This window comes from Pieris napi, chromosome 7, assembly GCF_905475465.1.
Source record: "Pieris napi chromosome 7, ilPieNapi1.2, whole genome shotgun sequence".
Taxonomy (NCBI): domain Eukaryota; kingdom Metazoa; phylum Arthropoda; class Insecta; order Lepidoptera; family Pieridae; genus Pieris; species Pieris napi.
This window is the reverse complement of record NC_062240.1, coordinates 3485271-3629449: the sequence shown is the minus strand read 5'-3', so window position 1 is coordinate 3629449 and position 144179 is coordinate 3485271. Positions and strand designations below refer to the sequence as shown.

General features: G+C 32.7%; 2 protein-coding genes and 1 non-coding gene across 4 annotated transcripts; all 3 read left to right on the top strand.

The window, feature by feature from the left end:
• The first annotated feature begins 21082 nt into the window (after positions 1–21082).
• On the top strand, positions 21083–21154 carry Trnae-uuc. The gene has a single exon. It is a non-coding gene; the product is annotated as a tRNA-Glu (tRNA).
• Positions 21155–42999: 21845 nt separating this feature from the next.
• LOC125051376 (neuroligin-4, X-linked) lies at positions 43000–128083 on the top strand. Of its 2 annotated transcripts, none has more exons than XM_047651643.1 (12): positions 43000–43174; positions 67209–67732; positions 78254–78406; positions 92225–92422; positions 110931–111047; positions 111582–111707; positions 118049–118187; positions 118979–119191; positions 119621–119759; positions 125631–125782; positions 125999–126157; positions 126691–128083. In XM_047651643.1, exons 2-12 carry the CDS (start codon positions 67288–67290, stop codon positions 127514–127516), a joined length of 2667 nt encoding a protein of 888 aa, XP_047507599.1. In that variant the 5' UTR covers positions 43000–43174; positions 67209–67287; the 3' UTR covers positions 127517–128083. The 2 variants fall into 2 exon arrangements, with proteins under 2 accessions (XP_047507599.1, XP_047507597.1); XM_047651641.1 differs by having other exon boundaries at positions 78251–78406.
• LOC125051377 lies at positions 97311–102690 on the top strand. The gene is made up of 2 exons (XM_047651644.1): positions 97311–99265; positions 102553–102690. Exons 1-2 carry the CDS (start codon positions 97939–97941, stop codon positions 102561–102563), a joined length of 1338 nt encoding a protein of 445 aa, XP_047507600.1. The 5' UTR covers positions 97311–97938; the 3' UTR covers positions 102564–102690.
• Positions 128084–144179: the final 16096 nt, after the last annotated feature.

Sequence of the window (144179 nt, the reverse complement as noted above, 5' to 3'; positions counted from 1 at the left end):
TATGAAATATTAGTATTTTATATTTTATGCAAAATAATTTATTGAAATCACAAATGACGAATTATTATCGAAGAAATAGATTATCAAAATTAAATTTATAATTTGTATTAATTTTCGACACTTTTAATATTTTTATACTTGTTTGGAACCAGTTGCACGTCCAACTTAAAGCTTAGGATACGGCAATGAATTCACGAGCCTTAGTCCGTATGCCCCCTGTTTAAAAAAAACAATTTACTACTGCATAAATAAGAAGTTTCAACATTTATCTTCACATCAACAAATCACAATTTCAACATTCACATATTATGTATTCGTCGTAGTATATTGATTAAATAAATTAAGTATAAAGTCCAGTAGTATAATTGTGTTTATGCATGACTGCAAGCCGTTTCATTTATAGATACAGTGTGCCTTTTTCATCCAATATAGACGCGACGATGCAATGTTTATTCATTTCATTTAAATATCCAGAAAACTATTCAACAGATTACAAAACCCTCTCTATGAGATTTCGCTGTTGATTAGAATCATTTTACACTTAATTCATCCAGATCCAATTATTATACTGTTATGGAGATAGAATACAAATAGTCGCGTTATCTTTTGAAGTCAATTAATTGTATTAGCAAATGTGGTAGTACATAACGCTCTAGTCTTTCTAAGTCAAGTACGCTCTGACTAGATAAACGAGTACACTAGAGAGCTTTTCCATCAAGGCTATAAAAGCATTTACCTATACCCATTTACTCATAAAGTCTTAACGTGAAGTCGACCCACGTAAACCTGGATCACGTTAATTTACAACCTGCTTTATACCTTATTAAAATCCTATTTACATCGTCCTCGAGAACAGTGTTGACAGGCTCTAAGGATTTGTACACGATTTAAAGCGAATTTCTATGAAAATTTTCATTCTTAAAAACCAAATTCTAGACTAGTTCTCTTAATTTTATTTCGTACCAGCTTCGTTTAAAAATGAAGTCTTGAGTAAGATTAGATTAAATAGCTTTAGTACACCACATGGGAAGCTTGCATTTCATATTATGACTCCAAAATGACCACACCCAAGGCTGTTATATATATATATATATATATATATAGGGTATAAAGTGAAGAAATATAATTAACAGCGAGCAGTGTTGGCTTGATGGCTTCAGCGTGCGACTCTCATACCCGAGGTCGTAGGTTCGATCCACGGCTGTGCACTAATGGACTTTCTTTCTATGTACGCATCTAACATTCGCTCGAACGGTAAAGGAAAACATCGTGAGGAAACAAACATGTCTAAGACCCAAAAAGTCGACGACGTGTGTCAGGCACTGGAGGCTGATCACCTACTTGCCTATTACGTTTAAAAATGATCATGAAACAGATTCAGAAATCTGAGGCCAAGACATAAAGAGGTTGTAGTGCCACTGATTTATTTATTTATATATGCGAAAAGTATTGAACGCTTTTGGTTTTTTTTAAATATTTTCATTTAAATTATCACTTACCAGTACAATACCAGGCTACAATGGAAATGCAAAACCGCGTTTTTATAATACACATATAAACTGTCAAAACTGTGTTCTTCCAACTTATATTGTTTCGTATATTATTTATTCCTTGCCTTTCATTAAATGGGGACGTATAGATATAGGTAGGTAAACGCGCCGTGATTTATGGAGCCGTGGATGTTTATTAGGGTCTAGTTGTGATGACGGATAAATTAAGTTCTTCAATATGCTTGAAGTGCGTTCATTTAATATATAAATTATGAGCACAGAAGTCACCTAGGTCTCTGAAATAATACCTGATGATTAATGTAATAACGAGATAATTTCTGCCTTCTGGCATTAGATTAACATGCCTCTACGATTTTATAACATTCCAAAAAGTTCTTATTTACATTTTTAAGAACTCTATACGATACTAATTTTACAGTTTATTTTAAATTATAAACTTAATTTACATCACGCTAACAGACTGAACAGAAAACAAATGATTATGATATTGTAAAAATTTATAGCGCTTTAATCCAGTTTAGTCGCTTTTCGCTTTGTATATTACATAGTGTAATACTAAACTTTGTAATGCTTTAAGACTCCCGAGAAAATGTATGTAACGGCAGCGTGTAACATAACATAGAGAAAGCAGCAATTTAGTAACAAGAATATAGTTAGAATAATTCTTTGTATAAAAAATCCAGCAGCGCTACATGAGTGTATCTGTAGCAAAATCTAGAATATACATATTAGTAGCAGTAGTAGAGTGGTGTGGACAGAGTTTTCTCACTTAGAAGCATATTTGATCTGTTGTACATTAAGTCCTGGCTAATTAAGCCAGCCGAGCTACTTCCAGAAGCTCAGATTCAAAGCACGTGGCTTCACGGAGCAATCTCACTGCTCCGAAGATTTTTTCTCATTGGAAAGCCACAGCATTCCAGGACTACGTGGGTGATTCTTCTGCGCTAAAACAGCATCTGCACTAGGGAATGTCTGTCGCGTCAAGGACAAAGAGATGTTTATTTAGGAGACAGTAGGTAATTGTCCGTATAATTATTTTGAGGTTAATGCTGTAGAGGTTTAGATGACGCTTTGTCACTTGCAGGTTTATTGTTAGCAGTGACATTTTGGACTATATGCAGTCTGTATTTTGGGCTCAGCAGTAATTTTGGAGTTTTGTGGTTCTTTGCATCCCGGTTCGCACTTGCAAGAAGGGCAAGAGAAGAAGAAATATACAACGTTTTAATATAATTACTGTCAAACATTGATATAATTGAGCTTTCAAAAATGACATAATCCTATTGACTACTGCCTTGCGATTCTGTAACTCACGCAGTCATTTCACGATCTGGCATTCTGATAAACAATAAACTACAAGCTCCCTACTTATCAGAATGACTGCTTCACGACTGATTTGAGAGCGACCGCCGCTGCGAAAACCGCTGTGCGAGTTCGAAAAGTGAGTTACAGAATCGCAAGGCTGAACGAATATTTAAAATAACTATTGTAAAGCTATTTCAGTACTAACTGCTGTTGTATAAATGGTTTATCAAACGCAAAAATATTAATACAGAAACTGAATCCATGCACTTTACAATATTGCAAAAGTAAATAAAATTTAATACGAAGCCAAAGATTTAGCTCACAAAAGGATTAATACTCTTTCCACCGAGGCTTTTGTTGAGTTCTTTTATGTTCGTATTAGATTATTTTCTCTTCGGAAATACAAGATACCAGATATTAAATAAATTAAAATATGTAATGGAATTCGCTTAAAGCTTCATTCGAGATGGCATTTTATTAAATTGGTTTTATGTAAGATGTCAATATACATTGCAACTGTTTCATTGGTTGTTTTTATTTGGGTAAGTAGATGATCAGTCTTCTGTGTCCGTCATTTGTACCTACGATAGGCCAGATTTGTCATTTTCTTTTTCTTCACTGATTGAAGTAATACGGGGTTTATGGAAAAAAAATAAGGGATAAACTCAGAGTTTTACAAGACCAACAATGCCCCTAATTTATTTTATACAGTATTTATTGAGTATAGAGCAGTGTTGGCCTAGTGGCTTTAGTGTAGGTTCGATCCCCGGCTGTGCACCAATGGACTTTCTTTCTTTGTGTGCATTTAACATTTACTCGAACGGTGAAGGAAAACATCGTGAGGAAACCGACATGTCTTAGACCCAAAAAGTCGACGTCGTGTGTCAGGCACTGGAGGCTGATCACCTACTTGCCTATTAGATTTAAAAATGATCATGAAACAGATTCAGAAATCTGAGGCCAAGACCTAAAGAGGTTGTAGCGCCACTGATTTTTTTTTATTTTTTTATTGAGTATATTTATAGTAGAAGTAGAGATACAAGTCAACCTTCAGGGATTGAATACTGATTCAAAGACCAGTCTGAAAGCCATATCCACAGAAATATAATAATAAATTTATAATATTTGTCAATGTTCATACACTATATTTTTATTTACCCCTGTGTTGGACAAGAAGACGTAATTTAAACAAAAATCAGTAACTTATTTTATCCCACGATAATAGTGTTCAGTATTTTAAACGAGCTTTTCAATATTACAAACCGCACAATTCCATTAAAATAGGTAAATACTTATTTTAATATGTTTGTATTAATAACAATGACACCAACTTTGCAAAACAATATTATTAATGAGAATAAAATAATGTATATTTAATTAAAGTGACAATCATTATTGTTTTGTTTGTATTAATTGGTAATGTTACTCCGAGGTGCAGTTATAATTTATTCGTCATTAAAACTTTTGTGCTGTTTTATTCACAATTTGGATTTGCATTTATATTTTCCGTTACAAAAGCTACCTGTTTTATTGTCCTCGCCTCAACAAGTACATATTAATTATTTTAACTTACTCATATTACTTTACATGCAATGGGATTAGTGGATGTTATTATAATTATTAATTCTCTATTTATACTATATACTTATTAAACAAAATAATATACATTGAAATAAATAACTAACCTTAACATAAACTAAAATATATTATTAAAAGGAGTTCCTTTAGGCAAGGTTCCGAAGATACTGGCAGCGTTCCCCCTTTGAATAGCTAGACTAATTATTTGTCCGAGGTAGCTGCCAGATCGTCGGTCTCCTGTGATGTCGACTAACCTTTTTGAAATTTCTTTAAAAAGCCTTAAAGCGCTAGGACCCCACGGACCAAGGGTCTCGACACCGAATGGGACAAAATCTTATTCTGAGCCTAGACCCCTGTATTTGCAAGCTTTATTTCTTTCAGCCGCTTCACAAGCAGCACCAGCTTTGTAGTAGTTGGTTAATTTATATTTACAATAACAAATGTTTACTTGTAAATAAACGGATAAGAAAACACAAGGAATTTCTGTTCCTTAAAAATTTTCCGACGCAAGCAACTGAAATAATTCGTCTTAATACGACTTCCCTGCAATACGGTCTTACTTCTAGAGTCATATTACCCAGCAGGTAACCAATTCCTCGGTATTAAGATCGCTAACATCAAGGTAAGGCGGCTTATTACCCTGAAATATCCAAGTATGAACAATTTCTACTATTCATTTAATTTTACTTATTCAAACTGTCTTTTTGAACAAATTATGTAGACATATCCTCGGCAACTAAACGTGTGGAAAGTATTTTTTTTTTAAACGAACAGGAGGCTCACCTGAAGTTGAAATATATAGTGCGCATGGACACTCTCAATGCCAGAGGGCTCGCGAGTGCGTTGCCGGCCTTTTAAGAATTGGTATGCTTTTCTTGAAGGACCCTCAGTCGAATTGGGTCGGAAATACTTCAGTGGGTAGCTGGTTCCACATAGTGGTGGTGTGCTGAAAAAAATGCCTTAATCTCATAATATGGGTGGAATTTCGTATTCTGCCTCGACGTCCGATGATGAAACTCAGCTGCAGGTATTAATCCGAACAACTCCGCCGCCATCTTCTTGCTTTTGAAATTTGGATTAGGTCGGGCTACCGCAAGTCATATTTGCCTTTTGAATTTATAAATAATTTTCTCTGTAAATAATAATATTGTATAAAAACGTAAAAGTATACCTATTAGTGTAGTAATTAAATTTTGATTTTATATAAACAAGTTTTGTATTATACTTATATAATTCAAATTCTCATTTTCCGATTCATTGTGTATATTTAACGATAATGTAACTCTAACTAAATAGTGAATTTCAGATTCATATGAGCTAGTATAAGTTAGATGACTAAATTTGAACTCTGTTGCCAAATTGTTTTCGCTCGTTACGCTTTAATGTTGCATAAAACGAGGAATTTAGTACATACAGTTGATAACTGGAATTGTTTTATTGTATTCTAATTGTTTTGTTTTCGTATATATTCGTGGTATTTTGTCGGTATCAGCCATTTTCAGGATTTTTCGGTTAATTAATATTGTTTTCACAAGCACGTTGATAATTGTTTTAGAAATTGAAAATTAGTTTTCGTGGAAAACATATTTTGACATACTATATTTGTTTTGTTTGATCATGCGTTAATTTAAGGTTTCCAATAGATCGCAACTAATTAAATTTCAGACCAAACAAAATCCTCGTATATCGACTTAAACAATGTAAACGTTGATTTTTTTGGCGCTACAACCTTTTTAGGTCTGGGCCTCAGATTTCTGTATCTATTTCATGATCATTTGGTATCTAATAAGCAAGTAGGTGTAATCACCTACTTGGCCTGCCTTCTGAGCCTGACGCACGCCGTCGACTCTTTTGGGTCTAATGCAAGCAGGTTTCCTCACTATGTTTTCCTTCACCGTTCGAATGTTAAATGCGCACATAGAAAGAAGCCGGGAATCGAACCTATGACCTCAGGGATGAGAGTCGCACGCTGAAGCCTTCTTCCTTCTCAAGATGCTAGTATTTTCAATAATTTTGAAAAAAATGAAAAAAATGTTTCCTTTTAAAATTTACATAGGAAATCGTAGGCCTAGTAATACATGAAGTAGCAGTTAGTATATCTTCGTATAACGATTGCGAGTGCCAGTTAAACTCGGAAACAGGATTAATCGACTCATTTCCTTTCGACTCGGCCTTTTACGAGATGAGAGAGGCTTCAATGAGTGAAAAAATCCAAAATAAGTTGAATTTCATTTACATTCGTGCTATTGTAGCTTTAATGGACATATTCCGATAATGTCTGTTGGAAATAATTACTCTATTTCAGGCTTTACCTTTGATATTATTGATTTTACTTCGAAAATGATATACCTATTATTAAAGCAAATACTAACATACATGTTCAAATTCTACTTTATATTTAAGTAGATTTTATAGTTTTTTGTTATCTATAGATAATAATGGTTTGGAAGTCGCTTTAAAACATTGTAGAGTTTTATTTAACAATTATGTAACTCGTCGTTTAATATAAAAATTTAACATACCATTTTTATTATGAACAATTCTGAAAGCATAATTGTGTAAGTAACAATCACACATATTTTTAAAATAGAAAATTGCCTCCATACTGTATGTTACTGGGTGTAACACACAGCGTGCGGAAGCGAAAATATCACCCAAGAAAATATATAAGAAAATTATAGGTAAATACTCAATATAATTTTAGTTTTTTAATATTGATTAAAACACAACAGATATCTTTTGTTTACGCTGCTTTAAGTCAAATTTGATGGCAAGCTACCGTGTGCCAATCAACCACTTGGAAAGCTCCTAACTTAGGAAAAAACGTCTTTCCAGCGATTTTTGAGCCTGCCATCGGGAAGGCGGCTATTTGGGTATGTGCGCCAGCAGAGTCTATGGCAAATATCTTTGTTTCTACCGGAAAAATAAATATCTAGAACCACTAAGCCCCAGAGTTAATTCTTAGAACCTCCTTATTATGTAACATTTTTTTTATTTTTTTGGACATTTCACACCAATTGACCTAGTCCCATGTTAAGCTGGTGAAGCTTGTGTTATGGGTACTAGGCAACGGATATACATACATATTATAGATAGATAGACATATAAATACATATTTAAACACCCAAGACCTAAGCACAACACCAAATGCTCATCACATCGATGTCTTGTCTCAGCCGGGGATCGAACCCGGGACCCATGGATTCGCAGTCAGGGGTACTAACCACTAGACCAATAAGCCGTCACTATTCAACTGAATTGCGTGTCGTAGATGTGATTCCAATTCACTTTCAGTCGTTGCAGAGTCAAATTAAAAACGCTAATCTTATTGAAGACCAATCGCTTTACTCGTGGACGTATTCAGCGCAAACCATTCCCCTACAGACGGGTACATTATAAATGCTTTGAGAATTTCGCAGTGCGAACAGCGGCCGAATTATTGAATTTTATTTTCCGTGTGTTTATCTCAACGTCGGAATGAAATATTTTATGTGGCAATCGTGTTTGGAATCTACTGGAGAAGATCTGTATACGGTTAATAGGCAAAAGTAAAATACAACGAAATAATCGTATAGTACATAGTAGTATGAAGAGTTTTTTACCAACATAACAAATAGCAAACTTATGAAATCGTAAGGAAATCTATTTTAGCTCGTAGCTACTGTATACAAATTGATACAAGGGATTGCTAATTGTGGTTGTTTTCCACGGCAACAAACATATTAAAATAATTTAATGTAGAAATATTTATTGGTGAAGTCAGTACTGCCTTGCGATTCTGTAACTCACTTTTCGAACTCTCACAGCGGTTTTCGCAGCGGCGGTCACGCTCAAATCAGTCGTGAAGCAGTCATTTTACCACTGTGTGAGTTACAGAATCGCAAGACTTGAACCTAAAGAAAACGTTCAAATGCTCAAATCAAGTCGGGCATGAAAACTATTTTTTAACATTTAGGAGCCACTTTTAATACAAGTTCGAGTACAATGTTTGATTCGATGTATTAATTGTTGGACTATAGTTGTGCCATTGAAATTCCGGCAGATTCCCAAAATGTACAGAATTTAATCAATCAAAGCGACAACGTTCGTCCCCTTTAATATTACATTACTGCTCTACTTAGCTGCGGGGAACTTTTATAATGGTTTTGGATAGCGGCCAGCGATAGAATAACGACATGTCTACACTCTCGGTTGCATTATTCGCGCAATTTGACCAAAGCAATCTAATAGCCAACTAGTCAAACAGTTCATTCTAGATTTGGAAAAAAACCAAAAATATAGGCATTTTTCGTTAATTTGTTGTAACATCACTTTATATATTCCAATGAAATATAGAAATAAAAAGCTATTGTAATTTTTTCGTAAGGTTCACTGCCACAGGGACCAAACTTTAAAATTTATTCTCTATTAAAAAAATTTAATGACATAATACTCCAAAAAAAATTTTGATCAATATTTCAACTATTAAATAGAGATTATATTTAATTAGTAATAATATCACGAAAGTAAGTAAACTATACTTACATTTCATTAAAATTTAAAATAGGAAGTTCCGATTTCAAATTGCAGAGGATATTAATATGCCTTCAGTATTCTCTTAAAAACGTGTATGTTCCGTCTCAATGGAGTATTATGTTAATTTTTGTCCTTATACAATACCACGGAAGTTACATCTCGATAACATTTCACGTACTTCGACAAGCCTCTTACACAGTGTACACTCACCCTTCGTGTAATCTCTCGTTCCGCTCAACTATCTGTTTTGGATCGCTCAAATTTTTGTAATAACGTGCTCTGATGAGATATTGCGAAAGTAATAATATCGCTGGACGCGACTTTGTTCCAATACTTGCGGTCATATTGCTTATTGACAAAAAGTGGGCACGTTGCATACAATGTTGCGTACACCAGTTGAATCACTTAGTTATTTGAACTGTCATGTATATAATATACCACTCGTACTAGCTGACCTCTCAAACGTTGTTTTGCCATACTTAAATAATAAAAAATAGGGTTTGATCGTAGAGGGGTGAAAATTAGGGGTTGTATGTATTTTTGTTTGCAATATCATAAAAAAATAAAAACAAAAAAAAATATTCAAAAAAAAAATTGGGGTGGACACCCCTTATCACTTAGGGGTTTGAAAGATAAATAGTAGCCGATTCTCAGAGTTACTGAATATGCATAAAAAACTTTATAAGAATCGGTCGAGCCGTTTGGGAGGAGTTTGGGAACGAACGAACGAGTACGCGGTTAATAAATCGAAAGAAACCGTTTGTTTTTATTAATTTGAAAATTAAGCCAATTAGACCAACTGATTAGTCACACCCAGAAATGCGTGCATGTTTGGAAACTACTAAACCAAATTTGGCGAAACTTGGACTGTTTCCTTAGTTGAAATATTCTCATCCGAATGGAAGTTTCACCTCGATGTGACTTAGTTTTCGATACATCTGTGGATAGACATACAAACAAAACGCTTATGAAATTTAACACACTCGCTTGGAAGCCTAAACAGATCATTTAAATTAAGACCTATTACCGTTTTAAAAAGTCCACTAAAATTATTGTCGATGATTAGAAAAGTATAATACACCAACATTATTTTTATCATATACACGCTGAACTTCGATTTTTCTAAACGAAATCTTTTTCACACTGTTTCATTAAAGTTGTTTTTATATATTATGTTCAATTTCCTCGTAACAGGAAAAAGCTGTTGAATTTCAAGTTTTACTTTCTGCTGCTATTTCCTTCTCAGCTTACAAGATACTGTGTCACGTAATACCCATTTCACCGACTATACTGTTGTCTACGTTTGCACCTTTGATCATAGAAGGGACCCTGTCTTGTTAGTCTATTTTTACAATGGATGCGTAAAATATACTTTTATATACCAACGAAACTGGGCACATAATGTGTTTTCTTTTTGTAGAATTATGATTTCACTTTGCATTTTTGTTTTTTGACAACTTAAACCATATGGGATACAGCTATACACAACATTGGATTGACATGATTGGAACTAATACGTCGACGATTTTAATCAAAAACATGTATTCCATAAAGATTTTCTTCATACAAGCCAGTGTTATTTAAATATAAAGAAAAATTAACACGCACGGGCCAGCAATGCACATGTAGCGTTTAATAAATTATATACTACATAAGTTATATACATAAATAAAAATTTAAGTTATTATAAGTATCTTCAGTTATAATTTAATAACAATGTTTTATGTGACCGGAATTTAACAAAAAACCGATTCAATCAACGCCACGGGAGGTATTCAATTTTTATCTGTATTTACACAAACACTCTACACGCAATTTTTGCGTCAAATATTTGTTTTTCACTAGCCCATGATCGTGTCGAAATACTTGATATATACATTTATTGAAAATAAAACAACTCATATTTTACTAGAATAAATCATTTATAAAATTATTTTAATTGACACGCTGAACTCAATTACATTTAGGGTCTGTTTCTCAAGGTACGGATAAGTTCTACATAAGTTTCAAATTAGCTATTTATTACTTATTAGTAGGTTAAACACTATTGTTGCGTTTCACGACTGTCAGATAGCGCTAATCGTCACATAAAGTCCATCATAAGTTATGAGTCCGATGAATGTCAAATAGCACAATTTATCTTCAAAATAATTTATGTGTTGCATAGCTATTTGGTACTTTATCCATACATTGTGAAACAGACCCTTAATATTACAATAAATACATAACATACAATGTATTAAGTATGGCTTTAGACCTAACCTAGAAATTCTCATCAAAACTTATTTCATAATAAAGTACATACATTTTTATAAATGACCACAACAAATATAAAAATTAATAGCCTTTTTAACAATTAACACACATTTCGCGTGGTTTGCCAACGTGTTAATACAGAGGAAAATACGTAAATAAATCATTGGTACTTGTCGCACAGCAGTAAGTTATGTTTGTATCGCGTGCTTTTGATATGTTAGATTTATAACTTCGTCAGCAATTTGCTTAGTTGATGGAAAGGAATGGTATTTTGTATTGAAATACCGAAACTGAAAAGTAACCGGACTGAAAGAGGTGAAAAGCAAAGTGCATTTAGGTATTTGAGAGAAGATTACAGGTAAGGAAACGTGTAGATTCCAGTATATTTTACGCATTTGCAATTTTTTTATTTTAGTCTCAATATTTTTAAGAGAACTTATTTAATTTATTAATTCTTGTTTTATTCTATCTTTTCAAAGTCGGCTAGTATCGAATAAACTCATATACACCACATGCGTTTTTAATTTCGGGTTATAAAGGCGTAAATATAATTTATGGATTACATTTATAAACATGCTATATCACCAGCCTTAATTAGGTTTTAAATTAGTTCTGACATTTTAAACACTTTTAAAATTATGTATTTTAATATTAAAGTACCGTAATGGACGACGACCTGATGGACGGTAATTAACTGTCTTGGCTTCTATATCAATGAAATATTTAGATAATCATGTATGAATCCAGATCCGATATTAGAACTCATTGGGGCAATTCTATAGAATATATTATTCCAAGTGAAGAAAACTAGGCTCATTCGGGGACAAACATCCAAATTATTTCCACTTACTATGCGGATGACGAAAGCTTGATTGCCTGTAGAATTTATACGGGTGAATTATTGTGTTAGCCTAGATTTAGGCAAAAATAGTGTTTGCGTATGTCGTGGAGATGAGAGTAAATATTTCTTTAATAAACAATTTTGTTTGTTTTTTTGTGAATAAAATTACTAATATTCGTTTATGAATAAAATTAAAGAGAATTTCTTTAATACATATTAAGCTTAAAATGTTATTTTATAGGCTAATATCGAGAATTGATTATTATCAATCGTAATTGCGTACGTAGGCACAAATTCAATTATATATTTTTCGTGACTAGGTAACTATTTTGTTAGGTAGTAGGTAGGTATTTAAATACATTTAAGTAACTTTCAAATGGAGTAAATAAAGCAATATTATATTCGTGACCTATATAAGATTAAAGAATTTTCTTTAAATATCTATATTTGTATATAATTTTACAATAGAGTTTTTTTTCTAGGTCATTAAAGGTTGGTTGTTAGTCAGATGACCAGTGAAATAGATGCAGAAATGTGTCCTTTCTAAGTCTGAGTTCCGTTCAATGATATGGTTGCAATACATTATGTAACAAAAGAGATTGACATTACTGAAGATAGATCAGTTTGATGCGATATCAATCAATATAACCAATTTATCCTTGTCAAAACTTACTTGCTTCTAAAAAAGTAAAGCGCGGTTATAATTTAAACTTATAATGCTTATCTGGCTTGTTCCAACCAGACCGTAGGTAATATTGTTATAGATATATGATCAGGTAGGATTTGAAAACTATAACTCACCTCAATGTTTTTGATATCTTGTAGGTACATAATGGCCGCCACAAACATCCATTTAGAGGTGTATCAATTTACGCACTTCTCACAATGCACTGTAATTATTATATAAAATAAATATATAATATAAAACATATTTCACTTGAATAACACAATTTACATTCTATATTTGTATTTTCGTATGTTTTAACACCATTATCAACCATAATTACCTAACGAATAAATCACCCCATAACAAACAACACAACTCAAATAAACAATGGCGGGACAGATTACAATTATTAGAGAATAATAAAACGACAAAATTGTAATGGAGACAAGTTTGAACATTATTTTAGGCATGCAGTATATTAATAATTTTCAAATTAAATTGATCTCGTAATCGAAGCTAAGTTTTAATTTGTAAAAACTAAAAATTCGGTATTTCACGCACACAAGCGAGATTTGTAAATGTGTGTTTCTTACGTCACACTCACATACCTTACCGACGACGAGCGCTACTCTATCTACAGTTTTCCGTTAAATTGATATGATAGTACTATTAGCTTCCAACAGGTGGCACTTACTTATATTTCGGGTATTTTTAGTTGAAAAGTTTCATTTTGAATATTGTTTTTTTTTTTTTATTATAATTTTATGGCCTGGTAACGAGACCTTTAAGCCAAGTCTTATTTTTTTGAATAACGATATATTTGTTTTATAAGAATGGCAGCACCACGCAATGTCATAGACCTCATACAGGTTGTAAATTATCAAAGTGTCTAAGTAAATTTGTCGGTAGTGTGTTGAATTATTGATCGTCGCTCTCTGATCGGTGTCTGCGATCGATTCAGTAAAAATTTCGGACGACTATAGTGATAATATCTTTGCTAATATTCATCGCATGCGACATAGTTATGAGTATTTTGCCTTTATAAAGCCTAAGTTATTGATCCCTATAAAATTTGTAACATACAGATTAATTTACTTAGTCAATGCGACACTTGGCAACTTGAATATTTTGATATACGATTACATTTACATTATACGTTTGTAATATACTATCTGCTGTAGTTCAACCCCTTCTTCATATTCCCCTTCAGTCTAAGGACTCGACGTTCTAGTTGATAGGAAAAGGGTGGCAAGTCGCAACATAGTAGTCTTATAATATTAAAAAACGCTATCGTTAGTCTGTCTGAATAAATCCTGATTGTTTTACTTATTCAGTTAACTAGAAATATGCATATTATGAATAATGTCAGGTTATAAAAAAGCATATAACAACAATTCAAATCCTAATCCAGTTAAATAATTTTTTGGCTAATAGGCACAAAACAAACAGACGGTTAAATATGCCCACCTCTTGTCCCATTACTTTACGGGATAACAAATGTTAAATTTAAGTTTAAACGGCATGAGTTTTAAAAAAACAACAACGTGTGTCTGTGTTTGTACAGATTATTATTGACTCTCAATAAAACTATCAAGAGCTGTAAACTTTCTTTTTATTTTAAACTCAAATCGAGATTGTAACTTGTCAAATTAAAGCCAGTTTTTTACATTCTTAAGCTTCATTTTTATTCTTAGTATGGCATTAAGTCGACAATAATCGCGCCGTGCCAGTTTAATCATCCCCTCAGTCAATAAGGGATGAAAACATAAAAATATACCCTTTAATTGCATTAAATCCATTTATACATTCATCTACCTATGAGTAAAAACGTAACTATGTAAACAAAACTAATTATGCTTGCCGTGCTATTTCGGGACGGGCCGCTTATATAAAAAATAAGTTTATCATCCATTCACTGGTTCATAAAGAATAGAAACAATACCAAATTTACTATAAGATTTTGATTGCAAAATCTCCTAAGGAATCGTACGTGAATTTTGTCCCCTTTTGCTCTTCGACACAATATTGAGCAACATGTTTGCCCATCACATTGGGTTGTTTTTCTAATAATGTCCAATACATACTAAAATAATATTGCTCAGATTATACAGAGCCGCATTCGATACTAAAATATTTGTATAGAAATCTCTGTAACGGTCGTTTCCATTTCCAATATATAAGTAACTGACATATGTCATTGTTAAATCTAGTTTCAAGAGCTGTCAAACCATTATTTTTTTATGAAGTTTGACATATTTGACAATGCTCATGAGAAGATTGTGACTTGAGATGCGTATTAGGCTATGAAGAATTCGTAACACATTGAACAACACAGTAGGCACCTACAGAATTACGGAGATATAGAGCGACGTTCAGCTCTACAATTAAAAGGACTAATGGTCATTAAAGTTACAAAGAAAAAAAAAATTGTGAATTACCACATTCACCATTACACTCATTTTCACAACACTGCAAAGATTTTAAAACAAATTATAACAATATAACTAGAACTATTGCTACACGTTTTTGTCTTCTAGGTAGTCATTAACTGTGTAGTAATCTTTACACATTGATGAATATGTATTCCGTTTTTGGCTTTTGTGTATAATGTAATTGTTTAGATATTACAATAAGTAGCTGTAGGAATACTGCAAATAATAAGCAAATAAATAAATCAATAATGGCTCATCACATTCACAATACGGAAGTTTGAGGTCAAGACCAAAGTTTCTAGAGCCAGTAATTTTAGTAAATTATCCAGAAATTCTTCAGACATAATCCTTTATGTTTCCTATATTTCGTGTCAATCCGCACCTGTTCAATGTATTCCTTGGAGATTAGCATTACATAAATGGGTCGAATATAGCCCGAGGTTGGTTGAGGCAATTAATTCAATAAACAAAATAACATTTTCTTATTAGTTCCAGCTGTATGGATAAAGTAAACGGTACAAAAATTTATTAAAATTATCCGCTGTTTATAAACAAAGAGAAAGGGAACTATATTGTAATATTATTTTTGTAACGTGGTTGTAACGCTTATAAAGAGATGTGCCGATTCGGTAGTTATTATTTTAAATGTCAAAGATGACATATATCATTTATTACATCATGCATCATTGCTTCTGTTATTGAGCAGTGTTGGCCTGGTGGACTAAGCTTGTGACTCTCTTCCTAATGTCAAATGGTCGAATCACGCAGTGCAGCTTTACAATTTATTTTCTATGTGAGGAATTAACATTCCCCCTTTTGGACTTTTTTTATAGAAAAGTAGGTAATCAGCCTTCTGTGTCTGACTCATGTCATGATTTTTGGGTTTTTATGACATGTCAGTTCCTTCATCGTCAGAGTGAGTTTTAAATGCGCACAGAAAAAAGTCCTTTGGTGCACATTGGGGTCCAAACCTATGTCCTCAGGAGTCAGAAATGTCGCACGCTCATACCACTACGCTTATAAAGTTAGATATACCTAATATAAAAAAACAGATTTTGTTCAGAATTTTATTTAAAGTTTTCTTTTGATCAAATATTTCTGAGTACTTTTAACTAATTGACAACAAATATTTTACTAATAAATCCTACGTTTTATGTCTTCGTCTAGTTTCTACGTCTCATCCGAAATGCTTATCAATATATTTATTTATTAACACTTCGTTGCATAAATAGAAATATAATACAATTGACATAATTAAATAAAAATGAGGGCACCTTATCCCTTTCGAGCGATCTCTTCCAGGTAAAAATGTGAAGAAAATAAAATTAGATAAGGTCAGCGCAAGAAGTGCAAACAGACATAAGACATAGTTTGTTACTTATTTTAACAAAACTTATGGAACAAAACAAAGCAATTAAAACATATGTAAACAGTGAACAGGACAATAATAAAAAAGGAGATATAAAAAGAAAAAAACAAACTTTTGTATTTAAATAAAAATAGTTCAAGTTAAACAGCTCCCTATAAAAGGCTATCCACAAATTGAGTTGGGGATTCCCCGGTTGTTAATTCGATAGCTGGCTAATAGACTTGCAATTTGCTTAAGTGCTACAACGATGGCCAAACTTAATTTATAGCTTAGTTTTACTTAAGACGCTTCTAATACATTAGCTACTAACCCACAGATGCAGAATCTGTTGAAACTGATCAATATTTAAAAAAAAGCGTTTTTAATCTCTTATCTGGTCTAACCTAATCCATAATGATACGCGAATAAGTATATTTAAATAAAACATTACTAGTATTAACTAAAATTGGAAGTGTAATATTTTTATTTTATTTTTGTCAAATTTATGTTCACCGTAATGTCATGTATTTTAGAATAGATAGATTCAAACTGAAACTCGAAATAACTTTATTTATATAGGTAAACAAGTACACTTATGAACGTCAAAAGAAAAGATGTTAAATTAATTCTAAATTTACATTTACCACCAGTTCGCAAGTCAAATTACTGAAAATGAATTATTTATGATATGATATACATGAATAAATAAATAGAGCTATTTTTGTGGAGGAAGAACGGTATACCCTCCAACCTGAAGGGAGAATCCCCGACGTCTAACCACTAACTAGCCCGCAGGCCCCAATGGCTATGGTCGAGATGTTGTAAACTTGTTAGCGCGATTCAGGGTGTGACGTCATCGCAGTGATTGTAGTAATAAATTATAGGTTCTTCACTTTCTTTCTCTTTCAAAATTGTCGTCATAAATTATAGGTCTCTTTACTTTCAAAATAGATCAATATAATATGGTCTCGGTTGTGTATATTGGCTAGTTAAATGTAAGATAATTAGTATATGTAATAAGTAGCATACAAAAGATTACTTACTTGTGACGATGTAATTTTCAATCTTTGCAAGGTAGAACTTCTTACTTCCGTCATGTCACGTCCGGAGGACGAGGAAGACGTATTTCTACGTGTATTTTGTCTTTGCGCTACAGTGTACACGCATGTGCGTGAATAAGATAACAGTCCTTTCTTATTATTAATTAATTAACATCTCCCAAGAACCGTACATTATTTATTTTTTACGACTCATTGGTCTAGTGGTTAGTACCCCTGACTACGAATCCATGGGTCCCGGGTTCGATCCCCGGCTGAGACGAACATCGATGTGATGAGCATTTGGTGTTGTGCTTAGGTCTTGGGTGTTTAAATATGTATTTATATGTCTATCTATCTATAATATGTATCTATATCCGTTGCCTAGTACCCATAATACAAGCTTCACCAGCTTAGCATGGGACTAGGTCAATTGGTGTGAATTGTCTTTAAAAACAAAAAAAAACAAAAACAAATTATGGTAAAGCTCAAGAAAATTTAATAATTTGTACAATTCTTCTTCTTAATATCAACCTATAACTCTGCAGATGTTATCATCACTACATAGTATAAAAGAAAGTCGCTTCCTCATTCCCTATATCCCTATGTAGCTTAAATATTTAAAACTACGCAACGGGTTTTGATGCTGTTTTTTTTAAATAGATAGAATGATTGAAGAGGAAGGTTTATATGTATAATAACGTCCATTAGATAGTGGAGAAATACTGTTACTTATGAGGTTTCTAATGTGATGTCGTAAATTATTACATTTTTCCGCTTACATTGCAAACGCAGGCTGAAGATTGATCAAAATAAAATTTTACCGTACGTTTTAAACCTGAATCTTTTGTATCGAGCAAAGTACCACAAAGTATGTAGCCATAATATGTCGATGCCCCATACGAAGAATCGGATGTCATATCACTATAGAGCGGAAGTCGATTTATTCAGAATATGAAACTCAGCTCCAGATCCGATTATGATATACGTATATGGTTATTTCATACATACATTTGATATTGCATTTCTAGTTTTAATATTTTTCATCGTCGGTTTTTATACAATGTTGAAGTATTTGTTGGGACTTCTCTTATAAGATGTTTCATGAGTTCAAAGTACCTAATACAATTAACAATACCGAAACCAAAACAAAATTATTTATTCGTATAGGTAATTCAATTTACACTTATGAAAAACGGTTCTACATTTTCATTTACACCACTTCCATACCAGGGCAATTAACTCCGTCACTCTTTTAAATCGCCACGTTTTTTTTTATATTAAATGTTTGTAAGGACATGTACCTCTCCTCTGCAATGTAGTGTTCCTCATCACATGATAAAGCAGTTAATTCATGTAGTTAAATAAGAAAACCGAATGTCCTATAAAACCTCTATCACCAAGGATCTGTGAAAAAGTGTAGCGCTTACATTACACTTGCATTACATTATAAAGGTGAATCAAGGCTGTAAATAATTAATTCATGTCACTCTTAAAAAACATTAAGAATACTCTCAGAGTCGGAGTCGAAACTTATTGCTAACTGTGAGTCCCGTATTAGATTTGACATATCGAAGTCACACGAAGTGAGTAACAGCAACTTAAAAATATTCTCATTACGTAATTAAAAATTAAGTTATTTACTCAGTATTGATGCTATTTGTAACAATTTCAATGAAATACTTATATGTTTGTATTGAATGAAATCAGTATTTTAAAGTAATTATTTATTGTAAACCAGACAATGGCGGAAAAAGTGGTAAATACACAGAGTAATCATAATGATCTGACTTGACAACTATAGAGCGATACATTCTATGACTGAAGGCGCCAAATTTAATTTTTATACAACCTAACAATTTGATTAAATATATCCGATAGGCTTGATCCTTTGGCATTGCGTAGAGATGAGGGATCACTCTGAATCTTCTACTGCATTTATTAAGTTTAAAGGTGTTTTATGGACCTGCAGTTGAGTTTCATCCTCGAACACCGATACATAATATGAAATTCCACTCACCTCGCGTCCGTGGCGTTTCTCACGGCATCTTTTCCCGAAGCACCACTGTCGAACCTACTACCCATTGAGGAATTTCAATACCAATTTGAATTAACTGCCTTGTTGTTTGGTAAAAGGTTAGGGGTGAATAATTAAAAATAAATGATATACAGCTGGGTCACCACTTATTATTTTTCTACTATATATATTTATAATTTTCAAGTAAGGAATTATTTAACCGAAAAGGCTATTTTTATTTCCTGTTATTTCGGTCTTCCAAGCGTAAGGGCGAGGGGAATTTATTTTTGTCGCTGACGAAGGAAAACGCAACATATTTTCTATTTATTAAACTAATTCTTGGCCACGGCTCTATAAATTTGTTTTGGTCCGTAGGTGTGTCTTAACTCTTCACTGGTGTTTTGTTATCAGCGCTAGCACGTAACATTTAATAAAAGGTTCTGTTCTCTTTAGTTTGTATGAATTGTCTTTGATTGTGATTTGTCAAATGATTAATACCTGTATCATCTCGACGTCCGTCGTTCCACAACTGAATGTTTCTAAAGGCAGTATTTTCGAACCAATTCGACTAAGTGTCCTTCAAGAAAAGAGCGTACCAATCTTTAAAAGGCCGGCAACGCATTATCGAGCCCTGGGAATGTGAGTGTCTATGGGCGGCTATGACTTAACATCAGGTTTCTACTGCGGTTGACCAATGACAATTAAACGAATGCTCTTGTTTCTCCATTTATTTAACACTAGCTGCCCGGCGAACTTCGTAACCTAATGGACCTTCATGGAAATGAATGTCGTGTTACAGATTAGCGGACCTTAATTTATGATTTTAAGAAAGTTATTACTTCAATGAATCATTGTATTCAATGAATACACAACAAATATTAAGAAATTAACACAAAAATACAACCAAAAGACATTATTTTACATTTTAAATCTGAAATACGCCATTATCCAAATATTGTGAATATTTCTTGTAATATTTGTAGTATACCTTTATTTATTTTCTTATATTTGAGGGGAGAGTTGGATAGTTATGAAATCCATTTTGTATTAGATTTTTTTTTTTCGCCAATTTTCCGTAGTTTCTACTATTTTATATGTGTTCTAACAGACCCGACTCTTTCTACAGAATAACACAAAGATATATTTACATATACATCAATTATTGTAATAGATAAAGTGCTTTGTATTTATGGATTTACTGTATAGATTTAATAGGATTAGTATATTTATTGATGAAATATTATTAAAGCGTAGTTTAATCCACTCGGCCTTGCAGCGCTGATAATCATTACTGAAATATAATTACGAACGGATAGCAACACATACCAGATTTTTTTTTTAATCTGTTTATATTTTTTTTATCATGCAAGCAAACATGGGCATAAAAAACAATTAAGGCGGCCTTTCTAATAATTCGATCAATGAGCTTGTCACTCATTGCGGTCGCCATACCACGAAAAAAATATGAAACTTGTATAAACTACGTACATATAAAACAATTTTATAAACATTCTATATTTTTTTAAAGATACCAAATATCGTTAGATTATAATACATATTTTTGGTACTGCTGATATCTCCCGTATGGTCTAGTGGCTAGGATACCTGGCTTTCACCCAGGAGGCTCGGGTTCGATTCCCGGTACGGGAAATCTTTTATTTTTGTTAAACTCCCAGTTTATTTGAATGTTTTATGTTAAAATGTTAACATTAACTTCCATAATAAAACCAATTTTTTTTGTTATTAGCTTAATGCTTTATTTGGCTTTTTCTTTTTTTAATTTCCTAGATATTCTGAATGATCTTAATATAATATAATGGTAACGTTTTAGTTTTCCATTGAAAGAATTCAATATCAAATTTATAAAGAATTCTAATGAAATTCTAACATCATAATTAATATAAAAGCAAAGACGTTAATTGGCCATAATCCTGAATTAAATCATCGTTAATTACCTAAATGAAGAGTCTGTCAATCAACATAGACGCTTGATGAATTAAGCAACTGTTTGATTAAAGATTCAAATTGTTAAAATTATTTATAAAATGAAACATTAAGTGGTTTGTTTTTAATTTTTTTACGGAGTATAAATCATTAAAAGGTCTGATTTAAATTTGAATTTAACAAAAAATTGCATAAATATATATAACTTTCTCAATGAACTGAGATAAAGCTAGATTCACTTTGAAACCTGGTAAAGACTTGTAGATAGCTAAGTAATATCTTTTACATTTTAGGCTTATTAGCTAATAAAATCATGAAGATCGTTGAATTTTTTGCACTTCAAAAACAACTTTCTATTTTACCCAAAAGTGAATCTTAGTTGGTTGCGTTAAGGTTTATTTTGTGTCGTTATATCAATTTTCCAGAGGTCATACCGATTGAGCTGTAAGCGTGGATAGCCTCACTGGGGGTAATCCGGCTGAAGCCTCCGAAATCCTGTTTCAGTCCCATCTGAGCTTACTGTCCTTACAACACTCCAGTAAAATCTACAGACGAGAACAACCCTTGCGTACTTTGAAATAGGAGTGGAATATGTAGCGGTATAGATTACTTTGCAAATTGTCTACCCTAATATGATCATTGAGTGATATGAGCCAAGAAACGTTTTGCTTATTAAAGAAGATAATTTAATAGAACAAATATTGCTGCTACCTAATTCTAAAGTAGTTAATTATTATCAATAAGCTAGGCAAAAAGTATATGAGCTTATAAATATAGGCTCACCTCTTTAGCATCGCGATCGTTACCGAGTCTTTGGTACGATTCCCAGCGTAACAGTAGTTATTTGTAGACAAGGGCTATCTATTTACCTTAAACATAAGAAATGTGTCTGCCGTATGTGCCATTGGATTAACAGTAATATAATCCTTTATTATAAACAACATCTGTCACGCGTGAGCTTCAATTCATTGGTATTACAGTTATTTAATAACTTCCAATTGCGAACTTTCAAGTATATAGTTCAAGATTAGTTACCGGCAATATGATGGCACAAAACAGAGAAATTGCGCAACATCCTTTAGCTAAGTCAGAAATTTCCGACGTGGTGACATAGTCCCGAATCTAATTACCGGCCAAACTATTGTTGTTTCAGGTAAATGGAGGTTATTCATATAAAAAATCAGCTTAATTACACCATTTTAACTAAGGTAAGTAAAATGCTATTTCGCAGAAAGAGCTGGAAGATTATTTTAGTTAAAAGAGGGAAGTTTACTAAACTGTAACTTCATAGGGGTGGAAGAACAAAACAATAACTCCCTAATCTAGTTTATACCAGGACCATACACTTTATGATACTTCAACATTTGTAACGTCAATTATAGTAGTGCATTAATAACGGGCTTACGCGTATATGTAAGAGGTGTAGACTGTAGGTGTTAAACTAAAGATGATTTTAGAGAAAGTAATAACAGATTTAGAAATGCTTAAAATGTTATTAATATTTGTATTCTCCTGTTTACACACGAAACGCTATTTAACTAAACGACTAAAATGGTGAGTTGGATTTGGATGTATATGTGTATGTTTATACTCAAATGTCACGGAAACTAAAAAGGAAATGATTGATAAGTTCATACTACAGTAAATTCAATAAACGAATACACGCAGTTGAAGTTAAACATTGTATTTTATTATGCACCGAAGAACAAGAAGAGCTTTGTCATATCATTCTCTCCTTGCCTTATAATTACAACAGAAGAGAATTATAACTATACACTCATTTAAATGGCAAATGAAATAGTGGCTCGTATGTACAAATTATATTTTTGTTACAGAAATCAAAGCGTATATGCAAGGAGCTTTGGCGAGTCTGGCTCAGACTAATTACTCTATCAAAGGCTGTTTCAAAGCGCTTAGAATATACTTTTAGTTCCATTCCAAACATTTGGTCTGTTCAAATGTTTGTTTTAAGGACGTACACATAATATTTTAAATCGAGTTGTTGTTTCTAATTAAAAGATGATCACTCAGATATTGCGACATCCAGCATTTATATTTGTTCTGTTTTGTCAATGAGCAACTGAGCCTGTAAAGCTAATGAAAGTTAATTAAGAAAAATTAAACCCACTTCAAATAGCTGTCAACATTATTTGCCTATAATTACTCGTATGTCTCTCCTCCAGAAATGCGATATCTCCTAATCTCCAGAAACTATTTTAATTGAACGTGGACTGTCCCATTGGCTTATAAAAGATTATCTCGATATGACAAATAAACATATAAATTGACTCTATGGACAAATATGCAGACATATAGCCTTGAAGCCTTAATAGATCCTTATGCCCAAATATTATTATATTCTGAAAATATCCTTGATTTGTCCTTAAAAATCATGTTTTAACTAATTTATTACATAATAAAAGAACAGCGATTTTGCTATGTTAAATCTTATTTTCATTAGAATTGTATAATTAATACGTAAATAAATAAAAATATTTTGATATTAGAAGAACCATGCGTCGTCCCACACGTACATCCTTAATGTCCTGAGTCTATGTCGATGTATCGGTTTGGGCATACACATAAGAATTTAACATATAAATAATACCATATATTAACAATTAGTTCCAAACAACCGAAATTGAACGTTCTAGATTACGCATGTGTATGCTTTGTGAGGTATTGAACAATACACCCGCATAGCGACCATTCAACCAACTATATCCAACTCGGAATATTATCGTGTTTATTGTATTGTATACCTTCATGAGTATTATCAAATTTGGTTTGTTGGTACTATATGAAAATTATTGGGTTAGGACCAGGTAGGATCTTCTTTTAATAGTCATCTTGTGTCAATGTGTTTATAATTATCTAATTTTAAATATCGCCAGATGATGAAACTAAAAAATGAGTTGTTTCACAAGATATGTATTAAAAATACTACTTACACTTTTTAGTGAATACCCGAGGAAATATGTACAAATATTTTATTGAAAAAACCCTATTTAACGATCCTTAATTTCTCCTGTTAGGTTTATTTTCACGTGTAACAAGAGTTTTAGATTTGCCATCAATTCACAAAAACAAATGACAAATTAATGAAATATACTAAATAATAATATAAAAATACGGGTTACCAAAGAGTTCTAAAATTGAAATTAAAAAAAAATTCAATAGCAATGTTTCTAACTGGCCAATTCTAAACTTTCAGTGTTACCCACGCCGATACGTGATACGCCTTAGTAATTAAAATCGTAATATGTTGTACGAAAAGTAAGACTCATACGTATGGGTCATAGGTATTGTGAGGTCAACGTACTACTTTCAAAACCTCAAAAAGACGTCTGTATAAAGCATACCTTACATTTTGGCTATCAAATGTGTTCATTGAATATGCGAATTATACCTATAAATTAATATTGACTTTTGGGCTCGCTAATGTAGGAATTTGTTGCGGTAAATTATTTTTTTAGAGTCATACAATTTTGTCGAAGGCAAGCTCTATTTTGAGCTTCATATCTATCAGGTATTATGTCCAATAGTAGATAACTCTTTAATTACTTCAGTGAATTCTTGTGAAACGGTGTCTTTAATCAGTAGAATTTAAATGTATTTTTTAATGCTCATAGATTGAAAATTATGTTATACCAGTCTAGCTTCGTCGCAATAACTTTATTTCGATTATAACCCCCTTATTTATTTAAAGTCAATTAGTCTAATTGCACTGTTTAAGTCGTCATGCCGTTTTAATTATAATTTGACGGAAATATTAAAGTTCAAGTGCAAATAATTTAATCGGATTCAAATCGTATTCTTACCCATCTAAACAACTTTGACCAGTATTTATTAATCTAAGAATACCTTTATAAATAAACGGTGTGGGATATTTGCCTTTAACTGCAGGTATGTGTTAGTAGACAGAGAACCTGTAAATTCGTTACCAACTATTGACTTAGACTTTAACTAAGACGTTCTGTCAAACGTGAGTTCTGTACAGGTTCTATGTTTCATTGTACTGTTAGAGCACAAGCCCATGAACAAAAAATACCCGTGAAATGACGAATAGAAGGCTGTTACTATATCTGAAAATAACTCTGAGCACTATGCCGTCATTTCTGAGCGGTACATGTCAGTACGTGAGTGAATGGAATTTCTCAGGTACAAGTGAGGAATTTCGACTAATTATTAATGTACGGCTTTGTTATAAGTGTATAGATGATTAAAAATAAATGTCGAAAAACCTAGTGCCGTACTAAAGTGATGGTACCGGAAGTCGGTGCAAATGTTTAATTCGACGCTAGTTGCAGAAGCAATATAGGTCATTTATTACTGTACGGCATTGGTGTAATTCCTTTTGGACACATATACAGATACTTTACAGCCTTCTAAACGTAATTCACGTTGGGTCATTTCACAGGTATTTTTTGTTCATGGCCTTGTGGTCTATGTGTGAGACACGGCTTTGTTAAGTGGCAGCCGCAGCTAGTTTTAATAAAAACATTCAATATCGCACTGAATAAATTGAGCTCTGAGTAAACGCTGAAAACAAAGGGTCGCGGTAATATTTGGCGGATTAAAATGCTGATAATCACTGAAATGATACGAGCGATATGAGTTGAAGCTTTTACTGAAATTGTTTCGCCAATAGCGGAGCTTTTATTTGCCTTTTTAAGGTTATTGAAAGGTACTGTAATATTGAAATGAATGAAATAACCAGAATCCTACTATTATTGGATATGTTAAATTTTTAAGATTTTTAGAAATATTTGCTGCGTATCTATTTAACTAATTAGGGCAAATTTCCTCTTAATTTCCTGGCCACTTCTTGCAGTTTAAGTATAAATACCTGAAAACGCTGTGGATTCATGCAACTTCCACGTAGCAAGCGAGGTTAATTAACGAACTACCCAAGTCATCTTAATTTTACGTACCTATATAAATTGCACGTATCTTTTTTTGTTTTATTTGTATATTTGTCCAATAGGTAGGATATAGATTATATTTTATTAAGATATATTGTATATATTGACTTTTAATAAATGATCTTGCACGCATTATTCAGGGTTGTTTTCGCACTATTTGTTATTATTGATCTAGGAGTATTTACATCCTCACAAAGCCTGATAGTAAGCAAACCTGATAGGATAGATAGTAAGCAACAGCGAATGAATCTACTTAATCTATTATAAAAAGTATTTTCTTAAGACTTCTTTGTCAAAAAGTAAGCTGGATATCTTTACTTAAAAATATCATATAAACAAAACATAACTAAAACATCAAACAAAAGCAGAAAATTCATGAGAAAACATTTGCCCCCGGTCCCAACAAAAGAAAAACTACTAAAAATATTCCAAGGCTGTATTTCCCCGAAATTATAACGTTAGTATTCATGCCGTTAAAAAAAGGGAAAACCGACGACTCTTTGACGAAAATATGCAGTCTTTTAGATGTTCAAATTAAGTGGCCGGTAAAAATTAGAGGGCTTCCTACTGTGAAAATACAAAGAGATGGTTTTAATAGAGAATGAATAGAGCACGCTTTAACATGGTTCGTGTAAAAATTGTATTGTTCTAATTTAAACGTTTGTGATGGTCCCTTATTTCGAAGGCTTTTTTACTGTTCCATTGCCTGTATACATTTTAAAACGACATATGTTATAGCAACACGCAACGTGCTAAGTACACTTTAAATGTTTGTATATAGAGAAACCTTCAGTTACAGAGAGGCACTAGAAGTCTTAAAACAATTGTTGTTTGTGTACAGACAAAACTATTTAGGAGGTTTAACGCGTCTAATAACGCTCTATTCATTTTTAAAATCGATATTAATTTAGACTTTCTACTTGGTGCTTACCATTAGTTGGCAGCTAAAAGGTGGCCTGGGCATTACTTAATGCCCACTAAAATCAATAATAAAAAAAAATAATTTTCATACAACGACAGCTGTCGTCGACTTTAGTTGTGTATGTAAAAATGTGGAAACAGTTTATTAATTTACATAAAATGCAAGATATTTCGATTACAGCCTTGCGATTCTGTAACTCACTTTTCGAACTCACACAGCGGTTTTCGCATCGGCGGTCGCTCTCAAATCAGTCGTGAAGCAGTAATTTTATGATTTGGCATTCTGATAAACAATAAACTACAAGCTCCCACCTTTTCAGAATTAAACCGCTGTGTGAGTTCGAAAAGTGAGTTACAGAATCGCAGGGCTGATCTATTATTATCGACGTAAACAACTGAATGTAAAAGAACTATATTTTAATCTTAGATAGTTGGTACTTGTTTTATAGGTATCAAAAGATATTATGTTTTGGCAAAAACTGTTCAAGAATCTGAAATACTGAACACGCCGAGCGGACCAATAAAATTTATGTATAAGTTAATCGCCATTGAATTATTGACATTCATCCTTCACCTTAACTCCGTGACTTGTTACAAGCGTTAATTTGTCCCTCCGAGCCATCCTTAATGTCTGTATCGATTACTCAAAGCTAATCTCTCATTTCCTAAAGAATGACTCAAATTAGGCCAAAGTAGAGGGGAAAGCGATTATCGTTGTAAAAAATTGCCGATTTTGTGAGCTGGGGCACTCTGGGTTGTAATAAAACTTCTGCTTTGGACAGAGCCCCGCCCATCCTTCATTTCATTAAATCCATTTAGAACGCATTGCGGTTCCCACGTATTTTTCAAACTAACTGCTTTGTGAAATTTTTCGTTTAATTTTTTTGAAGATTTCGCTGATTGGCAAGTTTGTAAATAATTGAATGAAATTAAATTTTAAAACAATATCTTTACTTCTAAATTCTAATAGCCAACCACGTGATCAGCCTCCTATGCTGACTCCTTCTTTAAGTCTAAAAGATTGCGATGTTTTGTTTTCCTTCACCGTTAGAGCGAGAGTTAGTTAGGCATATATCAAGTCCATAAGTGCACAGCCGGGGGTCGAACTTACGATCTTGGGGATGAGACTCGCGCGCTGAAGCCACTAGTCTAACACAGTTCAACAAGTCTGTAAACCATTATTATTTTTGTGATTTACTATATTAGGTGCTTTAACAATTTAAAACGAAAAATAACTTAAACAAAGAAAGTTACCGATGAAATTTTTAATGGCTTCGCAAAAGTTGTTAATGTCAGTTGCTCCATTAATAATTAATCTGTCAAAAGTCCGTTTGGCATTTATTACAGCCTTCATTGAATATTTATTCGCTTTTTAATATCTTTTTTCAGGCTGCCTATAGTCTTTATTCACTTATCAAGCAAATTTACGTTTATGTTTTTTTTTTTCCGCAAGCTATCAATTTGCATTTTTTTCAAAGCAAAGATGGCTATAAGGTTGACACGTCTGCGATTCTGTATGACTGTCTGAGGCAATGTTCTCGGGATCTTCATTAACTAAAATTAATTAATATTTGTCCATAAAGGACTAATTAAGGTGGAATAATTTTATGATTATCGTTGCAGTTAATTAAATTTATACCAATTTTAAAAAAAATATTCAAACTATGAACAAAATTATATTTATAAACATTAAATCACAGCATTCAATATTTTCTTAAGCTTCTATTTAAAACGCAGTATTGTAAGAGTTTATCTTAATGAAAAGTGATAATTGATACCCGCTCGAATGGAAAACTCTTGTATTCACTTCGTCGATCTTACATTTCCTTTAGTTATTTTCTCAAATAAGCTTAAAGTCCTTAAAAATAATCTTCTATCTCGTTTATTTAGTAGATAATATTGACCTCAATCTATCTGAGCTATCTACTAATACATGCTAGATTGCCTAGATTGTGACGCAGTACCCTCCATTGTATTAGCGGAGACTTAATTTTCTTACATATAGTTTATTTCTTTATGTATCTGGTATCATGGGTCCGCTAGTATATATATATATACTAGCGGACCCATCAGACGTTTTCCTGCATGATATTTCAAGCGATTAGGATATTAAACAGAGTATGAAAATACCGACTGTAGCGCTATCTTCTGAGATGATTTGTAAATCTAAACTATCCAGGGCGCCATCCAAACGTATACAAAAAATTCATTCAAATCGGTCCAGCCGTATAAGAGGAGTTCAGTGACACACACACGTACAGTAGAATTATATATTATAAAATCTGGTCTCATGGTTATTATGGTGGTCCATACTTATATATGTATATAGGCTTTATTTGAGCATAACGTATAGAGAGACCTTGGAAGTCCTAGTACGTATTCATATGCAATGTCATTCATTCAATGTATTAATATTAAGATAGACCAAAACCTACACACTTTATTTAAAACAAGAAGTAAAATTTTACTGTTGTAACGAATAATGTTGAAGTTAAATCGGCTTACAAAACTATGAAACAATATTTAAGTACAAATCGTTATAAATCTAAAGCTTTCATTATAAATAGCAGGTACATAAAAAGCTTAGAATCTAGGCGATTCGTCACTGTCGCGTAAAAACTAGTAAATGAGCGTTGCGACTGTTTTTGCGGTGAACAAATGGTTTAACGTTATTTGTTCTGGTCGCGATTGGAGGGAAAAGCGTAAATTAAGTGAGGTTTAACACATATGTTAATATGGTTATACCCAAGAGATATCAAAGTAATCAAATATGTTTTCAACACAAATTACCAATTTTGCTGTAACCAAATATCTTTGGTTTTTATTCATTATTTTATACTATACCTTTATATATACATTTTAAGGTTTACAGTGTAATACCTAAGTAGTATTTATATATTAATACACATAGTTTTTAGTTATTTAATATTTATATTGATTTTAAACACTATTTTGTTCACTTTAATTGTTGCATACAGTAAGTGTTTTTGATACTATCTTAATATATATAAATTTCGCGTCACGTTGTTTGTCCGCTATGGACTCCTAAACTACGGAACCGATTTCAAGCAAATTTGCACACCGTGTGCAGTTTGATCTAACTTAAAAGATAGGATAGCTTACATCTCAATTTATACCCGCAATATTATTATTTTATATCAAAATGTTTGTTTATTATTTGATAGTCACAGCTAACAGATGGCGCTGTGTTAAAACTACCAACGTTTCACATAAGCTACAATTTAATGGCATAACCACCAATAAAGCATGGTGGTCCCCATGACTGGTGTTCTCCTACCGTTTGCCTAGAATAGTTTACTACTATGTAATGTAACAAAAACCTTAGCCACAGCAATGCTGGGCCGGTCTGCTAGTACACTATATATTTGATATTGATACTATATTTGATATAGTATCAATATCAAATATATAGTGTATATTTGACATAGTATTTATATGACTTATAAACAGTGTTAGAGAGACTTGAGCGTGCAACTTGCTTAGATTGGTAGTACGTTCAAATTACGGCTGTGCACCAAAGGATTATTCCCTTTATAAGCGAATAAAGCACTTACTCGTACCGTATAGGAAAACCAAACATCTCGAGGAAATTTGTATGCCTTAAACTCTAATTTAGACAAAAGTGTCAAAGAAAAAATCTAAAAATCTGAGGCTAAGAGGCATCACTACTTTCTGTGTCATGCGACCTTATATAATTTAAAAAAAATCCCCTACACAAACAGAAATAAACCCTACGGTAATCAACGAATAGGAGCATTTTAAATAAGTAAACTATACTTTTATATTTAGAGGTAAATAGAATAATCATTTTATTTTTATATAAATGTCGGTGAAAATTGTTGATAATTTTTAATTCATCAGGAAAAACCTTTAAGTCGATCGTAACACATTTTAAACTTCATGGCAAAATGGTTTTTTGAACGCTTCAATTAAAAATATAACGGCACCGTTGACATAATGTGATAAAATAAATTCTCTTCATTGAGCGCTTATTATAAAAATTCCATATGAACTTAATTTTCAGTAGACAATTTTATCATTTTTTTTTATTTCAAAGCCCTAATATGTACTTTATAAAATATACTTTCTATGATTTAACGTATCTGCGCCTGTGCTCTGTAATAGTCGGCGATTCCGATTCCAAGTTAAATGTTCGGTTAATGCATACAAAACCAAAGAAATTGGTACCGAGTACGGAACCTAATTATAAAAAATAAAATTGAGGAGTACTGAAAATCGCCTCTTGACTTACGCTTATATAAGTCATATTTCTTTAAATGTCATTTGTGTTAATAAAATTTTTTCGAAAGTCGTTAATAAGTAGTTAAATTGAATGAAATGAAACGAAGTGGCTTAATATGCGTTTTCTTTTGCTTTTCTAACCCAGAACCAATAGGTTCTTACTTGCAATCTTCTCAATTGATTAAAGTGAGAATAGGCATGATTTTGCAGAACTCAAAAGCAAACATTCACGCTGAAACCTCAGCACTAGTAAATCTTAAACAAACTTAGATGACGTCTCTGCAGTTATATTGTGACAAGCATAACTTTAAATACACCAAGTTTAATCTTGATACGCTGTTTATGAGCAAAGTTACCATATACTGCATCATAAGGGACAAACTAGCTAAAAAATAATATTAATCGGTCCACAGTCATCATATGACAAAATTATCTCTATCCAGTGGTTATGCAATAAAATTTCAACGAACGCAGTTGAATATATTCAATAATAAAACCGAGTTTAAAATTGAGCTACACTTTACAAAGTATCCTTTTTAATACTCACACAAACGTTACTTTTTAAAGTAATTGCTCAAGTAAATTGTGCTATTTCACATTGAAATCGGAATGAGTGGCTTTTTCAAGGGTTAATCCATATTTCAGGCTGTGAATGTTTTTTATTTTTTTGCCTTTTCACGGTACTCAAGTGGCACAAGTTGGCGCATATTTGTTTAATATTTATTTAAAAGAAAAATACGTTGCTTCGCTAATCGATCTCGTCTATTATTACATCCCAGCATGCTTTTAGGATAACAATGGTTTTATAATGTGTTATCATTGATTTTAAAAAATAACGTGACTTTCGGAAATTATTTATGGCTAAAATAGCTTACATTAAAAGTAATTAATCTTTAATGGCTAACACTTATTAACAACATTACACTCATGCCACACTGTGAATGAGCGATACGAGCAATTGTATTCTTAAAGTAAAAAGTAAAGATATCAAATAAAACGCGCCCTGAGTGTATTTGAAACTTAAACAAAGCTTTGTGCGTTTGAAGAGTATTATTATAATAAACTAGCTGACCCGGAAAACGTTTTTTTGTATATTATTTGTAGGAAACATTTTTTTAGTTCAATAAAAAAAACTATCGACTATAATAAAAATTTGGGTTGATCGTAGAGGGGTGAAAATTAAGGCTTGTATGTACTTGTTGTACGCTGTATCAAAAATAAAATAAAAACAATTTTTGGGGTGGACACCCCTTATCACTTAAGGGTTTGAAAGATAGATAGTAGCTTTCAGACTTACTGATTATGCATAAAAAAATTCATAAGACTCGGTCAAGCCGTTTCGGAGGAGTATGGGAACGAGTGACATGAGAATTTTATATATTAGATATTGTCAATAGAGTCCTAATCTTACGTATGTAATAATAATTAAAAAATAATAAAACTCTAAAATAAATTAAAAATGTTTGATCACTTTTGATGCTGATTTTGGTTTATTTTAAGTTTGTTTAATGGATTCCCATAAAATGAATGAATTACGAGTATGAAAGGGTACTTTTTTAATAAGTTAAATGCATAGATAGGTTGACTTTGTTTCGTTTTAAGTACACAAGACGCTTTATACTAACCTCAAAGTTAGATACATATTCTAACAATATTCTACCTTTTTTATAGAGATGTACACTCGCTCGTCACTCCTCGGCTTTATAATAATCGTTTTCCTTTGTTTTAAATGTGAAAGATGTTTGTATTTATTAAACCACAAATAAAGTGTAGGAACTAGTGTAGAATAATGCTAATAAATTGTGAATATAGTTGATTAGTTATTCAGTGACACAGGTGAGGTGGCGGCGTGCGTGCCTCCGCAAAATTATCATCCTGTTAGGTTATAATGAGCTCTCTACAAACCCTTGCTTTCTGGGTAATTTTTGTAAACTCGCGTTGGTCGTGATAACATGTATGCTAGCGGTACTTTTATTAGGAAAAAGAAGCATCAAAAGGAGGTTATAGTATTTTTATTTTGATATATTACAACTGTATTAGCACATTCTGGCATATATGGAGTATATCAAAAAACTGTTATATGTTTGCATGAACGAAAGTATAAGTCGATGCTAGTACAAAAACGGTTCTTAAAGCGGGTGTAATATTACTATTACTCCTTGCTGTAACTGTGTTTATGCTGAGTACGTTGGGGTATGAAATACTTGAACTACAGAGAGAGAAAAACACAAATTTTTTTGAGAGGTATATTAGACTGCATGGCCCTGCATCAAGAATTGTTTAGATTGAGTGCCTGAAAACTATTTTAGATCCCGGAGGCATACCCTGCTGTTTGAGAGCAGTTCACGAACTTACGTACACCAGCAGTCGCCAATTCCGCATATGATTTGGCTGCTTAACTGTTATCTCAATTCTATACCACAAATAAATATATTTGTGATATCTATAGAAAGACTGATAGGTGAATGTAAGTTCTTTTTAATTTTTAAGTAGAAATACAATTTGTTAGTTGTTTTAGGTAGTAACTAAGTTAGTCTATATTAATATAATTATTGTTTGGCATTTATAATGTATATTAATAAATAATAAAAACAGGGGAAAAATCGAGAAAGTATCTGTAACCACGTATAAACAAAGTAAAATCCGGTTAAATATTCAATGGAGCCCGCAAGGCAAGCGGAAGCGTGGCTAGCCCGGGCAAACCTGGCCTTACAGTTTCAGGCAAAGAGAGCTAGACAGACTTGGAGCGAGTTGGAATACGAGGTTCAAGACCGAACGCAATGGAGACTCACTGCCTCATCTAGGAATTATCAGTCATGTGGATATAATGAGTAATCCAATTGACACAGAAAATTCTTCTCAAATATAGAGTTTTTAACCAATTTATTTGTTTTTAAAGGTCTGCCTCTGCCTCTACCTCAATTCAGTATTTCCGGACCAATTCGACTTAGGCTCCTTCAAGAAAAGAGAGTATAAGTGCGTTGCCGGAGCCCTCTGTATCACTTAACATCAGGTAAGCAACCCGTTTGCCTCCTGTTCTATAATCTTAATATATATAAATTACGTGTCACGTTGTTTGTCCGCTATGGACTCCTAAACTACTGAACCGATTTCAATCAAATTTGCACACCGTGTGCGGTTTGATCTAACTTAAAAGATAGAAGCTTACATCTCAATTTATACCCGCAATACTATTTTATTGCAATTTTTTTGTTAATTATTTGATAGGCACAATTCTAACAGATGGCGCTGTGTTGAAAGTACCAACGTTTCACATTAAAGCTACAATTTAATGGCATAACCACTAAAAAAGCATGGTGGTCCCCATGACTGGTGTTCTCCTACCGTTTCCCTTGAATAGTTTACTACTATGTAATATAACAAAAACCTTAGCCACAGCAACGCTTGGCAGGTCTGCTAGTATATATATATATATTCTCAATATTAGTTCATAGTATGTTGGGGTGCCTGTTAGTTTGTAACCAAACTAGGCAGAGGTCATGCACTGCTTTAACGACCCACGCCCCACAATAAACTGTAACAGCTTGCTTTTATATGTGCTGTAAACCTACATAAAGAATCCCTGTTTATTGATGGAGAGATAAGAGAAAAATAGCGTGAGCACCGAAAATTGTTTAGTAAAACTTCAATGTTCAAGAGCTTATCTTTGTTAATATAAATGATATTAGGAGAATGAATACTGTAGTGATAATTTGATTTCTTTAGCTTCTTTATTATTATTTTTTTATAGAACAGGGCGCAAACGGGCAGGAGGCTCATCTGATGTTAAGTGATACCGCCCATGGACACTCTCAATGCCAGGAGGCTCGCGAGTGCGTTGCCGGCCTTTTAAGAATTGGTACGCTCTTTTCTTGAAGGACCCTAAGTCGAATTGGTTCGGAAATACTTCAGTGGGCAGCTGGTTCCACATAGTGGTGGTGCGCGGCAAAAACTGCCTTTAAAGCTCAGTTGTCGACAGGAATTAATTCCACCACCACTATGTGAACTAGCAAACTTAGTAGTACTTGTAGCAAACTTTCTTTGCATAAATCGTTCAATGGATATCTGTCGATAGAGTAGACTATCAAAATGTTTAACTTTTTAATAAAATAATCCTCTATATCGCTGAAACTTATTATGTTTATTATGTAACGCCACTGCACGCCTCTGTTCATCTTAAATTAAAAACCATTATCAATAATTAATTCATCGACTAATATGTGATAATTCGCTGTGCGGGTTTTGGATTTTCATGAGACCTTTCAGACTGGCCACTTAACCCTTTCTATGGGTCCAACTGCAAGTCAGAACTATTTGACTCGTGGTTTATCCAGATTGGTCCACGAATGGACTATGCTTATACACAAAATGTTGTGTCATGTGGATTTGATAACCACATCCTTGAGGCTATCGACTTCAAATAAGTTAGAAAATGTGCCTTCATAGGTGCGACTTATAAATCGTCATAGTCGTAGACTAGTGACGGATCTGACAGATAGTAAACTTTACAGGGCAGCCATTTTAGAATAATATAATCATGTTAGTTTTTGTCATAACTATTTTAATTCATATTCTGTTATTTTGAAATATTGGCATACAAGCAAACAAAAGGGTTTATTTTGAAAAAAAAAAATACACAATTTTCTAAAAAAACACATGTTTCTATCAAATCCATCACTTTACCGACTGATTAATCTGAAATTTAAAGCACATGGATTTTTTTTTAAATGTAGCCGTAATATTTAGTCAATGTAGTATCCAAATATGATAAAAAGTGAATTTTGGATTTTTTTCATATCCGACATTGACTACGATCATGACGAAAGGTACTACTCGTTTAGTTATTAGTTTGACTGTAACAAATCTAAGAACAGTACAAAATATTTTCTAATGCACCTGTCGCGCCGACTAGAATTATTTATACAACTGTAATTATACACTTATAGAGACTAGAAAATACACATTACGAAAAATGTATATTATGTTACTATGGCACATAAAAAAAATATTACCACAAGTATGTCGTCAACGAGTATTATAACATTTCGTTTTATGAAAATATTCAAATATTCTGAATAAAATCTGAGTAATTCATACATTTACATTTATATTCTAGGCATAAATGTAATTAGGCCATCTCCGAGCCTCTAAGCGGCGCCTGCTTCTTTCTAATACCGTACTTACATTGTGCCTCTGAGTTTGGTAAAGAAACATACACAAAGGATAGTTTATAATTTTCTGTGTGTTTGAGATATTTTGCCCTGTTATCAATACTTATAAATTATTTGTATTTGACGTTCTAAGTAACGTACATAGAGTACTAGTAATTTTTTGTTAACGAAAGTTATTGAAGATCTTTTTTTTTGTACAACTCCTCCATCACGTAGAACGACGTTCGGACTAAAGCCTCTGACTGTTTAACACACCAAACTTTCCAGCCTTAGAGCCATACTAATTACTCCAGTAAGTTCCGAGGGCCAAAACCATATTATCATTGTTGCCGTTGGTAAACAGTGAAAAAGTCCACTGATAAAAAAAAATCCGAAAAAGTACGCAATGTTTAAAAAAGGTTCTCTAAAAGGAGTTTTCAAGTATGCTAGCTCTCCGCGGGCCGGACAATATCTGCCAGTGGGCCAGATATCGCCCTCGGGCCGTAGTTTGGAGACCCCTGGTTTAACAGATAGAGATCTCGGTCTTTATGTATGACGTATGTGTCTCTTTTCTCAAAGTGTCGAAGGCTTCTAAAAGAATGGATTCGAAAATTCCTCGATTATCAGATTAAAGAAAAAAAATTTGATTAAACTATTTTCTAAATTATGTATTCATTGATGTGAAACCCTTTCATATCTTAATTGTAATTCTTTTTATGTATTGTTCATTATATAATTATTGGGAAAAAACATAAGCTGCTTTACACTGTGCTGAAATTGGGGCACCCGGTAGTAATTAATAAATAAAGCAATTATGTCTACGTCCTTATGACGTTATAATAGAATAGCTCTCAGATCTCGGTCCCCGGAGGTTCTTAAACAATTAATCGTCTTTTGTCAAGCCCTCGCCGTCAGGTGTATAATCTGATGGACTTATGGTCGGCCTTTACACGTTTCTAAGTTATGTATATTATATTTAAGGTTTCCATGATATGATATGACAATTATTCAGGATGATATTAAGAAAAACACTTTTTTACCGGATTGAAGTTTAATGTATAATTATAAATTTACAATTATTTTACATAATTTTAAATCTCACGGTGTCCTCCATTTTTGCAATATCTACCAAAACCCTCCATCTTTTAGTCGATACCAACTCCGGGGAAATAAATACAGATAATACAACTTTTTCTACAGCTGTGATACTTTTTGACATTCAACACCTTTTGTCTTCAGTCACCGTGACCACGCATGCTGTAAAGCACGCGAAACGTCGGTTAAATTTAAAATTATGTAAAATAATTGTAAATTTATAATAATACAAAATTTCAATCTGGTAAAAAAGTGTTTTTCTATGTGTAAAAGTTATGCTAGTAAAAGACAATACTAGGATGATATTTACTTATTTTTTTTTATACGTAGTGCTAATATGACATTTGACAGTTAGACATAATTTAGACATTACAACACAGACCATGTATATCAATGGCTAGATTTTTTCTTCTTATCGTATTAGCTCATTTATTTTTTTTTTCAATAAAATATATATTTATTAATCTATATAAGTTATTTTCTACGTGATTTGTAATAATTCAATTTACGGTATATTTAAGTAGAAAATAATATATGAATAACAGATGCCATGGGTCAAACGTGATTATTTTATGCATTACTGATGAAGTAAAAATTGTGAGAAATTTATACATAAATATGTATATTGCGTATTTATATATATCTTTAACATCATTTGTGTTAATATACAAAACCAGTAAGTATCTTTCATGTGTCAAAATCGGTACGTCAGTGTCAAACTACGTGACATTGTACGCTGTCAAAAACAATTGGGCGTGTTTGGCCGAAGTAAGTACTTACTAAATTTAGTAAGTCACTTACTATGCTTACAAAATTTTCGGCCGGGACACAAAATAAGTGCTAACGCAGTAAGTATGGCTTAATATACGACGCCATTTTGCTTATTGTTGATGTAAACAAAACGGACAGGAACAGACCTGTCATTGTTCAGATACACATGCACTCAATATAATAAGCCAGTAAGTCTGTCCTGGCCGAAAAGCGCTACAGTCAGCTTGTAAGACTTTAATTTTTTTATGCTTACTGGCTTACTAAGTTTAGTAAGTACTTACTTCGGCCAAACACGCCCATTGTTTTTAAAAAGTCGTGCAGGGTCAGTAAGCCGTTGTTGATAGCTCTTCTAAGTGCATAAAAGTGTCTTTAACAAATGTATAAGCGAACTCGAGAGCAGTTCCGACGAGGCGGTAATAAACTCCCACTGGGAGTTTGTCAGAGAATCACAAATGTTTCATTAACGTTGCAACAAAATAGCTTCTCTATAAAAACCATACAAATCGGTCATTTTACTAGAATAATAAGTAATAATGTCAATTTGGACTGTGAAATGAGGCGTTGATAACCAAATTCTAGATGTATTATTGAACATATCAAAAAATTTCAAAGCATTGAACTGAAATAATGGTACGTACCCGCATCAATCGAGTTTCCATATCATTTGAAATACGTCCCATTCAATAGGCTCGCAAAACACGATGCATTATGGGCGTTTTTGTAACCGAAACTGGGTCAACCGTGGTTAACTTTGAATATGCATTTAAAGAGAATATTTTAAGCCGTGAAGAGCGACTTTAAAAATGCATCTTTTGTGAAATCTTAGATTTTTTTGGTTTTAAACTAACGTTTTAAATTTAATTTTATGTTTTGTTCATAACACTGGTAACAAACAATTAACCTCAGCACAATTAAAGCAGTCATTTTACGATTTGCATTCTGATAAACAATAAACTACAAGCGGACAACTACAGCTAACAAGGAGGGACCTTATCAGAATGCCAAATCGTAAAATGACTGCTTCACGACTGATTTGAGCGCGACCGCCGCTGCGAAAACCGCTGTTAGAGTTCGAAAAGTGAGTTTTAAAAATCGCAAGGCTGGACAAGAAATTATATTGCTACAGCTTCAATTATACCGAACTCTACCCATAGACTACGGTAATAAATAAAGACATTGCTATATCACAATTTCTTTTGTGGTTGGTATATAAAAAAACAGTTGTGTTACAACCTATTTAGGTCTGAGCCTCAGACTTCTATATTTATTTCGACATTTTTATTTTCTTAAAGACAAGAAGATGATCAAATCCTTCTGTGCCATTAGGCCAACACTGCTCATAGAAAAATAAATCAATACTGATTTGTACGTTGTATGAAGATTGCATATAATTTGAATTGGTCCATCTCAGTGTAAATAGTTACTCTGAAAATGGTTGTTTTATTGTGGAGCGCCAAGGCAGTTCAATTCTCATGCTTCGCTCGTCTCATGATTTACTTCATGTTATTGTTTTGTAGAAAATAGTCTTTCCGACCGAATGCCGACTTATATAATTGTTATATCGGAGAAATTTAGGTCGCTATTAAATTTAATTTTAAAGCTCGTTGAGCGAGCGTTTTGATATTTTGCTTTTGTTTCTTCGTATTTATTAAGCTTGAAATATTACATAATAACATTTCATGAGTTTTTATATCTACGTGTGATTGTATATTGTTGAAGAAATATGAGTTATTTATTACTCTTATGTACTTGTAAATAATACTACAATTATTTTAAGACATTGTAGTTAAGAATTTGACTGACAGTATGACTGAGAATTTATATAAAGAATTCATATATATGTACGTAATTTTTTTACTTATAGCATAAAAGTTTACAACTGTTTACAACTTGTGTTTTAAGATAATATAACTAACAATTTTACATATAAAACAAAGAAGGTATATTATAAATTAGATATTGCAAAGACAAAAAATTTCAACGACACATCTTATTCGAACACAGATCTGTATAAGTATATATTATAATGTAATTTATTATATTTTTTTAAGAAAAATTAAAATGTGACTATGGAGCCATACATTGGTCACAATTTTTCCGTCCGTCCGTCTACCGAAGTTTATAATAAGGTAACAAAGTGCGACCGTAAGAACTTGCTATTTACACCCGCGCCAAGTGTCGAAGTACATGGTAGATAATTATAAATTATAAATTATAAATATTTCACACCAAAATCCTAACTTAAAATATTATATTATTTGTGCTTTTTTCGTATCATCTATTTGTTTTGAATTAAAAAAATTGAAGAGTAGGCACTATTACGTTTACCCGTTTAATTTCCAATCATGACAAAAAACTGATAATATACAGCTTAGATTATATACATTTTATACGTTATTTTTATCATATATATATATCTTATATAATAGATACCTACAGTACCGTCGATCGGAAACCCTTTACAGGTAAAGGCCTTTTTTTTTTTATACGAGGTGAAAATGCGCTTACGCAGGCCCGCATCAAGGATGTCAAGCTTGACGCGGGGACTGTGGGGCTGGGTCTACACTCAAAACCCTCTGCTATTCAGAGGGGTAGCGAGACCCCACCCACTAAAAACACCTCAGCCCTTCACATGCCCTTAATATGGGCCCTCGGGGTTCGCTAATACAGGTAAAGGCCTCCTCCAGCTTTTTCCAACTAACTCTATCTATAGCATTCTTTCTCCATTCGCTTCCTGCTACCGCTACTTTTACTTCTACCCACCTTTTTTCGTAAATTAAGTAGTGGTTAATTGGTCCACGTGACGAAACTAAATAGATCATGTCCACTAAAAGAAACACATTGTACTTGTCGTATCTTTCACACACATACTTTTAGTTAGGTAAAAGTACCATAAATAAGTAATTAATTCAGTTGCCAAAATTATTTCGTTAACGTCACTCTAAGCCATAGCTTATCCTTTATCGTATTACATTACCATAGAAGCGGATTAAAACTGCATAGACAAGGATCAAAGTCCCATTAACCATATAACCCACCAGAGGGAAACAAATGTTATAGCAACGGGTACCCCATTTGAGACGATTTATACAATTTTCCCCATTTCCACGATAATTCTTTGGCCCATTTCGCTTCCGGCTATTCTACGGAATCGACTTATATGTTTAATAAGAGGAAAAAAAGAAACAATTTGAAAATTTGTATTGGCTTACGTAAGTCCAAAATCGTCATTATAGATACGAGTGATGTAGAGTTCATTTGACATCTATGTAATTGAAGTTAGAAACAATATTTAACTAAAGAAAGCAGTTTTTATAAATCCATGATACTGACACGTTTTTGAGTTAAGCCGATTTCACTTACTTCGCTAGCAAGTGAACACTCACGTTTTGATTCAAAAACTTGGACGAATCAACATAATGTGTAGACCACTCACCACCTCCTTTAGAATTATTAAAATGTTTACAAATATAAAACGTAATAATATTGTAAATACTGTATATTTGTATGTTGAAATAAACATACAAACTGTTAAAATTAAACTTATAAACATTAACTAATAATAATAAAATAAAATAAACGTAATTGTATTTCAACACATATGGATTCATATATTATTACTTTAACCTTTACCTAAAATGAAGAATCTCGGTAAAATATTTAGGGTCAATTCGACCCTTAACGGATATAGGTCGAGAACTCTGAGAAATTAACGATTCATACCGACGTCTCTCAACATTTCAACGGTTAAATCAAGCACAAAAATTAAATGTTATGTATTAATCACTCGTCAACAGGAATTTATTATCCATTGAAACTAAAATACTCGTTAACATCAAATAAAAATCGGATACATTCTGTTGCAACTTATTTATAATAAAGTTTTAGAATATTATGTTATTTTAATATTGGATTGTTTTCTGTATAATTGTTAAGTTATTGCCTAAGTGTATCAAAACAAATGAATTACACATTCGTAGCACTGCGTAGCATTGCGTAGGACACTCGTAGAGCCCACTATATTATGATGTAGTAGACTAATAATTTGCTTGTGTAACATTGTTAGCCACTTAAATATATAAATAAACTGAGTACTTAGATAGACTTAATCATTAAACATGCCTAGTAACAATGTAGCCTTAAGAAGCATCATTGCCCTGATATGTTGCGAGCATAAAATAAAGACGAAATTATCAAAATGTATGGATTTAACGCACGTCTTAGATAAAGTACACTCGCCGACAAAATAAGAAAAGTCAAGATGTCCAACTTCACGACACAACGAAATTAACACCGATTTATTGTCGACGTTCGTCTGAACGGTTAACGGGTATCGTGACGTTTCGCCGATTATCGGCCAACTTCGGCTGTAATGCCGAGGTGCGCGGGTAGGCATGCGCAGAACGCGCTTATTCTCAAACGCTATCAGTGATCTGACGTGTATGGGTGTATCCCGTCGCCTATAAATGATTCGCGATTAAAAATATCGAATTACGGATTAATACGACTGCGTGCTGTGTTTGTGATGTGTGTGTAAAATGGATGCGACTGTGAGTGATAAATTGGTTTTTGCACGTGTCTGTATTCGGACTTTTGCAATGGTAAGTCACTATTACTTTAAAATAAAATAAGTATTATTTAGAGTGTTTCGTTACATACTGCAAATACACGTTATTTTAAAAGAAATATATCTTTAATTAGGTCACTTCTAATTGTAAGGTTTAGATTTATCACTTCATTAACGTGTCGATTTCTATTTCCATAGACATTTGTTAATATTTTTTTTTATGATTTTTTTTTTCATTTTATACCCTTCATAGCTGCAATAATTTTATTTAAGATTTTAACCTTCACCATAAAGTTATTACTGCACACTCGACATTGTAAAGAATCACATTTATAATATTACTGCTTGATGATATTTCATATTACATAGACATTAGACATACATTTTGAATTGTTTACTTAGTAATTCCCTCATTTTACCAATACATAGACGCGGATACTAGCTAGTTGTGTTGTAAAGAAAAGCTGTACTTATAACGAAGCTTTTCCTCCTACTGAGCTTTTAATGAGTCATTAGTGTATGTATGATGTGGGCACTCAACGGAAACGGCTCATTGCATACATTACTCCCTCTATAAAGCATATTAAATTGACTTATTCGAAAAGAGGTAAGTTTCTTAAAGCTTTTAAAGACTCTTAATATGATATACATAGTTTATTTGAGGTTACATAATTTTACATTCTATAAACTCATGATGTGAACATGTAATGCATTTTAATAATATTGTATAATGAACGTCTCAATTAAAAAACTTCTTGACAGATTTAATTAATCGAAAAATAATTATTTCCTAGTTCTATTCTATCCTGCTTTAACGAAATGTGGCAGGCACAGAAGTCTATGTTACCTATTCTTATATTATTATTAAAACTTTATTTCTATGATCCTACAGTAATTGTATTAATATATTACAAACAAAATATTTGTCAGTGCCTCTTGGGATACGTTGTGTTAGCTTCCTGTAATTGTTTTAATCCCGGGCAACTTCAGGCCGCACAGCTCTCCCTGTGGTTTCAGATCATCATAATTTCTCCAACGTGTAATCTGTTATTCTCAATGCTTTCTACAAAAGGGAAATTCAGAAAAACAGATGCAATTTATGGCCCAGAAACACAATTTCAGTGGATTAATATTATGTTAAACTTAACTATATACTACTAGGTATATGACTATGTACTTCACATTATATAGTATGTAACATAAGCGTTAGTACATAGGCTAAGCATCTGATTCTTATCTCCGAGGTCCTGTGTCTGAAACCCTATGCGAGTTATGTTATGGGAGTAGATTAACTATGTGCCGAATTATTACTTGCTTAACCAAAAATAACATATAAATCCAAAAATCGACAGAAAGCTGATCACATTATTTTTAAAAACACTCAAAAAAAGAACAATATATAAATCTAAGGTCTTGACCAAGAGAGCGCCAATGCCTTTCTTAATATTTACATAAAAATAACTTCCGCAGTCCATGTCCTTAACTTTTAAGCTATTTCCTTACCGAACTAACTGAGAAATTTCCCTAATCTTTTGAATATGTATATATTTCTATGAATCTTATGAATATTTTAACATTTTCCTTAAATTCACACACGAATCACGTCTTTGGGTAACTGGAGAATAACTGATTTATGTTTTTATTTAAGGCGGAAATTTAAATAAAACTATTAGTACTTCTTAAGAAATAAACCTTGGACACGAAATAATAACGAATTTATGAAACTTTACGTAGTAGTAACAATACGCATAATACGCATTTTATCGTATCACAAATACATATTTTACACGATAACGCTTACATAAGTGTTTTCATAATTAAGATTATAAAATCTTATAAACTCCTTCCCACCTGAACCCATCACATAGAATAAAAGATAATCTCTCTTCAATTCTAAATAAAATAACTTTTGCTAATGTGCAAGTGATTGAGCGAGATGGTGCATCGGTCCCGCAATAGAATCTTCGGTAGTATAGTGGTAAGTATTCTGTCACCCGGAAGACTGGGGTTTGATTCCCCGCCGGAGAGCCATTTACCCATAAAGAAATCTAATTAGAGTCCAAGTGCGGAAACTGAGTCCATCAACCCACAATAAATTTCTTTCTCAACACAAATCGTACGCATATCAGGCAAAGAGGTCCTACTTTGCTATGTATAAAAATAATGAATACATAAATATGAGTCCCACAAAGAGTCATACGTATAGCTCTACTGGATATTGATGTCTAAGCTAAGATACATTTTTTGACCCATAAGTGTTGCACTTAATTCTTCCCATCTATTTACCTGAAGTAACGACGAGGTATCGAGGTCAGGCTTCCAAGTCTCAGGGGATTAAAACGATCGCTTTCAGGCCAAAGCTTACTGCGCCTATGCAACAGATTTCTGATAATAATCTGGCTTAAACCCCTTAGGTGGCTTACGCGGTCGAGCTTCTATTGAGTTTAAAGTGGTTTAAAATATGGATGGGCATATCATAAACTATAATATCATTTAAAGATGCAGTGTCTCCAAGTCTAAGTTCTAGGATAAAAAAGTAGAAAGTGCCAATGATAGTGATAGGTTTTTTAGTCTTCTTACTCTGATTTCCCTAAATTTAAGACAAGATCAGCGCTGCAAAAAAAACTGTATTATTATATTGTTAAAAAATATATAATTTTTTTAAATTTATTGAAATTCCTATTACTGACATCTAGTTTTTTATAAATATTATAACACTAACATAATTTATATATATAAAACATATGTTGTCTAATATGGCAGGAAAGCATACAAAAGTTGCGTCTCTAGCATAGTGTATACTTTTGTTAAAAGTAACAAAAATAGTTGTAGTAGTTTAATTATGCAACTTTGTCTGTTACGAGTTAGCTACACGTAGTAAATGTTTTGTATAGGCTGCCTAGTAATGCCTTGAACTATGCGGTTGATCCTTTGCTCACCAATAAATTTTACTCTCTATATGCGAAATTAACATTTTTAAATATTCATACTCGTTATGGAAACATATCGTGAAGACACCGGCATGTTTTAGAATAAAACTTAACATTTTCATGTTCATGCTTAAAAAGCTAATTACAAATTTGCCTAAAGAAAAATCATCAGTGAGACTTTACGAGATTTATATTATATTTTATATGTTTGGTGGGATTTGGCTAAGTTGGTTATATTAAGAAGTACAGAAAACATTTAAATATATATAAGGAAGAATCACAAAGAAATTAAGTATTTTTCAATCGCATCTTTGTTCGTCCGGGATTTGGCCAAAAATCCATCGACCTTTTAAATATCGGCTTCGAATTGTAGTGACGTCAGCAGTTTGTGAGAAAAGGGACACTTACCGCTAATGGACCAAGCTCGGATGTATCGCTTCAACAAATAGTGCCTGACTTCGTTTTATTGGTAACTTGAGTGTTTGAGGACAACCCTTTACTAACATTTACGCCTTAATAAGGTTCATTTGTGAAGAAATATGTATGTATCATTTTATATCAGTATATTACCTATTAATTAAGAGCCTGTTTAACACAAATTGTCTATGCCCATACATTATTTTTATTTAAAATGTTATTATTGAAGTTATACTTCTTTAGGCGCGTTATGAAAAATTGATGAGCGTGAAATTTTACGATGCGCGCGCACCGTTACACAAAATTAACAGAATGAAGTTAGTTCTAGGCGGCATGAAACTCGATAATAACTATGTTCAAGTTGTATATTCTAGTATTTTTATATTTAGAACACGTGTTTCGTAACAGTACAATTAAACAGTGTGAATAAATAAATATTATTTTGGTGTTTTTATTAAATCAATTTCATATACGACATATTTACTTATTATAATTTTATTGATTAATTTTAATATTTACCGTTAATCACTACTGCATTTTAGTTATTTTTTTTCATACGTCAAAGAAGTAAAACTTCTAACGCGTGTACATAAGTACACACACTATTTTTTTTTTCTTAGCGTCACAAAGAAATTTTATTCAAACAAACATTAATTTACAAAAAAAAATATCTAATTTACCTTGTTGTATAAATTAATGCCATAAATGTAAAGGTTTTTATTAAACTTAACCATCGATACTCAGGTTTAGAAAAAAAATGAATAGTTAAAGTTCATCTGTTACAAAATTCCATTCCGAATAAATATAAAACTATGAATATATAGCTTAGACACGTCTGCAGTAAATTAAAAAAAATCGACTCGTCTTATGCAATATCTTCTGAAAAGGGTACGTTTCGTTTCAAATATATTCACTGAGAAGCACTCACTTCAGAGTGTTTCAAAGGATTTTCCGAATACGAGTGACATATCGAAACCTGTTTTATGTGTACAGCCATTTCTATAGCAAATGCTCAGATATTGAGGTAGATAGTAATTTAAGCATCTATTTGAATCTCTCTCTCTCTCTATTTTCCACTTTACACATTACTCGAAGACACTAAACGTATATTTAAAAAGATAGCGTCGCTTAACGCTGTTACTATATCTTAATATTATGTGTATTATATATTATATGTAAATATACGATATTGTATTGTTTTTTTTTTTATAGAACATGGTACAAACGGGCAGGAGGGTCATCTAATGTTAAGTGATACCGCCCATGGACACTCTATGCCAGAAGGCCCGCGAGTTTCCGGTTTTTTAAGAATTGGTACGCTCTTTTCTTGAAGGACCAAGTCAAATTGGTTCGGAAATACTTCAGTGGGCAGCTGATTCCATATAATGGTGGTGCACGGCAAAAACTGCATTAAAAGCTCAGTTGTCGACAGGAATTAATTTTGACATTTAAATGATTGTTTTAGTCTGGTGGTTCGGTTTTCAACGAAAATATAATCAGAGAATTGGTATTTAAATGTCTTTATAATAATCCATCTGCGGTATTGTAGATCTTTAATAAGCCAGCTTTGATAATGCCACACTAGGCAATTGTGGGTTGATAGACTGCATTTGTCAATCTTGGATTTAAGATTTAAAGAATTTATATAAATACTGTCAGAATACATTTTAATTAAACAAATAGGAATAAAACACCATTGATGTACTATTGGCCTAACAAGGATCCATTCTGACTCTGAAAACTTATATTAAATTGTTATACCTATTTTGTATAAGCAGAAATCCTAGCCTATAGAAAGTGTAAGATAACATAATTGTAGGTAATAATTTAATTGAACCAAATAATTCAACAATATTTTCAATCATATTAAGACAATAAATCCATCGTGGAATCGTCAGTTAATTCTCGGTAATAGCGTGCCTAATTTAAGCGTGAATTAATTACAATATCCCTTTGTCGTATTAAACAGATTATGAATCTTCAAGCATTGTTAATGATAATCAGCTTAATAGTAAAATACTTAAATGTAGTAATTAGTAATTTTGAAATTTTTAACACATTGCTTTCACACCAGAGTGATTGTGAATAATGCCTTCACATAACTGAAACAAAAGATAAATTGTATTACAACGTAGCTCTTTTAAAAACGCGACATGGCTTCATAATGCCAATTAATGTATGTCCGTATGTAATATTGAAATTTGACATTTATGATATACAATACATACTATGTTTGAATATTAAAACACAAGAGATACCTATCTTATGTTGGATACTATGTAATTAGCAACAATATTAATAAAATTAAACTTATAAACATAAACTAATAATAATAAAATAATATACATTGAAATAAATAACGAAACTATGTTGGATTATTATATGATGTCTTAGAATTAAACCAAGGTTTTCTCTCCACTTTTCTTTTACAGCTTTTATTGAGCCCAATACCATGGAATGTCGAACAAACTCAAAATTTTCCTATGACCACATTTTGAATTACTAAACATAAGTCTACGAAAAATATTATAAAAAGTTAGTTTACAATTTTGTAACATCTAAAATCTGTGCACAAAGTTCTATATTTGTAATATATTATTATTTGACGTGACTTCGTTATTAAGATCCACCTCACTATACCTGGATATAAATTATCTGAGTTTCATATAAGCTTTATAAATTATCTTTATTAAACTGAGCATGACAGCGTGAAAGCCTACAATATGGCGTAACAAGAATAGCGATCGTCAATGTTCTAACGAGGTACTTTTTATATACGGCTTGCTCGTATTACACATATTAATTAATTCTGTTCGCATATTTAATTGCATAATTATAAACCTTACTTTTGATATTTATGATAATTAGAAATTATAATCAACAATCTAATATATAAAATTCTCGTGTCGCGGTGTTTGTAGTTAAACTCCTCCGAAACGGCTTGACCGATTCTCATGAAATTTTGTGTGCATATTGGGTATGTCTGAGAATTGGACAACATCTATGTTTCATCCCCCTAAATGTTGGGGGTAGTCCACCCCTAAATTATTGTTTTTTTAATTTTTAGATAAAATTTTTTTTATTTTTTTTATGATACAGCATTAAAAAAATACAACGCCTAATTTTCACCCCTCTACGATCAACCCCTAATTTTTATTATAAATGATATACATGGCAAAACAACGTTGGCCGGGTCAGCTAGTAATATTATAAATGCGAAAGTACCTATTTCTGTCTACCTATCTGTTACGCTTTCGGGCCTCAACCTCTGAACCGATTTTAATTAATAAGATTGTAAAGTTAGGAAAAACCGTAGGTTATTTAAGAAAATTGATATAGAGAATGACAGTTGGTTTAGAAAAAAATAGTTTAACGTTTTTGAAAGTTCTCCCTTCATAGGTGTCAAATATTTGATGTAATAATTTATGTAAATTAATTTACACTACCCATTATGAAAGACCGAACAAATCCTTTTATATTTACTATATGTAATATCTATTATGTTTATCTATTAGAAACATTTTTGTCTGTAAATCACAGCAGTATCTATATTATTTCCAACATAAGAGAAGTATCTTAAAAAACAGAAATGCTGCCCGAAGTATACTACGTGGATGACGTCGCGGGCTAAAGCTAGTGTTAATTATTAATTGTAGCAGTGTTGGCCTAGTGGCTTCAGCGTGCGACTCTCATCCCTGGGGTCGTAGATTCGATTCCCGGCTGTGCACTAATGGACTTTCTGTCTTGGCATATTTAACACTCGCTCGTACGGCGAAGGAAAACATCGTGAGGAAACCGGCATGCCTTAGACAGAAGGTTGATCACCTACTTGCTTATTAGAAATGATCACGAAATAGATACATAAATCTGAGGCCCAGACCTAAAATGTTGTCGCCCCATTGGTATATTTCCTTAAAGGTAAAAGATCAACTTTTCTGACCCAGAAACACCAGCCTTGGTGTTGTAAGACGTTCATATGTTACTGCTAATTGTTCCCTCTAGTGTAGTTTACTACTATTAGAGTTGTAAATCATTTCAATTTCAGAAAAGGAATAATATTGCCATATAGAAATTTGTTAATCAATTTATAAACCACATACTCACTGTTCTTACTATACACTACTTTATACAGTACTATCCATCCAGGAGATGTATAAGAAAATGTATTTTTCTTACTTGATATATATTAACTTATTACAAACTTTGACCTTCGTATAAGCAATTATGGAAACTATAAACGGTGTTTGCGTTCGAAAACCAAATAAACAACACAGAATTGTATAAAATCCTCATCAATACCCAACCATTAACCCGAAGGTATGAAATATTCGCAAGAAGGGCCTTCAATATTGTACGGGTGAATCAAATCACCCCTGGGGTGATAGTTATTAAATATTAAAGCTTCAGGGTGGGAATGACATGCGTTTTTACGAGTCGTTTATTTGTGTGTTTCAATCTGGCAATGGTAACGATGTTTACCTTTTCTCAAACGGATTTGGGAAGTCTCAAGAAAATAGAAATAATAAACAATAAACTCCTGAGTATTGTCTACTCCTTGTCATTGCTTATTCAATGTATATTATTCGATGGCATGTCGGAAGGTTATATCAAGACTAGTGTTGGCAAAGTGGCATTAGCGTGTGACTCTCGTCTTTGAGGACGTAGGTTCAAACCCCGGCTCTGCACCGATGAACTTTTATTTATACGAGCGCATTTAACACTTGACACTTGATCGTGAGAAAACCGGCATGGAAAAAAAGGATTCTCTTAACCTCCTATTATAATAAAAAAATATCACAACCACCACGCTTATTGTGTTTTGTATATTTAAAAAAAAAGTAATCATTTCTTAAAAATCAGCATATTTGGAATATTTTAATATAATTTTATTTTATCGGAGTCATTTAATTTCTTAATTAAATATATAACAACTAGTTCGATACAAATTATAGGATGTGATAAGCTTGCTTCATATACGTATATAGTCACAGCTGCATTAAGATACTAAAAACACATTCTAGAGACAACAAATGTTAGTACTTTAACTATATTTTGCGCCAAAATAAGATATATTATAATTTATTTATTACGTAGCAAAGAATATAGTACAATAGAACCAATCAATATTTATACTGATAGGATTAGCCCGCTCCATAAAACAGAGAGAATTGAATGAATATGAAATTGGGCATATAGATCCAATATAGGATCATGTTTGGCTAAATTTTGATAGAATTGGGGATTATTTACCCGTACGGCGTTTGTTAATCAGATTTGACCTTGGGGTTTTTGTTGAGTTAATTGCCTGCTAATCTGTATGAGTTCAAGTTATAATTGTCCTATCGGGCACTAAATGTACTACTACGCAACTAATACGCATTTAATTGGTTCACAGTTAAGAAAGATAATGTTTAAGTTAGGTATTTTTTTAATATAAAAGTGGTTTCACGCATACATCTTCTTCTTTTAGTGCCTCTCCATTACTGGAGGTTGGCCGTCAGTATCTTGAAGCGTGTCTTGTCCTGTGCCAGATGCAGCAACTCTTCTGCAGTTGCAATACCTGTCCATTCTCTAACGTTGCGGAGCCATGATTTCTTCCTTCTACCAACACGCCGTTTACCCTGGATTTTACCCATTATAATTAATTGAAGGAGGTGGTAGCGGTCATGACGCAACACGTGGCCCAGGTACGCAACTTTCCGTTGTTTAATGTTCTGCAAAAGTTTTTTCGACATTCCAACTCGTTTCAGAACCTTCTCGTTAGAGACCTTCTGGATCCAGCTTATTCGAAGCATGCGACGATAGCACCACATCTCAAATGCTTCTAAGCGCCGGCGGGTATCTTCTTTAATTGTCCAAGCTTCACAGCCGTACAGAACAATTGGCCATATGTAACAAAGGAGAAGTCGGACTCGGAGTTTAATGGTCATGTGACGGCAGCACAAAACTTTCTTCATTTTGTTGAAAGATCCTCGGGCAATTTCGATTCGAGACCTAATTTCCTGATCAGGATTCCACTCGTTTGTAACCCAAGTTCCCAAATACTTGTATTGCCGCACCCGTTCCAACGTTCTACCAGCTACGGATAAATTAGGAACTAATGTATCGTTTCGGGAAATGACCATCACCTTCGTCTTTACTGCATTAATAGTCAGACCGTCTCTTTCGCTAGTTTCATGAACTTTATTAACAAGCATTTGTAAATCATCCATTGACGAGGCTATTAAAACAGTGTCGTCTGCATAGCGAATGTTGTTGATTATCTTTCCGTTAACTTTCACACCAACCTCTAACCCCTCAATGGCCTCTGATATAGTTGCTTCGGAATATACATTGAATAGCAACGGAGATAATATACAACCTTGACGAACACCACGGTAAATACCAATCTCATCCGTTTCCTCGTGATGCACTTTCACGGTTGCTTTTTGGTCTTTGTACAGGTTTCTGATTACTCTTAGATCCTTTTCATCGAGACCGGTGTCAATTAAACGATTAGCCTTCTGTTCCTGACAGTGCCGTCGATTTTTTGGGTCTAAGACATGCCTGTTTTTCTCACGATGTTTTCCGGGAGTGTTAAATGCAAACATAGACAGAAAGTGCTATGGTGCACAGCAGGAATTTGAGTTCCTATTCGCAAAGATGAGAGTTGAAGTCACTAGGCCGACACTGTTACAATAGGAATTATTTAATAATCACTAGACATTGTCTATAAATAAAATAATTTTGTACAAAAATAAACGGCTGATTAAAAAATCGCTAGAGATAAAATGTATGATAATCTCCAAAAATGTATAATACTATACTTTGTCTTTGATTGACATAACCTTTACATTTAAAGAAAAAACTTTTTAACCGGATTAAAGTTATGTATTTTTATAAATTTACAACTATTTAACATAATTTTAAATTTATCCGACGTTTCGCGTGCTTTACAGCGTGCGTGGTCACGGTGACTGAAGATGTATAATACTGTTTTTCAGTTTAGACTTTTGTTGAAATCTAATGACAGGGTCAAAGGTTACTGACTGAATAGACATGTGGCATTGTACTCTGTATAAAACGACTAAAATTATTTTTTGTACCGCCATGATTACTCTTAATGGAAAAAATATTATGTCTATGGTAACAAACACATAACTCTGTTTACACATTTTGTATAGTCGTAGTTTCTTTTATTCTAGATATCTATTGTCTATTTCATATTTGTAGTTCAAATATTTCGAATTGGTTCACTACGCCTTAAAATAAAGTGGATACCCGAATGGAGTACGTTAGTCTATCGTCAACATCTCAATCACGTTCGTTATGAGCACAAAAAATACTTAGCGAAAACCGGAGTTTGTTCTCGTCCCGGATTTGAAACAAAACGTAAATAATGACGTCATCACTCGACACGAATGTGCGCAGAGTAATTTTATTTTTTTGAGTGTTATCTTTGCTCTTGGCTTTTATTTTAACTGTACGTTTTGAGTTTATTTGAATGATATTATTTTAATGATGAAACATATTAATGTTTTACTATTGAGTCCTCGTCGGCGTTTTCAGCAAGGTTTACTTTGTGTTTACTTATATTTCATACATAAATAATTTATACACAAATACTCACTTTAGAATAAACTAAACAATAGCTCTATTTTTCCCTACCTAAGAAACAAAAGAAGATGTACTTTTTTTTTCAAATGGCATGTGAAATTATTAATACTTAGTCTTTAGTATTTAATTTATATTTCTAATCTGTGCTTAGTTTGACGTAAGTTGACAAATATTTAAACGGCATATAGTTGTCATGTCAAAATGTTGTACTGTCAACTGTCATATTGTAGCCGTTAGCCTGACCTAATTCATAAATATTTTTATTGATTTTTCTTATACCATAAAAAATTTATTCGCCTTACAGTTGTGCAAAGGCTTGCTTTCGTTATGTTAATTTTAATTGATATTCAAGTAAAATGCTGACTTGAAGCTGTATCACGACTTTGATTAAATAATAAACGCGATCGTTAGATACGTATTCCTCCAAATATAGTTTAAGCATATACCTTTTAATAAAAATAATATACGTTTTGACATATAGCTACTAACTAAGGTTTTATTAAAAAGTTTTTACTAAAAGTGATAAGTCATCTCAGTCCAAATCTTGTTTTGTCACTGTCAAAATGTCAATCCTCATGTGGAAAGAATAGTTTGACAGCTCTTAACACTAGATGGATGTTATAGACTTTAGGGACGTTCGTAAATGTTTCTTTTGTGCAAATAATAAAATTTTGTTTTAAATAAAAACCAGGTAATTGAATTGAAATGTAGTATTAAATCTGTTTTCGCGGAAAACGAAAAATATACGCACAATTATTTTCTACACATTTCCTGTTTTCATTTTAGTAAAAAAAATAGTTTTAAATATTAAACCACTAATCAGTAGTAGATCAAGTTAATTGAAACTATATGCAGAAAACAAAAACCTACTCAAAATTATTTTCTACACATTTCTCCTATTTAAATTTTATTAAAAATAACTTTCAGCGCAATTTGAATCAATAACTGCCTATTGAGGTCACTTAAAGGAAATGACGTCATTGGACCACCTCGTCACACTATCAAACCAGAGGTTTAATTAACGTTGAACGATAAATGAAAACGAATTAAAACAGTCTTTAAACGACTTTTATACGTGGAAGGGTCACATCCAACGAAATTGGTTTTCGATTGGAAGTATTAATACGATCTTTGTAATAAAAACCAAAGAATAATGTTATATTTTAATGCTTGCTACATTAAAGTCGTCTAAAGCAATTAAATATTGGTTTAACCATAATATTACATTAAAACTGATTTATATAGGATCTCTTTATGGTTATTCAGAATTCTAAGAAACCTTCTAGTTTCGGAAATCCAAATGGCTAAAATAAAATTGCTAGCTTATATATTGTATTATACCTGTAACTATATTAAGCAACTTGCTGTTTTGTTGATATTAAAAAAAAATGAAAATCGTATTTTTTATATTCTAGGCCCTGAATAACTCTTAATTTATATTTTGCAATGATATGTATGATTCCATTTCCAAATTCTCTTCATAAAACATTTAAGTTCCTCAAACTGATCCTTTTAGTTTTTTCTCCCTTATTTTAAATTATAATAGTAATAAATAACGAACTATGTACATCCTTATTCCATTCCTACCATATTCAATTTCTTTATAATATTCATGATCATCTATAGTAGCTGATTCATAAAAACTAGGGATGCATCGATACGCCTTTTTGCCGATACGATACCGATGCCGATACTCTTTCAGAAATATCGTCGATACCGATACCGATACCGATACCAACGCTTATTGAATTAAAATTAAATAAATGTAAAATATATAAAGTTTGGTTAGTTTTTAATTTTCATTAAAAAGTATAAACAGTTACAAAGTTTGAATAAGATTAAAGGTTTAGTTATTCATTTTAAAAATAGTAATAATTAAATTAAAATAAAATAAATAACTGTTAATGATTAAAATTAACATTCATAAGATTTTTGTTATCCTGTATTTTATTTAATTTGGTATCGAAAAAATACTCGAAAATATCGCGCGATAGCAGTTAAAAGCCAACTAAAGTGTCTAGCGAAATGGAATACGCGGGGACAAAGGGGGTGAGAGAGACAACAAACTGAATAAAACGCGGAGATTCCCCGGGCATAGATAGTCCATGTTTTGTTTGCAATTTTTAAAGCGCGAAAAGTATCGTTGTATCGGCAATTAAAATATCGCCGATGCCGATATATCGGCAAACCCAAAGTATCACCGATATATCGGTATCGGGATCGGTATCGGATGCATCCCTAATAAAAACCATTTTGTTAGGTTAAGTATGATGAAATAAACTTTATTTTGTCCCAGCGATATTAGATTTCCCAAGGTCGACCTATTTTTCTTGATATTCAATTAACTGTCACACAACAAAATTTACATGCAGCGGCAATGGAATGGTCCAAGTAGTATAATTGATAACATAGAGATTAGATATTAACTTTATTAAATCGCTTCGGGGCGGGGCTTAGTTGGATATATTATGGCGTATAACTCGCAGGTCATGGTTCCTATTTTACGTGAAGTTGTCCCTTCTCTCTTTCGTTGTCTCTTCCCTTCTCAAGTCTAAAAGACTTGAGATTAATTGTTGAGGCACTTTCGGCAAAATTTTTAAACAAACACATACTGTCCCATGCTTCTTGGAATAGGTGTGTTCAAATAGAAAATATTGTTGAAACAACCTTTCTAATAGTTGTCATGGTATAGGTCCAATTCCTATATATCTATACTAATACTATAAAGAGGTAAAAATTGTGAGGTTGGATGCACTTAACCGATTTTGAAAATTCTTTTATCGATATAATGCCACGTTATTTGTGTCTTAAGCTACAAATTAAAGCGAAAAAATAGAAGACTGTCGTGGTAACGAATTTACAAACTAAGTCTGTGATAAAATGGAACTAAAACTTTTCTTACGAACGTCGCCTTAACGATGAGAGATGTATGATTAAATTCAAAAGAAAAGTTGCCTTGCCAATGTCTACAAGTCAGCAACAGCATAACTTTTATATTATATAGAACAAGTACCTACTTCGATGCGTCTCTGTTAATATATAAGATAAACACAAAAACTACTTTTACTACTTGCAAGAATTTATTTCGGCTTTTATCAATAAGTGAGGTTAAGGTATATAATTATTCATTTACACATCATGGTTGCCCGTCGCTAGTTTTAAACAACTGTATTAAATATCAGAATTCATAATATAAATGGTTAATGCCTGGTGATGTGCGAAGAACGAAATCAAATTATGTTTCCGAACTGTAAATACTAAACTGCAAAATATGTATCATGCTATTAACCGAACTTAATTATTCCACTTACGCCCTGTCGTGATTTATATATTTTGTATGTTCTTGACCTGCCCATTGCAAGGAAACATGAAACTATAAATCTTTGAACGGTGAAAAGCAATCAAACTTGACCTTGATTTGCATTTGAATAAAAAATAGGGGTTGATCGCATTCTCAGACTTACTGAATATGCATAAAAAATTTCATAAGAATCGGCCGAGCCGTTTCGGAGGAGTATGGAACGAACATTGAGACACGAGAATTTTATATATTAGATTTTGTCAATAGAGTCCTAATCTTACGTACGTAATAATAATAAAAAAATAATAAAACACAAAAATAAATTTAAAAAGTTTGATCACTTCTGATGCTGGTTTTGGTTTATTTTAAGTTTGTTTAATGGATTCTCATTAAATGTGTGAATTACGAGTATGAAAGGGTAATTTTTTAAATAAGTTAAATACATAGGTTGACTTTGTTTCGTTTTAAGTACAGGCAACAAGACGCTTTATACTAACCTCAAAGTAATATACATATTCTAACAATTTTCTACCTTAATTACGCATATATGAAAATTAAATCACATATAAATAAAGCAATGTTTTGTTCGCAACATTTATTTCCACAGACAACAGCTATGAATTAGATAACGGAAGATACTAAGCACTACTTTAACTAAAAGAATCGTTCTGCCATTGGTTTCGATTTGTTGATTAACGATCTTGATAATCGGCTCTCGATTAATGATTCGATACTGAGTAATCGATTCTTAGATAGCATCGTGCGAGTGGCATCCTCTGTGATAATAGGCGATTGATGGAATTCGAGAGAACCAATTCTTTATCTTGAGAAATCCTGATTATAAATTGTATTTAATTTTATCAATTGTATTCAGATATGCAATATGCTATTTCTGAAGAATCGTTTTCAGGTAAATATATAAAACTTAATATTTCTTACGTATGTAATTCTTTTTAATTATCAAAAGTATCCAAAATCAGTTTCCGTCAAATGAAGGTACGCAAACAAGAAAATTAAACTAATATTTTCACATATACATATTAATAAAATACTAGCTGACCGGGCAAACGTCGTTTTGCCATGTATATTATTTCAAGGAAACATTTTCTTAGTTTAATCTACTATACTAAAAAATAAGGGGTTAATCGTAGAGGGGTAACAATTAAGGTTTGTATGTATTTTTGTATGTTGTATCATAAAAAAATATAAACAAAAAGTTTTGTCTAAAAATAAAAATAAAAATTTTGGGGTGGGACCACCCTTATCTAAAATAATAAAACACTAAAATAAATTTTAAAAGTTTTTTTTAAATTTCATTAAAATCCGTCAAGCCGTTTCGGAGGAGTATGGGAACGAACATTGTGACACGAGAATTTTATATATCATATAGAGATAATATAAAACTCAAAAACTAATGATGCTAAACCTTCATAATTAAAAATGAAATATGTTAGTTTGTTCATCGAATTGATAACCACATTAAATAATTACTCTACCTCACGACATATGACATTTTTAATTAAGTAAATTCGCGTGCACGAGCTCGTTAACCGTTATTAATAATGTATAACATTAAAATGTTATTTTCGTTAATATTATTCATATCATGAGTTACTTTTTAACTATTGTGTTCGAACAGACTCAAGATAGATAGATAGATAGTCTTGAGTTCCGTTTCCGGATATAAATAAATTTGGAGCAGAGTATTTGTCTGATTTCTGTCTATCGACTCTCTATTTGAGGTGTATAATTTAAAGACGGTGAATCTTTCACTTGATCGCTTTATCGGGTTGGTGAACGGCCACGCGATCTTTTGCCTTCTATGTTTCGAAATATCATAAGTTTCCAAGCCAACATTTAGGCATTGTATTGCTGAAATATGAGAAGATCCGGGGTCGGCATAGTTTATTGATGAACATACTTATTTAAATATCATGGTACTCATAAATGCTTTTCAAAGCATTTGACGGCTCATTGGTGTAGTGGTTAGTACCCCTGACTGCGAATCCATGGGTCCCGGATTCGATCCCCGGCTGAGACAAACATCGATGTGATGAGCATTTGGTGTTGTGCTTAGGTCTTGGGTGTTTAAATATGTATTTATATATCTATCTATCTATAATATGTATGTATATCCGTTGCCTAGTTCCCATAACACAAGCTTCATCTGCTTAGCATGGGACTAGGTCAATTGGTGTGAATTGTCAAAAAAAAAACTATGCATCTCGCACCAGTAGGGCCTTATAGGTAAGTTTTAAAAGACTTGAGGTCATGTGTTCGAAGCCCGTCAGGGCCCCAATAATGTTCTATTCTTTGTGAGCAATTAGCACTTCTATACACTTGTAATCATCACTAGGAAACTGGTTTCTTCTTGCCATAGACTATAAATAATACAAAAATATCAAAATTGGCACACGGCAACATGTAGGTACATATTCAAGTATCAATAGGATGCTTTCATACATAATGAATATGTATACATTATTAAATAATAGTAATTCATTACTTTATACATAATGTTGCAGATTTTATAAATATAAGCAATAAGGCCTTTTAAAATTGAAAGTAAATTTTATTTCTAAATATCGCATTGAGTTGTACAGTAAATCGAAAATAAACAATAAACGAAAAAATAAGCAATGAATCTAAAATGATAAATATAAAATTTTCTAAAAGTTGCATAATTAAAGTGCATTCTCATTTACAAGCGCGGTTAGATTGTAAGCCGACCTAGAGGGCGCTGGGGTCGCAATTTCCTGAGAAGCGACCCATTTCCTTCCAATGGACAATACACGGTTTAATTTAAAAGTCTCGGTTATGTTTGTGAAACAGCGATGCTTCCACGATCTTTCTGTATTTTTGGTTTTATAACGCGGAAGTGTCATTCTAACGAGTTCTCCTATTTCCGAATTAGGATTAAGTAATATAATAAAAATCTAATAACCATCATAGATTAAGTAACTTTTCTTATGAATTACTAATGAAATATAATTCCATTAAAATTGTTCCAATACATTTTTACTCTATTAAAAGTAAAATACTCTTGTGTTCTTTTTGTTAATCTATTAAAATTTTAGTTTAAAAAAAATAGTTAAAATAAATCTTAAGGTAAGGTATTAATTAGCAAGTCTTAATGTATTATACTTAAAACAATTACGATAATTTTTTGTAGTATATAATCGTGACATAAATATGTTACAGCCTTTATATAGGTATTTGATGATCGTGATTTCACATTTTAAGTGTTATCAAATGTTCTTTTCTCCTATTTTACATTTATCAAAAGGAAATATTTATTTTAACACCCACGTCACGAGCTGATCAAAGTCTATACCCGATTTATTACCGGGGTTTTACGACTATCAAAGAAAACTTTCCAAATAACCTAACATTTTTAGGTTGGCAATATATAAGGGACAACTATTTTGTTAGATATGCCGTGCGATTAAGTAGTTAATGCTGGCATATTTGATAATATTTTATTATGTTACTGTTGTCAAACCTTTTATACCTTTTATATTTCGTGAAAATTAATAAATAATTTAAAAAAAAATATCATCAGGAGCTAATCGAGGGAATCGTAACCCGGAGCGTGACTAATGAAATGAAAAGTTACATTGAAGGAAAGCATTTTGAAGAAATCAGCATGTCTAAGATCCATGTGTCGTATATCAGCCTTTCCTAAAGATAATAAAATTGCCTTGGACAAGTCAGGGTATTTCACAGAAAAATGACTTTTGAACGCTTTCATTATTGATATTTTTTGACGTGACAACGTCTTATAAATCGATGGAGCCGGCTGCACGCACGAAAAAACATGACTCATGCGGCGTTACCTCGCTCTGAGGCGTTCCATATAAGGCTTGAAGTGCAAGCGAGAGCGCGAAGCGACAGAGAGGCACAATCGGACTCCGCGCTCTTCAGCGTTCGACATCTGTCTCTCTCCTACTTGAGTGAGCGATTCGTGGCGTTGTCACGTTCAACTATCGTCAGTAAACCGACTTTACAGACAATCGATTTTTTCGTACAAATCGACTGTTTACTGGTAGCTTTTTACTAACCAATGTACTGCTATGTCATGGATCAACAAATTGTCGGTTGATATAATATTATTGCAATAATTATAAATGAATTATGATATCCATTAATGACTTAAGAAAGGTTTTCACAGATGTTAAATAAACTCTAAGTTAACGTAAAATGTTGTATGAATCACTATGATAAACGAACGTCTAAAATATGTCTTCGTAAAAGTAATAAAGATTTGATTTGATATGCCTATATTCGGAGACGTAACATTTAAATGAAAGGCACTTCTATCAAGCTTTTTACGATGGAAACCTTACTTTATAGAGCTTTTATCTGAAGAAAACAAATTGTGCTTCGGAAATATTCGTTAATTGGATGAGAAAGGTTTTTCTTGTGTGATTGTTAATAAGGGTAAAATGTTAGTACAATACAATGTCTGGCTTTGTATTATTGATATTATCCTTAAACTGAGTTTAAGCCTGTTTAACCCAGAGGACATGTGTTAAAACCTCGGCTGGGCTTTAATTGTTTTTTTTGTGCGCAATGGACCAATAAGTTGACTCGCCAAAAAATGAGTTTGCATCATACCATCTAAGGCCGGCCACGTAGCCGAACGAAATTCCTTTCGATTAATTTATATGTTAATTGGTATCATAACAGTATGATACATTTTCTCGACACCAATCTTACGACGAAAAAAAAAGCCAACATCACGAGGTGTTCCCAGGCGGTCACCCATCCAAGTACTGACCTCGCCCGACGTTGCTTAACTTCGGTGATCGGACGAGAACCGGTGTATTACAATAGCAAATAGCAAAAAAGTGTCGTGACAACTTTTCGTAAGAATTTTTTCCGTCCAGCCCCCTTTCACAACGCGCGATAAGGAACTTTGTTCCAAAAATCATTAGGTTACGGGACTTTATACATTTGTCGAGTACAATATGCTTATTAATTAAGTGTTCAAGTTTTCTTTAATTAAGACATTCCAGTTCCATTGAAATGACTAAAAGAAAATGAAGTATAGTTTATTTTGCTAATTAATTCATAACTCTCAGTTTGGTAATTAAATTAGGTTTCCATCAAAGTCTTGTTATTAACGTATTCAAATAAATATTGGATGAAATTGTATGTTAACCTTAATAAAAGTCAGTGAATTGAAAAATTCTCAGTAATATAGATTTGTTTATTAAAGGCGTGGAATACATATTCAAACAAAAATATATAACGACTGCGCTATTAAAATTTTATAATACGTAGTAAAGCAACAACCAACTTATTAATTATGCAGTGTGGAACAATTTGTTTGAATTATGTTATGCAAACTATTAGAGATATAATTTTTTTAGGTCAGGGTCCCAGGTCTGACTTTTTGGGTTTAAGACAAGCCGGTTTCGTCTCGATGTTTTCCTTCATCATTCGAGCAAATGGTACACGTTTATGAACGCATAATAGTTTTTTTTACATATAGGTCGTAGAAAAGCTTTCAGATATTTGTTAATATAAATAAGGATAATTTAAATAACATAAAAATATATGAAATTGATATCAATTAATTATAATAGATGCGTATTATTTTTTAACAATAACATAGATACAACTTAATAATTTAATTCTTAAGTTATGATAAAGATAGTGAGAAATATATTTGTTTTATCAGAATAACATCAACAATTTAAACTGGTATCTTTTGCTATCATTGCGATTTTACTAGGTGCCACGAAGACTGTTTGTATCAATGTGATATGGTATGAATACTAGTTGAATCAGGCAGATACCTGGCACTAAACTGAAGAGTTGAAAACAAATTGCATCAGCCAACAACGAAAATGATGACGTCACTGTACACTTTAAATATTTCTGCAGGTCGTGCTTCGTCATGTGTTCCAAAATAATATAGCCAAATGTCAGCAGTCTTCATTCAAAGCTTTCAAAGCCTTCTCGAAGAATATATAAACTTGATTTCAACAAAGACGAAAAAAACTTTTTACAAATCCGCTATCCATCCGAGTTGTAGTTTCAAAGACGTCTAAAAATTGACAATTTAATATTCTTAAAAGAACGTGTACCAAAGTTTTATACAAAAGAATGAAATACTTTCTTAACAACCTAAAGTCGTTAAATTTAATTTATTTACATTGAAAACTGGTGGTGGACTCTAATCAGGGTTGCTAGCACATTTTCATATTTTTTTCAAGCTTTGCGATCTGACAAACTGCGGTAACCGCAATAAATTCAACTCAATTGCTTCATAATTAAATACCTATGTGTTTTTTAATTTTTATAAAAAAATCCAATGAAGCAACCTTTTGATCAATAACTAACGATATGTACCATCTCCGCAAGACTGGACTTTTATTTTAAAAAAAATTTGGAAATACATGCTGTATAAAAATAGCCTATGATACTCAGGGATAATGCAGCATTTTAATTATGAAAAAAAATTAGAAGTTTCAGACAAACATAGAAAAATAAAAATAATTCCTCTTTATAAAATGTATTAGTATACTCTACCACTAACGCAAGTTACAAGGATAATACGATTATTAATTCCGATAATTAAAAAGATTGTAAAACGATGTAATTTAAAGCCACAGAACATTGTTATCTATATGAGACGTGATGGCTTGTGGCTTGAGCGTACCACTCTCATCCCGTAGACCCAAAAAGTCGATGTTGTGAGACACAGAAGATTGATCACCTCCTAGGCTATTAGAAAAAATTACCAAAGGTGCCACTGGTTTTTCTTATACTTGTAAATATTGCTGGCAGCCCTAAATCTAATTCGAAATTCGAATGATCACGAAGTTCTGATGAAAGATACAAACTTTTAGGTATACGTTGCATTTCAACTGTGATGTCGTTAGTTATAACTTTGCTTTTATGATCCTTCATACTTTTATTTGAGTTGGAAACTTTTATTTATAGCAGCTTTCATGTAACATTTTTTGGAGCACGCAATACTATGATTAGTGAACTATTTTATTGCTAGTAATTTCCTGTTTGATCATATAGTTTATGCTATTGAATTATAAAAAAAATATTCGAAAACGTATTTTTTTATTGCTATTCTTATATTTCCGGCAACGCATTTGCGAGCCTTCTGGCATTGTGAGTGTCCATGGGCGGGGCGGTATCACTTAATATTAGGTGAGACTCCTGCCCCATTGCCCCCTGTTCTTAAGAAAAACTCTTTTAATTCATTTTTGTTGTTGAAAAATCCCAAGTCATCATAGAGTACGTGTATTAAACATTATTTACGTGGGCTAATCTATATCCCTCAATCTATATAATGTATTATCTGGTTTATTAGATATGCACTACTATTATTACACCGCATTGTATTACTATAAAGTATCAAACGAATACATTGAAATCATTTAAATAAATCCTCGCAGCCAACGTACGTCTTAATATTTAAATTCCATTGAAGCTTATCAGGAACAAACCTACATCTCATTATTCGTTCTAACATAAATATTCACAAAACCGTATCTCGGGTTTAGCGCTATTCAAGACAACGTTCCCCAGTAACGACATTTTACGGCGACTTGTATGTTTATCTCAGCAAAATTTATTGCGCCAATAAAGCCGGGTTCACATGTGATCACCGATCTGCGCAAGACACGAACGAAATCAGCTCGATAACTGATTGCTTGACAGTAGTGCTCGCTTGCTAGAAAGTTTTAACTGAGCGCTAAATGTTGGAAAGTTTTTAAAGAAAGAGAAACCTTAGGAAAATAAGGTTTAAATTGTTGACAACATGTTGGGCTTTGTTTGATGTCAAATGAAACAAATTTTCATGAGCAGGGAGAGTAATTCCTTGTTAATAAAATTTAGTTTTTTTACCTTTTAAAAAGTTTGTTAACTTCAGAAGATGAATTAAGCGCAAATTATTGAAATATCTTCAATAATTTGCGCACTCTAGCGTCGTGCAAATAAAGTATTATTTTAAAAATTTAAATAAAGAACGTTTGTGAAATCGACCAAAAACTTTCAGACGTTTTATACTACACGAGCTCAGTTAAGATGACGAAAGTATAGCGTGTCTTATCTATGAAAGTTGAGTTAGATTGTGCATTTTATTGGTGGCCAAAACTGAGGTGAATGGGGACATTAATGTTATGGACCAATATCGTTTGTTTTATGCGCTTCGGTGTCCAAAGTTTATTTTATGGTTCGTTTTATGAGATGGTTTTGATTAAAATTTAAGAGCAGCTAGTCTAGTTGAATTAATAGAATACTAATTTCGTGAGATAATTCTTGACTCAGGCTTAAAATAAAAATACTAGGCGCCTTCTATAAGAGTCATCCTCTAAGCCAGTCTCAATAGACAACACCGGACCGAATGTATCACATAGTACACGGCTTGTAGCTGTTATATATTACAATTATACATATAATATATTACAACTATTGCAATATAGATTTAAATGAAACTCCTTTAATGGATATAAACAAGAACTTATAATATATCTTATTTCTCGCTGACCCCAATGTCAGTAAACAATACCAATGATAACTAAACCTTAGGGGTATATTTATATTTTTATAAATGTATTTTTACTGTAGAATTATCGGTATAGATTTTACTGTGTGGATCTATCGTATTAGTAGTTACTGAAAACAAAGAATAAATATATGTAAGAAATAAATAAAATATGCGTTTGATAAAGTTGAATTTCATTTTATTTTTCAAATCAGGATTTATTAAATAAACACGTTTAATTTTCTTAACATTTATAAAAGTTTGATCAGACGTATATAGACAAAAGGTTCTTTCATGATATCGGACCCGAGATCCGTACTTGCTGAATCATCAGTAACAATTCTGAGATATTCATGTAATTCACGGCTCATTGCGCGACTATGATAATGCATTGTAATGCATCATTTATCATGCACCCTTCACTCGCAGCCGATCGGCTTGAAAGGCCACCCTTTGTGACCAAGCTTCTTATGTCAGCGGGTTATAAAATATTTTCATGGTCCATTGGAACGTAGTTTTTAAAGGTTACACACTTGAGTTCAGTTGAGCAGTTATTTTAATACTGCCTTGACACTTTTTGAACATAACAAAACTTGTAAGTTGCTTAAATACATTGTATCGTGAAATTGTGTAAATAAAATCACAATTTTATTTACACAATTACACGATACAATGTATAGAAGTAGACTTATTTGATTGTACTCTAGCTGAGTTTACAAGAGTGGCTAGTTTTATAATTAGATAAAAAATGTAGGATACATTTTTAATAACTAAATTAATAATAATAAATATTTTTTTATGTAGATAATATAGAAGAAAATATTATTTTTGTAGTGAGTTATTCAATGATCACTAGATGTTGATTATTATCTTACTTTAGTTAAATTATAACCTACGAAATAATATGAGTGAAATTATCCTACAATTTAGCAGCGTCTAAATTTTACTTATATACAGCGTCAAAATATGCTTAGGTATATATGAGTGTTAGGAAAATAGATTTCGGAGCTCTATAATTTCTTATAGCGTAGTTTTATAGTATTTCTCTTAATACCTACTAGCATTTAATCCGCGATCTTGATACAAAATATAGTGCAGACAAATATATTAATATAATGTTATAACCACTAATAAATAATAATTATTAATAGCACAAATAAAATAATTATATTAATTACTCTCAGGTCTTGTAACTACAGTTAATAACAGCTCACGAAAAAGGACAAATACTATAAATGTTTCTTTGCTAAAATTGAGTTCAATATTAGTTAACGTATAACACAATTAATTCCAAGTTTTCTCTTTACAGAACCATTAGATGGCGAGAGGGATATACACCATGGTATACTTATAGCATCCAGAAACTTTCAGTGCTGGTGGAGACCAAAATGATAATACTGATACTAGTGCACTTCATCACTCTCCCAGCACTGACGTCACGAGCTAACGGAGACACAATGGAAGACAAAACACAACCGTTGATAAGTTCCAGAGTGGTTCGGACTAAATACGGTGATATACGAGGCTTTATAGTCACTCCAGAATCGAGGTTCCTAGAACCCGTGGAAGTATTTCGAGGAATACCTTACGCGTCACCCCCCGTTGGTTCGTTACGTTTCATGCCGCCGGTATCGGGAGCGCAATGGTCTGGAGTTAAAATAGCTGAAGAATTTAGCCCAGTTTGCCCACAAGTACTACCTGATGTACGTAATGAAACGGCTGTACTGAAACGAATATCGAAAGGACGATTGGAGTATCTGAAGAGGATTTTGCCGTTTCTTACTAATCAGTCGGAAGATTGTCTCTATTTAAATATTTATGCACCGGCTCAAGGTTAGTATATTTTAATAATTTTTAATTAATTATGAAAAAATATAATACCACTTATACGCTGCTTATGAACCGACACGCTATAGAGTTTGTTAAATGTGCCATGGTACACATAAAACTAATTTTATCTTGAGTGACTATCGAACCTTCCAAAATGGCTTTTGTTACTTACTTTTGTGTTACGTGTTTTATGGCAGTTTTTTCAATTATTAATTTAAATAATAATTACTAGGTCGACACGACATCTCTACTGCTTTTTTTGACTTGCCATTATGAACAGAAGTTCTATCGAATAAAATTTTAATGAAATTATCCGAAATTACTTCTTATGTCGGTAGACAATTTTAAATGTAGAAACATTCTCTTGAACATAAATAAACGTCAAGGGGCTTATCATAGAATCAACTTCAAATTATCTCAGCATCTCACCTACAGTTCAAAGAAATGTCGGATATCAAGAGCCCAGACAAAAGTTACAAAAGGTATTATTACGAATCTAATTTATAATTTCGAGCGAAAACGTCCAAGAGATATAATTTTCTGGGAGACTTTTGTCCTTGGGCAAAATCACATTTATTCGACTGTAACAGGAGAGTTTTTCGGGTCGGATTTTGGGAGTGAACGAACGCCTTCTATAATTTATAGACACCCAATTAAACCGTCAGCATCAAACGAGGTACCAGTTTGAGTTACTGCAGATTTTTCGAGCTTATTACGATATTTTTACCGAGAATTTAAGATAGTTAATTACGACAAGGGATTTAATTTACTTTGAAGCGTTTAAGGGTAGCTTTTTTGTTCTTCCTATTGTATATTTTTGCTTGCGGCTTTTCGTTAAATTAAAATAAATTATAATCATATATTTTAGCAACATATATTCTTCAAATTAATCTAAAAATTAACAAATTTCAGTAACGAAACGCTGGCAACGAATTTTATTAAGTTAATCTCGACATCTCTTGTACTTATTTAGTTTAATTAAAACTACTAGATAATAATAGGTTAATTAACGTTTATTTCGTTTTGGTAAAAATAAATGTTAAATAATATTTAAGGTAAAAGTAATATAAAATATTTAAAATATTATATATTTAACTAGCTCACCCGGCAAACTTTATTTTGCCATGTAGGTTGTGGGTATGTTTCTAGGAAACATTTTTTTAGTGCAATAAAAATAACTATCTACAATAATAAAAAATAGGTATTGATCGTAAAGGGGTGAAAATTAGGGGTTGTATGTATTTTTAGATGCTGTATCATAACAATATAAAAACAAAAAAAAATTGGGGTGGACACCCCTTATCACTCAGGTGTTTGAAAGATAGATAGTAACCGATTCTCAGACTTACTGAATGTGCATAAAATCGGTCGGTAAATTCATAAGAATCGGTCGAGCCGTTTCGGAGGAGTATGGGTACGAACATTGTGACACAAGAATTTTATATATTAGATATAATATATTTCATCAGCAAACAAATGTTTAGCGCTGATTTCGTGATTGAATTATTTAACCCGTAAGTTATCTGTAATAGTAAAACGTCAAAATCCCAAATAAACAGTACATAATGTTCCAACTATGATAAAAGCAATTCAGGATAACAAAAGTAAATTTAGCGATAGTTTTGTCTGTATAGAGGAACTGTCAAAATTGCAAACATTGCGGTGAGGTATAAAAGGCGACGGGATTTCCAAAAAACACCTCGCAATTCGGATATTACGTCGAAAACCATCCAATACTTTTTCCGAGCTGTGTCGTCTTTTGTTAGCTGCTATACCTTTTCACATCTTCGTTTTTGTTCGACACCCAATATTTGCTGATTTATAGAAAGAGCTATGGAGATAACACATAACGTAATATGTCAAGTTTTAAACGCAAGGTATGTGTAATTTGTGGGTAAGACTGGTTTTGAAAATTTTAAATATAAAAGAAATATATGACTGAAAAATAAAAAAAATAGATAAAAAACATCTCTACGATGTAGCTATTCGCGCGAGTTCTAAAATATAAATTCTTAAGCAAGCATGATGACCGGCTATAAAGAAAAAATTATATATAAAGCTATAAGAAAAAAAATACAACAGGTGCAGAAATGTTAGGCAAAACGTATGTTGTATTGCTACTTGACGCGTTATATTACCACAGAAATAAGATATATATGTATAATTTGAAATATATTACTTTAAGTCTGAGCTTCAGATTACTGTATCTATTTCGTGACAAGTTTATTTGGTAGGTAGGTGATCGACCTACTCTGACTGATACAGGCCGTCGGATGTTTGGGTCAAAGGCCTGTAGGTTTCCTCACAATGTTCCTTTACCGTACGAGCGAGTTCTAAATGCACAGTTAGCCAAACATTCCAATGGTGAACAGCCGGGGTCCGAACCTAGGGATGAGACGCGCGCACTGAAGCCGCTTTACCAATAATACTCTAGTTTACCTGTAAACTAACCATAATATCAAAGATTATATTTTGTCAAATGTCTATAAAACCCATCTTTTTATTACTAATAAAACCTTACTGAAACGTCGACTTTCATGCTTAAAAAGTCACTGTTTTATTCACTTTCAATTAGTCTTTAAAAACTTGGACAAAAGCTTCGACATTATTTTGGTTATTCTTATTCAAAGTCTAGACTGCAGTCTTATCTTTTTCATTAGTGGCGACTAGCTTGCCGCGACGACGATTAGTCACGGAATACATTGTTTTAAGAACATTCTAATTTTAGTGTTCTTTGTTCTTTCGCTACTGTGGCCTTTTTTAATCCCCTATCAAAATTTAAGTTTTAATTTTACTACAACAAAATTGTTGTCATATTGGTTTGAGTACTTATTGATGCTACGGTTCAAGCATACAACACTTGTTACTATTAATCAAAATAAAACTGGTGGTCTGAATTTTTTTTTAAGTAATACTGTTTTTTTTTAAAACAAACACAAAATACAAATTTTAATGTGACACGCACTAATAGGCAAACATGACAAACATATAGAGATCATATAGAGATTATTAAACAAAACAAACATTTCAAAAAAAAACAAAACAATTACTTATCAAAGAAAAATTTCTAATTACAAAAAATTAAACAAAAATCCATTTTATACTGTGAGGGGAGAGTACATATTAGACATTCTTTAGTACGATATTTAAAAATAAGTAATGAGACGATAATGGAAATGATCTTATGAAAGGTTTTTTTTAAGTTACATTTATCCAATGTATTCGAAATGCACCAATATGAAAAATAACATACCTAAGTGCCGTGTTCACAACAGTCATAAATCAAGTCCCAATACAATCGCACAAACTAACCTAAAGCTTTGTGACCAGCCCGTAATCCATCATATTAGCTAACAAACTAACCGGCTGTGATACAGAAATAACGCTCGCTGGCCTGTATGTAAATGAAATGGGAGTTAACATTGCGTGACCAACCTGAATTTCAGGATTCCAATTGATTTTGAATTTAGAGCCAAAATTATGGGAATGGCTGTGTATAATTCAAGATTATTTAGCTTTTGTATAATTGATACCAATAGTTTGGATAACTCATTCACTTTACGTTGATTTACCTTTTGTTTCTATATATTAACGTGTCTTTCATTAAGGTCATTAAAGTTTTTACTCGTTTTCTCTAAAGGGAATTGAATTTTTATTGGTAATCTCATCTCATCATAAGATTGCTTATGGCAAAAATAACCACAAATTGAGCGAATAAAAAGAAAACTGTCAGTTTACGCTTTGTTAAATCACTAATTAAATATAACAACTTTGCTACTATTGGCAATCAGTAAAATTGTTCTTTCATTATCTGTAATGTATACGTGTGAACGATTAGGTTAACATAAATAGCCACACAATACTTCATTAAAAGCAATTTGAAATCAAACACATACCAGCATACAAAACATGAACATACGGTTTTGAAACAATACTCGGGAATGTAAAACCTAATTTGCATTCCGCAATGAGTTATTTAACTCCACTATTGTGGCATCCGTGATACTATTTTAATAGTTAGATTCTATTCTTTGCGAGAGTAGTTAAGTGTATCTTACATTGACGATTCATTGGTCTAGTGGTTAGTACCCCTGACTGCGAATGCATGGGTCCCGGGTTCGATCCCCGGCTGAGACGAACATCGATGTGATGATCATTTGGTGTTGTGCTTAGGTCTTGGGTGTTTAAATATGTATTTATAAGTCAATCTATCTATAATATGTATGTATATCTATCTATAATATGTATGTATATCCGTTGCCTAGTACCCATAACACAAGCTTCACCAGCTTAGCATGGGACTACGTCAATTGGTGTGAATTGTCTTAAAAAAATATATATATAAATTCAGTCAATTTTTAGGCTCCTCAGTGATTTATATTAAATGAAATATAAGACATAATAAACGTCACAATAATTACTGATCTCGTAACTGTATGCTTGATACGTATATTTATGTGTTCGCAATAGTTTATCTATTTGAAGGTTAAATAATTTTTACAAGATTGGCCTTGGCTTACATCTAGCGTTGGCTCATAACTCCTCAAAAACTCTTCTTGGATAGCTTATATGAAAACGAAGAGCATATCTCGCGTCTATAGCACTTGTGAGTTGTGACATAATTAAAGTAAAAAGCAACTCTTAATGAGACCGCGACGCTGCCACTTATTAACTGGAAGTACTTGTGCTAGCAATGCCGAATTGAATTCCACGATCAAAATAATATACCTATATTTGTATCTTGCTAGTAGTTAATAAAAATATAATTTGATGACTAGCTGTACCCTGCCACGCTTCGCTGTGGTTCATTGTGATTGAATGGTTGAGAAATGAGAAATAAAACAAAGAATACATTGCATATAAGTTTGTTTTGCAATAGGTACTTGTGGATGAAAAAAAAACATTACAAAAAAATAATGATGCGGATTAGTGTGTTCATTTGTTTGTAGAATTAGGACTAAACATTAAGTGATGTAAAAATGGATTAATATTTGTATTTTACATAACAAAAGTAGAACAGTTCTCGGTTAGTTTAAATCCATTATTCCATCTAAAATTTATCAATATATATTGCACTGTCTCCTGTATAGAATTTATTGTAGCGTCATAACCTTAAATCTCAATTTTATTACCATTTGAGTGTACATCCATTTTATCTACTATGTATATCAATAAAAATATAAAATTGTGACTTTATTTGACGTATTAATTCAGATATATGAATGTTTTTTTTATTTAAATTACTATTATACAACTAACAAACGTTAATAATTAAAACCTAGTAACACACACCAGGCTGTGTTTAACTCTCATCCTGAAATCATAGGTTCAATCCCCGGCAGTGTACCAATGAATTGTCTATGTTCGTATTTGACATTCACTCGTACGGTTAAGAAAAACAAAAGTGTGTCATAGAAGGTGAATCATGTACTTGTCTATTAGAAAAAAGGATTCTGTGGTTTTATGAAACCACGGCAAAAGTGAAACTTTTATTCACATTATAGACATTTACCTAAAATTTTTTGGAATAATATTCCATTAAGGGTATAACAATCGCTTTAAAATCTTAATTTTATACTCGGAAAATTGGAATGATAATGGAAATAATAAAATTAGACTAAGTCTCCAACTAATATTTTTATTGAACTCTGTGTCTTAGAGAGTACGACATGCATAAAACTTAACAATTATTTAGACTAAAATATACACATATTAAATAATAGTCTATACACTACACGGTCAGCTGCTGCGAACTATAGGCGCCGCCATATTGGCCTTGGCTGCTATGACGAGCGCCTTTCACTTTATCCCTACTCCGCGGCCGACCATCACGCGACATGCAACACACAGACGAAAAAGTTTGAGACGATGTAATAAAAGTTTCACTTTAAAAACAAATGATTAAGAAACAGATATAGAAATCTGAAACCCAGACCTGAAAGGTTGTAGCGCCGTTGATTTTATAAGTTACAGCACCATTTTAAAATTAATCAGTTATAAAAAACAGTTTTATGGCGCTATTTTCTTAAAATATTTTCATTCAAAAAACTTGATTTTTCCATTTTCTACGAATCCATCACGTCGGAGATAAGACAAACGTTCAAGGCTTGCCAATTCTGACTCGGCTCCCTTTTTGTTTTCTGCCTTATTTGAAATACGCAAGTTTTGAATATCGATTTTCTCATTTCTTTTTCAAACTGTTTCTTTCTGCGGGGTTCATTTATATTTATAACTAGCTGGCTTGGCGAACATCGTACCGCCTAACAGTCGATTCTTAATTTTTTTTACTTATTCTGCTATTCGATTCTTATTTTTTTTTACTTATTCTGCTATTCGGGACACCGGTCTAGCTAGTAAGATAAAAAAAGAAAGTTGATAATACAACAAATAAATTATGTCAAAAAATAAAAATTTACCTTCCCGGAACCCCTCCACTAACACTTGAACTTTATGATATGGTATTAAAGTTCAAATTGACTTTTAAGTATTATTACGAATATTATGTATGGTAATATAGAAAAGTGTTGTTTTAAGACTTTTTCACTAAATTATTAAGATTTTTCTCTTCGTAAGAACCTTCCTCGTACTTCAAGGAATATTAAAAAAAAGAATCAGACAAATCGGTCAAGCCGTTTTTATGTTATGTCGTGACAACGGAGAACGGGTTTCATTTTTATACATAAAGATTTGAATATGGAGAACCCTTTCTTCTTACGCTAAATGTACTAAAAAGAAATAACAGTAATATTAAATATATGGGTGATTTTTGTTCTTAATTCTAAGAAACGATACCAGCAAGACTAATTATATACGTGTAGGTATCATATTACTATCATGGTGAGAATACGTAGCACCCAGACAGATTAGTAGCAAACGTAGCACTTCGTAGCACATAAACTCGTCAACGAACAGCAATTGTAGCAGTAATTCTACGGAGATCTACACGAGGAAAATTGAAATAAACCCGATTTCCACGCTTCTCGTTTAAAATAAAAACATGTAGAGTGCGTAATGACCTACTTTCTGTTGATATGTACAAAGGATTTCATCAAGTTGTACAAATGTAAAAAGCTAGCTTTTCTGACGTAGTATTGGTGCTTGTTGTTCTTAACACTTACATTCATTTTTGTTATACAAAAGAGCGTTTGCTTTTGTTCCTAGGTAAAAGCTTTAGAGGTAAACGTGTATTAAGTACCTTTGATAAAAACAACAATATTTATTAGGAACTTTTGGCGTACATTTTGTAAAATTAAAAAACCGTATACCTTTTACCGATTCAGTTTTATATTTAAAACCGAAGAATCGTATTTACATATTAGAAAATCCTGTATGTCTTGATAGTGGGTGAGTAACTCGACTTAAATTGTAAAAAGAATATTTTTTTTGGGACGCAGCTTTTTATCACCAATATCTTCTTAAAGCATCTAATAAAGAGCTTATTTTCATATTATTATTTTGTTTAGCTGAAATATAGCAAAAATACATTGATATTACAAAGTCAATGGCCCTCGTGCTAGACATATTAGTTCTCCAACAGCCCCGTTATTAGTTGGAGGGTAGTCACAAGTATTGTTCAACTTTGTTTGATTGTTTATTGTTTTTCAGATACTTTTATTGTTCGAGCACCGTGCGAATATTTATTGCTCCGACCTTTGGCCTTTGTTTATTTAATTTCAAGTTTCTAATGTATTTGGTTATTAATTTTGTGTATGGGATAGTTGAGCCGAGATTTTAGTAGTTTTTGTATTTAATTAAATAGAGTCGATACATGTTTTATGAAAGTTTAAAATAGTGATGAACTGCTAACAATTAATTTAATTAGTCTAACCGATAATTAATAAGTTTCTAATTAAAAATAGTGATAGCTTGTTAAGCAGTGGTACAATTCAAATAATTAAAAAAAAGGAGAGCAACTGGCGGCCTTATAGCTTTCGAACAATCTCTTCCAGGCATCCACTGTGAGAAAAAAAAAGAAATTAGATACGGTAAGCGTAAAGCTTAAAAAATATACTAAGACGTCGAAGGATACTGGAGGCACCGTAAAATTTTTATTTCTTGAGCGTAGAAGACTGTTTCAAATAATTATTAATTAAAAAGTTGGAACCGTTTAGTTCGGGACGTACGGTATATGATATGGTATAAAGTTAAGATATCCAGCATCATCAAACAATCAATGTTTCAATACATTTGTTTAAATTAACTTTGTGGTACAAAATCTAAATGTGGCAGTAATAACAGCTATTAAAACTTAGTTATTAACACAATTTTTCTAATTTTAAATGCTTGTTCATTATAATAATAAATAACAACCTTTTTAGGTCTGGGCCTCAGATTTCTGTATCTATTTCAAGATCACTTGTCAGTCTAATAGGCAAGTAGGTGATCGACCCTCTGCAACAAACGCCGTCAACTTTTTGGGCCATTTAGTTAGAGCGAATTTATTGCGTACATGGAAAGAAGTTCATTGGTACACAGCTTGAGATCGAACTTACGATGTCAGGGTTTAGAGTCGCACGCTGAAACTACTAGGCCAACTCTGCTCAACACGGTTCATTACAGTAGAACATATTATATTTCTAAATATGTTTTTTTTACATAATCCCTGAACGTTACCTTTAGCTACTAAACCTGTAATTCAATAATTAAAACTGTGATCAAGTTAATGTGTATATTTGATTCTTGTAACATACTTATTACACTATAAAGAGATTTTTCACAATCTAGCTCAAAGCGGATCATAAGTCTACATCCAAGACAATCGCCACTTTTCGTCCGAGATTAAGCATTAAACTCAAAGATAAGGATGATATATAAAAAGTAAGTGTTAGGGTCCCCAGGTCCGCGACTGATGGCCGCAGGACGCCATTTTATTAAAGCTTCCATTTAACGAAATGGCGTCACTCCGCAATCCTCTTTATATCCTTTTGTTAGAGACCGACGATTGAGGTGGTATGCTATTTTTATTTTATATATTTATGTCATTTAGAAATTTCTTGAAAGTATTTGGACTATATTTAAAATTTTATCTGAAACTGTAGTGAACGTTTAGTGTATATCCGTGATTTTGCCTTCATAGAAATATCTTAGAAAATAATCTTCACTTCAACATAAGGTCTAACAGTTATGTATATAACAACAAATCACATACTATTACTATGGGTACAAAATAATACAACATACCACCACCACAACAGAAGATGTATTGTGTATGCTTCCCTGTACTGCATTAATTAATATATTACGAAAGAGAAGAAGATTCAATGTGTGTATTCTCCTATTTGTAACACGACGTAAATCCAGTATGACAGAGAAAGACGACAACACACATTTTATTTTTATGAATAAAACGGTGAACATGTCATAATATTAGTAAATAAATCCCTAAAAAATCGCAAATCAACCCGGTTCCTAGAGATTTCCATAGAAAAACACGAAAGTAGAATGTAAAGTGAACTCTGAAAAGGTTCAACCCTGCGGTCTCATTGTAGTAATATGTCCACCTCGCTCACATTATTTGACGGACCCCTCCGTATAAAAAGCGGAACTATTTATTGTGTCCAAATAATGGGTCGTTTAACCATTTCTGTACTATTTGATTTGACACTTTGTCGTATAAACGCCTCGCAAAACTGGCGCAGAGATATAATCGGCTATTTTTTCTTAAAATCTTGATGAAGTGAAATGTGAAAACTGTGTCCGCCCCATCGCTCAACACGTGTTTTAAATAAAAGTCAAATGTCAAAATCATTTATACATATAGGTAAACAATGTAGTGTAGATGAACGTATGAACGTTAAAAAAGAAATATACATTAAATGCTTCTAATTTTACATTAACTGCCAGTTCTCAAATTAAGGGCGTAGAACGGAAGAGAAGAACTGGCAATAAACAAAATATGATAACCCAAAAAAGTACAAAACGATGGAAATAATCACGCATAGAGGTAGTGAATAACATAAACAAATATTTATTGCTATAACGTTAAGCTAATATCCCAAAGTTACATTTCAGTTGCTTAGTTAAACCGAAAATATGTTGTGCTCACAATATTTTATTATTATCTATTCTTTATTTAATAAAGTTGTTTGGCACGTCAAAGCAGAAAAGGTCATTTCGTTTTCGCACGAGTAAGCAATTCTCATCTTAATGTCAATAATAATAATGTAGACAATTCTCAAATTAAAGTTTAAATTGAAAGCGACTTTAAAAAATATATATTAACATAGCACAGTAAAATTATTAAGTGTGTAAGTAATTATTGCAAGTGTTACTAGTTTAACTATTAATTTTCCTATTTCCCATACCACTTTCCCATTAGTTAACAACCAATCTTAACAGTAATATATTATTAATAATTTATATGAATATAATCCTGTGCTAAATTAAGTGCCAAATGGAAACAAATTACAGATTTTTATTGATAACATTGGAGCCCGTATCTCTAGTAGTTTTATTGGTTCTAGCACAATCAAATACCACAATCTTGATAATTTAAGTTAGCTAATTAATAAAATAATCCAGCAGGTGTACGCGATGCGGTAGCTAGGTATCCAGTGCTGGTATTCGTCCATGGAGAGAGCTACGAATGGAGTTCAGGCAACCCATACGATGGTACCGTCCTCGCGTCTTATGCCGGCCTGGTAGTTGTTACTATAAACTATCGCTTGGGTATTCTAGGTAAGCATTACGTATTATTTATTACTTTTCATAAATATAGGCTTTTTATTTGTTACTTTTTTAACTAAATACCTCATTCTGATTTATTATACGAACTCATCTAGTTTAAAAAAAAATGCTTGACGTGTAAAAGTGTTTGTACAAACCTACCTACAGAAAATAAATCATTTATCATTTATCATTCATTTATAAAACGTAGATTAAAATTATTACATGTTAGTTACCATGGTAACGATGTTATTTCCATACAAAAATGATGGTAACTATGCAAAAATACCGTAATAACTTTAGTTTTATAATAACGCCGATTCTTATGAAAAGTTATTTTTTGTTGTAGTAATTATATTTAAATGCTATTAGGATTTTGAGGTCTGCCAAGTTCACAATAAGGAGTTAGGTCTGGGAAAGATCCTAATTTTTTATTTGTAAATAAGCAACATAATGTTAAAAACATTGGGAAAGTAATGAAAAGTTGCTTCTTTAATATAGTGCGAGTGTGAGCGATCACTAAAAGCTCGAAAGTATAAATCAGAGGTTTTATGCCAAGATTCAGATTATAAACCTAGTTTGACTACTGAATATTCAATTCAATACGAATTTGATATACGAGACTGTGGAACCTACACTGTAGGATTCAGATGTCTCTTTATGTTCTAAGTTATAAAAAAGAAACCGGATTCAAACCACAATAATGACATACTTAACCGCTAGGCTTAGTCTTGTCAAACTCAACTCTCACCTCAAAATCTACATTTCCATCGTGTAACCTGATACACGATTTGGAATACGTGTCTAAGAGTTCGTGAAAGTAATCTTCGATAATAATCACAACCAATGTTTGGTCGAACACAAATCCATTGTTACTGCGTTTGCAAATCTAAAACACATTTCTAATCACCTATTCGCGTGACTCGACTCCATTGTTGTTGAATGACTGTCTTTATTACTACAATCAATGTTTTTGCAATAAGCGAGACTGTTTTGTATGCGGATGGTTATAACTATTGTTCGACTACTTTTAAGTTAATGGTAATATATATTGTAAAAGCTTTAGACTTGTTCGTAGGAGCTGATTTCTATTGCTACCCGGTTTAAGCATATTATACAAGCGTGTTGGTAGACACAGGTGCGCCCTCTCTACTATAATTGTCATAGCTGTAATAATGGCACCTGCAGCAATACTCCAAGTGCTGTACGATCGTAAGACGGATTTTGTGCTTAGTTTCTTTGGATGTTTTACATTCTGTTAGCGATCACTACAAGTATCAATTTTCAATTATTTTGCCTGTGCACCTTTGCCTTTTTGTGTTTAATTGTCACAATAATTAAGTAGTAAGAGTATTATGAAAGCAGGCGCAGTATTGATATCAATAAGTGCCGGGGTATTAATACGGCTAATAAAATAAAATCTTAGGAATAGAACCTTAAGATGCGAACCTTAAACAAGATCTACATTAAGGGTCTGTTTCACAATGTATGGATAAAGTACCAAATAGCTATGCAACACATAAATTATTTGAAAGATAAGTTGTGTTATTTGACATACATCGGACTCATAGCTTATGATGGACTTTATGTGAAGAATAGCTCTATCTGACAGTCGTGAAACGCAACAATAGTGTTTATCCTACCAATAAGTAATAAAAAGCTAATTTGGAACTTATGTAGAACTTATCCGTACATTGTGAAACATACCCTTAAACTAAGACCTACAACAGTGTAACATACGTCATAAATCATATTCAAAAAATGTTTCTGAAACTAAATATGTAACTAGGACAAAAAGTTTATACATCGTATTTTGAAGACTAAATAAAGTGTATCACGGTTGAAAATGCATCTAAAGTACTATTTTCAATTGAAATGAATTTAGCGTTTATACAACTGTCTTGTATACCTTTAAAACCGATGTTTGTAAACGGAATAGTGGTTTAAAGTATACAAAAACGTGAAACCTATGATCACATTCACCTTTAAAATTTAAAAATGCTTCTATGTAGATATTCATACTTATCTGTTAACAAAAGTTTAACATTAAACATGCAAGCTTTCCACATAATTTCAACAGTAATATAAATAATAACTTTTGGTAGTACGTCATTATAAGTATGCTTAGACTAGACTAGACTTCGTCATTAGACATCTTGATTAAAATAAAATAAAATAAAAAAGCCTTTTATTTCCAGTATTATATAAGTTTACACTTTTTACAATTTATTTTTAGTGTTAGTTCATGTTATTAATCTATATTAGTTAAAAATATATACATATATATTCCTTTTAAATACTTAATCTACTGGAACCCCAAGTTGGGTGTAGGCCTCCTCCAGTGACGCCCATTTATCTCTGTCCTCGGCCACTTCACTCCAATTTCGACCAGCTATCGCTTTAATGTCGTCTTCCCATCGCGTAATAGGTCTACCTTTTGTTCTTTTGCCTAGTGGGCCTTTCCAGAAAGTAACTTTTTTAGTCCATCTATGGTCAGTTAGCCGGGCAACATGTCCTGCCCACTTCCATTTCAGTTTTTTTGCGTAGCTTAAAGCATTTGTTGCTTTGGTTATTTTTCTTATTTTAGTATGGCGTATTTTATCTGATTTTCTGATCTTTAGCATACTTCTTTCGAGTCCTCTCTGACAGACGATTATCTTTTTTCTTGTTTCAGCAGTGAATTTCCACGTTTGGCAACCATATGTCAAACAAGGCAAGAGGCTTGAATTCATGACTTTGGTTTTAATGTCTTGTGGTAGATCACCTTTAAAAATTTCCTTGAGACCCCAAAATTTGTTCCATGTTAATTTTATTCTTTTCTCTATTTCTGTATTTTTATTTTTTCTGTGAAAACTTATGGTTTTTCCCAGATAGACATAATCTTCAACGTATTCCAATGGTTTGTTATTGATTGTTATTGGTCTTTGAGAGCTGTTTGTCATTGTCTTAGTTTTTGTAATGTTCATCTCTAGGCCTACTTTTCCACTAGCTTGGTTCAGGGTTTCTACCATGCTCTGTAGTTGGGAAGATGACTCGGATAACAGTACTAGGTCATCCGCGAATCTCAGGTGACTCAAGTAAGTACCGTCTATGTATAGACCTTGTTTACTCCAATCTAGCTTGCTAATGATCGACTCAAGAACAGCTATGAATATTGTTGGAGACAGCGGGTCCCCTTGTCTTACTCCTCGTTCTATTGGAAAACTAGGGCCTAATGTTTCAAGCTTAATTTTACCTTTATTGTTTTTGTATATGGATTTGATGATTTTTATATATATTTCCTCTACTCCCTGTTCTTTCAAGCTTTCCCAGATGCTGTTATGTCTTACTGTATCAAAGGCTTTTTGGTAGTCTATGAATGATATATAGAGTGTTCTTTGTTTTTCCTGATACTTTTCCATTATCAACTCAAGGGTATGGATGTGGTCGACTGTTGAAAAGCCCCTTCTGAAGCCTGCTTGCTCCACTGGCTGTTTTTTTTCCAATGTGTCTCTAATCCTTATGTTTATAATTGTGGAGAAAAGTTTATATAGACTCGGCAGCAAGCTGATTGGTCGGTAGTTTCCGATATCCTTCGGGTCGCCTTTTTTGTAAATTAGTATGATGTTGGATTTGGACCATTGGGAAGGTGTTTCCGACTCTTGCAAGATCTTGTTAAACAGTTCCGCTAGCGGCAGTGCTAGAGTTTTGTGTCCAATTTTTAGTGTTTCGTTCGTAATATTATCTGGACCAGGGCTTTTATCTAGTTTCAGTTTCTTTATTGCTTCAATTATTTCTGTTGCGTCTATGAGTTTAACGTTATTTCTAGGTGTAGCATCTGTTTCTGTGACAAGATTAAATGATTTCGTGTCTCTGTTTCTGTAAAGATGTCTATAGAATTCTGTTGCGGTAGATATGATGTCGCCTCTAGTGTACATTTCTGTATCTTTTTTCCTCAGTCCTTCTATCCATGATGTATTAGTTTTGAGCTTCTTATAGGCCTTCTTTGTACTTCCATTTCTTTGTAGATGTTCTTTTATTGTGTCTTTCCTATATCTTTTGTAGTCTGCTTTTATATACTTATTGACTACTTTGTATATTGCGGACAATTCATTTTTCTGACTTCGTGATTTGTTTTTAGTTTTCTGTAGTTCCTTCCTTCTTTTTAGTAGCCTTACTGTACTTGCCGATAGTATTTTATGTTGTTTATTTTCTTCTCTCTTTGGGCGAGCTTGTTTCAAGCTAAAAGTGATAGCCTTTTCTATCATGTCGTAGCAGTATTGTACCGTGGTGTTTTCGCAGCTAGTTGTAGATAGCTGTGATATTAGGGTTTCGTTGAACTTACTTATTTCCTCTTCCCTCTTTAATTTGCTATTTTGGCTGTTTGTAAACTTGGCTCTTGATATTTTTTGTTTGTTTAGTGTTATTGTTGATCTGACTATTCTATGATCGGAATTGTAGTTCAGATTGAGCGTCTCGATGTTTTGGAATATTCTATGTTGGTTAGACAAGATAAAATCGATTTCGTTTCTGTATTGTCCGTTAGGAGATCGCCAGGTCCATCTTTTGCTCTGTCTTTTTTTAAAACATGTGTTTATTATCATTAATTTGTGTTGGAGCGCAAACTTTACTAGTCTTTGTCCTCTTTCGTTTCTCTCGCCGTATCCATGTTTTTTAGTAACTAAATATTCGTCAGCTTTGGGGGTTCCAAGCTTGGCGTTGAAGTCACCCATTAATATTATGGTTTTTTGCGCTGTGCCCAAGGCTTTCTCAACTGTAGTGTAAAATTCTTCTATATCAAGGTCGCTTGCCGCTTCTGTTGGTGCATAAACTTGTATAATGGATATTTTATGTCCCTGTATATTTATGTTTAGTGTTGCCACTCGCTCTGTTATGCCATTGAAGCTTATTATGTGTTTTTTGAGAGACTTATTTATAATGAAGCCAACTCCATGTTTGCCAGGGGTTTGCCCTATGTAGCACAGTATAAAATTTTCGTACTCTTCTATTTTATTTCCATGTCTTCTCATTTCAGATATTCCGATGATATCGTATTTAATATCTCTTATAGCCTCTTCAAACTCGAGCAAACGGTCATACGATGAGAGGGTTCGGACGTTGTATGTTGCGATCATTAATTTGTTTTTATGCAAGGTGTTTCCCTGCTCCGTTGGTGTGATCATTGGAGGGTTTTGGTCATACTGTGTGTTGCTGTTAAGTGTTGCTATATTTGTTGCCATATGTATCCTGTTGGATGGAGGGTAGTAGTCGCTGAGCCCCACGGTGACCAGCCGGCTTGGGGTGGTTGGTGCAGTTTTTCTTTCGTTGTCCTTTGTTGGTGTTGATCTACAGTTAGCATTGTTTTTGTTCCGGTTGTCGGGGGCAGTTAGTTGTTTTTTGATACCTCTGAAAGTGAGCTAGACCTTCCCCTTGCTATATAATTTAATAAATTAGGTTTTATTACATCCTTTGTATTCGTTGCAGTTGGCATCGTTGCTTTGTTAGGGTTTGACCTCTTTTGTGTAGGTGATATCGGCGAGCCACTCTGTTCCCGCTTCCTTTTTTCACGGCCTTGATCATTTGGTTTCTTAACGATTAGCTTATCATATTTGATATATGCAAAGTTACCCTTGTTTCTTTCTTCCTCTACTTTTGGTTGCAGTTGCTTTCGGGTTTCTAATATGTGTTTCGGGTAGTCTTCTTTTACATAGATCCCAGATGGAAGGCTGGATTTATTTTTAAGTATCAAATGTTTTTTCCAATTTGTCGACAAGGAAACGACAACTGGCCGATTCTTGTTAGTTTGTGCTCCAATTCTGTAAACATTGCTTATTTCTTGGCTGTCTAGATGTAAACCTGTATCTGTTATAATTTCTTTGATATAGTCTACCAGTTCAGATTCCCTTTTTCCCTTTTCTTCAACTCCAAAAAATACCAAATTCTTTTTTCTTTTATCTATTTCCATTTGATCTAGTTTTTGTTCAAGTTTTGCAATCTGAGTTTTTAATTTTTTGTTTTCTTGAATAATTGAATCCATCTTATCATTTATCGCTTCCATAACGTTTGTGGTTACAGCTGATGTTATAGTTAGAGTTTGTTGGTTCAATTTTTCCTCTAATTTTTCCCAAAGCATTTCGATATTTTTATCCATTTTAGGGAAAAGTGGAATTAATAAATTGTAACACCTTTTAATAATTTTTTAAATCTTGCAACACTGCCCGGCACTGCTGCGTAGGTTGGTACTAGATGAGATGTCAGTTGTCAGACGCGAATTACGATTGAATTGTGTAATGGCGGACTATGAACTTTCACTTTTTACTGGGATATCAGAAGTTGTTTCGGGATTGTTTTACGATATAGTTTTTAATCGCACTGTTTTTATAACTGTATTTCTTATCTTTGCACTTTTCTTATAACTTTATTGGTGAATTGTAGTTGTATGTTCAGTATTTTGTCACTTTTCACTATTTAATTACGGAGCTCAATTTTGTACGTGTTTACGTTTACGACCAGTCAGATCGAGACATCTTGATTAGGGTAACTCAATACTTGACATTTGTTTGTAATAATAATAATAAATTAACATTGAAGCAATGGAGTAAGCCTACCGATTCTAGTTTCGAGATCGCGCGTTCGTTGTTTTAATTAATTGTGCGGTGCGATTTTTTCTAGGTAATTCACTTCAGTCGTACTGTAGAACAACAATCTTTACATAAAATTATCGATGTATGTTAGACACAAGAAAAAGCTTAGTACATAAATAATCAAAGTAACTGATGCAGGATTAAAGGTAGGATTCATCATAGCACCACTAGATTATTATGAGAACCATCTTGACTGATTTACAGTTGAAAGCAAAATGCAAGAGACTAAGAACAGGGACACGCAAACAAACAATAGTTTATAAAAGCTGTATACTTCCGGTGACCCGAATTCGACGAATACTCAAGTCAACAGAAAATCTGCTTACAAGAAAATTCAGTATTAAAGCTGTCTCAAACTCAACAATGTCTTCGAAAACAATAATTTTGGAAGTTTTTAAAAGTTTGGCAACTTCGCAAAATGTATTTATTGAGAGTTCTTGCGAAGTATGAGACATTAATTGGTGTTTTTGGAAGACAATTAAGGGAATGTTTTGATGATATTGTATGTAGGTAGAATTTGTATGTTTTCTTTGGTTTATATACTACAATTTTAAAGTCATTTTAATATGAAACTAAAATATATTAAATGTTTGGTATGTAGTCGAAAGATGCACTTTCCATTGGAAAGGGCAATATTGCCTTCAAGTATCTCTATGGTATTGCCAGCTCTCGGAGTAGCATGTAGTTCAGTATGATATAATCTCACAGAACCAAAATTTGGTGAACCAGTTTTGTCACAACCAGAATGATTCCATCCATATTCATAAAAGTCGAAACAGTGTTGTTGTAAAATAGGTAGTGAGTTATAGTCTGTATCACGTCAACTGTCAATGTCATCATACCAAATAAATATAAGTCCAGCCCTGTGATTCTGTAACTCACTTCACGAACTCACACAGCGGTTTTCGCATCGGCGGTCGCTCTCAAATCAGTCGTGAAGCAGTAATTTTATGATTTGCATTCTGATAAGGAGGGAGCTTGTGCTTTATTGTTTATCAGAATGCCAAATCATAAAATGACTGCTTCACGACTGATTTGAGAGAGACCGCCGATGCGAAAACCGCTGTGTGAGTTCGTGAAGTGAGTTACAGAATCGCAGGGCAGGAAGGTTAAAACGTCATTTGTCACTTTATAATTAGACTATCACTCGAAATGATTACTGCGTAATAAGTTCGTTAGAATTAAGATTGCGTAATTTGAAAGGTATTCAACAAAGGCGGCACTTAGTAAGTCGGTAACTTAAACACCGCACTCAGAGTCATTTAGGTGAAATGAAATTGCCAGTAAACACGACATCTAATTCGAAAAGCGGGAGGACTCAAATTTAACGTGACTGAAGTGCCTTTCATAGTCATCGTCTTAACATAATGTCTAGTGTCAAAAAAATTACGATTTTGTCGCTGACCTTGGCATTGACCTCAGATCTCTCTACTCTTGTTCTTGTCTGACACATATCACGTTGCGATGGTTTCTAAACTATGTGTTTCTTTGTCGTACGAGCAAGTAATAATTTCGCAAATATATTATTACACAGCAGGTGATCGAATGTACGAATTCAGGCTTAAATCACCAGGCTTACATTGCGGTTAGTTTTATCTTCACGCCATCCTGAAACTTATTAAAAATATTCTGACTGTAGTATCAGCACAGAATATATAATAACGTGGAAGCGAAGGCAGGACAGAGCGTTAGATTATTTATTTTAAATTGAAAAACACAGCGCATACAACCGTACTTTTTAGAACGAGCGGAAAAATAGATCAACTTAAACGTTCCATGAATATTTATGAAGTGAAATATGGGAAGTCGAAAAAGTTAAGATAAAAGAATATTTTAAAATTCAAAATACTTTTTATTTAAGTAGGCTTTACGAGCACTTGCATCAAAGAGATACTACTGTCGAGTGACAAGCTTGCCACTTTGTAAAAAAAACTATTACAATATTTTGAAGCAACTTTTTACAAGTATTTTCCTTGTAAATCTCCAGCAAACCTAGACTATTACATATTTCATTGTAACTTAATTTATTTTAATTAAAACGCTTTTTTTCATTAGCGTTATTTAAATAAGGCTTTATACGAAACGTTTAAGGTTTTATTTATAAGGTCTTAATTACTTCATCTAGCCAGGTCGAAAAAGGTACTCATTAAATTTTATATCATATCTCAAAAGAATAAAATATTACTTTTATTTTGTTATTCATTTTTAAAACCTGCCGCAAACATAATACATATTTTTATACCAAAAATCGTGTAAAGTGTTCATAGAGATTGTAGATTACGTATTAAAAAATCAAAAACAAAAAACTTCGAGTTCGTTATGCAATTTGATAAATATTTGATTTGATTATGTTTTAGCCTCTTGATTATTGTTTACTGTCGTATTTTAGCTTTAAAAACACAAGTCTATAGACGTCAAAAGCCAAGATTAAATATATAAAATAATTTACCTCTAGTCTTGGTCTGAAGAAGAAAGCTTTTAAGTTCTCAATTATTTAGAATGTCTGAAAGAACTCTTTGAAAAGCTCGTCAAAGAAATTTATTAAATTAAGCATTACTAAACGCTTAGTTGACTAATTTATATCATGTCATAATATTTAATGAAATAACTGAAAAGTCAGAAGCGGAAATATTCAATTACTCACTGTGAACAAATTCAGTGAGGAAATTGCGCCGACAACTTGGGAGAATTTAATATTCATGCTTCGATTGAAAACAATTTAGAAATAAATAACAACTTAATCTGCCTTCGACGTGGGCTTAGGACAAATCCATTATGTACTCGGTTTTATTTTTTTAAGAAAGCTGCAAATTATTATTTAAAGTCAAAATTACTATAATACTGAGCTAGTTTAGAAATAATAAAATGTAGACACAAAACCATTTCTATGTAAAATATTTAGGCTCTTGTCACAAAGTACTTTTTTTAGTTTTGAAAAGGCGTTCCGAGCTTGTTCTGCTTGTTGATGTTACGTCTTCTCTGTGCTGCTCTACGGCGTAGAATCTTGGACGCTGACAGAGACTATGTCCAAAAAACTGGAAGCGTTTGAGATCTGGGTTTATCGACGTATGCTTAAAATATCTTGGACAGACCGCATACGAAATACAACCGTGCTGGACAGAATGCAGAAGAACAAAGAAGTGCTTATGACGGTTAAGAAAAGGAAACTTGAGTATTTCGGACACATTTTACGTAACTCCAAAAAATATGAGCTCCTTCAACTCATTATACAAGGAAAAGTGGCAGGTAGAAGGAGACCTGGCCGCAGACGCACGTCCTGGTTGAAAAACTTAAGACAATAGTTTGGTCAAAGCACCAAGTCATTGTTTAGAAGCGCGGCATCCAAAATCAAAATAGCCATGATGATCGCCAACCTTCGCAAGGAGATGTCACTATAAGAAGAAGAAGATGTAAAATATACCTATTAATAGCCGCGTATGGAGCTTTTCGTGGACTCTCTTCGACATCCAAAATACAACGTAGATAAATGGATAATTTCATAATAAAAAAGGACATACTAGAAGAAAATGGTGTAGGCTCAGAACAAAAACTTGAAGAATATGATTAAGATATTTAATTATTAATAGGCAATGGTAATCAGCCTTTTGTGTCATACGTCTAACTTTTTGGGTTTGACACAGTTTTCTTACGATGCTTTCCTCTACCGCAAAAGCAAGCTATAATTACGTACATAGAACAGTACATTGCTCCATAACTATAGTACAACGTCAATTTAATAATTTTTTTACAGCAAAATTAGTACTGTGAAATATTTCTTAGAATATTTGCATTGTGGCATCCCTTTGACAAGTAAAAGTCATCAAAGTTACACATACCTTCAAAATTTTCGGCTACACACAGCGATGTTGACTACATGGTATTATTATTTTTATTCCTATCATAAAACCAACAACATAAAGCAGGCATTGTTAATAAAGTATTTTAATAAACTGACATGAAATAACGAAGAATGTTTTATGAGATAAAATCGGCTTTAACTTATCTTTTGTATGGGTGTTTGATGTGTATGTGATAGTCTGAGGATTTTACCTATTAGGAGAGGTTTTTGTGCTATAGCTAACCTCTAATTAATATTTTATTAATCAAGTTAATCATGAGTCAAAAAAAGTTACAAAAATTGATGGAAAAAAACAAAATCGGTTGTCTGTAAGGTCGGTTTACTGACGATACTTGAACTTGACAACGTCATAAGAAAATACTGTTTGTTTGATATATATTTTGTATGTATATAGAGAAGGAGGTAAATGGAAATCACAATTGAATTGATCGATTACAATATAATCGATATAATACGATATATACTTTACATACAATAAATATGTCGAAGGCTGCCGAACGCGGAGGCCGATTGTGCCTCTTTGTCGCTCGTTCCGCGCTCTCGCTTGCACTTCAAGCCTTAAATGGAACGCCTCAGAGCGAGGTAACGCCGCATGCGTCATGTTTTTTCGTGCGTGCAGCCGGCTCCATCGAATTACAAGACGTTGTCACGTCAAAAAAAAAATTCTTGACTTAATCATTTAAAGTCATTATTAATTAATTATAATTTTAATGCAAGATTAACCTATGAGTAAAAGTTATTAAAATTAATATGGCAATTGACAAGTGAGTAAACAGACAAATTAACAGTTCAGTGATATATTAATTGAACCTAGACCTGGAAATTGACCTCAATTGAAACATCGTAGTTAGTTTATGAAATTAACATGACACAATATTATCTAAATTACATATTCATAACGGATAATATTAACATATTTGTAATAAACATCGTTTATCAAAACCTAAACATAACATTTAAAATATACTGTATTAACAATTTTCTTAACCTACGTAATAATAATAAAAATTAATATAAACAAAATTAAAACAAATATAAAAGGTAACGATTAACGCTGTATGCTATGAAATGCAAAACACAGATATATTACTCGTATGTATTTACACATAAAATTACGTACAAAATAGTCCAACATATAATTAAACATAATTCTTTTAGAAAAATAATTATTTCCCGTGTAAGTTTCATTTGTGTGGATTACGGCAATCTAAACGCGAACCAAAATTGCGATATAAACAAAACAATGTTGACATTGCATAAATGAAATGGAGATTCCATTCCATAAAATAACAAGCGTTTAAGTAATCATCCTCTACTGTTTATATAACCTGAAAACAAAGGCGTGGAGTAGATGAAGCAGACTGATATTACGATATGAATAATGTGTATAATTTGAGACGTTTACACTGTTAAACAGCCCTAAAACGCGAGATTATTTGTTAAATTAATTTTGTATTAAAAAGGAAGTATGAATTATGATTAAGTAAATAAAATATTTTTTTTGTAATGAGAAATAAAGTTCTTTAATTAATAAGACCAGTGTTGGCTTGGGCTTCAGCGTGCGACTCTCATCTCTGAGGTCGTAGGTTCGATCCTCGGCTGTGCAAAGGAATTTCTTTCAATGTGCGCATTTAACATTTGCTCGAAGCTCGTGAGGAAACCGACTTGCTTTTGACCCAAAAAGTCGACGGCGTGTGTCAGGCACAGAATGCTATCTATGCCTATTAGATTTACAAATGATCATGAAACAGATACAGAAATCTGAGGCCCAGACCTAAAAAAAAGGTTGTACCGCCACTGATTTATTTTACTTAAACATTAATTAAGATGCTTTGGGTAGAATGGTGAACTTTTCCTCCAACCTAAAAGGAGGATACTCGGACAGTCTAACCGAGGGTCCCAATGGCCTAAGGCCGAGAAGTTGTATATATCCTTAGCGACTGGAATAACTTTGTATGCATGATTCAGGGTCCTCATAGATAGAATGTTGTATGTATTGCTATCATAAACTAAATTTAAAAAACAATACAAATCCCTCCTGTGTCAATTTTATTGCCATATCATGTCATCAAATTTAAGGCAAACTTTTATGGATTTAAAATACCAGTTTCTTCGCCTTAAGAGTCGCATGCCTAACCAAGCCGACAACGCTCATCTAGACTTATATTATAGAGGTAATATTTTATTGCCTGTTTGCTCCAATAGGCTCCAAAATTACTGAACGCATTTGAATAATTCTCTCACGACTAAAATCCTGCATTATCCCTGATGAACATAATACAATGTTTTCAAATAGTTAGGAATGCCAAAACTTCGATAATGTAGCCGAAGCTGTGAAAAAATACCAATCAAATTCCCGGAAACTATTGCCTATATAGTAAAGTGATGTACTACAGTTGTATAGTAAACATAAGTATCTACGTAAATAGAGATATAGATACCATATTCAATCATATTCAGCCGTGCAAAGCCGGGAAGCCGCTAGTAAAGTTTAACCCACACTACTGGATATATTGACAGTCGCGACACGTCACCGCTTTTGTAAGGCCATTAAATTTTGTAGCTTCTAAGGATTTTAATTTCCGTTGCTTTTGCCTTTTATGAAACCGTTTTATCGCTTAGATTTTATAAAGGATGTTTATTATTGTAACAAAGCTTCTTTAAGAGATTTCTAAACGAAAGATAATTATTTAGAATTTGGATTGCCGCAGAGAGTGAAATTAGATTCGCTAATGAAGCTAAGTGTAATTGTTAAGCTTTGTCTGGAAAGGGTGTTTTCATTCCTGAAAATATTAATTTGACAAACAATAAAATTAATTTAAATTATTGTAGTACCTATTTTTGTAGTCACAGGGGGCACACAGGCAGGAGTCTTGTCTGATGTTAATTGATACCGCCGCCCATAGACACTCACATTGCCAGAGGGCTCGCAAGTGCGCTGCCGGCCTTTTATGAATTGGTACGCTCTTTTCTTGAAAGAGATACCTAAGTCGAATTGGTTCAGAAATACATCGGTGGGCAGCTTCCACATAGTGGTGGTGCCCGGTAAAAACTGCCTAAAAAACGCTCAGTTGCGGAACGTCGACGATCATCGTAGTGATACGGGTGCAATTTCGTATTCTACCTCGACGTCCGATGATGAAATTTAGCTGCATCTGAAGAACTCCTCTGATCACTATCCCTCACCTATATTGATGTCTCTTAGAGGCATTCTAACGCAATGAATTATATGGCCACACAGTGGTGGTGTGCGACAAAAACTGCCTTGAAAAATGCTTAGCTGTGCAAAAAATTACCTGGTAGTAAACAATATTACAAAGACTATAAAAAAGTAAATTTTCTTTGCAGGCTTCCTCAACCCTCGGTCAGATGAGTTCCCCCGGTCACCTGCCAACTATGGTATTATGGACCAGATTGCTGCGCTCCATTGGATCAAGGAGAACGTTGCTGTGTTTGGTGGTGATCCCACGAACGTCACACTAATGGGTCATGGGACTGGGGCGGCCTGCGTCCACTTTCTTCTTACTTCATTAGCCGTACCGGAAGGTAAGTCTGTCTTAATAGAAGAGTAATGAGCATTCAAAGCAAGGTTTGAGCAAGCGAAAAACTAGTGGCTTCAGCGTGTGACTCTCATCTCTGAGGCAGTAGGTTCGAATCGCGGCTGTGCAACAACCAAAATCTATGTGTGCATTTCACACTCGCTCGGTAAAGGATATAACCGTGAGGAAAGCGGTGTTAGACCCAAAATGTCGAGAGCGTGTGTCAGGTACAGAAGGCTGATTGCCTATTAGAAAAAACAAATGATCACGTAACAGACACACAAATCTGAGATCCAGGCTTTAAAAGGTGGTAGCGCCAATTAAATTCTTACAAAAATAAATTATTTATATAAATATACAAAAATATTAAAATGATTTTAGTTCCTGTCAATTAAATAAAAAACATTATTAAAGATATTAAATATCTAATATTTCGACTTATTCTCTAAGTCACTTATAAAAACCTAAAAATACGTAGCGCATATTAATATCTATATATAGTTTACGATTTAATTTTTATCAACAAGTCAGAGAGCCAGAGTTATTCCTTGCTTAAAATTTTTAAACAACTAAAAACTAACGAAATGTTTCTATCATATATTTATATTTCTATTAATATTAGGCAAAGTATGTAAATTCAAAATAAAAAAATCGTTTTACTTCGCAACAATCATTATAATAACGGGTTTTAATGCATAATAATTATTATTATATTAATTTGGTTTGTCCATTATATACGTAAGTGAAGTGAAGATTTAGTTACAAATTGCATCTGTTTGTCACTGTCTGGACTTCGTTTGTTTTTGCTCATATATATATTTTATATCTTCCACTAACAAGGAATACTGTCCTACACAAGGGTAAAGTGCCTCATTGTCGACCTTTATTGCGCAATGCCCATTTGAGATGTGAGAATTGTCTCCAAAATTAGTTAATTTTATCAAATTGGTCACGCAATTTATATTAAACATGTAAATCTTCAACAATAAAAAATAAAGAAAGAGTGTGAATTGTATGTATGGTCCACATCACTTAACATCAGATATGCCTTCACCCCAGTTTCCTTCTCAAATCATAATCATATATTCATATAGGTAACACAATGCACACTTATGAACGTCAAAAAATAAATATATATTAAATGCTTCTAATTTTACATTTACTGCCAGAGAAGAACTGGTAATAAACTCTCCGCCACTCTTTTAAGTCGCCAAGTTTTTTTAATAATATGTTTGTAAGGAGCTGCAACCATTACAACATGTTCCTCCACATGACATCTTAAGTAATTAATAATAATAAAATAAATAAAAAACAAAGATTTGTCTTCTATCAGCATGAGGCATGGTGAAATAGGAGCACGTACTTACATTCTCGTGGTAACAACACGCACTTCTGTTCTATTAAAAAATAAAATTTTACCTCTTATCTACAGTATCGATTTGTCTTTTTACTAAACAAATGTGACTGACGGAGTCAAAATATATAAATTAAGTACGTAAAGACTGATTATGTTTTTATCATTTAACCTAAATATGTAAAGCACGTTCTTAAGGAAAAACTAGCCTAAAGTATTCCTAACTTGCTTTGGCTCTTCGCGAAAGTTCCTCGCAAAATACTTGGCTATAATTTTGCGCCGAAATAATTCTGACTCAGCCATGCCACAGATCAGAGGAAGCAGCTATGCATTGTGTATATTTTTAAATAATATTTAGGTGGTTTAACTTTATACGTTTCCTACTAAACCAACTTAGTCACTGTTAATTGATCTGTTCTGATATAATGTTGAAATATGACAAGCCATTTTAGTTCAAGTATTATTTTAGATCGTGTATTTTCAAATATTATTCCTATCTATGAGTGTTGTCACGTGTGTGCTTCTGTACAAGAACAAAGCAATATGTATGTTATAATTTTACCGTATTTCATTATCAAAAGACAATGCGATGGATAGAACAATTACTACCTGTTATCCAACTGCAACTGGCGTAAGCAAGCTGATTTCCATTATCTATGTTACTTTAAGCTTTATATTATTTTGCACGAAGACAGCGTTTATGTCCCGACCTGGTTTAGAATTTCAACGTAAGAGTGCCTTAGGTTATTAATAAATAAACCGGCACAGCGTAAGTTTAGCTCGTCCGAATTGAATAAATAAAACAGTGTGGCCTTAGTAACTCTTTTTATAGATATAGAGTAGCACTATTAGGTTATACTATCTATGCGCACATTTTTTATGGGACTGGATGCAAACAAGTTGGCGGGTGACTTAAAATTAATCTTAATATATATAAATTACTAAGTTAAGTTAACAAGATTGTAATATTTTAATAACAGATTGAATTTTTTACTAATGGAGGTATTTTCTAATAAATTTATATTGAAGTCGCCACATACAATAATATACTTATTGTTCTTAAGACTAACTTTACACAATATGTCCTCCAACTTTTCTTCAAAAAAATCGTAAGATGCAAACTCGTCGTCTGTAAACACTTAAAATAATGCAATTCTCAATCTCTACACAGGCTACTTCCAAAGAGTGTTTTACAGACAGACACACGATGTCATTACGCTCTTTATACTTTAAATTTTTATTAACAATATTCAAAGAGCCCCCATGAATCTCCGACAATCTTTTAAAGTTATAACAAGACAAATACATGCAATTATAAGTATATATCTTCACAATAATGAAGAATATTAATATTTCTCGATCGCTATTGAGTTTGTTTTAAATATTTTCGTTAAGTTTTTTTTTATTATTTGAAAAATATTAATCTTACCGCTTCATTTGTCTCTGTCATCGAAATTATTCAGTTTAGCGATTCAAGCGTAAATTATAACAAAGCGATTGAATAGAGCCCCATAAAAATGTTTACTCAAAAATTTTTTAGACAGGTAATTTTAAGGCAATTCTGGAACCAAAGTATGATAGGATACGCCAAGAACTTGGCATTGGTATCTTTAAACGTTATGTATGAATACTTATGCACTTTTTTATAATTATTGAAGAAATCCTAAACGTGTGATTTTTTTTTCATCGACAGCACTTATTCTTTTTCGTGTTATATTAATATGTTCCTATAAAAGATAAAATCTATGTACAATAGAATCATTATAATAAAATAAGTTCAAACTAGTATGATACATATGGTATATGAAAAGTATTTTTATTATTATTTTTTCAAATAATTTTCCGATAACTTTACAATCTACACATGAATATTCAAGCTGTAGATCGTTGATGAATTCATTTTTAATGTTTTTAGTTACGCCGTTTGCATATTATCTTCGTAGAAAGAGCTTTTTTACTTTTAAAAAGGCTTTATGTAGAAAACATTTTCAAAATAAAATTTTCTTATATTTCCTTTACATCACTATTCGCTGTTCATGTATTTGTAAGATTAGGTTTTAAGTTTTTAGTTTGTTATTAATATTTATTTTTGTATTACTTTAGATTAAGGATTCTGCACTTCTCGCACGCATCATGTTTCTTTTTTTTTAGTTTTTCTCTTAACTAGGGTTGCCTGGAAGAGATCGCCTATTAGCGATAAGGCCGCCCGTTGCATCCCTTATAATTTTTATGTATTGTGTTTCTTTTATTTGCAACGAAGTGTAAATAAAAAAAATAGCATATAAGTTATTATTATAGGATCCTTAATGGAAACCATTTCTTATTGAAATGAGGATTTGAGTTAAAAAAACATTGGCAGGTATATTTTTGGCTAAGTATATAATATGCTTGTGGTCAATTCACCAGTCTTTTAGTCTATGGCCACGAGCCACGAGGCAAAAGCAAAAAATAGAAAATTATGTGAATTGCCTTGGGAGATCCCTCTGATATATAAAATTCTCGTGTCGCGGTGTTTGTGGTTAAATTCCTCCGAACCGGCTTGACCGATTCTCATGAAATTTTGTAAGCATATTGGATATATCTGAGAATCGGACAACATCTATTTTTCATCACCCTAAATGTTAAGGGTAGTCCACCCCTAGATTTTTTATTTTTATTTTTAGAAATTTTATTCTGTTTTTATTTTTTTATGAAACAGCATTAAAAAATACATACAACCCCTAACTTTCACCTCTCTACGATCAACCCCTATTTTTTGTTATAAATGATATACATGGCAAAACGACGTTTGCCCGGTCAGCTAGTATAAATATATTTCCTTACACAACGAGGGCCAACGGGTTAGTCTCACCTGATGTGAAACCATTACCCATGGAAACTAACGATGCCAGAGAGCTCACTCTTTTCGTAAATAGTCATTCCACATAGCGGTGGTGCGCGGATACCTTAATAACGCTCTGTTGCGAAATCCGTCGTTCATGTGATATGTGTGAATTTCAAATATTGCCTCGACGACCGATGATGAAATTCACCTGGAGGCATTAATCCGAACAACTCCTCTGAACACACTCGATGGTAAATGTGGTAGAAGATGATTTTTTTATATATGTATATATATGTCTTTGTATTTTTATGGAGTATAAAAAAAAAAATTTTACTGTCTTACATAGGGCAAACTAAACGCAATATGTCCAGCAGACTTAAAGAACACATTGCGGACATAAAACATAGACGACACACAAAATCAGCAGTCTGTGAACACATACTAGATAGGCTTAATCACTACATACGCTTTGACCAACCGAAAGTACTTGCGAAAGAAACAAGATTCTTCCCAAGATTGGTACGCGAAGCCATTGAATTCAAAAAACACCCCAATTTCAATAGAGAAGGCGGCCTAAAATTGTCAAACACTTGGGATCCAATAATATCCAAATTAAAATCTCAAGATAAACAATCCGCGAAAATAGAGGACACCGTGAGCCATTTCTGCCAAAACCTTCCATCTTTTAGTCGATACCAACTCCGGAGAAAAGATAATACTGGCAACACTGGTGGCTGGTCGTAAAAAAAACGATCTCTAGATTTAAATTTAGTAAAATTAATAAAAGTGTACTAATTAAGTTAAATAAGTGTAATATCGTTTAAAATAAGTATTGTGTATTACATGTAGTAATTGTACAGTGTTTTTTTTGTCGCGAGAGCTTCGCAAAACAAGAAACTTAAACCGGCTGTCAACTTAACGCCTCAACGACGACGGATTTCAAAAAACCTCATAACCCGGGGAGTATTCTGTTCTTTTAATGTTATTATAGTTAATATTTACATCTTACATAACATCACAAAATACTGCTCAGGCATCTGAGCCACGTCCATCACACATTGGCACGGTTTTATGTCTCCTTTTACTTGACAACTGGTGGAAGTAAAATCGAAGACGAAAACATTCGCCGAGACAATTACTTAATACTACATAATTACTGCACAAAATAGGCTCATTAAGTGTTCCATGTTAATGAAATACTTAACTTGTAATGTAAATTTAGCTTTTATTGTAGCTTAAAACTTAGTACTTAATAACAACCAAAGCAGTGTTTTAACATTTTGTTCTTGCACTGTTATTTAGCTGCAAACCTTTCACACATTCCAGGTCACTAACATTAAGGAAAATGATGACCCGCAGAGTTACTATCAAGGAGATGGAAACAAAACTGAGAGCTACTTTGAAGGAGCTTGAAGTTTCTAAAGCTTTATGCGAACAGTTGCTCCAGGAGAGGGACGACAGTGAGGTGGAAGTGAAAAATGTTGTTGACAAGAACACCTTCCTCAAAAATGAGTTAGCTAAGCTACACATTGAGCACATGGACTTAGCTGACCAACACAATCAACTGAAAATCCAAGTGTCAACACTTCAAGAGTGCAGTGACACTCATGAACTGGCTTTGAACCGTATTTCAGAACTTGAACAAGAATTGTGTGATGCCCATAGGGCCCTTTCTCTCTCAGAATCTGTCAAGTTTAGCAAGCAGGTTTCTAAAACCAATAGCCTATTTAATGAGTTGGTAGTCAGTACGTCAAAACCAGTGTGTGAGCCGGCTGTAACAATAGATTTGACTGGTGATGACACCTTACCATTGTGTCCTATAGTTATGAGTCATAACAAATTAAAAAAATATATTAAAATTAAAAAAACTATTAAACGGTCACAGAGAACAATAAAAAAACATAATCTCTTAAAATTAAATCTTTCCCTTAGAAAAGACCGGGTAGTTTTATCAAATAAATTAAATACTTGTATTGTCCAGCTAGAGGAATGTAGGGAAAAGTATGATATTGATACTCAGCTTCTCCAACATGATTTACTATACAAGGAGGACTTGCTGAAGAATATTTATGAGAAATATGAGATATCACAACAACAACTGAGTGAGCGCCTGCTTGAAGCTGGGGAGCTGCTGGACTTGGTGAAATGCAATGCTGAGATGTATGAGTCGCTGACCAACAATCTCTCAAGCACCAGTGCGAGCCATCCGCCACCTCCTCAGCTCAATCTTGACTTATCTCCTCCGGTGCTAGCTCTTACAGCAAAGGCCGGTGTTGATACACAGAAAAATAAAACCATTTTCTTTTGTGATGAAATAGGTTCAGGCTTTGGAAAAATCCTACATAATTACCTTAGCCATAGTTTTACCAATCATAGTTACCATAACATAAGTTTTAAACAAATAATTAAACAAATTAAAAATTCAAACCTGGACAATTATTCTGCTTTAGTTTTATTACTAGGTAACAGCATTGGTATTACCAAAAAGGACATAGTGGATGGTGTCAGCACCTTATTAAAATTAAACATAGGAAAGCTGATGTTATGTGCTTTTCCCTACTCTGATACTCTGTCAGAGGTTGAAAATAATCATATTTTTAAATTGAATAATACTATTCACATGTTGACATGTCGTCATAGTGACAAATTATTATATTTTGACACTAATAAGTTTGTTAGTGGTTCTAAGTTAACTCAGAGAACTTTATCTCTGTCTTTGGAATGTAGACGGTTGATTGCTATGTTAATAGCATACAATATTAACAAGGTTATAGCTAATATAACAAATTCTAGGATTAGTGACGAGACTGTGTTGCCTAGTTACACTAACAACACAGTGATTGATAATATATCTTTATGTTGTACGAAGGAGGGTCCACCTATAATACCAACATACTTGGAGGCCAATACCAGTCAGATAGAGTATACTCTTCCTGCTGGAACACATACCTTAGGTTATTCTACAACTGTAGAGGTCACTCCGGATAGTACTTTAAACTAGGCTGTAAGACAACAGAAGTTAACCGTTTAAATAATCAATTATTATTTGTGGATAATAAAAAGGTAGCTTCTGGCAATTTAACATGTTTTAATAAACCAAAAGGAAAGCAACATACTTTAAGATTATTTCATCAGAATATTCAAGGTTGCTCTTCCAAATTACTGGAAATAGAAATGTTTTTAGAAAAAACCAAGTTCGATATTATTTGTTTAACTGAACATTGGTTAAATGGTCATCAGATAATGTCTATTAATTATGAAAATTATTGTGTAGTTAGCTATTTCAGCCGGAAGTGTATGATACACGGTGGATCATTAATATTAATCAAAAATTCTGTTAAATCTAAAGAAAGGAAAGACATTATCAGATTGTCAGTTGAACATTCTATAGAATTGTCCTGTGTCGAGCTTGATAAGCATGTTGTAGTATGTGTTTACAGACCTCCGGGCTATCAGAATCTATCTGTATTTGATTCTGTAATGGAAGATGTGTTAAAAAAACTTAGTACTAGTAGTAAATCAATCATCATAAGTGGTGATTTTAATATTAACTTATTAGAAACAAACTCAAATAGTATCAGATTAATAAGTCTTTTTAAATCATTTAATCTGTCTAATGTTTTTATGGAACCAACTAGAGTGACAGCTTCTTCTGCCACTTGTATAGATAATATTTTTTGTAATTGTGATTACTTACATAAAGAAATTGTTAATAAATTGCCTTCTGATCACAGTGGACAAACAATAACGTTTTGTGCCTACATACCTGTACAAAAAATTCAAATAAGGTATAGGCCAATTACATGTAAAAATTTAGAGAAATTAAATAATACCTTGACCAGTAAATTGTGTGTTCAAAACTTTAATAATATTTGGGACCCTAATGAGTTCTATGCGGAGTTTTTTACCTTGTTAAAATCGCAATTTAATGACATTGTTCCACCAAAGACAAAAAGTATTTACACCAAGTTCTTATTTAGTGATTGGGCGACTCCAGGTATTCGTAAGAGCAGGGATAAACTTTTTGAACTGTATGGCCTAAGGCAACATGTAAAAAATACAAACTTTCATCAGCATGTTGCGAAATATTCAAAAACTTTTAAAAGTGTGTGCAAAATTGCTAAAGCACTGTATATTAGTAATAAAATAAAATCAGCGGATGACAAAATAAAAACTACCTGGCAAATAATAAATAATGAAACAGGTAGAAAAAAACAGCGTAATACTGAATTTAACTTAGAGACTGCACATGGCCCAATAAACTCAAATGCAGAAATAGCTCAGGAATTTGAAAACTTTTTTATCAATATTCCCTTTAAAACTACCGAAGCTTTAAGTTCATCATCCGCACTTTCTTTTGCGTTACTTACGAAGAATGTAAGGGCATGCCCTACGGAGTTTCGATTTCAATATACAAACCCCCAGGCTGTTATAAAAGCTTTTAAAGATCTTAAAATTAAATCTACAGAAGATCTTTGGGGATTGTCTGTAAAAGTCTGTAGTTCTATCATCGAAACTATTGCGCCTTATTTAGCTTTCATATTTAACACCAGCATAGACCAAGGAGTGTTTCCGGATCTCATGAAACACAGTAAAGTAGTTCCGTTGTTCAAATCCGGTGATAGTAAAGAACCCAATAATTATAGACCTGTGTCAATTCTGCCAGCTCTCAGTAAGGTGTTTGAAAAGTTAATGCTCAATCAAATGTTATGTCACTTTAATAAAAACTCCATCTTTCATGAACAACAGTACGGTTTCACCAAAGGGCGTTGTACAACTGACGCCGGTGTCTCCCTAATCAAGAACATTTTTAACGCTTGGGAGGAAGCACAAGATGCCATTGGAATCTTTTGCGACCTTTCGAAGGCGTTCGATTGCGTAGACCATGAGACTCTTCTGCTGAAACTTAATCACTACGGGATTAAGAACAAAGCTCTGGACTTACTAAGATCTTACTTGAAAAACAGACAGGTTAAAGTTCAGGTTAACGGCATAAACTCGTTAGGGTCTGAAATTACAATGGGCGTTCCTCAAGGTTCAATATTGGGTCCATTCCTCTTTTTAGTATACATAAATGATTTACCCCAATTAGTTCAGAATAAACCGAAGATGGTGTTATTTGCAGATGACACATCATTGATTTTTAAAGTAGATCGACGGTCACAAAATCGTGACGACGTGAATAACTCTATTCTTCGGGTCCAAAATTGGTTTACGGTAAACAATTTGGCACTGAATGATAAAAAAACTAAATGTATTAGATTTACGTTGCCAAATGTTAAAAGTAAGGAATGTGACATAATGTTGAATGAAGGAAAACTGGAATTTATTAATCAAACGGTTTTCCTAGGCATCACGCTAGACGAGAAGTTACAATGGGGACCTCATATCACATCTCTTGCGGGGCGGCTGAGCTCAGCCGTTTATGCGGTTAGAAAGATAAGATATTTAACCAATGTAGAAACTGCGCGTTTGGTCTATTTTAGCTACTTTCACAGCATAATGTCTTACGGCATTTTACTGTGGGGTCGGGCTGCTGACATAGAATCCATTTTTATTTTGCAAAAGAGAGCGGTCAGAGCCATTTATAATCTACGTCGTTGCGAATCTCTCAGGGAACTATTTAAAAAGATTAATATTATGACAGTACCTTGCCAATTCATTTATGAAAATATTATGTATGTAAGAAAGAATCTACATCTTTTTTGTAAAATAAATGAAAGACATAATTTTAGTACTAGAAATAAAGATAAAATAGCTCAACCATCTTTCAGATTAGCCAAAGTTCAAAATTCATTTATGGGGTACTGTGTGAAATGTTACAATAAAATACCTTGTGACATTTTAAAACTAAATGAACGAAAATTTAAATGTTTTATTAAAAGTACACTTTGTAAACAAGCATATTACAAATTAGATGATTATATTCAAGATAAGAATGCTTGGAAACATGCTGGTCCTGCTCCATAGGACAATCCTATGATTGGCTCTATAGCCTGGACAAAATCAAATTGGTTGCTGATTTTTTGCTTTAATGCTACAAATGTAATTATTATTATTATTATTTTTTTTTGTATCTCACACACTGTTTTGTTGTGTTTTTTTTTTTTTATTTTATATTTTTATTACTCTTGAATGTTAATATTCTACGGTTTCGATATTTGTAAATATGTGAGGAACATGTATACTAACTTTTTTAGTATAGTAGTTTATTCTAAGAGTACCTACATTGTCTTCACATATAATTATTTAACAAATGTAACAAAATATTGTAAACCTATTTTAAAAGAGTAAGTGTGGAGTTTCTTGCCCATTCTTCTCCACACGAAACTACCTTTTGGAAGGGGCAACTAGAATCATCTTTATATTTTATTTTTTTTGACGTTCAAAAGTGCCATTTTAGATGGTCTAATTGAAATAAACGATTTGACTTTGACTTTGACTTTGACAAATACAGATATTACAACTTTTTCTACAGCTGTGATACTTTTTGACATTCAACACCTTTTGTCATCAGTCACCGTGACCACGCCGTAAAACGAAACGTCGGTTAAATTTAAAATTATGAAAAATAATTGTAAATACATAACTTTAATCCGGTAAAAATTTGTTTTATTAATAAATATGTGAAAGTTATCTTAAAAGTCAATACTATATAAAAAAATATTATAATACATAATTGTGTATATATATCATACATAAATGTGAAACTTTTCGTTAAATGGATTCAATGCACTAAAAGTAAATGATCGGAACTTATAAACTTTTCCATAATATTTTATTCATCCAATCTCAGCTAAGCCTATCTCATAATCCGCCATGAATATGCAAACTATACCTCACTTTTTCTGACCCAGTTGCGATCGAATGTAACAGAAATTCTGCAATTGCAATTTCCACTTTGCGATGCCTTCAAATTTACAATTCCTCTTTGTAAATTAAGGACGCTTCGTGGAGATGTTTTGTGTTCGCGCTGTATCGATGCTCGAAATTATTCATTTTTGCACGAATGCATCGAGCGCATGAATTTCAGTCAAAACATGAATTTCGTCCGTAATTGTATTAGCGAAATAAAGGTAAAATATTTTTCTAATCATTCACAAGTTAAAAGAAAACCGCATGATGATTTTACGAGTAGTTCCGTTTGTACATTAATTTATTGGGTTTATTTGGATTTATAAGTTCTTTTTACAAAGTCTTTTAAACAAAACACGATCACATATGAACTAAGCAGACCAGCCTCCTACTGCTATTCTCCCATTTCTTACACATAATTTATTCTCAATTTAAACGGCCAGTAATGGTTACAAACCGTTTCTCAATAGTAAATTGATAAAAGTCCCTCTTTTCTATAACGACACATATAAGTACAATTAAAACACATTTCTACAAGAATACATATTCTCTATCAAACAGAATCACTATATAATGTATAAAAAAATAAATCAGTGGCACTACAACCTCTTTAGGTCTGGGCCTCAGATTTCTGAATCTGTTTTATGATCATTTTTCAATCTAATAGGCAAGTAGTTGATCAGCCTCCAGTGCCTGACGCACGCCGTCGACTTTTTGGGTCTAAGACATGTCGGTTTCTTCACGATGTTTTCCTTCACCGTTCGAGCGAATGTTAAATGCGGGGTAGAACCTACTACTGGCCACTAGGCCAACACTGCTCTCTGTATATATAATGTATAATTTATTTTAAAAGTCAAACTGTATTATATCCGCCTAGACACATCTTGACTTCAACTCTTTTCTTTGAGTACACAATACACACACACAAGTATGAAAAATATAAATTTTTAAAATTCCTAACTTTTGTCATAATGGTATTATGAGGTGAAGTATGGGTACGGAACGAAAAGGGCACTCAACTATTCCGGCAAGAATACTTGCTGACTCTTCGGTTCGTCGCAAATATTTCTGCACTCCAAACTATTATGTTTTAAGATGTTTAATGTGGGTTTATTTCAAACTATATAGTGCTTTCGATTTAAAGATATTTAGCAAAGACAAAATTACGCACTAACTACGGGTCCTGTGAAAATCAGTGTTGGTGGTGGATCTTAAAGTTGATTTAGTCCCAATTTTGGTTAAAGTAATTGTATTTTTGTATATTGCTTCAAATAGTCAAATAAATATACAATAGTACCATAAAACTTCTTTTTGTAGATTTTGTTAAGCATTGTTCGCGTGACCTGCACTGTATATGTGTAAATGGGTCACATTTCTCTAGAAGTGTGATATTTTTTAAATAAATATTCAGCAAATCAAAATTAAATAAAACAATTAAATAAATTCAAAAAATTCAAATTCAAAATCCTTTTATTGCCAACCTTAAATACCATTACTTTAGCTGTGTTAGTATTTGGTTTTCTTAATTTATTGTTAGTGTTATAGTTGAAATATTAAATAAATAATTGTTTCTTTAGTTGGGTACCCGGTTACCTCCTCAATATTTTGCCATCTGTGTAGGTTCTGGGCGTCATGTATATCATCTCTCCATCTCATAACGGTATGACCTCTGTTCCGTCGGCCGTCTCTGACCGTCTCTCTAAAACAATTATAGTTGGTGTATTGTTGTGTCTCCAGAAATCAAATGTAAGGATATTCGGGTTAGTCCAACCTTTTATCTATTAAGATAGACGGGCCCGACTAAGACAGATAAATGTGTACTGGTTTCAAAATTTCTAAGGAAGAATTTAACGATGTATAGACGCGCATGTAGTACTCGTCCGTACGGTGAATGAAAACATCGTGAAGAACCGCCACGCCTTAGTACAGCACAAATTAACGGCATGTATCAGGCAGAAGGCTGGACACCTACTTTCCTATTAAGAAAAATAAATCATGAAAAGACAATGAAATTTGTGGCCAAGACCTGGAGAGATTGTAGTGCCCAATGTATGTGAATAACTTTTAATTGAAAACAAAGTACGAGGTATATAAACCATAGTATATGCGCCTCATACATTTAGCTTAATGCGTAAAATCTGACAAAGCTGACCAATACAAAACAAATGAACTATATTGCAGGCTGCCAATACCATTCGCGATTGACGGATATGAATTCATTGACAATATGAAAATAAATCTTTGAATATAAGCTGTTCATTTACGAACGTTTACTATGAGCTTCAAATATAAAATACCTCCTATATAACTGTTTAATTTAATATATTTCAGTACACAAGAAATGCAAAAACAAGATGTACTAACGTTGCAAAATATTCACAAACTAACTACACATATTTAACGCTTTCCTATATTAAAAACATATTATTTAGGATATATCGTATTTGACAGTTATCTTGTTATAGTATCTAAGATGATTGTCTAATGTGTCTTATTTTTTTCAGTTCTTTTATCAATAAAACTTTTCACTTGTTTCTGGAATTCAACATTTATATTACAAAATGATTTATTTAATGTTTAAAAAAGCGAGTTTCTCGATCGCCCGTTAGTAAAATACCTATTTTTTGCATTCGATAATAAAACTGTGATTCACGTCAGCCGCAGAGCAAACTTTTTTAATTATTATATGTAAAACTGGCGCGCTGAGTTTAATATTCTGTGGACTTATTTTTATAGTTACTTGGACAAACTATAAAAATACAAACTTTACTCATTATTTGTGGGATAAAAATGTTTCTATTTAAAAACCTAATTTAGTTTTACAAATATAAATTACCTAATTTATAAAATTCTTGGTTATACTTAAGTACGACCAGGTTCACGAAAATATATAATATTTGAAATTTGAAAAAAATCACAACACGTTTTTATAAGGACATAATACAGATAAATCGGATAATACTTTGCTATCTTAAAATATAAAAAAATATTTTCTAATAGGCAAGTAGGTGATCAGCCTTCTTTGCCTGACGCACTCCGCCGACTTTTGGGTCTAAGGCAAGCTGGTGTCCTCACGATGTTTTCCTTCACCGTTCGAGCGAATGTTAAATGCACACATAGAAAGAAAATCCTTTGTTCCACAGCCGGGAATCGAACCTACGACCTCAGGGATGAGGGTCGCACGCTGAAGCCACTAGGCTAACACAGCTCTGTCTTTTAAAGAAGCCTGAATAAAACCTGTCTTAAATATACGGAGATAAAGATGGTCTTCTTAGTAATATTTACAGCTAAGTAAGGGGCTTAACCGCAATCGTATTAAGAAGCGCACTTCAGCTCGCACTCTAAGCTCTTAACCTTCAAGTTCTAAAACGTATCAATTAGGACGCCATTTTGATCGCTAATCACTCCCTACATAGTAAAATATATTTCAAGGTCAAACTATACACGAACGTGACCTCTGTGACTTATTTAGTGATAGTAATAAGACCGATTCGTATGAGCCTGTGTTGTATTGTATCACAGACCTAATGGCATCATAGCACAGATATATCTATTAAAGAGTACAGTGATTTTTACTAGAGAATGCAATTATTATATTTAAGTAGTAACCTATTTACCTAATATAGATATTTCATAACAAATATCATTTTCAATTAGCGAAAAAAAAATCTCTCAAAAATTTCTTCCGAAAATTTTATTTATTTATTTATTAGTAAATTTACAGCTAACACACATATTATAAAACAAATTACTTAGACAATATACTAAGCAAAAACAGATTACATAGATAAACAATATATATGAAACAGAAAACATAAGTACCTAAGGCAAAAAAAAAAAAGTAAACTGAAATTTAACATTAAACAAACTTCAATTAATACTTAATATTTCAAAGAAAAACCTTGATTGTTACATCTAAACAAAGTGAAAGTCTTCCCGCCTCTTCAAATATTTCTTCTCTTTGGTGTATAATTAGAATTGCTATACCGATGCGCTAAGCAAGGTCTAAAGTCCTTGAGCCGTCTCTTTGAATCTTATAATAATAATAAATTGTTTATTCAGCATAACAGTGGTTTATACGATGATTATATAATTGTGTACTATGTGCTGGAACTACTTGGTTCAAGAGGAGGCCCAGGACTGAAGTCATGTATTGTTGTCACTTATTATTTTAATTTAAGACTATAATGATTGCACCCAAGTCACTTCAATAATATAAATACGCATTTTGTTTGCTTTATGATAAAAATTAACATATAAGGTGCCACTTTAGGCCGTAAACATCATGACAATGTTGAATTTATTTTCATTTTATAGACAATTTTACGTAATCACTCGATTATATTTTAAAAGCAGTTTTTTAAATAAGTAGAATAATTAAGCAATTATATTTTGATGAGATGCAATCTGCTTTTGCAATATTTATTGCGTGCATATTATGATATAAATGGAATAAAAAAAATGTGTGCGTGTACACACGTATGAAGTGAAACTTCTTTATAACCATATTTTTTGAAAAATGATCTACTACATATATGCATCATGCAACTTTACAGAAATTGGTTATATAAAGTTAAATTAGATAAAGTTTAACAAAAGGCTTTTTATTATCATAGACATGAATACAAATACAATTATTTCATTTTAACTTATTACTGTACTACTATGTAGTACTAAGATTATTACAGAATTTCATTAATTGTAATAGAATTATTAGTATTACTATCATTGTTATCGTAATTATATATTTTTGTTACTAATGGCTTCGAATCTCTTCGGATCAACCGTGGTAGGGACAAGAAAAAGATGGCGCGTAACCGAAAAATGTGACAAATGTGTGTAAATTTTTTTCCAACGCCGATAAAGAAGTTTGACTTCAAAAAGCAACATGGCGCGTAACCTGGTACAAAATTTCTCCCATACGTCGATAAAGAAGTTTCACTTCAAAAGATGGCGCGTAACGGAAAAATGTGACGCGTAACGAAAAAATGTTACACTAAATTTTTTTCCAACCCCGATAAAGAAGTTTCACTTCAAAAATATTTAGTTCATAAAGAGATTAAATGAAAACAAGACAATATACTATATATTGTCTTGTTTTAATTACACAATTATTCACTATCTTTAACGCAATGTACAGTTTTGACCAGGCTGTAATATTCGTTAAAGCGGAATGTTTTAACAATGGGCTAGGTGATTTTTCAAATTGTTCAAACAAAAATTTAAAAAAGAACGCAGCTGTCGTTGTAGTCTTTTCGTTAGGAAATAAATACAACAAAGGTTTTAAATATTTAATACAAAAAAGGGTTTACACGTTTTATCCTTGTGTTGCTTTTATGATGTACCGACTTCATTTGGAGTTATATCTCTGTGGCCATGGCGTGGAAGTACGATTTTAAATACCTAGATGTCTGAACGTCACTCCCACGTAACACTTGTAATCAAAATTCGCCATTAGTGGTATTTTGTATATGTTTTTGACGTGACAATGTCTTATAATTCGATGGAGCCGGCTGCACGCACGAAATAACATGACGCATGCAGCGTTACCTCTCTCTGAGGCGTTCCATTTAAGGCTTGAAGTGCAAGCGATATCGCGGAACGAGCAACAAAGAGGCACAATCTACCTCCGCGTTCGGCAGCGTCCGTTCGTTTAAAAAATTTACATAATTGTATAAATTATGCGTACAAATAAATGTATTTTATATTACAGTATTATGACCTTGTCACGTTCAACTATCGTCAGTAAACCGACTTTACAGACAACCGATTTTTTTATAATTATATATGAAAAAAAAAAAAAAATAAAAAATAAAATATGTTTATTATGGAACGTAAGATACATGTATCACTTATTCCACGTCATTAAATTTGAAGGCATCCCTACTCATCGGCAAAGAAGACAGAGGGTGTAGGCCGAGAGAAAAAGCCGGCGTAAAAAACTCTCGGTACTCTTTTAAAACAGCAAATCATCAAACAAAACTTATTTATAACAAATATCGCAAATTAATTAGAAGTAGCCTGTCTAGCACTAGTCCCAGGCCCTTTTATCAATTAGATAATCGTTGACTTTATAGTAAGCCTTTTTACACAGCTTTTCTTTAATACATTTCTTAAATTTATTGAAAGGCAGTGATAAAAGAGCTTCTGGGATTTTATTAAAGAAGAGTATCCCTTTCCCCAAAAAAGAATTACTAACTTTAGATAGTCTAGTACGGGGAAATTGCAGCCTGCGTTTGTTCCGTGTATTAACATTGTGCGTATGTTCTATTCTAGTAAACTTATCACTATTTTTGTATACATACATAATATTTTCATAAATATATTGCGAGGGAAAGGTAAGTATATTAATTTCCTTGAATTTATCTCTAAGAGATTCCCTACATTTTAAATTATAGATTGCACGAATAGCCCTCTTCTGCAGGATGAAAATAGTTTCGACATCAGCAGCATGACCCCATAATAATAAGCCATAAGTCATTAAGCTATGAAAGTAACTAAAATAAACAAGTCTAGCTGTATCGACATCAGTTAGAGAGCGAATTTTTTTAACCGCGTAGGCTGCAGAACTAAGTCTCTTCGCCAATCCGTTAATATGAGGGGACCACTGAAGTTTTGAATCCATGGTGATTCCGAGAAATACAGTTGTATGTACTGCATACAAAGCAAAATCTAAGTTAAAACAAAAAAGTCGTATACAAAACTTACAATACTTAATCTCTGTGTGGTAAAGAAAAGAATCAACACACTGACCTCAATAGCAAAGACAAAAGAGAAACTATTTCAAAAAGGTTTCTGGAAAGTATATTATATTGAAACTAGAACTCTTAACAAAAATTCATGGCACGAGCCATCTAAGCGAGTGAAGGAAATCCGTTCCGAAAGAAACTTGTGCCCTAGCTGCCATGAAGATGTGCTAAATGAGAGCTCGGAAGATTGTTTTGAGTTCTTGGAGTATATAAGAGTTTTACTTTTAATAGTTTTCTCCATGTCGAATATTTTTTGTTCTGATGTAGTTTTTGTATTAAAATAATATTTTTGTTTAGAGTGGCTTTCAACCACGAGATGTGAGTTTCTTATTTGGCTGTGCATAGATCCCCCCGTCGATTTATTTATAAAATAAAAAAATATCATGTTTTTCAACTTGGTTTTTAAGTGATCATTACAAACAAAAAATTACTGTGACCAAACAATAACACTTAACAATGACGACTCATTGGTCTAGTGGTTAGTACCCCTGACTGCGAATCCATGGGTCCCGGGTTCGATCCCCGGTTGAGACATCGATGTGATGAGCATTTGGTGTTGTGCTTAGTTCTTGGGTGTTTAAATATGTATTTATATATCTATCTATAATATGTATGTATATCCGTTGCCAAGTACCCATAACACAAGCTTCACCAGCTTAGCATGGGACTAGGTCAACTGGTGTGAATTGTCTTTAAAAAAAAAAAACACATGAAAATATATTGCTTGTTTCAGGTCTCTTGTTCCACAGAGCTGTTTTGATGTCAGGGTCTGGTCTAAGCCCCTGGTCACTGGTCGCTGATCCCAATAAATACGCAGCACTTGTTGCTTCACATGCTAACTGTTCACCCGGTAAGAAATCTGATTAATTTAGCAGATTTTAATATTTTCAGTACCTAACACAAATGAGCGATTATTTTTTTTTTTTAGTATTAATTAATTTAAGTACCTACTTAAGAGACTGGATAAAACTTACATAAGACTCTGCCATGGTTTATTATTATTTTGTTATAAATATAATCAAGACTGCCAGAGTCTAGGTAAATAAATTATACATCTGGATTCGCCTTTGTCACATAGAATCTCTCTATAATTTAAAATATTATTATGCCATAATATTATTAAAAAAAAAAGTTTTTACACTCTGCTATGAATGTACCTAGAAATAAAATCCAAAATATTTCCCGAATTACTACACATTTACTGTACATATACCCAACATATACAATTTTTTTTTATTAAACACCCAATAGAATAATATTTTTCTTTTTACAATTTAATTTATTATAAATTGTATGCGGACTTATAAATTAAATTATGAGAAGAGTTTCTATGTGGAAAGTTCATTCCAGAACAACCAAAATCCTAAACTTGTATATTTTACAGATCTGACACCGCCAGCGCTTCTACGTTGCTTACGAGAGCGTCCATTGGAGACACTATTGTCAGCACCAGTCAAGGCACCAGACTTTTCCTATGCTTTTGGACCCAGTGTTGATGGAGTTGTGATCGGTAAGTTAAGATGAATCTTCTTGCTTTGTAAATATTAAATTCCATAAAAGACAAATATTAAAGTCAAAGTACGCTTGTGCTTTATTTGACGTTATTTCTTTTAGAGACGGTAAAAATTGCGTTCCCAAAGGTAAGGAGACGATGAAAAGAATGAATTCTAACAAAACTTTAAATGTTATACCTTTTTACATAATTTAAAATTAATGTAAATTAAATAAAAATGTACATTTGACAGCTTACTGATTTCGTTTAAAGACGGTACAGATTGCGTCCCAAAAGTAAAAGGAGATTGATGAATAGGAAAACTTAAACAAATGTACAAAATTGATACAAAACTTTTGTGTAATGTAAATTAAATAAAAAGGAACATTTAACATCTTACTGATTTAGTTTAGAGACGGAACAAATTGCGTTCCAAAAGTAAAAGGAGATCGATGATTAGGAAAACTTAAAACAATATTGCAAATGTAATGCCTTGTTACAAAATTTGTGTAATGTAAATTAAATAAACAAAAACAAAATCAAAAATCAGTCCTTTATATGTAAATCATCTATACATTTTCGAATTAAAAGTACTGAATTAACAATCTTGAAAACAGTTGAATAATTCAGAATGTACATTTTCGCGTAGTGCAGTAGCTGTCACAGCAAGTTGCAACTATCGGGGAGCGATGCGAAAATCATTACAAATTCTCAACGAGTCTCAAAGTTTGAACAAAAACATTCCAATAAAATAAAACAAATAAATCTTATACATTATCTTTATATCCTAATTAATCGTGAATTGCAATTTTAAGATATGGCTATGATTGTGACACATGCACTTTTAAACATTAATTTTAATTACGTTAATTTTACCAACAGTTATTTTTCTCTACGTAGAATTGCCTGTTACCTCAAAAAGATTGTTTGTTAGCTATTTATTAGTCGTCCGTTGCTTTTCTAATAATTTATGTTACCTTAATATTCTTAATGCAACGAAGTCATAATACAATACATAAATATATTACGTGTATGTTCTGGATTAAATTTTTCTTCATCTTCAAAAAAAGAGCGTCTTTAATTTTAAAACGACAGCAACACACACGCGTAATAGTGTCATTTATATATCACATAAAATGAGGCGTCCTATTAAATTATACATGCCTCCACTATATAATAAATTGGATTTATCATATTATTAAAACTTTCATAAAATAAATGTTATGGTTACGCTATGAAGTTTTAAATCAAAACGATATAATCTCTTATAGACGTATAATGGGTGTAGTTTGAAATCACTAGTAGTAAAGAGGATCTGATGTAATCCTATAAAAGTTGTAACCGAATTATGCTGTATCGCACTATTCACGTCACGCGCTGTCCATCCGACACTTGAGAATTTCACAAAGCCCTCGCTTGGACATTGTTTAAGAGTTACCAAAGTGATATTAGTTTTCGACATTCTCGTTAATGATTCGGGTACACTGTATTGCAGAAATTGTAAAGAACTTACCATTGTAACTGTATTTTATAAGTGTACTAGCTGACCCGGCAAACGTTGTTTTGCCATGTACCTATATTATTTCTAGGAAACATTTTTTAGTTCAATAAAAAAAACTATCTACTAAAATAAGGGGTTAATCGTAGAGGAGTGAAAATTTAGGGTTGTATATATTTTTAATGGCATATTATAAAAAAAAAATTCGCTCAAAAAATAAAAATCTAATGTTAGGAGACAACCCTTATCACTTAGGGGTATGAAAAATAGATAGTAGCCGATTCTCAAACCTACTGAATATGCATATAAAATTTGATAAAAATCGGTCGAGCCGTTTCGGAGGAGTATGGTAACTAACATTGTGGCACGAGAATTTTATATATAAGAATAATTCTCGTTCTTTGATATTTATAAAGAACAAAAGCATGTCCACCTTGCAACAATTTTGATGTAAAATTAATTATAACAATTGCTCAAAGTAATTAACAATGCTTATTACGGTCAAACAAAGCTATGTTGTTTGTGGCAAGGAGTTTTCATATTGTATTCATTATTTTACATCACATAGTCTTTGGTATATTACAATTGTCTGTTGTGATTGTGTTGTCATAATCTGTGGCCGCGGCCATTTTATGACTTTGCGCTTTTGATATTATTTATTAGATTAAACCCCTTTTTTTATCCATTGATGAAATGAACCTGTATCAAAACTCGTATAATTCTATTGAAACGTGAACATTTTCATTACTATATGTTACTCTGCAATCGCTTTATAAGCTACTAGCTGGCCTGGCGAACATCGTACCGCCTAACAGTCGATTCTTTATATGTTTAAAATACATATTCCGCTATTCGGAACACCTGTCTAGCTAGTAAGATAAAAAAAAGGAAATTGATAAGGCAACAAATACATTATGTCAAAAAATAAAAATTTACCTTCCCGGAACCCCTCCACTAACACTTGAACTTTATGCTGTGGTATTAAAGTTCAAATTGACTTTTAAGTATTATTACGAATATTTTGTATGGGAATATAGAAAAGTGTTGTTTTTAGACTTTTTCACTCAATTTTTTTTTAATTTTTCTCCGTAGGAACCATCCTCGTACTTCAAGATATATTATTAAAAAAAATCAGACAAATCGGTCAAGCCGTTTTCATGTTATGTCGTGACAACGGAAAACGGGTTTCATTTTTATATATATATAGATTTACATAAAAAAGTATTCAAAATGTCTATACATTTTTGCTGTACAAAAAATACCCATATTGAACGAAAATATTGCACAACAAAGACCAAACCAAACAGGAAAAGAACTGCGGAAACTCAATTGATCCTCATAAGAGAAATAAAAGATCAATCAGTCAGACCCTTGATGAATCAATCAATCTGAACCACAGAGGTTGTAATAAAAAAACTGACTTCCGCGAATCGTTTGATGACATATTGTCTATTACAAATTGTAAATTGCTTGCAATTGTCTCAGGAATTCAATTATACTAACAAGCAGTCAAGCCAAACAGTTTTGTTTAGAACTGTTTCCGTCTCAGACCAATAATAATTGGAATTCTCTTGTACAATCCTTACGCATTATAAATCGAAACTCACGACCGTCCGCTTCTGTATGAACACGATGAATTCAAATACTACCGATTGGATTTTGGTACTGTTTTCACAAATAGGTGACGTTCCTGAGAAAGGTTTATAATTATTATGGTTCTCTATAAATTGTCTATTAGGATTATTGTAGAGGTCACAAAAAATCTTTCCAAAATGCACTAAATTTACTTTCATTCATCTCCAGAATACTACACGGCGAATACAAAATCAAATACTAATTATAGAATTTCACTTTACCGGCCACAAATAGAGTAACCATTGGTTTCGTTTCCGCCTACGTCCGTTCTTGTCCCAGTAGTGGAGAACAAATTACAAATTTAATTATAATTTGCACTACGACCGGCGAATAGAATGAAAACCAAACGAAACTCCATACTCATGTACTTTTAAGTTACATAATAATAACATTTGCATCAGTATTCAGTAACTATATATTAGTTGGGACAGAAAAAGATATTCATGATAAGTTTTCTAAAAACGGAAACACTTGATAACCGGCTAGTAATTTGAGAACCTTTTTACGACTAACATTCTCGAATGGAGACCTTACTCTGTACAAAACTTATCAAACCATAACGATAAATTGTACGAAAAAGTATTCTGCCGACAACGCGCTAGAAGCTCGTGAACGAATCGATGTGACGATAAAGTTGCTATTGATCTAAGTTTACAAGTTGCGATTCAATTACATTTATAGATTGCGTCAGATTTAATACGAAACTTAGATATTGCAACTCGAGAATTTACCATTAAGCATCTTGACATTTTTAATTATATTTAATACAAATATACAAGCATGATCATATTAAATTTTTAAGTAGATTTTACATTAGTTCTAGCGACAATAGGATGAACAATGAACATAGTCTAAACATGTGCAACGTATGACTTTCTTATGTCATTTATATTTTTGAGATTTTAATTTGGATCTTATTGGATCATCCAAATTAAAATCTCAAAAAGAAAAACAATCCGCGAAAATAGAGGACACCGTGAGCCATTTTTGCCAAAACCCTCCATCTTTTAGTCGATACCAACTCCGGGGAAAGAAATACAGATAATGCAACTTTCTCTACAGCTGTGATACTTTTTGACATTTAACACCTTTTGTCTTCAGTCACCGTACCACGCACGCTGTAAAGCACGCGAAACGTCGGATAAATTTAAAATTATGTTAAATAATTGTAAATTTATAACAATACATAACTTTAATCCGTTAAAAACAGTTTTTTCTTTAAATGTGTAAAGGTTATGTCAATCAAAGACAATATTAGATTTTATAATTCATATATGTATATAGTTTTAGATTACAAGAAAGTGTATGTTGTAATTTCATTTCAATGAAAATCAGTACAAATATGATAAATCATTAATTATATCCCCTATGATTTTCATAACAATTTAATGAGTAATTTGTAATAATTTTCAATAAACTTAGTACAATGTACCGACCGTAATCAATTCCTTCGAACTTAAACAACTCCGCAACTAAAAAGCTGTCATCTGAACATTTGCAGACGTTCCTTAAATAACTATTCAACTATGTGCTCTCATTTCTCGCTCGAATGCCATGTCTGGGGTTGATAGTTGTAGATTTACCAATTGTCCGCAAATTCTTTAGTTGACAACCCCAAACAATATTAAATTGAGTCAGAACTTTTCTCATCTCATGTTGTTCTTAGAACGTTAGAGGATTCCTTTGATTCTTAGTTTTTTTCATATCAAAGACACTTTGAGTTTGTTATGATTATTTCGTCGCAATATTTTTTTACCAAATATTTCTAACAAAGAACGAGTACTCATACAAAATGCTAGGCAGTTATATGATTTTGGGAACAAAACTGGTAAGTTCAGATTTCATAAATAAATCTCTCATGAGAATTATTATTGATATTTTAAGAGTTTTGTCAAAGAGATTTTGGAGCTCCATTTATGCGAATGTTACTTCAATATGTAGTAAAACTCAAAACTCACTTATTAACGAAATCAGTTAGAATGACGTAAAATGGACATTTTTAACATTCTGTTATGTAAAACTGAATCAAACTTACCTGCACTTTTGTAAAAAATATTGTACCTATTACTATTTCGTTACATTAGCGAATAAATTTCACGCGAAGTTACCAGTTTATGTTTTAATATTTGCAGAGCAACTAATATTTTTATTTTATATAGCTTATTTTCTAATAATTTATAAAACGATGTACATAACTAACCTTAAAATTAAATTTTCTAATGTAATTCTTTGATAAATAAAGTACCTTTGAACCGAACTTAAATCTAGTTAGTTACTAGAGACTACTCTCGAATCATTTTTTTTTTCAAAAATATTCTTGATTGAATTTCTACGTAAAGAAACAAATTAATTTCCGTAGATGACTACTGAAGTAGTAAGACTATTATTAAATAACTCTTGCCAACCTTTATATTAAATAAAGGTTCGCAATCCAAATCGTGACCAAAGACCACATCGTAAATTAACTCATTTCAAAGTAGCTAAAATTTACTGATGGAATTTTTAATTAAATAATCGTGTTCTGGCTCGTTGTAGCGTTATAAATAAATTCCATTTCTAATTATACAACGAATTTGTAGTGGCTTAAGATTAAATTTGTTACTTTGTTAGTTTGTGTTTTAATATCTCTAGGGTTTTCAAAGGTTAATTTTCTTTAATAATTTATAGAAAAGTTTCCTTTTAATATTTTAAATCAGTGGTTTTTGTTACACTTTACTTTTGGTTAAACGTACTTTTTGTTTTCTGGGACTCTTTATAAATACGTAATATATACATTTTTATAAAAAATGAAAATGAAGTGAGTATAGAAGTGAAGTATTCTTAATCATTATTTTTTTTTAATATTTTTATATAAATTATATTTTATGTAAATTATATTTACGATATTATTTTTTTGTTGACCACGTTGAAAAATTGTTTCAAATCCAATTTCAATATCAAATATTCCTAAGTAAATCGTAAGTCTGTTACATCAGCGCTACTTAAAAGAACTACATCGAAATTGGACAACGTCGTTAGATGACGTCATAATTGTTAGAATTGGTACTTTATTAGTGCCGATTCCGGGCTTATATCGGAAATTTCATTAATAACAGAATAGCCCTGCAGTTGTAGTTATTAGATCAGTACGCTTGGTCATTTTATTTCTAAGCATTTATGTGCCCTTACAATAATGCTCGTCAATGATTGTTCAAATAGTCGATTAATATGTCAATTACTTTTAAAGATACAGGTGACATGATGGGAAATCCTGAATCAGGTTTTGAATGGCAAATGTCCAGAGCCCTTCATGGAAAACCGGCAACTGCTGTCAACATCATCAACGCTGTGCTTATGAGGGAAAGTGCTGTCAATCAGCTAACCAAGTAAGTTATGTAAACTTATTAATTCCATACGCCAGTCAGCGGCGTGATGCTCACGAACACTTAGGTTTAAAGACTTTATTTCTCAGAAAATACAAAAATGTCTCTTACATGCGAATAATACTTAAGATTAGGTTTAAGAATAACTTTATTTCTCATAAGAATTGCATACGTAATTCACTTACTGAGAAACAATATGTAAAACTAAGATTAATAATTAGAGCGCGCAGATGTACGTATATAAAATAACAAAACAGCAACAAAAATGTGGGTAGACATAATAAGCTCGATCAGTCAACCAAGCAGATAGATGTTCGAATTAGATTTTTTACTAGATGTGGCATTGATGGCATAACCAACCTATAGGTAAATTTACTTTTGCGGTTTGCCTGTTGCAGTATCTATAATCTGCAACTACAATCAAATAATGATTCCAAATTAAGAATATCAGCCACCTTCGGGCCTGTCAGTAATTGGTTCGAGCGAGGGCCAGTAACTTGTTGGAATAACCTCTACCATTCTCGACAATTTATTTTAATTCAAACTGTCCAGAATGATATTTTGTTTTAAATACCCGCAACCTCCCAATAGAGTACAGAAATGTCCATTTCATTGATAATAATTCATATATTCAACCGGAAATACGTTTTGTTCCACCGAGCCTCACTGTGTAATCAAAGTTATACAGCATTAAATGCTATGTAAGCGAAAAAGAAAATAAACCTTTTTTTCACTGAAAGTACAGCTTCTACGTGTAGTAATAATTCAATTTAAAAACGAAGCCCAATTTTCAGATATGACCTCATGCTGGGAGTGACGAAGGCTGAGGCTTATTTTGCATTCAGCGGAGATGATATCCTATTCGGAATAGAGGCGGATAGGAGATCAAAAATTCTTAAAGCGTTTGTTAGAAATACCTACACTTATCACTTGTCCGAGATACTGGCTACAATCATCAATGAATATACGGATTGGGAAAAACCAGTTCAGCATCCAGTTAATATTAGGTAAGTTATTATAACTTATTTTGTAATATTTCTATAGTTAGCTTAAATACTAAATTTCCAATAGAAAATTCAATTCTAAATATATATTAATTTTAATTAGATTTAAATATGTTTTCTCTATTAGAGTAGGGTGACGTGTTAACTAATCGAATTTAAACGCTTTAAAAATAATTGCAATGTGCAATGTTGAAATTTAAAACAATAATAGTATTTAATTATGTAGTCCATTATTCATAAAAACATCACATGAATGAGTTTTCTCTGTATTGAGAGACATACCTGGTTTTGTGTTAATTAATAATTTACATGAATTAAGTTACTCATTTTCGAAGCAAGTATATATATTAGTTAATGTGTCTACTGTAATTTATATAACCCAAGAGCAAAAGTAAGTTAGCCAACAGTACTGAATAAAACATTTGTCAACAGAGACGAAACACTAGAAGCATTAAGTGATGCCCAAGTAGTCGCTCCAATTGTACTAACAGCGGACACTCATTCTGCGCTGAGAAGGAACTCCTACCTCTATGTCTTCGACTATCAAACGAAGAATGGAGATTATCCACAGGTGAATAGTCTTATATATTAAAACAAAAATAAAATAGAGTTCTAAATTAAATTGTCTACAGAATTGATGTGTTGTGACAAATACTAATGAAGGATTTTAGAAATTACAAAGGCGTGTCAAGAGATTGTTGGATGATCCGCCATTTTAATATCAAAGAACACACGCGTGAAGGATAACACATCTAAGATAGAGTACATTACCCACAATACACACAGCCAGAGATGGGGGGGATAAGGGAGACATTCTTAAGTCTAAATTTATTGGCCTTTTAAAGCGGATTAATTTCAAGACGTAATTTAACGTAATTCAAAAATACAATATGACCTCTGTTGGCTTATTGGCTAAAGCGTACGAATCTCATCCCTGCCCTGCGATTCTGTAACTCACTTCACGAACTCACACAGCGGTTTTCGCATCGGCGGTCGCTCTCAAATCAGTCGTGAAGCAGACATTTTATGATTTGGCATTCTGATAAACAATAAACTACAAGCTCCCACCTTTTCAGAATGCCAAATCATAAAATGACTGCTTCACGACTGATTTGAGAGCGACCGCCGATGCGAAAACCGCTGTGTGAGTTCGTGAAGTGAGTTACAGAATCGCAGGGCTGAGGTCGTAGGTTCGATTTCCATGTGCGCATTTAACATTCGCTCGAACGGTGATGGAAAATATCGTGACGAAACCGACCTTAGACCCAAAAAGTCGACGGCGTGTGTCAGGCACAGTAGCTGATCACCTTGCCTATTAGATTGATATTGATCATGAAACAGATACAGAAATCTAAGCCCAGACCAAAAAAGGTTTTAGCGCCACTGGTTTATTTTTGATAAAACATTGATCTAGTAACAGATTTTTTCACTTTGCCACGAGATGGCGTAACCATAACCATTAATATTAATTACTTAACCTATTTATTGCCATGATATAACCAACGGAGCCACGGAGTTCGTAAACGTACTCATACAACTTCTCTTACAGAGTACATAGAAATATATACACGTGTTCACCGCAACTTTAATTATACTAAATTTAATACTTGAAAAATATTTTCCGAAATACTCGTGTTTTACTGTTTAATTAATTCTCTTTTTCGAAGTAGAACTCCACTCTGACATAAAAATAGAACCTACAAAAGCAATTATGCTATTCATAAAACATCAGCTGACACCGTTTCTTTATTCCATTCATGTTACTGGAGTTTGAATTTCAAATTTTATACATGTTATGTAGAACTTGATCTTTCCTTAGAGAGTGTATTTAATTCTTTAAACATGCATACGACCAGCCCAGACATACTAGACCCTAATTACATATATTTGTATACATAGAATATCTTTATTCATAACAGCAGTCGGAATTAATAAAAGACTTAGAAGGCTCTTTGATATGGAAAACGCCTACGCCTCGTAGTTATTACGATTTGAACGTGGTATATAGAGACCAGACGATATTTAGATTGTACATTTACGCAAGTATAATATATACACATAATCTCCTCTATTATCTTTCTTCAAATTGTATCTATAGCAAATACCAAAGAAGATTTTAAAGATGTATGTCCCGAATGAGTAGTGTAAGTCTAGTGGCTGGACGTACGCCTATGAACCACGAGGTCACGAGATCGAACACATACCGAAGACATTGTACAGTACCACAATCAACGGCGTCTGCCAGCAGCCTGATCACCTACATGCCTGTAAATAACAAAAATCAGGGAGGTAGCAGTGCCATTTAGGAAATTATTTAATTTTAGACGTAACTAACAATGGAGTAAATCAAATTACAGAAGTTACTCAAGAATATTTCAGAACTTTTAGTTTAAAAATTAAACAATTAGCAGCTATTTTCCTTTCAGTGATGCAATTAAACCTATTAGGGCCCCTGATAGAAGTTAGCGACTGTTTAAATTCAGTTTTTTGACCTAAGGTAGGGGTATACTTTAGTAACGTTTAAAATGAGCATTTAGCGGTACCTATTGTTTCGCCTATGCTTCTATCCTTTACAAAATGCGCACAGTTTAAGGAATAATAACCAACATAATTCCTTAATGCTAGTTTTAATTCGAGTTTAATCTTCTCCTTGGGACTCAAGAGAAAGAATTTATAACAATGCTGGCGTACTATCGGCCTTATTCCAACACAAATGACTAGAACTGCACATTAATTGTAGAGCTAATTACTTTTTTAATACACTTTCCTGTTTTAACTACTTCCCGTAGTTTGATTCAAAACATTGGGCAAAGGTTTATGACAAATGTATAACTTATAAATGATAAATTTAATACGTAAATTACATTTTTAAGTATGGATCAAAATGTATGTTATTATTTCAGATGTTCTCACATAAAATAAAAAATTATAGCAACTTCCGTTTACCGATACCGACAAAGGCCTCCCCAGTACCTTCCATTCTGCCCTTTCTCTTCCCCCTCTTGATTAAACCAACCTCCCATCTCTTCTACTATATGACCTTTTCCATTCCACTTCTATAGTAATTATTAAATTACCTCGAAACCCCCCCCCCTAATTACCCATAACACAAACTCGGCTACAAAAGTTAAACGATTAAAAACTTCCTTGCCGCTCTATAGTTTTATTCCACGTACATCTCCGTTTTAAATTTCTCTTAATTGGAACCGGAAGTTGGGAAGAACAACAAAGTTATAGAGCTACTGATGCCCACCAATTTGACTGCTGAGTTCAAGCGTCTTCATTTCATAGCAAGTAATTAAACTTTGCCGGTTAAACGAGACCTATTCTATGTTGGATATCGTTCAAAATCGAAGACCAAGAGAAGTTGGTTATTATTAATATAAGTGAAGTTAGGTCGTTTGATGGTGGAGTCAATGAAGTGCGCTAAATTACCTCATTGTTAGTCAGACGGAAACTAAAGATTCCGTAGCCGTTACCGGTACATTACATTAAGTTTGTTTGGATTAAATCTAATATATAAAATTCTCGTGTCACAGTTTTCGTTGCCATACTCCTCCGAAACGGCTTGACCGATTTTGATGAAATTTTTTGTGCTTATACGGCATCTATGAGAATCGCCCAACATCTATTTTTCATCCCCCTAAATGTTAGGGGTAGTCCACCCCTAATTTTTTATTTTTATTTTTTAGACAAAATTTTCAATTTCTATTTTTTTATGATACAGCATTAAAAAATACATACAACCCCTAATTTTCACCCCTCTACGATCAACCCCTATTTTTATTATAAATGATATACATGGCAAAACGACGTTTGCCGGATCAGCTAGTATTCTATATGTCCTTATATTATCCCTTCTATATGGACTTATAGTGGTATATGATGTTTAAAACATTGTCTGGTTTTTGACTTCATTACGTTATTTTTGAGACATTGGAGGAATAGAAACAATCACAACTTTTAAGAAAAGCTAAGCATCAATAAATAATGTAACAAAAAATAATTTTATTTTCTTCTGTAAAAATTTTAGATACATTAAAGAAGAAACATTGAAAAGATTTTTCATACATCAAAAGATATGGTGGATATTTTGAAAAATCGATTTTCACTTAGCGACTACCTCAGGGCGTCGTTCCAACTTCCAATTGGCAAAGATGCATTCTACATTACTGCTTCTTGGCGTAAATCCATTCCACAAGAATCTGTTCACTGAAATATTGACGATTTTATTTGCTTTCTACGTTTGCTGCCTTGAAGCAATTTTTAATATATTTTTCCATTTACCTGCTACGAGTTAAACATTTAGCCCACTAAGAAAGTACTCTATATATGTGTCGCAAATTTACCTGTCAGTATCATAGCATCTTGTGCTTAGTAAAATATTAACATAAATAAAACATAAAATAAATAAATAAATCAGTGGCGCTACAACAAGTCCAATGGTGCACTGCCGGGGATCGAACCTACGACCTCAGGGATGAGAGTCGCACGCTGAAGCCACTAGGCCAACACTGCTCACTGAATACTGACATGAAATAAAACATAAATAGTGATTAATTATTTGTAACAAATGTTTTGTATATTTTTTAATTTGGTCGATAAATCTCGGGTCGGTCAAGACGGGTTAATCTTTCATATTTTTTTAATGAAAGATAAACCCGACTGGCATTCGTGGATTTGCTAGACTACATTTTTGCACGTCCTGTAAACTGTGATCCATAAGTTATATGTATAAATAAATCCAATAAAACCTTTATAAGCAAAAAAACTAGCACATAAATTATATTTTACCTCAATGATATTATTACGCACATATCACATTTCCATACAAAGACAGTTAAATGAATACAAGAGTCGATTGAAATATTTTGAGCGAAATTATTCTCGAGTACCTTAGCATTTGCTGTTGGGAGAATGAAAAGAAAACGTCACATTTTAATATAACATTGAGATGTCTGTTACATTTCGTCGTTTCTTTGTTAGGTGTTGTATTAGGTATAGAAATTGTTTTTATTGGAGCGAACCGGGGAACGGAAATGATAAAATGTTCTCCTTTGTACAATCTCAAGTTTCTTGACGTAAATTGTAGAATATTTTATTAGAATAACTTCACTAACTGATTGTGATATAAAATCAATTTGTAAAGACGAAGAACATCTTATTTTAACTTGAATTTAATAAACCAGTTCGCAATTTGATGGATTTTTTGGTAGTTATCGTCTATCTAAGACTCTTCAGTCCAAGAGCATGTTTCAGCTTCAGCTGCGTATCCCATGCTACAGGTACGACAATTGACCATGTGAACGGTACATCATTAAATTTAATAGACAGTTCTAGAAATTATGTTTTAAAATTGGCCCTATATAATACTAATATTTCCTTATTGTAGTAACTATCTTATTAATATACTAATACTAATTCAAAAATAAAAATAAATCAGTGGCGCTACAACCTCTTTAGGTCTTTCTCCTCTTTTCCTCAGATCAGAATCTTTTTCATGATCATTTTTAAATCTAATACGCAAGTAGGTGATCAGCCTCCAGTGCCAGACACACGCCGTCGACTTTTTGTGTCTAAGACATGTCGGTTTCCTCACGATGTTTTCCTTCACCGTTCGAGCAAATGTTAAATGTGCACATAGAAAGAAAGTTCATTGGTCCAACACTGCTCTGTCAGTCTCAATTCAAAAATAAAATTTATATTTACTGGAACGTAATGAATAATCTGTTATATGTGTTCATTTATTAATAAACATCTCATACTTGAAGTAATCTTGCAGTCCGTTAAAACGTTTCCATAATAATAAATGTTTAAATTAAAACGAATCGTTACTGAAATTCTCACCTTGTTGGATTACAGGTAAATTAGGTTTGTCCGAGCTAAACGCCTCGGTAATTTCGTTAGAGGGGATCCGCCGGAGATAATGATTTTACTTAATGTACTACTTTTGAGTTTTTATTAATTTCTACCTTGAGAGTTATCAGTTCTTATTTCAGCTAAGCGAAATTTTATAACTAGATGAATATCGCTGTATAATTGTTCTATACGTTGAGGTCGGTAAATAGATAGTTTGGTAAATCATTACTGCCGTTATTATTTACCATATAATGCAATATTTATAAAATAATGTGATATCAACATAAATCTGGAATCCCTATATTCCTATTATATATTTGTGTCGCAAATAAACTAATACATTATTTCGAGAAAATACCAGTTATTCCAGTTGAAGCCATGTTATTCTTAATAAAGTATGTTTGATTAACATGATTTACTATTTCATCGTCGCAATCACGTCAATACAGCAGACTACCTCAGTAGCTGCCAAGAGGCGACGAAAATCAAAAGGAAAAGTTTGACTCTTAGCGAGTGCGGGTCACAAATAATCTCTTGTTAAAAAAAATAGGTTATGAATGTTCATTTTATTAATTCCCAACAGCGGCAGGGCTGCATTCATGGAGAAGACCTGCCATATATCTTCGGAGCGCCATTAGTTGGTGGGTTAGCCCACTTCCCCACTAACTATACAAAAGCCGAAGTGGCTTTATCGGAATCTGTGATGTTGTATTGGGGAAACTTTGCTAAGACTGGGTGAGTTATGATCGTTATCAAAGGCTCTTTAGTATGCAATTTATTATTAAAGCAATTCGACAATACAATATATATTTATTTACATATTTAATATAAATATAATATTATTTAAATTAATAATTATATGTAAATATGATTTTAACTGCTAACATTTGTGTTTATTTTGTCTTATGGATAAATATAAGAAATAATTTTATTTATTAACTCCTTAATTAGGAATCCAAATGAAGCCCAAGACAGCGACCCTATCCGAGCTGGAAGACAAGACAGGGTGAGGATGAAGAACTTTGAGTGGACAGCTTACGAAGAAGTTCACAAAAGATACTTGAATATTGACCTCAAGTTGAAATTAAAAAATCATTACAGAGCTCACAGGTACTCCTTTCTTGCTCGTGATTTATGACGAAGAGCTTTAATGTGTATTAAAAAATTTTCATCCAAAAAACATTAATTAAATAAATATTACTTATATATATACTAGCTGCTCCCGCGAACTTCGTTTCTTCTTAATGTGATTTTACTTAGCCTACCTTTTTAGTACATACCAACATGGAACATATTGCAATACTACCACAGAGACTGGTCGGTTTTCTAAAATGAAAACTTTTTAGGTTTTCCTCTGATTTTTCCTCTATATAAACCTCAGAGTTCAAGACATAAGATTTTTATTAACAAATAAAAAATAAGGGTTGATCGTAGAGGGGTAAAAATTAGGGGTTGTTTGTATTTTTGTAGCATACAAAATAAAAACAAAAAAAATGTCTTAAATAGATAATAGATATATTATTTATATATATATATATTATACAATCAATTACGTAAATGTTTTTACTATAAAATCTTAGTCAATCAGGAGTCATTTATAATTTATATGATAAACATATTTAAATGTATTAATTTGTTTACAGATTATCCTTTTGGCTGAATTTGATCCCAGACCTACATCGCCCAGGAGGCGAGGACGTACCACAATCTCACCACCAAATCGAACCCGAAGATTCCTCTTTACAACCGACTTTGAAAACTTTTACCCCACCATTTAAGAAAGCCACAGAGATCGTATTACCAGACTCGGCTACTAAAATCCCCTTCTTAACAATGTTGAATGTGACAGTACCCATGAATTTTAATACAATCGGAATAACTCAGAGTACAATGTCAGACGTTCACAAAACTGATTCGCAGAGTACATCTACACCTGAAGATGGTTTTGCTGCATATTCCACCGCTCTTAGTGTCACTATAGCAATCGGGTGCTCGTTGCTTATTTTAAATGTTCTTATATTCGCTGGTGTCTACTACCAAAGAGACAAAACCAGAATGAACGGCCAAGGAGATCCAAATTCTCACCTGAAAAAACGCGTGGAAAACGGTCAAATGCCCAACAATATTTGCGGTGACTTAGAAAGCGCTCTATCTTTTCAAACTAGCCTTAAAAACGATCCTGCCACTATTTTAAGTCATCACCATGCACATTCTCATCACCAATTGCCACCACCTGAATTTGCTGACCTTCCCAGTAATAACGTTGCAGCGATGGCTACCTTGCCTCGGGCCCCTCCACCGCCCAAAATTGGCAAGAGTAACATAAACACTCTAGCAAGCGGGCAGTTGCAAGAGAACCAGCCGCTTCTCTCGCATCAAATGCAGATGATAAATACAAACACATTGACAAAGAAGAACACGCAACTGAACGCTAAGTCGAATGTGAGAATGGAGGAGTTGCGAGTGTGACGCCAGCGAGCCTGACTGCAGCGAACCGGCAGTTGCAGTGACGTGCACCACGATGAGATCGTGTGACTCCAGCCGGACCTTCTCAGGGGCGTAGATGATTACATTTAAAGCTCTTGGAAAGAAGGTGCCAGAACAATTTTAATATCGAAACACACATAGTGAAACAGAGATATAGTGTTTAAAACAAAGTTTAAAAGTGATGTGCTTAGTGATACCATATCTGTAGTGAACTGGGCAAACGGACAAAAACGATGTTGTAATCGATGTACACTTTTGTAATATAGCATATAATGTAAAATGTTGTAAATATAGATACGGCTAAGCCATATCTGAGCTATGTACTCCTATAAGAAAATCTGTTGTCGAAAAAACTAGTCAAGTTAGATTTTGATTTGCTCAAAGAGGAGTTCGTGTTTCACGAAAATATTCACATATTAGTAGGTAATGACATTCTTATAATAGTTCGTGACAGATAGCATAATAAATAGATCATAAGAATAAATACCATTTAATAACTGACTATATAAGATATAATAGAATGTTTTGATTTAATTAAAGAACTATCAATAAACTTTATTGTTTTTTTAATGAGAGGGGTATTATTTTGAGATCTTCAAATAAAATCGCAAAAAGTTCTTACTAATTATTTTAACATAGACGGACCAATAGTGTTTGTAAATATGTATATAGATTTAGAAACGGATAAACAGGTTGTATGATCATGTTACCGGTATTGACCTTGTATCGAATAAACCCTTACTGACTGAATATTACTTACATTAAAATGTTATTTGTACACATTTTCTTTCATTGTATCCAATCGTCAATTTAAGTGCAATAAAATGTATGAAACTTTTTGTTTATTACTAATTTTATTCTATAGTCCCATTTCTCATTTAAAATAATAACATATATTTTTTGTAGTAAATATCAACATTTACGCTTTAGATTCCTCATCGATTTAAAAGGTAAAATAAAAAAAAAACAACAAACTCTTTAACAAAACAGATAGTCTAAGATGTCCTCTTTATTACCTCAATGTCGCCAATATTACGATGGTGATCTGAGCAGTCTATAAGTCTCGCTGGGTGTCCGAGACTGTGTTGTCTGCAAATCCTAAATAATAAATTCACACATACATACGCACATTTACGCTCACTACTGGATTGGCCATTATAACGTATGTATATAATTGTCCCTTTTTAACCTTTTTATTACGTTAATCCTCAAATACTTTATTTTAATTAAAAATAGTTAACGCGCATGCAATGGTTGAATCGAGCTCTTCCAAATGTTAATAATATGATTGTGCACATGCAAAATGCAAGTAATTAAACAAGCCATCTTCTGAAGGTGTTCATAACCAACCAATACGTTCTTCCTTGCATCTATAACCATTTGTGTATCATTTTTGTCTAGCTTATAAGCCTTACAAAACATTAAAAAGAACCCACTGAGAACCAAAAAAAATACGTTCTTGACCTCACAGTTTCTATATTTGTAATACCAACCGATAAGGTAACAAAAGCCACCACAATTATCTTTAAGTAGACGATGTATTACCTTGATGATGTTATAGTTTAGATTGTATTACTCCACAAGGTAAGTAAATCTGTATTTAGCTCTGAAGAATAATTTAGTGTTACATTGGGTACATTATGTAATACGCTAGCTAGTTTCAGCTCACGTTATTATTTATTAACCTGGTTTTATCCCATTTTGTATTCCTAACGTTATACATTTCGCAGTTACCATCAATTTTTATGTAACATATATCTTTCTTGTTTAGAACATATTGTTTTACCTAGCATTTGTGGATGGAAGTGGCTTAATAGTATACAATAATACTTCCGCTGTCTTGTTTAAACTTGGTATAATCGTTATCAAGAAATATAGAAAAAAAATAACTACTACTAAATTTAAAATGTGAAGGTGGATATTCTTATAAATTATTCTATTTTTATTTAAATTTATCTGTTTGCAAGATAGTAAAAAATAATTATTGTAAATTTTTATAAACACTACTAATTATATGAGTTAAGTACATAATATAACTTACATTTGTATGCCTGAAAGAAGTTTAAAACATCAATTTGTTTTCTTAAATTTTCTATACAACCAATCTTTTAACAAAGTCTACCATATTAATAGGGATAAAGGGTTGCTTTTTAAACAGGTTAAGGAGACCACACCACACCTTTCTCTATTATCACAGTAAGCTGCTAAGTAGGAAACTAGATAATGCTGAAACTGAAACAAACTTGACACGATTAGTTTTCGCAACTTTGAAATTTTGATGATACAAAGATTTTGCTTTGAGAGAATTATCCTAGTTTCTTAGCTTAAAACTTACTTGTATAATTTGGCTCAACTAATTTTAATACTGACCTGGCACATTTATGGAAAATATTTTTAGGTGATGTTAAAGGAAAAAAACTGACCATATTATAGTATTAGTTCGTAAGCTTTTAACATATATCTTTTTGAAAAGTAAATAGGCGTTTATATATTTTTAAAACTAATATTTTACTGAGTAAAAACGTCAACATTACGAATCAAAAATTCAACTCGAATATCAAGATAAAATTACTATCAAAATATTACTATTTTTTAAACGTACGTCCATATTCGTATACAATGAATATCTTTGAAATTCGTTAAATAAGACTTTTCTTATCTTGAATCTATGAATCTTTATTCATGAAGAATATTTTTTTACGCATAAATCAACATTATCTTTATGTCTTAAACTGTCACTTAATAATATTAATAAAAATATACCATATTGTGCACTTAGTGACCCACACTGAAAGACAACCACACAACTATTAATGCCAAAATGTATATTTATAGCTATTAGTAGGTACTTTGAGTCCAAATGGGTGACATTCCTTGCACGATTTTTACTTCTGTGTAAATTTGAGAATATGTCAATATATGTTTTAACAATCAATAACAATGTATACAAATACTTTTTTTTTAGATTAATACATTTATTTTTGTGCCATTACTGTAACACTATACACCCGACAATTTCCTTGGGGTTAAGTAAAGATGTCACAGTCCCTTATTAGTCGTAATACAATTAGCAAATGTGTTCTCTATCTTCTAATGGCGACGTGATAGAGACGGCGATAGTACCTTCGTCAATGTCCTTTCTATTGGATTAATGTCGTGAATGATTTTCAGCTCTGTACGGGAACTAATGGTTTTAGCTTCGTAATACCTCAATACATTTTGCCGGAAATTGAGGAAATATGTTTCGAAAGTAGCAAGAGTTAGGTATATAACATACGAAACGGTTGGCCTTTACCTGATTTTGATAAACCTGGGTGTACGAAAGTCCGTCATATCCGTCAATTCCGCCCATCGCACCGGGCAAACACATTTTTGTGTATTTATTAATTTTTATTTATTTATTCCACATCATTACTCTATCTTTACAGTTATTACTAATTCGATAGAACGACACATTAATTATACCCACACCGATTAACCTACATAAAAAATCATTAAAAAAATATATTTATATACCTAAATCTTATAACTAACAATATAGGAAGCAACTCTTGTGAACTCGGCCAGTGTACAAACAAATAGGTCTACCTCAACAGAAATTCTATTTATTATATGTATTGCTCGCGTAGTGGCGTTTCGCTAACCAAGTTGGAATGTGCGCGCGATACATCCAAAAGTTTAGCCTTCCACCTCAGGTTTTGACCTGGTACCCGTAGACCCAGTCTCTCCATTATATCCAGATTATGAACCCGACGTCTATGTTAGATTAAACAGTATTTTGTGTCTGGTATTGATATAGATATCTATTGCTTTAAAGCCGGAGTTTAAAAGCACGACGTGTTTAAGTTCATCATCATCAGCCTGGCAGGCTTAATAAATTTGAATTCACAACTGATAATTATTTGACTTTGCCTCATTCAATAAAGCTATCCAGGACAACGAGTAACAATATTCGGATTATACAAAAATATTTTCATAATACCCTTTGCCGATTTAAATATCACGCGCGAATCTCGACTTTATTAAAAAAATCTGTAAAGTCACCTTCATTATTCAGCTTTTACGCGCTACGAAAAAACCTTTATGTAAATTATATCGTACATATATTAGCATGCTGTTAAATACTTGTTTGTGTATAGAGGGGTTGAAGTTATGAACTTTTTCGACCTTTCAGCAATAAAGTCGTATTTATAAATCATCCATTGCTTAGTGAATGACACATGTGCACTGCAAATTCCAATTTGAAGTTTCATCACCCCAAATTGGGCAACTTTTTTCTGTGTTAGTTTCTTATAAAGTTTATTTATTTGTCTAAGCATTCACGTGGATTTTTATTGGTGCACAGACCACAAGGTTGTCATTTCGTAATTTAAAAGGACATAAACAAATCTACGCCTATGTCCAAGGACAAGCTGTAAAACAGAAACCGATCGGCTCGCCGATTAATTATTATTATTATGTATATAAACACACTAGCAGCTTAATAAGCTGATGCGCGTGTATTTTGAGATTTGGAGAAACTATCCAATCTATTGTTAAAGGAGTTCAGAGATGGTGCACTGATTACACTTTCCGGAAGCCTATTCCAGTCGGCCACTACTCAGTTTGGGTGAAAGTTCTTTAGGGAATTTGTGTTATGTTGAGTGGTCTTAAGTTTAAAAGAACTACCCCTCAAATGTGTATTTTCACTTAAAATACAGAGCTTCTCAATTCCTGGAACATTATAGTGGCCAGTGAGGATTATATAGGTTTCAATGAGATTTCCTACTTCCTAAATCAGTAAGGTCAAGTGCTTTCAGACGCTCATTATAAGAGCTAAGCTAAGAGCTCATTATTCACATTTTTTTATGTACTAGTATAAGTAATTACAGCAATTAAGGCTTTTATTATTATTATTATTAAAAACAAATCTACGTAGAATACGGAATTGTGTACGAAAATCCTATGTATCTATTTAATTAATTTGGGAATAGTCCATTAATCAAAATAATCAGTTTAGGGGTTTAATCCGAAACATGTTTCAAACTTCCATTTACAATCAATACGACAAATGTATCCAGAGTTAATCTTAATGACAAAATAAAATTACTTTCCTCAAGAATATTCTTGTCGAAACGATTTAAAAAAATTATGCATTTATTCTTTTTAGCTAAAACGTAAGTTTGTACTTATTGGGTCTCTTATCTTTGTTTTTTCGACCCAAACTGTTTTTTTTTATAAAACAGGGCGCAAACGGGCAAGTGATACCACCGTCCATGGACACTGTCAATGCCAGAGGGCCTGATGCGTTGCCGGCCTTTTAAGAATTGGTACACTCTTTTCTTGTAGGATCCTAAGTCGAATTTTCCAGAAATGCTTTAGTGGGTAGCTGGTTCCACATAGTGGTGGTGCCAGTATTTAAATTTAATGATTAGAAGTTAAAACCTCAAAACCGGAAGTAGAAAATGAATACCGCATAAAAATATAAAAATAATACTTTAACACTTCGCAGGCATAAAACACACAAAACGTGGTACGAAATAGTATTTTTTTTGCCTATTAATTTACTCAACGTGCTCTGTTCACCTCATTTTGGGTGAAAAATATGACTATGAAAATGGTAATACGAAAAATGAAAGGCCATTCTTATGCAATACCAACGCACCCAAGTGTATAAAGAACTATACATACAGTCATTACCAATCCATATATTTTTGCCCTTATTTTCTTTCCCATCTCCCTTTATTTGAAATCAAATAACCGCCTGTTTATCATAATGATATTCAACATCGCAAACCTTTTAAGGTCTCTCTGTAAAGTCGTCCAACCTTTTCGACTTCACACATTGAATCCTATAAAAACATTGAGATGCTCGTTGTATTGAACATACATATATTACGTTGTATAAACAAGGTTGCTTCCTGCCGTCTCTACGATGTAATGCTGACTACGCAAGAGATAACTTGTAATTACGTAGAAAAGTTTTTAAGTTTTATAAAGGTTTTTTACATAGTATAGAGGCTAAGATCAACACACAATAGTACGAGTATTAATCAAAGTTGGTGCTAGCGCACGAATGGAGGGTTTTTTAAACTCTTTTTACTCAATTTGAAGCCTTGAGTAATAATTAATCCACGCTGGGTGACATTAAAATTAAATTTGCTTAAATAAAATATAAATTTTCGTAAATATAGATTTAAAAAACACATTAATAAACTATAGTGCATAGTAAATTCATATACCTAAACAAAAAACATAGGCCGGGAGGGGGGTTGTACTAGCTACAAAACTTTAAGTATAGTTGGCCTTATTATGCCTAAAGTGTGTTAATTTCACATCTTGAGGTCTTTGCGGAAAACTCGTGAAAGGTGTAGATTTCAGAAACTTTTCTATAAAGAGAATCTTAAATATTTATTTATGTAGTTCACACGAGCATACAAAATAACACAATGAAGAGTGTATTTGTTGATGTATAGACAAATAAATGAGTATTAATTTGAAGCGGCATAAAATCCGAAACAACATATTTAAAACCAAACAAATGTTGTATGGGTTATATGAGTATAAAATATTTAATAAATAAGATATATGAAGCAATAAAAAAGAGTATTTAATAATTAAAAACTGGTAAAATGAAACTTAAAACTATTTTTTTTAAAGTTTGGTGACTGTGGCTGTGTTTTTTTAACCTTTAATGCTGACAGCATCTACTCGCTGTATTCAATTTATTCAATGAGCGTGGAAAGCACCTGCTCTGAGTCACCAGTACTATCTGCCAGGCGCCAACTTCAAACTTTAATTTTTTATTAATATTAAAAAAAAAAATTAATGCATATTAACCGTAGGCTCTTATTTGTTATTATAATGATTTATTCCATTTAGAGAAAGGAAAAGGAAAGCTGCAACCAGCAGCTCCTTATAAGTTACTTGATAAACAAAATAGTTGGGAATTAAAACAGTAGCAGAGATCCTTGACAAATCTTCTCATCTTTGCTCGTAATTAAGGAAAATATATTATATCTGTAATCAGCTTCTTGGCGTTTCTCAGATTTTATGAATTTGAATAGATGACTTTGAAGCAATTTGGGAATGCAAATACAATGATTTGTTTTCCCTCCGTAACTCGCAAACTATCAAACTGCGGCAAGTCTCGCCCTTCTCAACCGAAACACGCAGTCCGCCATTTCCAAAAGACCCAAAGCTATGGTTGACGTGTTCCTTTTGTATTATTTGGTTGATATTTTAATGTCTTCATGAACAGTTACAAATATTTATGAAGTTTAAATTTTTTTTGCCAAACAGCACCGCTTATATTTCGCAGTGTTTTGTTTTGTTTTGTATCCGTAGCCTTGTTGATGGATTTCGATATAAGAGCGGCTTGCTTACCCCCAGAGTTTTATTTGGGAAAATTTAAAAAGAGTTTAATTTTATAAGTTACGTAAATTAATAAATATATTTGAAGTGGCTAATGTCTACTTTTAACAGGTCAATTTGTTCCATTGCAATACAAAGCTACACCCGCAAAATCTAATTTTTCATTTACAAACCAGCACAGGTGCTAAAGCAGGGCAGGTCATCTAGTCGTATTTCAGAGTGAAGAATAATGATTCCTAATGAATTTACACTTACAAAGCACTGGGATTATTAACATTCCATTGACTTTACAATATCATTATTTCTTTTGAATTGTAAGAAAATTTATTGGTTCTTGAAAAGTTTTCCTAATGGAAAAGTCTGCTGTATTCTGAAAGGACTCCAAATTGCTACTGAAGTTGTCGTGTCAACAAAAACGTTTACATTAAAACTTGCTCGTCGGAAATTTCCGGAATTGTTCGACATTTGAACTTAATTAATTCTTGTAAGTTTCGAACAGGTAAGTTGACCGGAACTATGTAACAGTTTTATTGATCGATTTCCAGCCATTGCTTTTGGAGAATTCGGCTCATACTAGATAGTACATGAATATACGAACTATAAGAGAAAATTATCTAAATAATAAAACAATATTTTACCGGATTGAAGTTATGTATTTACAATTATTTTTCATAATTTTAAATTTAACCGACGTTTCACGTGCTTTACAGCGTCCGTGGTCACGGTGACTGAAGACAAATGGTGTTGAATGTCATAAAGTATCACAGCTGTAGAAAAAGTTGTATTATCTGAATTTGTTTCCCCGGAGTTGGTATCGACTAAAAGATGGAGGTTTTGGCAGAAATGGCTCACGGTGTCCTCTATTATCGCGGATTGTTTATCTTGAGATTTTAATTTGGATTTTATTGGATCTCAGGTGTTTGACAATTTTAGGCCGTCTTCTCTATTGAAATTGGGGTGTTTTTTGATTTCAATGGCTTCGCGTACCAATCTTGGGAAGAATCTTTTTTCTTTCGCAAGTACTTTCGGTTGGTCAAAGCGTATGTAGTGATTAGGCCTATCTAGTATGTGTTCACAGACTGCTGATTTTGTGTGTCGTCTATGTCTTATGTCCGCAATGTGTTCTTTGAGTCTGCTGGACATATTGCGTTTAGTTTGCCCTATGTAAGACAGGCCACAGGAGCGGGACAGTTTTATTATTAAATGTGTGAAAGTTAATATGACAATAAAAGACAAAATTATCTTAAATTACTAAAACATTCTACAGATATTTCTTGAATATAAGTTGTAGGCGAAATATAATTTTGCTTTGAAGCTACTTTAATTAAAACTAATGAAAGGAATTAATGAAAAAATAATGTAGTCTTGACAGAATCTTCCTTATATACATATTTAATTACTGCCATTATTACAAACGATAATTAAATTTAAAATGAATTTATTAGTTAATTCATATAGATAAAAGATTGAATATAAAATGAATTATCGGATTACAGTACTGACTGGCCTCGTGGCATCAGCGTGGGATCTCATTCATGAGGTCGTAGGTTCGATGTCCGGCTTTGCAACAATGGACTTTCTGTCTATTAATAACACTTACTAGTACGGTAAAAGAAACATCAAGAGGAAACTGGCATGACCTTACCAAGACTGATCACCCCGTTGCCTATTAGCAATGATCACGGAACAAATACAAATTAGGCCTAGGCCTAAAAGGTTGTAGCCACATTGGTAGGTAAAATTAATTAAATCTGATCTAACACCATCCTAAATCTGATCTATACTAAAACAGAGTAATATCTACAAATTAAAACAAGCAAATTATACAAACATTATTGTACAAAAAGGTTCTTCAGAATAGATTCTATGGAAGAGAATCACTAATAACGTTGGCTGTTTCTCAGTTTCAAGTAGACGCAGTACTTTCAAACAGAACCCGTCGCTGTCACACAGCAAGGCAAACATCATGTACAGAACATTTAAAGGTGGGTACAGGCTGGTGAAACGTAACATGCAATGTGTCATGCAATGAAAGAATTTACCGTACATATTGCTGCAATGTATCATGAAAGGTAACACACATTGTAACAATTTCTCATAGTTTGGACGTCTTGTGCGCGCGAAATGTGCATTTCACGCGCACGCTACGAGCATTACAAGCCGCGCGCGGAGCGATCCGTGATTTGTCGGTTTTTCCAACGAACACAAAGGGGCGCGCAGTGTGCGCGGTGCGCCAACGTGGACGGTCGTTTTGAAATCAACACGTGCACGCAACGAACATGGAGGACGACACTGCGTGGAGTGAGGAAAAGGCATTTTGCTTGATAGATGCGTACAGAGTTCGTGAAATTTTGTGGAACCCGCAAAATGAAAACTATTTTAAGAAAAATCTTAAGGTCTTCGGCGTGTTTTTATGAGCTGATGTATTATTAATAATGAGGTAGTGATAATCGTCATAGCAAGAACATGGTCTTCGGACTCCATGCTTCGTGTGATCTACCGGTTTAAAAACGTGTATCGAAGGGCCGTGTTCGCGGCAGAATGGCGGATCAAGACGAACGCGGGAGGTTCGTAGTGAATGCGCGTTAAGAGCGCGCTATGCGTCCACGCTTGCAGCGAACATGCAATGAAAGGCAGAATTATACATTTCATGTTACGTTTCACCAGTCTGTACCCACCATAAGACATCCTAGAAGCCAGATTGGTTCATAGATTCTTACATATAATAAAATTAAGTCCTTCGGTCGTGTCTCTGTATGTGTGAGATAAACTTAAAAAACTACGCAACGAATTGTAAACAGTGTACACCAACAAATTGTGTGTTTTTGGAGAAGTTTTTACTAATCTACTTTCAAAATCTACAAATCTATACGTACTTTTACTAATCTGTATGCAAAAAATCATTCATACTGGGAGCTCTCGCATACGCCACGTAAACCATTAATTTAGTTGTAGATCTACTATAAAGCTAAAAAAACTGCCCGGACACTAAGGGACAAAAAGCATAACAATTAATATTAGTACAGTCAAGGGAATTCTCGTCACTAATCGAAACTACTCATGTCGTGTATAACATAAACGAACAATAAATTAAATACGCGATTAAAGAACTCATTTTATATGAGAGTCCCATTTCTTTTGATGTTTTATTGGCTCCAACGCGCCCTCGTCACGAAATACTCCCATTCTTTCTTTATTACACCTTACAAATTATAAGAAAATATTTATAATGGAATTTTATTGGAATTGTCTTACGGTTTATCAACATTTTGTAGCCTATTTTCGTACATAAAACGAACTTCAAACGACTACCAATAACTTTTACCTTTGATGTATCATTATAGGATCAAATTTGGGAATCTTGTATAAGTATTTGAAATGATTTGATAAGATACTTAAACGTTTATGTAGTTTTATTAAGACATCGTGATATAGTTTGAATTTCGTATTCTGAACACACTCCTCTGAACATACTTCATGGTAAATGCGTTAGAAGAAGGAGCGAGACCACACTTATCTTCGCAACACCAAGGGATCAAGCCACCCTGAAAGTGACTGGTCGGCGACAACGAACTGCTCTTCGTTGAATACGGTGAATACTAAGCACAACCAGTTTCGAGGCAAATTTAGCCTTTCCTACTAAATGACCGCGAACTGATTGTCGTTCGTTATATAAACGCCCAGTAGTCCGATGCTGGTTGTAACTTTCAGGAGAGTCTTCGAACAAAAGTAGCGAGAAAATGTGTTTTTTCGCGGAAATGTATAAGGGTAACCAAATTACTTAATACAATTTTCTAACAGTAATTTTAATTATAGTCTTATAGTATTATAGATATACTCTTTATAATGTAACTCTTTTAAATATACCTTTGAATTTGGAACTGAATATTCTACTCTCTATTGACCTCGACCATTGAGACACGACACGGAAACATGCAAACACTAATACTCCCTCTATCTCTATGAAATAATATAGAAAAGCCCCAGTTTCTATATATACAAAAGTATATATTACCTAACTCGCTAAGTGTATCTGATATTAATTCCTCACATAATTTATGTAACCTGCGGGAACATGGGACAGGATAATTTACAGCACGTCCACACAACGTGTTATCGCTTAGCGACGCTTAATTAATATGTATAAGACTTTACAATTCAATTGTATACGTGATATAGACTTTTATATACGCGTTTTTGGAATTTTGCGTTATGCTTCATTTCACGATCTTTTAGGCAAGTACTTTGCTTTCCAAAAACGATTGTATATTTTAATATTGTTACTAAGGAATAATTGCTGTGTTAGCTGATATTAGTACGGGTCTGTTGTTGTACGTATGTCGATAAATTGACATATGTCAGGATAATACTTTCCTATAAACGATAACGGTCTATGGGTCAATAGAAGTTAAACATTTGGGTTTATATATTTCGAGGCATGCATCTATTTTATTTATAATAGAGCACCGTCTGAAAATATCTTAATACAGTAGATACTATCTTCTATCTTAATACAAATACAAAAGATGCGATATTATCTTTTGTAACGGTCACTAATATAATTTTATTTTTACAAAAGAGACGCATTTATATATTATATACTTCTTTGTATAAATGCACTATGCATTTGAATTCCATTTGAATATTATTAAACTATTATGAATTGGAGCGTACCATTTCTTAAAAGGCTGGCAACGCACTTGCGTGTCACGTGGCAATGTGAGTGTCCATGGCCGGCGGTATCACTTAACATCAGGTAAGCCTCCTGCCCTGCCTCCTATAACATAAAAAAATATATATTTTTAATACGAAAAATATCGCTTATAATCGAAACAAAATCTTATTATAGCAATGAAGTATTATATTTCGTGAAACTAAACAAACATTCATTATTCTTAAATGGCGCCCAAAATTGATTGATGTATGTGACGTCACATTTGCATATTAATGTTATCGCTCGCCAGCCATTGACTAGTTTGAACTCTTGGTTCTGCCTACAGTGTATTAGATTAAGTCTAACTAAAACTATGTATATGTGAATATAATTATGGCATAAAAAATTGAAATATCGAGGTAAGGAAAGGTTTTCCTACCCAAATTTCTTCCTATATTTCCAAGTTCAAACTCATTCCAGTTAGCAATGTATTGATGTCAATGTTGCTTGTCCTCGTAAGAGTATCTCTGATGGCAATGTTAGGGTAAACCAAGGAGGTTTTTTGTGTGAATCGCCATAGGTTGTCGGCCTCTAGCCTTCTGGACTATCTTTCTTGAACTGAGACTTCAGGTAATATTGGACGTCAAACATTTGTTACATTAATATCATCACTTGCTCTGTAATTTATAACAATAATGTAAGTGCGTGCTCCTATTTCACCATGCCTCCTGCTGATAGAGGAAAAATATTTGTTTTTAATTAATTTTATTATCATTTATTACTTAAGATGTCATGTGGAACATTGTGTGATAGTGGCAGCTCCTTACAAACGTTGTGTAAAACAAAAACCTTGGCGATTAAAAAGAATGGCGGAGAGTTTATTGCCAGTTCTTCTTTTCCTTTCTACGAACTTGATTTGAGAACTGGCAGTAAATGTAAAATTAGAAGCATTTAATGTATTTTTTTTGACGTTCATAATAATTGTACATTGTGTTACCTACATGAATAAATGACTTTTGAATAAAAGAACTTGAATTGTAATTTAAAATAAAGAACTTTCGTCCATGTCACAAGCTACAAAGATGAAAGGAACGAAGGAGGTATCAAATAGCCACTTCTTCCTTGTGTCTTTCCTTTAGTGTAACATAATTGTTTAGCTTATAAACTTAAGGTATCCACGTACCGCTACATAAAAAATGCCAAATAACAAACGACTATAAATTTATAGATTGTTTTATAATCAATTAATCTCATATTCTAAAACCATCATCTACGTTGTAGCTTTATTTTACAAAACACTTCGTTAAGTGTTGTTCTAACGATTTACTTGCACAGTACCATGCTAAACACATTTATCATTAATAACAGTATTTTTTATTAACGTTACCCATAAAATACATATCCATTTGTAAACAAACAGACACACTATAAATGTATTTTAGGTTAGCATTTAATAACGCGCCTTTGTGATTTATGATATCATAGAGGTTACAAGTTTCAGAGGGAGTTTTTTAGCCTTATATCGATTGTAATAACAGTTGAAAGGTTCGGACGTTGATTTATAATGAAATAATGTTTTTTGTTGCGTAAGAAAATAATTCTACAATCATTTTTTTAATAAAAATAGCTGGGTGCTTTTTCTCTGGAATCACTTTACAAGTTCATGAATATGACAGCACTTTATTTTAAGAATATGAAGCATATTGTTATTATGAGTAAACTTAGACAGTATGTATAGTCTAAGAAGAAACAGAACAGAACAAAGCAATTGAAACATTGGATTGTTCTAGCAGCTTAAGCGTGCGACCCTCATCCCTGAGGACGTGCGTTCGATTTCGTTCTATACAATTAGCACTTGCTCCTACCATACCAAAATCGTAACTTGATGACATTTGTCAGAAAGGCCGATAACGTACATGTCTATGAAATAAAAATGATCGAAGAACCGGATGTTATCTGAGGCCAAGAATCATTTAAGGTTGTAGCGCCACTGGATTATAGCACTGGAGACATACATTTTTTGAAACGCAAATAATTAGTAAACAATTTCAGTATTGCGCTATTTGTATCAATTATTTTTCGCTTCAAATGAATATGCATTTTGTGTTAAGGGATTGTGTTCAATAGATTAATATTTGGGATACTACACTGACAAACCGTCACTGAAATGCACAAAAAATAAGTATATAATGCTAACATTGCATGTGCATATTGAATTGTTCGTTTATAACAGAAATTTACAATTAGTACTTTTTTAAAAGTTTTTAAATAGATTGTATAGTTTGATAGATCTAGGATCTAGTAGTCCAAATATATTCGTTATTAAAATAATAAATTAATCTGTATGTGGGCTAAAAGTGCTTGATGAATTTTTAAATTATAAACTGAAATAGACTAACTCTTTTTTAATTCGGAAACGTAAAAAAAATATAACCAATACAATCTGTTTTTCTGAACAACTATTTCTCTTACTAGAATTTTTAATTTTAATAACTCAATTTAATTCGCAGCAATGGCGTTACTGTCATCTATCATTGTCATTAAATGTCACGGAGCTTATAAATTCACAACGTCAAAGTCAAATTAGTTCTAAACCATTAATACTAGTAGTTTATTTGATTTACCAATATTGCTAAATAGATAAATTAACGACTATTTATACGTATATATATAACGTCGATAGTTATATTGATTCCATAGTCATTATTATTATTAAAAGTATTTAGCACTTTAAACATTCGAAACTTTAAGACAATTAATATTAAACTTATAATCTGACACTCGTTATAACAACTGCAGATCGAATCTGTAGTCAGTTCGAGTTTAATCGGAAAACGAGTACACGAAATGGCACAAAACTTGTATACATTTGTACAGGCACTGGCCGGTACGGTCCTCGGTTCGATTGAGGTCTAAACAAGCAGAAGCTTTCGCAAAATAGGCTCTGATGTTGAAATTAAACGGCTAATGATAACAAACTAATCTATGATGTTGTGCATTCTAGTCATTGTTCAGGTTCTCATTTTCTGCCTTCCTAGTACTCTTACTCAACGTACCTTCCTGTTATTCAACGACAATACTCGTTATCTGTCAGTTATTTACTGCATTTGACATTCTACCTTACCTTGACCTTCCCGTGCTATTAAGGTGATTTCCTAGTTTATGTTACTCCTTGTCTGTCATCCATTTCCCTTACTTCTCTTCTAATATAATGTGTATTTTGAAGTGAGCATCAAGAACGAAACTGAGTGTTAGAGTGAGTGAGTGTCCACGTAGCAGCTTAGACGAATCATATGCTAACTTGACTATCAACACAATCAAAATGTAATTAATTCATCTTATGAACTTCAGTGTACCAGTTCTGAAATCAACTGATGAGAAGAACTGGCTGGCATTAAAACTCTCTGTCACCATTTTAAATCGCCAAGATTTTTGATGTGAAACATCTATAGCCGCACGTAAAACCGATTTCTGGCGTTACGTGGCGACGCATGCCGTGGCAACGCGTCGTCACGCTATATGATGGTATATATATACAGTCTATAGGTATGTAGTAGTGTGTACGGTGTGTGTATTTCGAAATCACTTATTACACGAATTAAGTAGTCACGATTTCAAATAAATTCGTAAATTTTTGTATTTAATGAAAATAAATGTTTATTCAATAAATGGTCATCGTTATCTGGAAAAAAATCGTAATATTTTATTTTATCATTATGAGATATTTAGTTCCTATCACAATCTGTTCATTTCTGCATATTACTTTTACAAAATAATGTCGATGTTTCACATCTGCCAGGCGTCCCATGACGGCTCACTTTTTTTTGACGAAATGTTTGTAAGCAACAACGTTCAGAAAACGGACTTATACGAGGCCGTACACAAAATCTAACACATTGAATTGTAAACCGCCTTCTCCTTCAGGCTCTTTGTAGTTGGCTAAAACCCCCTCTCCATCACTAGCACGCTTAGGTGGATGTAAGATTATTATAATCTTGACACGGCAATTATACCGTGATTAATTCTGTGTAGCTCAATGTAGGGCGGTCAGAAATAGTTGTTTTTCAAAGATATATAACATATATACCTTTAAACATCGTCGTACATTGTAAACTACTTATAACTACTACACTACATAAGTCACTCTTGTTAAGTGATAACGCCTTTTCTGATTGCAAACATGACTCATGTACCTATTCTATATAAGTACAAAAGAATTGCTTATAATTCAAAGCTACATAGTTAAGAAAAAAAAAAATAGTCATATCATTAACATCAAATCAACCTTATTAACTCTGTCTGGCTTCTCAAAGAAGGCTTTTCATCCTTAAGTACTAAATACGTAGAAATATGGTTTTCATATTTTAAGGAGTTATGTCTCTACATAGATTATTTATAGTCCCAATTTATTTGTGAGTTTAAATTAGGTTCCACATTAAAGTAAGTTTTCATACTATGTCAATGATTTTTAAAGCTTAAAAATAGTTTTTATATTGTAAAGGATAAAAATAACTAGATGGTATTATTTCCGTGTCACGTTTTGCGGTGACACGTTTTTATACAAAGAGGCGCAAGCGTGACTACATCACAGTCAGGGTAATAACTTCTGGTTCAGTTCGTCGATTTTGAGCATAAAAT

Bases quoted from the DNA above. Each gene is read 5' to 3' on its own strand.
- LOC125051377 (XM_047651644.1), top strand. From the start codon at position 97,939: ATGATGACCCGCAGAGTTACTATCAAGGAGATGGAAACAAAACTGAGA.
- LOC125051376 (XM_047651641.1), top strand. From the start codon at position 67,288: ATGATAATACTGATACTAGTGCACTTCATCACTCTCCCAGCACTGACG. The intron at 92,423-110,930 runs GTAAGTCTGTCT...TGCTTGTTTCAG, and splicing joins TTCATTAGCCGTACCGGAAG to GTCTCTTGTTCCACAGAGCT. The intron at 111,048-111,581 runs GTAAGAAATCTG...TATATTTTACAG, and splicing joins ACATGCTAACTGTTCACCCG to ATCTGACACCGCCAGCGCTT.